The sequence below is a fragment of the Pygocentrus nattereri genome, chromosome 25, assembly GCF_015220715.1.
Source record: "Pygocentrus nattereri isolate fPygNat1 chromosome 25, fPygNat1.pri, whole genome shotgun sequence".
In the NCBI taxonomy this organism is placed as follows: domain Eukaryota; kingdom Metazoa; phylum Chordata; class Actinopteri; order Characiformes; family Serrasalmidae; genus Pygocentrus; species Pygocentrus nattereri.
In genome coordinates, this window is record NC_051235.1 from 8520252 (window position 1) to 8664430 (window position 144179).

The 144179-nt window shown below is 40.0% G+C and overlaps 3 protein-coding genes across 15 annotated transcripts in view; 1 reads left to right on the forward strand and 2 right to left on the reverse strand.

Moving 5' to 3' along the window:
* Nucleotides 1–30163: 30163 nt before the first annotated feature.
* Nucleotides 30164–43293, reverse strand: LOC108425728 (RNA-binding protein 43-like). The gene is made up of 4 exons (XM_017694613.2): nt 43240–43293; nt 40392–40724; nt 38945–39036; nt 30164–34731 (listed from the first exon to the last, which is right to left on the reverse strand). The coding sequence occupies exons 2-4, from the start codon at nt 40606–40608 to the stop codon at nt 34039–34041; spliced, it is 1002 nt and encodes a 333-aa protein (XP_017550102.2). The 5' UTR covers nt 40609–40724; nt 43240–43293; the 3' UTR covers nt 30164–34038.
* A 1594-nt stretch (nt 43294–44887) lies between these two features.
* On the reverse strand, nt 44888–116156 carry LOC108425729 (R3H domain-containing protein 1). Of its 11 annotated transcripts, none has more exons than XM_037534615.1 (27): nt 116049–116156; nt 97695–97862; nt 96469–96709; nt 88561–88599; nt 85030–85119; nt 79777–79909; nt 79351–79429; nt 77214–77273; nt 75800–75940; nt 75151–75259; nt 74254–74349; nt 73610–73638; nt 73446–73499; nt 73098–73315; nt 67652–67933; nt 66997–67151; nt 65717–65800; nt 62775–63014; nt 61603–61720; nt 55357–55511; nt 55019–55170; nt 53695–53798; nt 51499–51677; nt 50593–50737; nt 50356–50468; nt 47321–47405; nt 45861–46201 (listed from the first exon to the last, which is right to left on the reverse strand). In XM_037534615.1, the coding sequence occupies exons 3-27, from the start codon at nt 96679–96681 to the stop codon at nt 45861–45863; spliced, it is 3414 nt and encodes a 1137-aa protein (XP_037390512.1). In that variant the 5' UTR covers nt 96682–96709; nt 97695–97862; nt 116049–116156. The 11 variants fall into 11 exon arrangements, with proteins under 11 accessions (XP_037390515.1, XP_037390512.1, XP_037390513.1 ...); XM_037534616.1 differs by lacking the exon at nt 116049–116156 and adding an exon at nt 104670–104788; XM_037534617.1 differs by lacking the exon at nt 116049–116156 and adding an exon at nt 104619–104746.
* A 4432-nt stretch (nt 116157–120588) lies between these two features.
* zranb3 (zinc finger, RAN-binding domain containing 3) overlaps nt 120589–144179 on the forward strand; it is a 98677-nt gene continuing 75086 nt past the window's right edge. For 2 of the 3 annotated variants that reach the window (XM_017694574.2, XM_037534321.1), the window contains exons 1-4: nt 120589–121046; nt 138970–138988; nt 140604–140782; nt 142783–143014. In XM_017694574.2, the coding sequence (XP_017550063.2) occupies nt 120904–121046; nt 138970–138988; nt 140604–140782; nt 142783–143014 (573 nt within the window). In that variant the 5' untranslated portion in view covers nt 120589–120903. The remainder of the gene's footprint in view (nt 121047–138969; nt 138989–140603; nt 140783–142782; nt 143015–144179) is intronic. The other variant, XM_037534320.1, reaches the window with a different exon arrangement.

Here is a 144179-nt window from a genome sequence, read left to right on the forward strand (position 1 = left end):
TAGCTTTCTATGTAGTGAAGGTGGACATGGAGATGGCTGGTGTGAAAGTAGAGGAGGCAGTGGATAGGGCAAGATGGAGGCAGATGATCCGCTGTGGCGACCCCTAAAGGGAGCAGCCGAAAGAAGAAGAAGAAGAAGAAGAAGAAGTAGCTTTCTAAGGCATTAAACGTTCAGGCATCTGGTTCCTATCACCACCCCTGTGAATAATTCTGACTTGGTAAGCTTCTCTAGAACTGAACATTTCACACCAAACCGCTCTGAAAACTTACATCTTACAATTTAACTATGCAGAGATTTCTAACAGAAACAGTAGAACTCCCTTTCAAGACCAACAGCCATGACCTCTCCTCCGACTGTGTGCTATTAGCGGCCTAGTGGAAAGGAGGAGAGAGAGGTGCTGCTTATTATACCACACACTCAGATAAAAGAGAAGAGAGGAAAACCTCCACACTCGCTCTCACTTACCCTCTCTTTTACCCCTCTCTCTCTCCCCTCTTAGTCTCCTTCTTAATCGCACTCTGTCTGTAGCTGTATCTGCAAGTGCAGGAGGGGGGCCTTCTAAAACCTCAGTTATGCATTCTGTATCTCCTCTACATCTACAAAAGTCCTCCTCTCCAGGTTAAAGAGGGGGAATTCTCTCCAGATGAGTGGCATGATAGCCCAACACAGTCTGTATGGAGGTCTGTGTGCGAGTGTGTGTGGGTGGGTGTGTAGAGGGAACCAAACTGTCTCACCAGGAGCTCACACTGGCATGCAGCCTTTGATCCCCTTAAGTGCTCTCAGACCCTCAGCATGTTTGGAGGAAGTATGTGTGAGTGAGTGAGTGTGTGTGTGGCATTAACTGAGGTCATTTCACATGCAGGAAAGGGGTCAGCAGGGTCAGACCAGGTTTGATGTTTCTCTGGTTTGATTACAGTGCTTCACTACACAGGTGTAAAACATACACACAGCAATGAAGTGAACGGCACCTATAAACCCACAGCACATATCTGTACTCTCTAGGGAAGCCTACCTTTTCTGCAGGGATGGGAAGAGTCACGTAAAGGGCCTGCAGCATGGAAAATCTCATTTACTTTGTTTTTGTTGAAATAGAAGAGTTTGAAGCAGTTTGTAAACACTGTTAAAGGTTTGAAATACATTGCTTACGCTCCAGTCCATAGTCCATATGTGGAAACTAACTAAACTGAATTCATTGCTTTTGTGATGTCATGAAAGCCAACTCATTTATTATATATATATATATATATATATATATATATAGCTGCTGTCGGAACAAAACTTCATATCTCCAAAATGGTAACTTTACAGGAGAAGGAACAACTTTCATTTTAATACAAGTCAATGCAACCAGACGTCTTTCCAGCTCATTTTGGCCTGTTTCTTTCAGTCCATTCATCATGAAATTTATACACAATGTAAAGGACAGCAGGCATTTTCAAATTATGTCAAAAACTGAAAAAAAATGGAGATATGAGGTTTTCCTCTGACAGCAGAGATAGATAGATAGATTTGGGACACATTTACTTTAAAACAATGAGATCTAACAGCTCACCATGTGGCCATGAGGGACAGGGATGCAGACTCACTTCCTGCATTAAAATGCAGGGGTGTGGCTAAAATAAGGCTCCACCTACAGACTAAAAATCTTTTGACACGAAAACAGGCACAATACATGGCAGCTAGACCATTATCTCCACCATCCCAGATTTGTCTGTCAAACTGCCAGATAGTGAGATGAATCACTCTAAAGGATATGTTTCCACTGCTCCAGTGTCCAGTGGCTTGTGTGCAGCTACTCTGCCATGGAAACCCATTTCATGAAGTTTTTCTCACAGTTCTTGTGCCAGTGCTGCTTTCAGAAGCAGTTTGGAGCTGTTGTTGCTTCTACATGCTTTCATTTCAGAACAACACTTACAGTTGACCAGGGCACACCTAGCAAGATGGAAATTTCACAAACTGAGCGAGAGAGGAGATTGCACAGCTAAGTGCTTGATTTTACTGAGCAATGGGTGTAGCTAAACATCTGAAGTCAATAAGCAGGGGTGTCCACATACTTTCGCCCAGGTACACTTAAATTTATTATTCTGAATGTATATGAACATAGTAATGTAGTGCCGGCAAGTTAGGTTTAACAAGGATACTAATGTCATGCTTGTTATTGTAAAGCAACAAAATAAAAAGAAAATATTAAAAGAACAGAGTAGCTGAGTTTTTAAAACTCAGGTTTGAACAAAACTAAACATTAAAATAAACAAACTGAAATTTTGATTTAGAAAGAAGGTAGTTGCAGGTGAAAATGTATTCAAGTAGTAAAACGAGAAAGGTTTTCCACCTCACCCCCAGTTTACTTGTCTGTTTCATCATCTTTTTGTTCTCCCATGTTTTCCTCATTCTTCTCTACAAGCATCTATGTCCCCGCCTCTCTCTCTGTCACACAGGCTCTGAGTGAATCTGAAGTGTGTACTGTGGTGCAGATGTATACACTCAGCACGACGTCTTGGTGCTTTTAATAGCTCCTCTACAGATGGAACGTCTTTCGTCCTGGCTTTGTGATCCACAATCCTTGCTTCACCGTCTCCCTGACATTTCCTGGACACCCATAAACATGCCACACACACTATCCAAAGAGTTTGTAGACACCTGCTTATTGCATGAGCCTTTTTAAACTTAATTTGAAAATCAATAAAGCATGCACTGACCATTGAACATTAAAAGTGATAGGAACCGTGCTACTTAGAACAACAAGCATAACATACACTGTGGTCAAAAGAATGTGGACATCCCTCCTAATTACTGATCTTGGTGGTTGGTTAGTGTAGTGGTTAACACCTTTGCCTTCTACGCTGTAGACTGGGGTTCAATCCCTGACCAGGGCATGCACCCTACACTATACCAATAAGGGTCCTTGGGCAAGACTCCTAACACCACCTTGGCCTACCTGTGTAAAAATGATCAAATTGTAAGTCGCTCTGGATAAGAGCGCCAGCCAAATGCCGTAAATGTAAATCTTCAGGTGTTTCAGCCACACACATTGCTAACACATAGCCCTGCCTTCTTCCTAGACAAACACTAGCAGTAGAGTAGGTCGTACTGAACAGCCCAGTGACTTTAAACATGGCACTATCTTAGGATTCCACTTTTTCCACAAGTCAGTTCATGAAATTCTGTCTGTGTAAGATCTTCCCTGGTCAACTGTAAGTGCTCTTATTATGAAATAGCAGATTCTAGAGGCAACAACAGCTCAGCCACAAAGTAGTAGCCGAGCAGCTGCACACAAGCCTAAGTTCACTATGCATAATGCCAAGCGTCTGCTGGAGTGGTGTAGCAGTGGAAATTGTTCTCTGGAGTGACTGTTATCAGGAGAATCACGCTTCACTATCTAGCAGATGAATCTGGGTTTAGTAGATGCCAAGAGAACACTGCCTAATGGAATGAATAGTGCCAATAGTAAAGTTTATTTGAGGGGGTATGATGGCTATTTTTCAGGGTTTGAGCTCAGCCCCTTAGTTCCAGTGAAGGGTAATGTTAATGCTACAGCAAGCAGACATTTTATAGCGACAGTTTGGGAAGACCCTTTCCTGTTTCAGCATGAAAGTGCCTCTGTGCCCAAAGCGAGGTCAATAAATACATGGTTTGATGAGTTTGGTGTGGATGAACTCCACTGGCCTGCACAGAGCCCTGACCTCAACACCACTGAACAACTGGGGTCTGATTTAGAAGCCAGGCCTTCTCATCTGGCATGACAGCCTGGCCTCACAAACGCTCTTTTGATAGAATTGTACAAATACCCCCAGACACACTCCAAAATCTTGCGGAAAAGGATTCAGGGAAAGGGGGGGTGGGGAGGCAACTCCACATTAATGCCTATGGTTTTGGAATGGGATATCCATCAAGCTCATACAGGTGTGATGGTCAGGTGTCCACATACTTTTGGCCATATAGTGTAGATAATTACGCTGTGAGTTTTTCGTAGGACATACCTGCCTAATGTCAAAGAATTGCTATAGAAAGCTGCCAAAATACAAATAATAAATTGGACAATTGCTGAATGTGTTTGCTCTACGTTTCACAATAGAACAACATTCATAAAACACATTTGTTCACTTATAATAACATAATACCACGTATAAAACATTTCTGAGACTTTGTGTGAAAAAACATGACAAATAAGGCCTTTTTTCTTTTCATGGAAAATCTATAAGAGAACCGACAAGATGTTTGGTTTGCCTGTGGGCAGTTAGTGAGCAAGTTTCTTTGACGGAGTTCTTTGAGTGTTTGGCCCACTGTTTATACAGCATATTGAATGCATTCTTCTTCCCTAAGGGAACATGAGTTATTAAACAAAATAATACAGTATCTTAAATCTCAAACATGCCCAAGTCCACTTGGAGATAAATAAAAGTATATGATATCAAATCAATCTCAAAACTGCATACCAGCTTCAGCACACATCAAAGCCTTTCCCACACGCTCTAAACTACAAAATATAGATCTGAATAGACTTTTGAAAGTTCCCAACCTCCACACTGTGGGAACAATGTGATGTTCCATTTTCCACTCCAAGTTGTATGTTATTGAGATATCTTCAAACGCGGCCTTATGAGTAACCCAGGTTGCAGGTTACATCCCAGGACATGCGGATGGACAGAGAATTGAATCACAACTTCAGCTCCTGTAATGCATCACCGTAATCAGACAGCTAACTTCAGCGTCGGTCCCTCTGCTTTCATATCCTCAGCCGTTCATCAGGCAGAGATTAACTTTCAGGTGCTGTCGTACCACTTTCCTTCACCCAGACTGACATTGAAAAATGCTTCAGCAACAAGGCCTTTGAAGACATTTCCAGCACCCTTAGATTAGTCTGACTGCTCTGGAATCAATCATTGCACTCCAAGATTGACAGCACACTGACACCTCAGACTTTCATACAGTGCTTTATAACATTACATGTATAAAGCTCAGATGGGCTATTTTTGATGGAAGTCAAGCTGAACTCAAAACTGAGCTCTTGTTAAGCATAACTCGTCACATCATTTAAAAGTCAAAAGTCTTGTTTTCCCATAATCTTCATAATGGAACGAATTATGGGACTTCTGAGTTAATTACATTCCTGTGCACCAGTAGGCAGGCAAAAATGGTATTAACCAATAATGTCACGTTTCACCTCCCACTCGCACCTCCAGCTAGCTCAGAGGCCCTCTGTGACACTGAATGGGAGAAAAATGAACTGATTTCTAATCCACATTGCATATAAGAATTGCTCTAACTGTAATAGGACCGCAATAAGGTCAAATTAGTGACGACTAAAGGTGGGTGACATGGCTACAATATAACATGATATTTCAAGGCAATTTTACAATATACAATATACATCACCAGGGCGCTGAGGGGGCTGCAGCATACCCAATATTTCAGGACTGCTAGATTTTAAGAAAGGAGTATGTAAGGAGTATCTATTGCTGTTTATGCACCATGAAACAATGTATTTGTAATACAGAACTAAGAAAATCAATGTAAACAAAAGTGCAAGATCTATATGTTGTACATGTGTACTTAACATTTATGGCATTCAGCTGACACTCTTATCCAGAGCGACTTACAATTTAATTATTTTACACAGGAAGGACAAGGTGGTGTTAGGAGTCTTGCCCAAGGACTCTTATTGGTAAAGTGTAGGGTGCTTGTCCTGGTGGGGGATTGAACCCCAATCTACAGTGTAGAAGGCAGAGGTGTTACCCACTACACTATCCCAACAACGGTGTACTTGGCACACATGTGCATTATTATGGCCCATAATAATAAAGGTAAACAAAACATTTGTGGACCATAAAGCTACATCTGAAAACTAAACAAACTGAGCTTTACAAGTTAATTTATGGTCAGATCTTGTGTATATAAAGTGTCGCTTTTACCCTCTGGCTGAAATGAGTGGGAGAGAAGATTTAACATGGTCCAAAAGGTCAGAACGAGCTTTGCTGTGAAGATAATTTACTTCGATCAGCTCTCAGCTTCATTATTAGAGCGAGATGAAGTCGGAAGAGGTGAAATGTGTTCCTTTTCCACCGTTTCCAGGCTTTAACTTCTGTTCTGTGCTGCTGCCCACACAGTGTAAAAGAGGCACATGAATTCCGATCTGAACATTCTCATTAAGGTTACATGGCCACAAATCGGTCATGTACCCGATCTAGGACCACATATGAAAGTGGCTCAGGTCGGATTTGAAAAGATCAGGTTTGACTTACCACACAGCCCCGCAAACATCAGATCTGAGTCACATTAGGGCAAAAAAATCGGATTTGTGCCACTTCGACCTGGTAATGTGAACGTTGCCTTCGCCAACCAGGTTTGGATTTATGACAAGAGGGACTAATTAAGTGAGGAAAGTCCTAGATATGTCTGATTGGGCTTATAAGAAGTAGCCTAACAAAGTTTGTCAGTTGTGAAAAGTGAAAACAGGAGCTCTAAGCCACGACTGGCACTAATGCTGATATATCAGTTACAAGCTTCAAGAAAACAGAATAGAGTATCTTTTATAGGCTTAAAATCTCTGTGTTTATTCTAGAACAGCAAAACATGTTTGTCTGAATCCTGCTTGGGATCATAAGCCCGTTTTCCTTCTGGCTTTTTGACCCAGTTGGCCTGAACTGAAGATCTAGCTCTGATAGTCACAGTTTAGCACTGGGTAATGATATAATGGGCTGACATCCAATCAGCTACTGGATACCATGTAATTTATGCAGTTACTAAGAACAGGGTGTCTATAATTGGTCTATATCTGTCCTTTATAAGATACACTCTGCTGTTCGGTGTTCTAGACATACTGACAATACCATGGACATCACAATAGCGACAACAAATGCAAGTGAAAACAAATACGAATGGTCAAATTTTGCACTGGGATAGAAAAGCGACAAACAGATGAACATGTTTGTACACACTGACCCATATCGCTGGATTCAATAAGCTTGTAGGATGACCTCTAAGATAAAGAAAGTGAGTCAGTAAAGAGGAAACCACATGAATCCTGCTTTTCACACTATGCAGCTCAACACATAGCACATGATTCAATCGACAGCATGCCTTATTGCCAATAAGGAGGCTACTCACCCAGGCCTGCAAGCTAAATGAAATGATTAAGAGTTAAACGAGTTAAATATTGTCGCAACGGGCAGCCGCAGCCTTTCACACAACTTGCTGACCCAATTCCATTTACACTGCAAGTCTTCCAATAGCTCTAACTGCACAGTAGACTGGGCAAATTAAAAAAATTCAGCATTTCAACACTGATAACAGCTCCACGTTTGGCTCATGTGTTGAATGAGGCTGCTCAGGCAATCAGCAACCAATGGAAAACTGGAAATCGCAAATTAGCAACATCGAAGCCTTTCCTCAATATGGGCTTAGGTGTCAAAGTGTGATCCATGCTCGATGTATTGCAGAATCTAGACTGTTAAACTGGTAAAAAAATACATGCAAATTCTGCATGTAACTGTAAACTGAATTTGTTGTCGTGCAAAAAAATGCTTACAGTCATTCCCAGTATGTCTCAATGGTGCTGCTTAAGTGGGATTATTAAAATGGCAAATTACTGTCATGAAAACCGACTCATTTAAATGTATCCACCTATTCAGCCTACAGTAATAAGAAGCTTTTCAGACTGCTTTTTGAATGAGGCACTATACAGGCCGATTTGAACTCATTGACGCTCATTTACATGTCACTCTTAAAGGCACAACCGGTTTTAATGAGCAATAAGCAATTTGTTTTGACTAATCAAATTACCTGGAAATTTCTAGAATGAAATAAAAGATGACTTGTTTTAGTAATGGCATAGGCACAAAGTGCATTATGTGCTTGTCTAAGATTATACTGACCTCCCATCAGTTGTTTTATTGGCGCTTCCCCTACATCACATAACTCCGCCCCCATACGCGGCAAAGAAAATATGGTGGAAACTTGCGTCGGCTTGTTCCACGCTTAAAAAAAGATGGTTCTACAAGAGTAAAGAAAATGTTCAATATAGAATCCTTTGCATGATAAATGGAAAGCGTTCTTCAGACTGATGGAGAATGTGTTTTACATGGTTCTATATAGAACCTTTTTGGAAAGGATTCAATATAGCATCAAAAAGGGTTCTTCTATTGTTCTTCTACAGCCCTTCTCAAAAAACATCTACAGCACATTTTCCATAAATATGAAGAACCATTTAACGATGCAAGAAACGCTTCAAAAGGGGCCTTTGTATGGAACCATGTTCTTTACTAAACAACTCTTGAAGAACCATCTTTTTTAGGAGTGTACTGTGCTGGCAGAAAACTTAGCGACAAGAAATGTGCTACAACAAGAATTAACACTGGATCTGATGTTCCTGGAGAGAGTTATTAGAGCGGGGCAAAGTATAAAGAGTTGAGATGTTTGACTGGCCTTTTAATGGATCTTTACAACTCAAATCATCACTCAGAGAACCAGGTGAAGTAATGCTTTGGAAGCACTAACTTCAGAGATATGTAAACTAGTCAAGTGCATCAATGTCCAAGGCAGGTGACAATGCTGACTAGCTAATGCAGGTAGTAAGAGTTTGCTGAAAAACCTCTGGGAGCTCTTAATAAAGAAAAACTGGACAGCAAAGACATTTTTGACTCTTCCTCTTCGGAACCAACTGGCAAGTGTTTATAGGCTTGTAACTTTTCTGTCAAGCAGTTGAATTGCCTTGTAGGCAACACCATACATGCTAACGCTATCATACCACCTGAACAAAAGAGACATGGGAGTTTGAGGCTCAATCCGGCCAAATGCCAAAGAAAGTGCAAAGAAGTATTAGAAGTACATAGATAGCATGATTAAAAGTCTCTCTGAATAAGTGAAATATAGTGGTATGTCATCATAATGGACCAATCAATTAATAGTATGGTGGGAGGAAAGTGATGTTGTAGCCCTCTCTCAATGCTGATATCATCCAAGCAGAAGCACCCTGAGATAAACTAGCCAATAGGTATAGTATTCACTGCTATTAACTTCTTGTGAAATTGTTGTTTTAGCCATGAAAAGGACAACACTGAGTGTGGGCTATATTGAGTATTTTGATCTCCTCTCAAGCAATAGTAGCACAATGCCATCATCTAGTATATATCCAATAGCCTTCATATTGTAGCATCTTCCACTATGAAAGGAAACACAGCTTATGCACAAGTCATTGTGCTTTATTAAAAGCCTGTACAGGGCCACAGCCATGCCATACCATGTACAAGATTTTAGGCTAACAGCTCGCTCTACACTAAACTCACATCTGCACTCTCTTGCTTTCTCTCAGCTCTGACTGCTCAAGTTCTTCCTGTTCTACAGGCATAAACACAGAGAGAGGCTAGCCCTGCCCTACAGAATAAGAGTCCTTAGCAAAATAAACTCGGACAATAACCGCTGAAGAACATGCACAATATTTCTCAAAGACACTACAATATATAGCTTACCTCATCAGGAGAAAATGAAGCCATGACAATGCTTTGTAAAGGTGGCAAACTCTGAATGAACCCCCAGGGGCACCGTTAATTCTAGATGTGTGCTCCGTGTCGATCTGGATGGGTAGTGTTGTAGTTCATCTACTAGAGCTTTAGTATCTTGGATCTTGACAAATGTAGCTCTAATACCAAGAGGGAAAAAGATTGAAAAATGTATGATAAGGGCCTTTTAATTTAACCTGGCTGAAAAGTTCTTCCCACCATCTTAATGTTAAGAATATAAAAATAGCAAATGACTGTGCTTGATAGAATTTTAATGACTGTAAAGGATCACCGGATGTTTTTACTGTGCATTTTCACAGTGTGTCTGGACGGGAACCTTCCAGCTATGCAAACTCCTGACCCACTCTTATTTCACCACCACTATCCATCTGACGTGTGCATATGAAGTATTTAAGAAGAGCAGATCACATGTTATAGATGAACAGCATAGCAGCAGGGTTGTACTAAAGCATGCTAATACCAGGGATGTTCACGTTTTCACTCCATGTCCAATAAATTCCTGCTGATAGTGTCATTCTTGGAGCTGCGCCAATTATGTGGTCATTTCACTCTTTCAACATGGAACCAACAGCTGTCGATTACACACTGCCCTCGATCAGGGATCATACGCATGCATTTCATTTAGGACAGCTATAAGGTCTGTAAATTTATGGACAATCTGTAAAAATATCTAAATACCTTACAGTATACCTTAAAAGGCTTCACTGCCCTGAAAACGTCCAGTTACTGACCTACTAGTCTGGTCTCTTTTTGTAAATGCCATCAAATGTTATTTCTGCCAAGTCCAGTTGTTGAGATGTAAACAAAGGCATTCAGGGTGTTTTGATGTACAATGCACCATTATAGAGAAACTTGCTGACACTGATTTCTATATAATGGTGGTGATAAGAACCAGGGCTTGCAGTGTTTACAGCACAAATGTAGCCATAATATTTACTATCCGGTGAACCTACATGTGTCTTCTTAGTTTTTATATGTAATGTTGTTGGGGGGGGCAGTGCTATTGCCTGACAGCAAGGAGGGCCTGGTTTTGATTCCCCAGCTGTGTGACCAGGGTTCTTCCCGTGTCTGTGTGGGTTTCCTGGGGCAGTCCAAGCCTATTGGACCCACTAAATTGCCCCTAAGTGTGAGTGAATGTGTGTGTGCCCTGCGATGGACTGGTGACCTGTCCAGGGTGTATCCTGCCTTCCACCCAATGACTGCTTGAATAGGTTCCAGCTCCCCGGGTGATGCAGAAGGAGAAGCGGCTTAAAAGATGTGTGCTGATAACGGTAAGTAGTGATAAATCTGAAAGTAAAACATTTTTTTGGGCACTGTTTTGCCTTACAGCGCCCTCTATGTATCTCTCTGCCATGAATGGATGTTTAAAAATACATTTTAGATCAAAAGCTAAATTCAAAACTATCATTAAATAACATATGAAATAGTTCAAATGTTTGACATGTTAACTATTTGTGAGATACCTTTTTGAGGCTATAAACTCCCTGGATGTCTGGTTCCTATCACCACCACTGTGGACAATACTAACTTAGTAAGTTTCTGTAGAATGGAGCATTTCACACCAAACCACTCAGTAAAACCACAGATTTAAAGACAGCAGCCCTCATTTCACTTGTGCCCTGTAGACAAGGAGTAGCTCCGCAAATGCATTGATTTTTTCCAATGTATCATTTTAATATTCCGTGTTTCAGGAGAAAGGCAATTAATTCTGCACCCAAAGCTGATCATTATTCAAGCGTCGAGCTGTTCGATTATGGACTAATTACCAAGCTTGTAATCATCTTTCCATTTCTCTAGTCACACATTCAGAACACGGGTGAGGAGGGAGGTGCATCGAGAAACTTTTACTGTGGAAAAATAACACCCCTCTTAAGTACTTTTTCAGCTAATGGTCTACTTTATGAATAATAAAACACAGGCAGACTGCTCTGCACCATAGAGGAAAAAACATGGAGGGTGTCCACTTTAAAAGAAGCTTTTATGCAAATAAAAACCATCTCTGCCATTTGAGGTCTGAGTAAAGGAAATTTTAGTAATATGCCCCCGTTTTAATGTGCATGTTACTCAGCTAGAACAACAAAAGAGAAGTGGAGCATTGGAATTGTGCAGTTCTCATAAAGCAGGATTTAAAAGTTACTTACTTACAAATTACATTTAGCTGTTCAGCTATACAGTAAACAGCCATATCTTAGTCATGTGCTTGCTTTCTGAAGCCTATATGTGTTGCTCATTAGCTTGGTGAAGTTCTATGTGGTAGACAAAGTTTAGAGACTTCCTCAGAGATCTTACATTAAGCTGTTCGGCTGCTGGGTAACGTGCGGTAATGTTATCATGGACACTGTCTTTGCAATTTAGTTGTAGTTTCACCTGAGATTTTGGAGACACAAAGCAGCTCTGCTTTCACAAACTATTGCTACACTGTCACACTTTAATCACTTGATATGGCCCCTCTTCTGAGCAGAGCTTGTAAAAAAAGACTATAGCCACAGCACGGCAGATGGAGGAGCATCCATCCATCCATTTTCAAAGCCGCTTCTCCGTCAGGGTCGCGGGGGGGTGCTGGAGCCTATCCCAGCAGTCTTCGGGCGGAAGGCAGGATACACTCTGGACAGGTCGCCAGTCCATCGCAGGGCAGATAGACAGTCACTCACACCTAGGGGCAATTTAGCACGTCCACTTGGCCTGACTGCATGTCTTTGGACTGTGGGAGAACCCAGAGAAAACCCACGCAGACACGGGGAGAACATGCAAACTCCACACAGAGAGGACCCTGGCCACCCGGCCGGGGAATCGAACCCAGGCCCTCCTCGCTGTGAGGCGACAGCGCTACCCACCACGCCACCGTGCCGCCCAGAAGGAGGAGCAGACAGAGAAATTTTTGAAAACTCATGTCCCATGTCCCTGTTTGCAGTCACAAACTTTGGATGCATGAAGTAAAAGATACAAAAGCATACAGATCATAATCTTACTTAAGAGCTCAGCTCTGTTAAAGCAGCAGACTGCTAGTAGGCTAACAGGCTAATCATATGTACATATCCAGAGACTCAAGCCTGGTAGTACTGAACAATTCGATGACCATCATGGCAATGGGCGGTTATTTCAAGTCAGACATGACTAGACTTCTCTTTGAATGGGAACAAACCCAGAAGACTAAAAGCCACATTAACATTTCAAAGCATAATTGAAATCGCTGATCAGATTTGTCAGAGACAGCATGAATAGTTTGTAGCGTTGGAATCAAATGACAAATTTGAGCTTATTCTGACTACTACGCATGCACACACCTCCACAGCGAGGAGGAGCTCTTCTTGTTTGGGCCCCAACCATCAAACCGATTGGCTCATTTCGTTGAAGGGCGGGACTTTCCCCAGAACAGAGGCTATGTTGAACACTACGAGCATTCTCATTCATTTTCCAACCAGTGACCGATCTTCTCCTTTATAATGGCTCTGATTAAACCCAGTCTGGAAAAATAACACATAATAAAATTGTTTTTTGACAGAAGCTATTAATGTAAGGTTTCCACATTAAGTGCTGTTAAGCATGGCATGTACATAAGTTGATATAGTATAAGTATTCGAGGTGTGTTTCATGCTGTGTCTAATGTTGGAGCAGCTTTACCGCTCTTAGTAAAGGTTGCAGAGCTCTAAGACAGGGTTAACTCCAATCTCAACTGGCAATGGTGCTGCATGGTAGTAATCACTACGTAAACAGTTTTACTATTTCATTGCAAATATTGCACAAGCCGTTATGTAAAAGTGACGAACATATCTTTAAAACATATACTTGTAAAAAACGTTATGACCACCTGCCTGATGTGCTGTTGGTCCTTCATGTGCCAACAAACCAGCACTGTCCCATCAAGGCATCGACTCTACAAGACCTCTGAAGGTGCCCTGTGGAACCTGGCACCAAGACATTGGCAGCAGATTATTTCTGTCCTGTAAGTTGCAAGGTGGAGATCCAAACTTCTTGTTCCAGCACATCCCACAAATGCTTGATGGGATTAAGACTGAGGGAATGTTGAGGCCAGTGCTACAGCTTGAACTCTTTGCATGGTCCTAAGAATGCATATGTACAGTGTGGCAGGGTACCTTATCCTGCTGAAAAAAGCCACTAGCATCTGGGAATCCATGGTCCACAGTGGTGTTTAGGTAGGTAGCACATTTCAAATCTATGTCTTCATGGAAGCAGAATATTGACCAAAGTATCACACACCTCCACTGGCTTGTCTTTCTCCCCACAGTGCATTCTGGTCATCACTTTCTTTAGGTAAGCAGTGAGCAACTACCTAACTGTCCATGTGAAGTAAAAGAAAATTGCTCTCGTTGGACCAAGTGTGGAGTATGCATGTTCTCCCCGTGTCTGCGTGGGTTTCCTCCGGGTTCTCCGGTTTCCTCCCACGGTCCAAAGACATGCAGTCAGGTTGATTGGACATGCTAAATTGCCCCTAGGTGTGAGTGACTGTCTGTGTCTGTCTGTCTGCCCTGCGATGGACTGGCGACCTGTCCAGGGTGTGTCCTGCCTTCCGCCCGAAGACTGCTGGGATAGGCTCCAGCACCCCCCAACGACCCTGACGGAGAAGCGGCTTAGAAAATGGATGGATGGATGGATGGACCAAGCGACCTTCTTCCACTGCTCCAAAGTCCAATTCCAACGCTCGCATGCCCATTGTAGGCGCTTTCCGTGTTGGACAGGGGTTAGCATGGGCACTCTGACTGATTTGCAGCTACGCAGCCCCACAGGTCTTCTTGTTTCAGAGATGATCCGATCCAGTTATCTGACCATAACGATCAGGTGTTTATTAAAGTTGCTCAGATCTTCACATCTTCCCATTACTCACCCTACGGAAACAGATTGTGTGCTTAGTGTCAAATATATCCCAGACCTTCACATATGACATCGCTACAAGATAATCAATCATCATATGTTTTGGGTTATTGGTGTATATATTTTAAATGCAATATCATAATAATACTGTAAACCATTATAAAAGATGAGGTAATTATTGTGATTTTTGTGCCTAGCTACATCATTATAATGGGGTTGATTAGACAGGATAACTCAACATAAAACATTGTACTTCATTATTAATTTGTTTAGTATTATTACAGCTCTTTTGTCAATAGACACTGTATAGATTCGGTTAAATTACAAGAAATTTAGTTTTCCTATAGGTTTGATGCATTAAGCTGTGGTGCACTTTGTTGATGTTAAGCATTTTGCATTTCATCCTGTCCCCGAATCCTATATGTTCCGTGCATAAGCCTGTCACTCAGTGACTGTGGTGTGTTTGAAGTATGCAGTATGAAGCATGGCAGTTAGTGTTTGCTGTTTATCACACCCCTCACGCGATTGAAGCCCACTGCGCCTGGAATCTCATATAAAGCTCCAATCTGCTGGTTTTCCATATGGCATCAGCATGCTAGCATCATTAGTTGTTATTGTAGCCCCAAGGCTGGGGCCTAGCGAAGGGTGGGACATTCCTGTCTGCCCACGCTCTGAGGCGAAGGAACGATGTTTCGGGTTTTTTTCACACTAACCCAGTTTCTCCAACCAAACAGCAAAACAAACAGCAAAACTGATCTCGGCTAATTTTTACTGAGCCCTTGGCCCATCTTGGTTTTTACAGCACCCTGTCCATTTTTCAGGACAGATCAGAGATATAGATGGAGAAATATAACATTGGGCTCTGCAGAGTTCAGTTAGGTTCAGTATTGTTTACATTAGGTTGCCAAGCTGAAATCTCGCTACTTTACTGGCCATTTTATGAGAAACATACCATATGTACTTTTGTGAAGTTTGCAGGTATAATAATTACTGACTGTAGTCAGTTTGAACAATGTATAACCCCCTTTACCCCATTCACATTATTAGTATTATAGATAATAAAGATAACACAGAATTAAAAGGGAATTCCATCAATTTTTAAAAAGTCTCCATTGTTAAGTGGCTGAGATAGGAACAAATACAGTCAGGGTGGTTTGAGGTGAAATATTCCGTTCCAAAGAAACTTAGAGTTGTGCACAGTGGTGGTGATGGGAACCAGACGTCTAAAGAGTCTTTTAAAGCTCCCTCACAGAAAGCTATTACTTGAACTGTTTATGAATATGCTACCTGATGCCTGAGACATTGTTTTATTACAGTTTTGCTTTTTTGTTTTTTGGCATAAAGTTCCATCCATCCATTTTCTAAGCCGCTTCTCCGTCAGGGTCGCGGGGGGGTGCTGGAGCCTATCCCAGGAGTCTTCGGGCGAAAGGCAGGATACACCCTGGATAGGTCACCAGTCCATCGCAGGGCACAGACACAGACACTGACAGTCACTCACACCTAGGGGCAATGTAGCATGTCCAATTGGCCTGACTGCATGTCTTTGGACTGTGGGAGGAAACCGGAGAACCCGGAGGAAACCCACGCAGACACGGGGAGAACATGCAAACTCCACACAGAGAGGTCACCCGGCCGGGGAATCGAACCCAGGCCCTCCTTGCTGTGAGGCGACAGCGCTATGGTGGAGGTGTACATTCAGAGCACTTTAAGGCAAAATAGTCCCCAAAGAAATAATTTATCATCAATATTATAGATAAAAAAGACGTGTAGGTTCACTGGTGGTTTTAGTAAATAAAATGACTGTGTTCTAGACATCATGACCCCTGCTTCCTATCACCAACACTGCAAAGAAATTTGAGACTGTACTTTGCTCTACAATCAACCGTTTCACATCAAACCCCTTTGTTTACATGTCAACAAGTTAATTATGCAGATATTTTGAGCTTGAAACTTTTGCACTGCATTCATTGAAGGAACAGTTTTTTTCTACAGTATAAATTAAACCTTTCTATAGGCCCCCTAGTGACCACTTGGGAAATTGACTTGGATATTTTTAATCAATGTAATCATATATAATAACTGTTTTAAGATTAGGACACAGTTGACACTGAGAAATGTTTTGACTCTATGTTGAGCAGCTAGCGAGCAATGATGGGTGAACTAGAAGTGAGAACCCCCTGTTATGAAAGCAATTCACACCTCTCTATAAAGATAACCATGCTGAGATTAAATGGACAGCACAGCTGCAGCTTTGATCATATCAAAAAGTCCATAAAGCCATCACTGACACATATACAAAATGGATATAAATATTGACTTGCTTCCTCACCTACAAAGACAAAAATCCAGTTTGCTGGCAGTTTTGTAAACTGTACAAATTTCCATTGAATTGTATTCAAATCAGCATTATCAACGCAATAACATGAATGTTTTACTTAAGGGGCCTCTTCCAAAACAGGTGGCTACTGTGAAAATGGATTTAACCTCACATTTTAGGAAGTGGAGCTTTTGCTTTTGTAAAAAAAAAAAAAAAGCAGGCGGTGACAGCAGGAAGCAGATAGTCAACCTATTTTTCTGTCTGCCACAGCTGTTGCTTAAAGTCCTCGTTATCTAGTTTGAGGATCATTCTCAACACAGCAGTGGTAGCAATATAGTACTGGCATGTGGTGTGCTGCAATGGTGTAAGTGTGTGAGACACAGCAGCACTGCATTGCAGTCTGCCAACCAAAGCTATCCAGCCAACAGTGGTGCAGAGGTCAGAAACAAGAGGTACAAGTTTTCCAGCCAAGGAAATACAAGCGTTCAGTCACGCTTTACCCCAAACACGAGACCTGAACTACTCAATAAATCAATGAATGCAAAGGCTTTTTAGTCCAGCCATGCTGTATGAATGCTAAAGGCTAAAGGCCAAGCAAACACCAACAAACAAACTTTGGTTGGTGTGCCATAGCTGTCAGTTCCAGTTCGAGAACCATTTGAGCTGGGGGGGGGGCTTTAGTGGCTATGTTAGAGGGGCCAATCACTCTTTACTTTATTGTGGAAGGCAGGCATGTTGAGGCAAAAGTCAGCGTTTGATGTCATTCAACATTTCATGCAATTTTCAATTATATTTTCACTGTGTTCTGTGAGCTTTTAAAAGGACTGAAACGTGTGCATGCAAAGCTGAGTCAAGTTATTCAAGCCAAATACGCTGAGTCAAGTTATTCAAGCCAGGGGTGGATATTCAGAAATGGTCTTCTGTAGATGAATTGTAATTTTTGGTACAGAAATGCACCCAAACCAACCCAAATGTCACAAGCAGAAGGAAAAGAAAGGTAGGTGGGCCCTTGGGTGAGACGGATGCTGCTGATGTTAGAATGTTTTTCTTTCTTTCAGGCTGTTTGCTCTGTTCTGGTCTTAACAGCAGAGGAAAAGAAGTTTGCGCTCCAGCACCTGACAAACAGCTGCACTTCCTCAGATCACCTGTTTTGTTTCATTGTAATGTTCATGTGAATATAATGTGTACTTTCTGCACGTCAGGGGAAGAGACAGATTTCCTGATGGAGAGAAAGAACGAGGGAAACGAGCAGGAGACGAGTGATTGGGTACAGTGTGAGCGCCAACACTGCTGTATTGACTCAGACTGCTGTTGACAGACTGATATTGAAGAGCAGCTCAGCTCCCAGCAGGGAGAGAGAGAGAGAGAGAGAGCGAGAGAGAGAGAGAGAAAGACAGATAGAAAGACTGAGGAAGACAGTAAAAGAGAGAGGAAGAGAGAATAAAACCATGAGAAAAAGAGAGAAACAGAAACACAAGGAGAAATGCAGAGAGTGAGAGAGAGAGAGAGAGAGAGACAAAGGGAGAGAGAGACCTAGAGAGATACAGAAACAGAAAGAGAGACCAAGACGGAGAAAAAGAGACAAAGACAGAGTGATACAGAGAAAGAGAGAAAACGATAGAGAGAGAATAGAGAGAGAATAATAGAGAGAGAGAATGGGATTCTGGAATAAAGTGAGTCAGAGAGAGGGGGGTACCTAGAAAGAGGTATAGAAAAGGAGACAAAGGAAGAGAGAATACAAAACTAAGAGACAGATAGAGAAAGACAGGGAGAGATGCAGAAAGGAGAGTGAGAGAGAGGCAGAGTGAAAGACATGTAGTGAGGGAGACAGAAAAAGAGAGCAAGAGAGAGAAAGAGAGAAATTGAGAGAGGGATAGAAAAAACAAAGGAAGAGAGAATAAGAAAACTAAGAGAGACAGAAAGAGAGATAAGTGAGATACAGAAAACAAAAAGACGCAGAAAAAGAAAAAACAGACAAATAGAGGGTCAGGGAGAAAAAGAGAGGCAGATAGAAAAAGACTGATAGAAAGAGAAACGGGGAAAAACAGAGTGAGAGAGAGAGAGAAAGAGAGAGAGAGGATGTTTGTGCAGATACTGTGATTGCCCACATAGTTCTAGTCCAATTTTCTCATAATCATTGTTATCATCATCATCATCATCATAACTCTCTCTCTCTCTCTCTCTCTCTCTCTCTCTCACTCTCCCCGTTTCCTTTTCCCACTCTCTGATTTTGACAGATACCCCACCCCCTACCCCCCCAGGTGCTTTAGCGTGTGGGTGATGATAGCACACACTCCCGCCACTGCGCTTTATTGCTATTATTTTCTGCTGCTGTCTGTGGCGAGAAAAAGAAATACAAGTGCAATAGAGAGCAAGAGCGAGAGAGAGAGAGAGAGGGAGAGGGAGAGGGAGAGGGAGAGGGAGAGGGAGTGTATGTGTTTGTGTGTCTTGAATGGAAGCATGGATGTCTGATTTGGTGGTTACTGAACTGGCTTCCTCAGGCTGACGACTGTATTTCAGCATTCATGCTCAGAATTTGTGTTGAAAACCGGGTTCTCTCCTAATCACCAGGCAATTCTCTGTGTCAACCAGTAAGGTAATAGAGCTGCTGCCGTCCTTCTGCAATGTCGCCTCGTTATTTTCAGCTTTCATTCCAGTCCACAGAGTCGCTCCTTTAGAGTGTTACACAAATAATTAACCTCAATCAACATCCAAGAGCGCTATTTAACGTCCTCGCCTGGAGGGACAGTCAGACTCTCTGTAAAGCCTGTCCAACCTAGTAACTGGTGCTACAAGAGAACATATCTGTGGGCAGAGCAGGGGTAGGTCAGATACACTGTGTGGCCAAAAGTATGTGGACACCTGTCCCATTCCAAAACCATAGGTATTAATATGGAGTTGCACCCCTTTGTGGCTATAACAGTCTCCACTCTTCTGGGAAGATGAGCCACAAGATTTTGGAGTGTGTCTGTCGGCAGTTGTGTGCATTCAGTCAACAGAGCATTTGTGAGGTCCGGCACTGATGTTGGACGAGAGAGGTGAGGCTCACAACTGACATTTCAGTTCATTCCAAAGGGGTTGAGTGGGGTTCAAGTCAGGGCTCTGTGAAGACCACTGGAGTTCCTCCATTCCAAACTCATCAAACCATGTTTTTATGGACTTCACTTTGTGCTGGAACAGTAACAGGAAAGGGTCTTCCTCAAACTGTTGCTACAAAGTTGGAAGAATACAAGAAAAAGACATCTAAAATGTCTTTGTACACTGTAGCATTAACATTACCCTTTACTGGAACTAAGAGGCCCAAACCCTGAGAAACAGACCAGACCATTATCCCCTGTCACGATTGGCTCCTCCCTCTCGTCCATGTGCTTTTTGTTTACTTTTTATCGTCCATGTGCTTCTTTGTTTTGAGTCTAAGTCCAGCCTCCTTGTTGTCTGACTCCGCCCCTGATCATTGCCACCTGTTTTCCGCCTGTCCCTCGTTACCCTTGTTTTGTATTTAAGCCCTGTGTTCGCGCCTTCTGTTGGCTGGTCTTTGTTTTCTCTGTTGTGTATTTCAGTCTGTGTTTCTTTCATCATGTCTGAACCCCAATCTCTCTGTGTTGGCTACATGAACCTGAGCCATCTTGATCCTGATTTTGGATTTGCCCGTAATAAAACTCGCTTTACTCAGCACGTGCTTCCGCCTCATCGCTCTCCAGTGTTACATCCCCCCTCCACCAAACTTTATTGTTAGCACTATGGATTCTGGCAGGTGGCTTTGGAGAAAAAGCTAGTTTTCAATAAATTGTATTCTTGTTTTTTATTATACACAATTTGTTTAGCATGTTTAGCAATCATCTCTGCTGTTAGCATTCCATCTTGGAGCTTGTTGCATTTAAAGAAGAATTCCACAGATTTTTCCACATTTCTGCATTATAACATCATTAAGAGTCAGCTTTGCTCACAGTGGTGGTGAAAGTTATTATATGAAATAGGTATGTTATTTTTGAGAGGAAGCTTTGGCCTAAAACTTACTTTTTCAAATCCATCCATGGCAGAGGGGTAAAGGCAGGGAGCTGTAAGTTGTCTGTATGTTGTCTGACATGCTGTTTAGACTGCAGCTTACATGAGTAATAAGTGAGCTTAACCTCAGAGGAGGACCCGGGTGAGACCAAGCATGCGTGTTTATTATCCAAATAACAATTCTTTTACCAGGGAGACCGTGCAGAGCAAGTGTGTGTGCAAGTGTGTGTGTGTGTGTGTGTGTGTGTGTGCGTGTGTGCGCGCATATATAAATTCTTTTGTTTTCTTTGTGCTGCGAGATCCAGTACAGAGCAGCAGTGCCAAGACAACACACATGCACATTTGTTAGACTAGATTTATGGCTCCGTTCCAAACAGAGATGTGCAGAGTGGTCTAAACCATATGCAAGAAAAAGTGTGGTTTCCTGGAAAGAACTTTTCCAAGAAACACCTTAACTCTCATTCACAGTAGCCATAAAATGCAATATCTGTCTGTTTTGGAGAAGAGAATGAGAAGCTGGAGGATGAGAAGCGACTTCAACCTCGTAAAAAGTCAAACATTGAGAGACATTTTACAAGAAACTCGCGGAGAAGTTTCCCTTGATGCAAGAAAAGCAGGTACAGCTGAGCTAAAGGTTAAAGCAGAGCAGAGTAAGTCTATATATATATTTCCCTCTTATATTTCTAGCCTGTACTATCAGCACATACTCAGACAAACTTACAGCCTAGAGGGTAAAACAGACATAAAATGTGCCTCCCAAGAAGGTTTGATTTTTGCTGAAAGGACAAAACGGCTCTTCTTAACGTTTCGGCTGCGACCCCTGAGTTAAGCCTACTGGTAAGGGGTGATCAGCGTGTGGGCCGAGAATGTGCCCGTTTGCTCAAGCTGTCCAAGCTTGTAGCAAAATTGTAGCAAAAAATTTTGCTATAGCTACACAAAAATTCATAGGCGCTACAGCAACTAGCTACATTTTATAAAACAGTAGCGGCTACAGCTATTAGCTGCTAATATTTGTAGCTAACTACAAAAAAGTAGCGCGCTACTTAGCTACTCCCCCATCCCTGCCGATGAACCTCCACAATCCACCAATCACCAGCCCCATTCACCTGAGTACTAACCATTACTAGATCTAGCTTAGTATTCAAGCCCAGGCTTTAGCATAGGGTTTGCAAGGTATTGCTTCTCCCTGTAGCACTACTCCCTTCATGTTTTCCTGAATGTGTTCTTTTTTTAATTTGACCACCGCCTGTCTACCAACTGAGTACTGTCTGGTCAAAAATATGTTCTGTTATATGAAAAATATGTTATGTTCAATGTAATAAAAGTACTCAGGAATGGATAATGATTCATCTTTACTGGTCACTTAGTCGATCAAAAATAATAATTCCATCAGTTTTCGTTCTGCTGGCAGAATGAGGACCTACAGGAAAAGGTTAAACTAAGATACAAAAAGAAAATAACAACAGTAAGGAGTAAAGTAAGGAGTAGATAACTTTACTCATTAATATACTTGAATAAGGCAAAAGTAGCAGTCGTGGGCTGGAGGTTAGGGAACTGGCCCTGTGACCGGAAGGTTGCCGGTTTGATCCCCAGCAAGACCTCCTTCCTTCCAACCTCCTTGAGCAAGACACCTAACCCCCAATTGCTCCCTGGGTGCTGTGGATAGGGCTACCCACTGCTCTGGGCAAGTGTGCTCACTGCCCCCTAGTGTGTATGTATTCACTAGTGTGTATGTATCACTCAACTTAAGTATTTGAAAATACCCAGGAGAGTACATGGAAATGGTGGAGGGGGGATTATGGTGTGGGGTTGTTTTTCAAGAGTTGGGTTCGGCCCCTTAGTTCCAGTGAAAGGAACTCTTAATGCTCCAGCAGACCAAAATATTTTGGACAGTTTCATGCTCCCAACTTTGTGGGAACAGTTTGAGGATGACCCCTTCCTGTTCCAACATGACTGTGCACCAGTGCACAAAGCAGGTCCATAAAGACATGGATGAGCGAGTTTGGTGTGGAAGAACTTGACTGGCCTGCTGAGTCTGAGACTGAGTCCTGACCTCAACCCGATAGAACACCTTTGGGATGAATTGGAGCGGAGACCGCGAGCCAAGCCCCATCTCCAAATGCTTCTGGAAGAGCGGTCAAAACTTCCTATCAACACACTCCTAAACCTTGTGGAAAGCCTTCCCAGAAGAGTTGAAGCTGTTATAGCTGCAAAGGGTGGGCCGACATTATCACCCAAGACACATTTTCAAAATCTATTTGTGTAGATTGTGTTTATTTGCCAAGAAAAAGTGTTAATATTTGAATAAACAAAATGTATAGTATATAAATTAATAATGATTATGAATAAATATTTCGCTGTTGTCGGAAGAATCTCCAAAATGGTAACTTTACAGGAGAAGGAAAAAAACCTACTTTACTTTTAATGTAAATCAATGGAACCAGACTGCTTTCCAAGTCATTTTGGGTCATTTTTTTTACTCCATTCATTATGAAATGTACATACAATGTAAAGGGTCACAGGGATTTTCAAAAAAGTGAAAACGTCAAAAATGGAGATTATGAAGGTTTTTTTCCAACAGCAGCTATATATATATATATATATATATATATATATATATATATATATATATATATATATATATATATATATACACATACATGAATTGTGAATATTACTTTATTCTAATGTATATTGTGATAAACTCACTGCTGAGGTAAATTGTTTAAAAATTTGCTTAGATGCCTAAAACTTTCGCACAGTACTGTATGTATATATATATATATATATATATATATATATATATATATATATATATATATATATATATATATATATAAGTATTCGCTTGTCTGCTTGTCTGCCTTCACAAGCATATGCAACCACTGTATGACCTTGGCCACCGTGCTATAGCTCAGTTTCAGGGTCTTAGCAGTCTTCTTATAGCCTAGGCCATCTTTGTGGAGAGCAACAATTCTATTTCTCACATCCTCAGAGAGTTCTTTGCCATGTTGAATATCCAGTGGCCAGTATGAATGAATTGCACCGAAAACTCCAACCTTATCAGCCCTGCTCCCCATTCACACCTGGAACCTTGTCACTCTAAGGAGTCACATGACACCAGAGAGGGACAACGACAAAATTGGGCACACGTTTCATGAAAAGATATAATAAAATATTTGCAGAAATGTGAGGGGTGTACTCACTTTTGTGAGATACTGTATATATATATGTGTGTGTGTGTGTGTGTGTGTGTGTGTGTGTGTGTGTGTACTGTTTCCATGCATTTTATGTTAGCTATCATCTAGGCCTTCATCAGTGACCAGAGCGCCACTCTTGTTTGGATTTTTCAGACACTCTTAACCTAACTAATATGTGTAAAAGTTCAGTGCCTGAGGGTCCTGTATCAGTGCAGCACAGGCTATCATACTGCATGGTCGTATCTCTGCAGTCCACCACCCAAATCATATCTGGTCAACAGTGTTCCTGTGGAAACCATTACTGAATGGGCTGGAGGGAGGTTGACCGAATGTGCATTAACAGAAGGTAGATGGAGCTCATAAAGTGGTCATTAAGTGGAAGAACAAGATGTGTTTCTAATAAAGTCCCGTCTTGAATATGATTGCATTTAACCTCAGCTGGTGATATCAGTGTGTAGGCTGTGTTTAGCATAGCTTCGTGTGCCTCAGGCTATGCTAATGCAGGCTTTTTTTCCCACGTAGCATGACTGGAGTTATTTTTGTGCTTTCGTTGAAGCAGAATGAATCTCTCCTGCAGCTGCTTCTTGACTTGACTCCACAAGTGGGCTGAATAAACATGTTTAACAGCATGGTTACTTACCTAAGCGTAGCGGAGGTGACGGCTCTACTGTAGCAGCAGCCATAGCAACAGCTGAGAGAGAGAAAGAGAAAATATTCTTCAATCTCTTAGTAGACCTGTCCTATTAGTCCCTTATAGCTAAGCCCTTATAAGTTTAGGGCTTAGACCAGGATCAGAAGCTAATGTTGCTAATGTCATGGAAGCAGGGGCAAAGCTGTCCTTACATCTTATCCAGAGCGACTTACAATTAGATCATTTTACAGGCAAAGGTGGTGTTAGGAGTCTTGCCCAAGGACCCTTATTGGTATCGTGTAGGGTGCTTGCCCTTCTGGGGGATTGAACCCCAGTCTACAGCGTAGAAGGCAAAGGTGTTAACCACTACACTAACCAACCACTATGCTCTTATACGAGGCAGGGCAAACATTGGTGGCGGTCTGTGACAGCACTCTATGCACATCTTCTCTATGGTTGCCACCTTAGCCACCCTGTGAGTCCTGGATGCTTGATCAGTGACTTGAATTTTTGCTAAATTCAGTGGATGGGAAGCTGTGCTTGTGCTGCAGTTTAACCTAGAGCCTATACATGTCATTAACAGTGCACCTTTCTCAAAAATCTGTCCTATCTGTACCAATCAAACGCATTCGTTGTGTACAGATGATTTGGATAAACAAAGTTTTAGACATCCAAAATCCAGGACCACCCAAGGAAATCCTGGATAGCAATCTTCACACACATCCTGCCTTCCACCCATTGGTGGACTGCTGTGCATATTTTATCTTGTATATCATCGCTGTCCACTGTAAGTGAATGTACATAGAGATTTATTACAAGCCATTTCCAAGCATTTCTATTGGTCCATCCATCATGAAATTTGTAAACAATTCACTGCAAAAGAAATAGCAGTAGCAAAAACAACTTTTTATACATCACAGCGTGCCGTGTAGTATCAGAAACCACATAAGCAAGTTTCGTTGAGATTACTAGCCGATTTGACGCAGATGTCATGTGTGATGATTTAGACATGCAGAGTTCCCATTACTTGTTAGGTACATTAGCCTCACAGCTTCAGTGCAAACTTGGGACACCAAACACGTCCCAGTTCCTCAAACAGATTTAGGTAGAGGGGGAAACCTGTATAAATCTGACCCGTCACTATTAGTTGAACTGAATAGACACTTAAATAAATAAATAAACCCCACTGATAAGGATCATTCAGTGGAACCTGCACAACCTTACACATAAACACCATGCATCTGTTTCCTAAACAGATGTAAATCAAAGTCCCCCACTGCATCGTGAACACACAGAATGACACTCAGTCACTCTGTCATGCCTCTACAAGGTGTGTTGTATAAACAGCCTTTTTTTAAAGACAGTAAGCAATCACCTGCAAATAATTGACTTGTATTGGCTCATCTGATAGTTAATCTAGCTCGAAAAAGACACTGACTGTAGACGAGTCATGCCTACAGAGAAAGCCCCACATCCTCCAACTAAAGCTAATGACAGAGAGAGTGAGAGAGAGAGTGAGCGAGACAGTGAATACATGAAGCACAAAGGTCTAGTCTGGCCTAGGTACATGACAAAACAATTCAAATTACAGATTCGGTACTTCACTGCAGGGAGAACGAGAAAGTGCGCGTGTCTATGAGTGCAGTGAAATGAGACGAGAGGCAGGTATGAAAAGGTCGAAACCTTGAGACTGATGAAAGGCTTTCAGCTAACACAGAGTGGCTGCAAACAAGAGAGTGCCAAACACTGAAGTGTGTGAGTGCGTGCATGTGTGTGTGTGTTTGGGTCACAGGTTATTGTAACCCACTGCACTCTGCACAGCACTCTTATAAACCTGATTACACTCCCTCCCCCAAAGAACACTGGGCTGCCTGGACAGCTTCCATCCCGTTCCCATGGCAACGTGAAGCGTTTGAATGAGGGGGTTGGCAAAGGCCCCAGTGGACGACGTAAGGCATTGCTTACAGTAATGATTTACAATTGCACTGTAAAAAAAGATTTTCATATTCAAAGTCCCATAAGTCCCATAAAACTATGGACAACATTTCTATACAGGCCCTGCATCCTGTATAATTAATCAAATGTAATGTATAAATTTTATATAAATATATATAAATATATATAAATGTATATATATATATATATATATATATATATATATATATATATGTCGGAACAAAACCTCTTATTTCCAAAATGGTAACTTTATAGGAGAGTAAGTCAATGGAACCAGAATTTTCAAGTCATTTTTGGCCATGTATTTTGTATTTTCATGAAATTTACACACAATATAAAGGTCAACATGCATTTTCAAATTATGTCAAAAACTGAAAAGTGACAAAAATGGAGATACGAGGTTTTGTTCCGACAACAGCGATATATATATATTATTGTTATCATTTTTATTACTTTAATGTAAATCAATGGCTCCAGACATTTTTCAAGTCAATTTGAATGTGGGTTTGTATATATATATATATATATATATATATATATATATATATATATATATATATATATATATATATATATATATATATATAAAATAATGATTTTCACCACTTTTGTCTAGTCATATTTATCACAACAGTACATCATTCTTCCCTAATGTTCACTGAAATTCATATAGCCTTAATCCAAGCTTGTACTCTATGTGGCATAAAATGATATTTTTGAGTTTAAATACATTTTTTGACCAGATTCTTTAGCCATTTTATGCACATCCTGGGCAACTGTGTAATTTACCTGTAGCCCACAACAGACTTGTAATTTAACCTGATTTTGAAATAGCTGTTATAAGCTGAGTTTGTGTGTGTGTATGTACTGAGTCAATCTTTCCTAATTACAAGCATGCATGCACATGTGCTTACAGCTGAATTGCACTGTTGACTGTTTATTGAAGTATTGGCTTGTCTTTAGCAGCATGACCCTAGCTGCCCTTAAAGCACTACCCTATGACCCCTGGCCATGGCTCTGTGTGGGTCAAACTCTACCTGCTCCCCCGCTCTCAGCTCTTTCAGCATCTGGAGAGAAATGAAAAATGGATGACCTGCAGTTTACATTAATCCATCCAATGTCAAGTAACCATAGCAGTAATTGTGAACTACACTATGGGAATCTTCTTCTGTGACACCACATTGAAATTCTGCTATTTGGCCCTTCCAAGACACCACTTTTAAGTTAGAGTTTTTGTTGACAATGCACGTTTTGCACCAAATAATACATGTGGGTGTTCTTTGATTGGTCAGAAATTTGACAGGGACACAAGCACTATGTTACTTTCACACTCTAAGAAAAGCATTCTCTTGTGTTGAATTCTCTTATTTGGTGGCCACCACCACAAAAACGCTTTCCTACCAGCAGGAAACTGAACCTCTGGTTAACTTAAAAGACCACCAAAACCCACAGTTTTTGGCAGACCATGGTCAACACTGTCCATTTGTTTACCAAAGTGCAGGTAGAGAGTTCACCTCTATCAAAACAGACCGAACCAAAGAAAAAACTTGTTTGGTCCCCACCAAACAAGGTAGGTGTGGAAGCAGCCTAATGCTGCCTTCAACCCCGCTGAAAAGCACAAACCAGCATGCATACTACGCTAGTTTAAGTTGGTCTGGTACTGGTTTAGATAGTCACCCAGCATTGTCATGCTGGTTGACCAACATACCAACAACCAAAACACTACATATGCTGGTTTTGCTGATGATCAGCATGACAGCTTCCATTGCTGCTGACCAGCATACCAGCACCCAAAACACAACAAATGCTGATCAATGCTGTTTTTTCTGGCAGAAGTTGTCGGAAATGTCATATTTAGTTGGGTGCACGTGAACACCATCACAATGCTGTATTTACTCAGACTTTTTGAAGAGTCCCAAGATCAGAGTTGGGGCATCAACAAAAAGGCAATGACGGCCAATGATAGTTGTATTAATTGGTCAGCAGCCAAAAAAGAGCACTGTAGGTTAATATCATCCACATATGAAAATACAAAGATATCTGATGATTCTAAATAGCTGAAAAACACTACTCATTTCATTAGCACCCTCTGCTTTTCATTTTATTGCAGTAACATAAAATATACTGTTTTTAATGACAGAAAAAAAACCTAAACTAAAAAAAGCATTATTCCCAGCACATCCATATTAAAGGTCGTAAGTACATTATCCAAGAACTGCATACACTTTGACGCAGTTTATTTTTATTCAACATCTGATTTATGAACAAGACCAATTGTTTTCTTCAGCTGTTTGAGCAATCTTTTTCTGGAGAATGCCATCATTTAGTACATTTGTACGGCATTTTGGCTGACGCTCTTATCCAGAGCGACTTACAATTTGATAATTTTACACAGGTAGGCCAAGGTGGTGTTAGGAGTCTTGCCCAAGGACTCTTATTGGTATAGTATAGGTTGCTCGCCCTGGTGGGGGATTGAACCCCAGTCTACAGTGTTGAAGGCAGAGGTGTTAACCACTACATTGTGTACTGATCTAGACCTAAACAGCACTTATACTTTTTGACTGAAAGCCATTGATTTGATGGCCGTGGTCAGCAAGCCTGCAGAAAACCAGGCAGCTGTAATATTGTCCCCATCAGATCGAGCCTGCTGGAGCGTGTCGGGGCATGTAAGAACATGACTGGCATTCAGGCTCCTTCCCGCTAGCAAACAAGCACAGCTGCTCCACCTCCCCTCCCCTGCCCTGCTGGCCAGACGCTCTGCATTCAACTTAATGCTAATGTCTGGCCCTTTCAAAAAGAATGATGCGGTGTGTGCATGGTTTGGTTTAGTGGGGGTTTTGAGGAATGATGGACATCCAGGCAGACAAGGAAAAAATCGATCCTATGCTGATCAACTGGTTAAACTGGTTAAACTGTTATACCAGCTTGGTCATGCTGGTACCCCATCAACCAGCTAAGCTGGTATACCTGGTTGACCTGGCCAAGCTTTTTTTTCCCAGTGAGGCTGTAGAAATCAGTAGATCAGCAGAATCAGAAATCAATATAGGTATATGGACAATTTGCTGACATGAAAATTAGACTCTGGAACTGTGCTGGAGGGATGGAACACCATTCTTCCAAAAGATATTCCCTCATTTGGTGTTTTGGTGGTGGAGGGCATTATTATTTTACACATTGTCCCGAAATCTCCTACAGGTGGTTAAATGGGTTGAGACTGCTGAACTGTAAAGGCCACAGCATACGATTTCCATAATACTCATACTCATTCAGTGACCTCTTGTGCCTTGTGGATGGGGGCATTGTCATCCTGGAAGAGACCACTCCCATTAGGATGATGCTTCATCATGGGATAAAGGTGACCGGTCGCAATAACTTTGTATTGATTTGCAGTGACCCTTCCCTCTAAGGAAAAAGCCCCTCATTCACTGTAGGGGTCAATCAGTCAGGCTTGTACTGTTCTTTTGTTCACTCACTCACCCACTTGTGAAGAATTTTGTGGGGTTTCTTGAGGCTTTTCCTTTAATTTGTCAACTGACTGTATATATTTTTGCTTTTTAGGTGGTCTGACTGGACTAGCAAGGCGGCACTCGTTTTCTCACAAATACATGCAGTCATTTCTCCAAAACAATGGATCTCCGCTCAAACTTTCCCTCACAAGGTCAATATCACTCAATGCAAACAGAAATAATGGGACCCACTCTTAATCTCTGAGACCAACTTGTAAGCAAAATGAATGTTTATTATATTAAGAGTACGAGCACAAATGTGTTAGTGTGAGATAGCAGAGCAGCTGTTACTGTAGACTGTCTTAATGAGGCATCAATTACAAGCTTATCTACGGAGCAGGACGAATGGCTTTGTTTTTATAATTTGTCTAATAACTGTGGACTTAATTAAGTGGAAAACGGGCAAAAATGACCACATAAATTAAACAGAGAGCAGACTGTGACCAGGGCTAGCGTTGGGCCCAAATATTCAATCAACAGCACCCACATGAGGAAAAAACACCCCACAGAATAATAGTCAAATCTTAATAGTCAAATCAACAGGAGCTAAAACAATGTAACCATACTAAAACAAAAAAGTGAAGCAAAATATGTACAAAAATATGTAACTGGCAAAGAGCAAGACGTCTCCTTTAGTTTATCATTGAGGCATGCCATTTAATGGGGTATTCTGCGCTAGAACTGTGCCATCTGTTGTGTTTTGAGGTAACCTAGCTTAGCATCGTATCCTTCAGCCTCATGAGTTTGACAGAATTCACGACTTTCTAACATTGCCATGTTTTCATCCACTAACGTGATGTTCTCGGGTTGGAATACCCAGCACATATTGCACAAATCCATCATATAATCATTAGAAATCCCTGTGTTGTCAATCACTTCTGACTGCTAGCCTAGCAACTACTCTATGGGCTAATACGTACAACCAAGTTAGCATCAGTGTAGCTCTCACCTCAACTGTCTAACAAATTCATAAAGAAAACAGACTTTCTGTGCTAATTCAGCACAAAATGGACACCACAGATAAGTTTTTAAATTTTTTTTTTTACATTTTCAGCCTGAGAAAAGAAGCCAAACTCAGGTACGGTAAACTGAGGTGAGGCTACAGCTTTTAGCTTGTCTTCATCAGAAGAGTCACATCTGCTAAATAATCCATTCTCTCCACTGTAACGATGATCTAACAGTCATTGCAGTTAAACAGCTGTAGTACAATATTCATCCTCCTGTTAATTATGTGCCTTGCTTCTACATTTGCCCCAAAAAAACATTGGAAAATTTCACACTAGACCACTGCGGCGCTGCTAGAGGACGCGAGTTATAAGTAGCAATAGCTAAACTTCATTTTGCCCATACTTGAGTGGCCCTTTAAGCAACCTTAAGCAACTTTTTAGCACTGGACAACACGGCAAAATTAAAAGCATTTAAAAGTCAAAACCTATGATTATAACAATTTTTATTCAACATTTCCAATACTGAGCTGCACTAAACCCAATTCAAACGGCCTAATTGGTCTCTGTAATGGAACATGTAGTTGTTCAATGCTGTTTAAGTACTGATGTGATTACATGTGATGTGACTGTAGTCATTTTTCAAAATATCTATAAAACTACGATAAATAAGGCCATACTGCCCATCCCTAACTTCACATTCTTTTATTCTTGCATGGTCAACATCGTTTCAACAGGAGCTGTAGTCTGAAGATTACAGCTATATAACACAAATAATGCAGACAAAGTAAACCAGTACAGTCGCTGCATAACAAGAATTAGGCATCTTTGTCAATCAAGAACCAGTGATACTGTATACTGGTTTGGCTGAGTGTAGTTAAGGCCCTGGGCTTAGAGTGCCCTCTACTGGATTCACTAAGAAGCACACCTTGTCTAGAGGTCATAAAAATGTGTCGACTCCCAACACAATAAAAATAACACCACTTCTGTTTGCAATTCAGGGGCAAACAGGAACTGAAAAGACAGCTTTTTATCGTACATTGCCCAGTAGAGCAGCATTAGATGGAACCACCAGATGCCATCTAACCAGTGGAAAATAATAGCTCTCCACCCTGCCACCTGGACTTCCCCGAGTCTGCAAGGGAGAAGTGGCGAGAGTAACTGAAATGAGGTCCTATCTGCGATAAGGCTGCCTATTAGGTTCTCCATTTAACTGATATTTCAGTTGCTAACAGTTAGAGAAAGTAAATGAGCTTTATTGGCTTTCTTTCACTGTTAGCCCTGTTAAGCCTATTTTGGTGAGTTTCTCAAGCTACGTTCACATTACCGGCCTCCTTGCTCAAACCCGGACTCTCTGACAGGACGGTTCACACTTGTTTGGATAAGTGACTCAAATCTGTCATTAATGTGAATGAACCAGCATCCTGAAATGGCCCACATGCGCACATCCTACTCGTGAATGAGTCACGTGCATCATCAGCAGACAAACTAACGGTCAGAACAAGCTTCGCTGAGAAGATCATCAACTCCGATCAGCTTTACAGGCTGGTCAGGTAACTTCCGTTTGGCGCTGCTGCCATGGTAACGCTGAATGACCGCGCACGCACAGTGGGAAAACCATATATGAAAGTGGCCCAGGTTGGATTTGAAAAGATCAGATTTGTCTGTCCACACAGCTTTGAAAACATCAGATCTGAGTAACATTAGGGCAAAAAAATCGGATTTGTGCCACTTCAACCTGGTAATGTGAACGTTGCCTCAGAGTGTTTTCATCACTTAAAAAGTGTCTTTATATGTAATGTTGATAATGGTAACGTAGTGGTAAACAGAAAAACAGTTTTCACTGGGTACTACATTTCAATGCCTTGATGCAAAACTACTGAAAAGCAATGCTTTAAGCATCAGGCAGCGTATTCATATCTATTTTGCGCGATGGCTTCCTATGAGGTAGCTTTTTGTGGTAATAAAGGAAAACTCCATCAGCTTTGGAGAATAAATCTGTATAAAGAAATGGTTAAGATTCAGAGAAAGCCATTCAGAGTGGTTTTATGTGAAATTCTCTAATGTACAGAAACTTGTTTCCAGGGGTGGTGATAGGAACCAGACGTCTTAAGACTTTAATGCCTGTAAAGGCAATGTCACAAAAACTTAATACACAGTTGGTTATGAATGGTTATGAATACACTGCCTGATGCCTCAGACAATGTTTTACGATTTATGAGTTTTGAGATGAGACCTTGGCCTGCACTTATGTTGCTGTTGTTCTGTATGTTGGTTTAAGTCCATGCATGGCAGAGGGTGCTGTAAGGCTAAACAGTCCACAAAGAAAACTTTTTTTTCCCCCAGATTTAACACTCTTTTGCCATCATTAACACTACGCATAAAACTGAGAGGATGCATATGTTCACTGGTGGTTTTGGAAAGTAAAAAAACGGCTATATTTGCAACCCCTGCTTCCCATCACCGCCTCTGTAAAGAAAGCAGAATCTGGAAGTTTCTGCAAATGAATCATTTCACAACAAACCACTCTGAATAACTTTGTTTCCATCTTGGTGATTCAATTATGCAGAGATTTAAAAAATGCTTTAAATGCTTCAGACGTCTGGTTCCTATCACCACCAATGTGAACAGGTTCTTCCAGCACAGCACATTTCACACCAAATCACTCTAATCCAAATCACACAAGAATGACTTTGTTTCTTAATGAATGATTGATCTTAATGATTAAAATATGAACTAAATTTGAAATATTGGTGGAATTAGCAGATAATTATTCACTATCTATTATGAAAATGTGTCAGATAGGTACAGTATGTAACACATTCCCAATCAACTTAAATGTTTTGTTGATTTCCTAAGTGAAAATGAGTCAACACATCCTCCACAGGGAACCTGAATATTACACTTTAGTTTAATGTATTTGGGGGGGGTCTAAATATAAAATTAGTGCTCTTTGTAGAGGTTGTTTTAACTTATTTTCACTCAGAAAATCATCCAAATGTGCAATTTAACCAAGCATAGACAAATTGTTCCATACAACGGTGAGGAATTGAAGGGTTACAATTTAAGATATACAAATGCCCTATTTGCCTTATATGACCTGATTCTGTGCTATCTTTCAGTCCATCTGCTCACACCCATGAACCATCGGTTGCTTTCTTCACACTCTCACAGAACAGGTGGCTGGAGAGGGAGGGGCCGATGACTTCAATGCAAGCACTGGTAGGAATGTAACATACATCTCTATAAGTATCCCGTGCAGATTCACAAGCTTGTAGTATCCGCTTCCTAACACTCGGGTCGCTACCACTGCAGTCTATGCGGTGAGTGCGTAAAACATCCTGCCTTCCAGCCACTAGCATCTCCAACTCTCTTTGAGTAGCGGTCAGTGCAGATGAATCACATGTGCCATGTAACTCCACTTGGGTTAGATCACCTGTACTGACTGCTTGAGCTGTCACATTATACCTGCCCACACATTTGTCCCACTCCTTCTTGTCCAGCATCTGAATGTACGTGTATACATGAGTGTCCAGCCATAACAACACAGTTTCTTCTGTGCCGTTGTTTCTTTCCACCACCGATCTGGAAGGTCCAGCCTTGTCTGGGCTCGGCTGCATGTCTCTGAGAGTCTGGGCACGACTGAGCAGGTCCTTCCGCAGCTCTCGAAGGGCAGAAAATGGACCTTCTGCTGTGACGAATCCTACTTTGGTCAGGGAGGGCTCGAACCGCACCGACTTGTAGGTGGACCTCATGTTCGCGATCAATGTCGAAAGGTCAGGAAAGAGTGACAAATCCATGTCAGCATAAGCATAAAAGGTGACCTACAAAAGCCATGGACAAAAACACATGCTCGTTAATTACATCAACCTATTGTTGGGAGAAACACTGTGGGGGGAAAAAATATCATTATTATTATTATTATTATTATTATCATCATCAACAGTCTTGAACAACATATTACACTGACCAGCCACTTCATTCAGTACACATCCATAGTTCTACATTACCTATCTGGAGTTTCTAAGCACCTCAGTGTCACTGCTGGACTGAGAATAGCCCACAAACAGATGTGTCGTCAGAGCTGTCGTCACGGACTTTATATCGACAAGATGGACCTACAAGGTAGGAGTGTCTAATAGAGTGGACAGTGAGTGGACACAGTGCTTAAGAACTCCAGTAACGCTGCTGTATCTGATCCACTCGTACCAGCAATACACACTAACACACCACCACCACGTCAGTGTTACTGCAGTGCTGAGAATGATCCACCACCCAAATAGTACCTGCTCTGTGAGGGTCCATGGTGGTCCTGACCACTGAAGAACAGGGTAAAAGGGGGCTAACAATGTATCAGAGAAACAGATGGACTACAGTCTGTAACTGTAGAACTACAAAGTGGACCTATAGCATGAGTGGAGCTGAGGAAATGAGTCTACAAGGTAGATGTACTTGATGAAGTGGCTGGTCTGTGTATTGTTGCTCAAATTTGTTGACAACGTTGGGAACTTCGCAAACCTTCACCCGTAGTAAACAATTCTGTTCATAATTCAACAGTTAACCAGACTTATTACATACTAAGACTAATTATTCAGTAAGTACAGGAGCTTCAATGCAAACTGGTTGAGCTATTCTTAGGTTCTAGAAGTGTGTAATAAATCTTTGTGTCTTCTTTCAATAGTTCACAGCAATTCATACTGTATCCGAAACCATATCGACAAGAAAGTGTGACCTAATGAAGAGCTGGTAAAAGTAGCCGAGTAAAAGTAAAAAAATACATGTTTTACTGACTTTGTAAGTGAAAGTTAACACATCCTCTACAGCGAACAGCATTTTTACTGCAAATTTGTTTAAAGTATGTTAAATTCAGCAAATAAACCTTAGCTGTGCATTAAAATGCGCAGAAGAGTGTTCTCTCTAAAGGATGTGCTAACTTATTTTCATGTTGAACTCAAAGACTAAGTGCGCTTTCACTGTTTCTGTGTTTCAACTGGTCTCCCAAGGTGGTCTGAGTACTGTTTGCTTGTGCTTCGTTTTGTGGCCTGATTGATTTGTGCGCTGTGGGAACACAACAGCCCCAGTCTGTTTCATGCTTGGCCTATTGGTTATAAAACTTCAAGACTCACCATTCATACAGATACGATCTTTATGTCCTTTATACTCTTCTAAAATGCTACCATGCAGAGTTCAACCCTCTACTCATGGTGAAATCATTCTAACACATGGCCTTGAGTGGCTTATACAATACAGTGTACAGTAAAAAACAAAAACCTAATCCTAACCTTTCAATTTAAAATTGGCCAACACAGTGAACACAAACAGCACTGAGGGCAGCTGCTACTGGCTGCTTTCAGGTTCACTTTCACAGAGTTGAGTTGATTTAAAAAAGAACCATGTACAGGGATGTGGGAAGTGGGAGTCCTGATTTCAGGCCTGACACTGTTAAAATGAACAGTAATAAAAAATGTTCTGAACTTTATAATAATTGAAAATTTAAGCTCAACATATTTCACTGCCCGCACATATTTAATGCCACTGTGTGGCCGAATTATAAAAGACAGATTTTTAATAGAGCCAAATTAGGTTTCTTAAATTAGCACGTGTTGTTAGATTATGAAGAACTGTATCAATCAGGATATTTACAGTCTCTTGACAATTTCGAAAAATGAATTCTGATTATCTAATTGTACCAAATAAGGTACTCAAAACCTCCTACATTGGCATTTGATAGCAATTACCAATTCAGGGCCCTGTTCCTCATAACTCATAATTAGCAGGCTGATACTTATGCTTCATTAAAATGGCTATAGCCTACATTACTGCCTCACAAATTCAACATTACACTAGTCATGTTTTTTTCTTTGTTCTGAGATCTCAGCTTTGCTCATTTTACTTTCAATGTCAATAGCAGGTTACATATATTTAAATAAGAACACAATGTAAGAGGTTTGCAGTTAACCTGCAGCCCAAATGCTGTCTGTAATAAAGGATCCTTACTTGATGATTACACTCACCGGCCACTTTATTAGGTACAGTTACTTGTTAACACAAATAGCTAATCAGCCAATCACACGGCCGCAACTCAGTGCATTTAGGCATGTAGAGGTGGTCAAGACAACCTGCTGGAGTGCAGACCGAGCATCAGAACGGGGAAGAAAGGGGATTTAAGGGGCTTTGAACGTGGCGTGGTTGTTGGTGCCAGACGGGCTGGTCTGAGTATTTCAGAAACTGCTGATCTACTGGGATTTTCACGCACCACCATCTCCAGGGTTTACAGAGAACGGTCCAAAAAAGAGGAAATATCCAGTGAGCGGTCAGTTGTGTGGACACAAAAGCCTTATTGATGTGAGAGGCCAGAGGAGAATGGGCAGACTGGTTCCAGATGATAGAAAGGCAACAGGAACTCAAATAACCAACCAAAATCTCTGAGGAACGTTTCCAACACCTTGTTGAAAGTGTGCCACGAAGAATTAAGGCAGTTCTGAAGGTTAAGAAACCAGCAACTAAAGCAAACTAAATGCAGACTAGATGCAAATGAGGAAGTGAGCCTTTACTGAAGCATAACCCATCATATAATAGCACCCATGGAGATTACCCACAGTTATGCCTTTTCACACTATGCAAGCTATTTAAGGTGGCTATGTCAATGACTGGTATCCAGTTTTACAAGCATTTGGATATCACTGAGCTGTGAGAGGGGACTGCCAGCAACCGCAGGCTCAGCTGGCATGTGGAAACTTGACAGATTACTGATAGCATAAGAGTAATCTCTGTGAATAGACCAAGTTTCCACTTCTGGACAAGAGATAAGATGGTTTACGCTGATGGACCCATTTTTGATGCTCAAACTTTGCCTTCAATTTTCAGTGTAAGACTAATTTTCTTATCACTAACATTCTTGAAAGAATACTACTGTGATAAGAATAAGGCCTTAGGGCATTTGAGGTCTAGATACAGGTCTGTATTTTTAAAATATTTAATAGAGATGTCTGATTTGTTTACACTCTGAAGGTATTTTAGTAATACTTATTCTTACTTCATTTTTAAGTTTTGCTTGGAAACAAAAGGGTCAAAGCCTTGAAAAGCCAACTGGAAATCATGGTATCTGCAAGTGTGAGTTAAGTTAACTTCAGGAGCTGGACAGAAGGGCTTACTTTAGATACACTACCAGCATCATCTGGAAGTGACAGAAGAATCAACCAATCACATTTTGATCTATACAATAAACATAAACCATCACTCTAGGCTAAAGATGACCAACCCTGGTCTCTAACCCCAACTCTACCCTGCAGAGTCTAGTTCTAACCCCTGCCACATCTGCCACATCTGCACCAGCTAATAACTGTCCTCAGAAGTTCTTGAGTGGCTGGATCAGATGCATTAGTGTCATGTAAAGTAGGGGATGTTAGATGCAAGTTGGAATTACAAGTTGCAGGAAAGTAGATCTCCAGGAGGAAGGTTGGTGACCACTGATCTAGAGCAGTGGAGCTCCTGGAGATCTTATTACCTTCATAATTAGCTGAATGGTGCATGTGCATTTTGGGTTGGAGATGAAACCTGCAGAAAGGTAGATCTCAAGGAAGAGGGTCCGTGAACACTGCTCTAGGCTTTCTGGATGTCCTATATATGTCACTAACTAAGAGAAAGAGTCGCAACTGAGCCACTTAGTTGTTAGAAATGGAAGAGCAGCTGGGGCAGCTCTACACCAGGGCTCTTCTTGGGAAGAGTTACTTTAAAACTGCATCATACAAGGTAGTAGTATGTATTAAAGCTTGTTGTAGACTTGAAATAAAAATTTAGTTTATTTTACAAGGTTCAGGTGTCTGTGTCGAATCTAGAATGAAAACTTCATGTGCACCAGAGTTAACATCGTACCAGAAATCCCACTGAGGTGCAAATCAGTACCTATCCTTTTCCTGTGTTTTTGACACTTGTGACCTGAAAAAAGGCCTAATTCTAACAGTCATGGTTCACCAGAGGCTGATTCTTACCTCAAAGAGCAGATGCATGGTATAAATGCATGAGCCTTATACTTACCTCTGGAGTAAACTTGTAAACAGTAAGAGGAAATTCTTCATCAAACTCTTTATCTTTCAGCATTTGGTTAAACCCGACCACCCTGTCTGCATCTGAAAATAGCAAAGAGCATTAGTGAAGCATTCAACGCGAATTAATTTCTCCAGCAAAATCCATTATGACTGATAAATGCAGGTCAAAACAAGGTTTCCCTCAAGAAACCTACCCCAACTTCATAATAGAGGAAATTTGGTCCTGTATTACACATAAAATGCACTGTCCATAGACAACCTGACAATTTAATTTATGATGATGTTTACTTTTCCCCAGATTTCAAGGTAGGTACACTCATATTAAAGCTGAATGCCTGCATTTCTAGCCCATATTCATTATTCAACTCCTGCATGCAGCAGTAGCCAGCTAAAATAATAATAACTTTAATACCCAATATATTTACCAACCTGTACATCTCAAAGTTTTTTTCTGTGTACAATTTTGTCTTGAATCACTAAATCACATTTAAATAATGTCACTCAGTTACATGAAAGTAATGATACATTACTTCAACAATATTATATAACAATCTCAGCCTCAAATGTGTGGCCTACTACCATGGTTTCCAAAGCTTACTGGTCTGCATAAGGTATTTTGGAGGGACTGACACTCTACTGAGATCAATTAAATGTGCATGAGTGTCAATTTAACTACATAATGGCCTTCTTATCTAAATGACAATAATATTTGGGGAAAATATATATCTAGGACAAAACTCATAAACTTGCTGGTTAATCATAGAACACCATTCATTTTTCCCCATAAACAAGAAACACCTAAGAGCCAGAGATCATCAATATCGTCGTGTCCAATGAAAACCATGTATCTCGGTTTCTCTTCGTTTTGATTTTCAGTTTTCTACATCATTTCAACAAACCAGCTGTCCTTTACACTGTGTAAAAAGTTCATGATGAACGGACCAATAGAAACACTCTAAAATCACTTGAAACAAAATCTCTTCACACTGACTTACATTAAAAGGTAAGAGTGTTTTTGCTTCTCCTGTAAAGTTAATATTTTGGAGATGCTTGGTTTTTCATTGGATAATGACGATATGCTAATGGACAACTACAAAATGTTAGGTTTAAATGGCCAGTGACATCCCAAATGTTGGTGCTTCCAGCTTTGGTAGGATAAGATCTTGAAGTGATATTGCATTCCATTCTTTAGGGATTCATTTGTGGACTATGTTTACATACGGACATGGCTAAATATCCCTTCCTCTTCTCCTTCATCATCACTTCCCAAAAAAACACATTTGTGATCCACCCACTAATGCCCATTTTTTAAATATGTGGAAAGGATGGAGATAATCAGAAATCATTACGTTCACTGTTCAAATGTGACTGTTTCAGTGACCACTGATCTGCGCATCACAGTGCAAAGCAGTGACCGTAAGCCTTGATGTACTGACCTTGCCAGTCCTCAAAGGTGATGAAGGCCACGCCCTTGAGGTGAGTTGGGTACTGCACCTCCTTCACGTCCCCTCCCTGGCTCCTTGTGCTCTGAAAGTGGATGGTGAGTTTATCACTCATTCGCTCACTGGACATCACATCAGGAACTCCAGCAACCACCACCGTCCTGCACCGGTCAGACGAGCCTTCGCTGCTCATCACTGATACATCACTCATCTCTGGATTGTTTATGATGACACAGCTCTTAGCACACCTAGAATCTGAGGCTGTGTTCACACAGGCAGCACAGATGTGAAGTGCATCCGATTAGACTTGGCATCTTTTACTGGAGTCTGAAAGGCAAAAAACACAGCTTATTACAAACCCTATCACGTGTATGTGGTCTAAACAGCAATATCAGAGGTCTTCAACACACTGCATAGAGTGTAGACATGTGCTTATAGATTTTTCTTCTGAAATCAGGACCATTCATAGGGAGGCATTACGCTAGACGTTGGAACATTGCTGTAAGGATTTGGTTGGATTGTCTTGTACTAATGTACAAGAACATTAGTGAGGTCAGGTACTGATGTTGCAAGCAAAAAGTAGGACAGGACAGAAGCTGAGCTAAAGTGTTTTTGAAGTTTGAAGTGTTGCTATTATTTATCTGAAATATTTATTTTTTTAAGGTTGAACTTCACGGCTTTGTTGCTGCAACACATGGTCTGTAGCCTGTTTGGCCATTTCTATGTGGGAATTTCTGTACAGATTTTTTTTTAAATTTATTTTGACAGCCTTGTTTTGTTCCTTAACTATTAGAGCCCTCCCTACCTAAGAGCACCTTTTTTATGTTTTGGTGGATCTTCCAAGCATCCCAGACATTTTGTATGGAATGTTTTTACAGTGTATTGGACAGCGCTCTGTCACCAAAGAACAGCTCCACAGTACAAAGCTCCACAGCCCCTCTAGCAGATGCTTGGTACCTGTCATGATGGCCTTAGGCTCATGTACAGCAGCTCCAGAGCATCCCAAAACACAGGAATAAGCCCTCCTGTATGCACCTTTTTAGGTTAGTTGAGGCTCTGGGTGCCTGAGTGGCACAACAATACTACAGCACAAAAATTATGTCTGGCAAGTGAAAACAACCCCACACCATAATCCCCCCTCCACCAAACCTTAAATGGCGCAGCAGGAATGGGAAAAGTCGAACAAAAAGCTGGCGAATGTCCTGAGAAAATGTCCTCAGAAAAATGTTACCAGCATTAAAATAATAATACGGATATTCTGAGAGCCTAAATCAGTTCATCGGGGGGGGGCTGCTTAAGGAGGCCGCCAGTCAAATGACGTGAATCCAGCGCGCACTAGCTTTAGCTCACATGTAGCAATATTCATATTTCACCTCTTTATTGACCTTGTAATTGATTTTTAAAGCGACTAGCGATTACGTGACGGCCTGTTTCAAAGGCAAAAAAAAGAATCAACAGAAGAAGTTAATTTATTCAGAGTTCATTTGTAGTTCTAACATATTCGGGATGTTTTACTCACTTCTTTCTCTGCCACACTGTTATTCCTTTATTCTACAACTTCATTTCTGCTCATAGAACCCCTCAAATCTTATACACTGCACCTTTAATTGCCTCGTTCATACCAGTGTGTCTTAAAGCATTTGTGTCATTGTGTAACAACATGGAACGCAATTTCTATGGAGGTTAATTATACCAGAGCCGGTTTATGAGGCGTCTGGCCACTTCCTATCCCACCCGTTATATCAAAAACAGGACTAATCAGCAGAGGGCGCCCGCGAGTGAGTCATCGATGAATGGGAGTAAATATAGCTACAACGGCTAAAAACGAAAAGTTAAAATAGCTTCTAATCACTCGCCCAGAACCTTTATTTCATTTAGAAAGTAGAAGGATGTATTTCATTAAAAAACAAAGAAAACTTACCTTTATATTTCCTTTTTTCTACAGTAAACGGGTTCTGGGTAGCAGGAGGCGGGCTCTACTGCTAAAGCGGGATGATTGATTGGCGAGCGGAGCAGCTCATTGGCTATTCCGCTCACTGACGTCACGAACATACATGAGGCGCTGTTTTAAACTCCAATAGCTCGAGTTTAAAAGCTCTTAAAATAAAACAGCGGTGTTAAAGTGTTTTATTATATTGATTGTTCGGGAAATGATTACATTATTTTACATTAAAAATGTTGAAGTATTTATAAACTATGATTTTGCTCAAATGCTCCATATCAACCCATTCATTTTGGACTCACTCGGGAGCGCCCTCTAGCGTTGGAGAAAGCCGGAAGACACTGCAGAGAGTGCTGATCCTCCTCTCTACAAATTCCCTGGTTATACAAGCTGCGTGCACATTCAAACAGCCGAATTAGCTAATAAAAAGAGTGTCTGGACACATTTGGACATACTGTGTGGGTATATCTGTGGACTTCAGCCAGTTTTAGTTGAACACTCGTAGTTTACACCTTGTCGATACACTCAAATAGTCTCGTAACTACCTACGTTATTACTATAGCGACCAGCTACAACACAGATCAGACCAGCCGAGATATAACCTGACCAAAAACGATGAGGAAGCCGCCTGCAGTGTGAATGAAGCTGAACACTCCTACACTCTGAACTACAGTCCGTACTGAATGATGTAGGGAAGGATTAGAGGTGAATGCTCTCTCTATCAGGCTTATTTATCGACTCATTTCGAGGCTATGTGCTGAACTCTTCTCCAGTCATACACAAAGACGTGTTTTAGAGCAGACTAAATCTCCAACATGAAAACTCACATTACTATTATTGAATTTGTCCAGTTAACGTTACTGCTACAAACTCTGTACACGGTTCACAGCCTCTTCTTACCCGGTGTCGTCCGAGAGCTCCTCATTTGTGTGCAACAGAATCATGTACGTTAAGTGACTAACCCGAAATCAACGTGGATCTGGGATTTGTAGTCCTATAACCGATCGCGCCGGCCAGCGGAGACGGGCTGTGTAACTACAACGTCCACAATGCAACAGGGCATTATGTTTCATTTTCGGTTTTGATAGTGTATAAAGTATATAGAAGCCGTACTCATCAGGTTTACGTGCAAGATGAAGCAAATATGCTTTAAAACACGTTTTGGCGTTACGTAGCAGAAATTAACCACAACAAAACGACAAAAAGGGAATAAGAGACGGCACTGTTGCCTTTGTATAGCGCTTTATATACCACGCTCAGCCATTTACTATACAGGAGCACTTTGTAGTTCTACAGTTACAGACTGTAGTCCATCTGTTTCTCTGATACTTTGTTATCCCCCTTTACCCTGTTCTTCAGTGGTCAGGACCACCACAGAGCCGACATTGATGTGGTGGTGGTGTGTTAGTGGGCGTTGCGCTGGTCTGAGTGGATCAGACACAGCAGGGCTGCTGGAGTTTTTAAACACCTCAGTGGACTGAGAATAGTTCACCAACCAAAAATATCCAGCCAACAGTGTCCTGTGACCACTGATGAAGGACTATAGGATGGCCAGCACAAACTGTGCAGCAAGTGACCCACTGTCTCTGACTACATCTACAGGGTGGACCAACAAGATAGGAGGGTCTAAGAGTGGACAGTGTTGAAAAAACTCCAGCAGCACTGCTGTCCGATCCATTCACACCAGCACAACACACACTAACCCACATCAGTGTCACTGCACTGTTGAGAATGGTCCACCACCCAAAATAATACCTGCTCTATTGGGGTCCTGACCATTGAAGAAGAGGAAATAAGGGGGGAAAGTATCAGAGAAACAGATGGACTACAGTCTGTAATTGTAGAACTACAAAGTGCTCCTATATGGTAAGCGGAGCTGATAGAATGGACAGCGCAGATACACAGAGGTGGTTTTAATGTTATGGCTAGCATTGGTTAAAAGGGCACTGAGCAAAATGAGCAATTTAACATTATACCAGCTTTAAACATGCTACAGCAGCACCACTGTGGTCTTTAGAGTGAGATTTTCTGGTTTAGAGACTAGGAAAACCATCTTCTGCTCATGTATCTGGCTGGTAGAAGGAACGTGAAAAACAAACTGCTTTTGAACAAACTACAGACCTAAAGCAAGTTAAATAAAATACGTGCCTCAGGTTGGCTTCTTTTGTCTGGCTGAAAAGGTCAAAATCTCAACCTTGGCATCCAATTTGTGCTGAATAAAAGTAAATTTATTTATTTTTTTCGTGACAAAGCAGGAGAATCACACTGAAGCCAGCTTGACTGTATCAGGATCGGTTGACACCACAGGGATTCCAAATGGTCTGATGTATTTGCGTAACGCGTGCCGGGGTCCTGCACCGAGAGAACGCTGATGAACAAAAACGTGAGAACAATATAAAAGCTTGAAGTGTTAAATTGAGGCTGAGGACAATAATGCTGCGCAACACGACTACTCCAGTTTTAGGCCCAACTGCCCCTCAAAAGCAGACACACTTGCCCTCAAGGACAAAAGACGTAGTCCGCTGTGCATCTAAAGAAATCGCAGAGATTGGTGTAAACATTTATTTGTTTCAAACTGAAATAAAAACATTTTACAGCCTTCCATAATCCACACATTTTGCAACAAACAAAACAAAAAAGGAGCAAGTATGAGGTGTAATTATTTCCATCTTTGAGTGAACATTCTTATGAGACAGTTAAAAGTTCTGGGGGAAGAGCGAGAGAAGGAGCTGGAGTGAAGACCTCTTTAAAATCTGCCATCGTCTGCTTATAAATAAAATTAAAACACAAAACTAGTCTGAAGAATTACTAAAGTTGGCATTTTACAACTTTTGAGAGAAAAGGAGGACAAATTACTCTGCCAGTGAAAAATCTATTATTCATCCACAGATTTTTGTTTTTGGGTGGCATCCGTTATTCTCTGTTGGCGGTGGCATTTTCCTGCAACAGTGTAAGAGGGGCTGAAGGCACGCAAAGTAGAAGCTTTCTCTTGTTTGCAGTTTTGCAGACGTACCAACTTTAGCAGGCTTCGTTTTTTTCCTCCCCTAAACAAACAAGGAGTCACAAACGAGACGAAGAGCAAGCCGGTGCGTGTGGTCCAGGGGCAGCTGGAGGTGGGGGAACTTAATGTTGTCACATGTCAAAGCTTCTCTTCTGCAGTACAAAACTATACTATATGACCAGTCACCATGCTGTCTTCGTAGTAAAGCATCATAGCGTCTTTAGAAAATTGCAAAATGTCTTGTTTTTGGTTCGATTAAATAACATTTCGAGTTGGATAATTATGCCCGTTTCAAACAGTTACAACACCATTCCTTTTTTTTTTTTTTCCTTTTTTTCTTCCCTGTATTAACAAACCCGAGTGAAAACCCCAACAGTATCAAACCCGTCCATATTTTACCACAGTGGTGCAAACAAACAAACAAAAACAAAAAAAACAAAACAAAAGTAGTGAGTGAGGATGGCAGGAAGTGAGCCCGAGGCAATGGTGGTGATTGGCCGGGGAGTGAGGGGGCGTGGCCTCACTGAGAGCTGGCTCTCTCTAGGATGTGAGCCTCGTCATGTCTCTTGCTGGATTTCAGTCTGAACGTGGTGATGGAGCTGTTCAGTTTCAGCAGTGCGCTCTGCGCTGCGTATCTGGTGGGGAACGTGGCCAGGATGGTGTAGGTGGACGCCAGGTCGTGGGGGGGCACTTTGGAGGGGTCAGAGTTCGTGTCGCTGCAGTCCAAGCGCTGGGGCGGTTGGGGCTCCCGCAGCCATTTGATGAGAGCTCCTGCCTTACCCAGCTCCCCGAGTAAAGAGTCCGCCTCCGCACGACTGATGCCAGCTGGCAGGTCCGTCACTTCTAGAACACGACTAGTCACTGTGCGCACAGGAAAGGACAGCTTTAATAACTTTGCACCAATTTGTAATTACAAAAAATAAATAAAACAACTAGAGCTTTCAGCATGATCTATTATAGTTTATACAATCTGATTGGCAGAAAAGCTACATAGAACATCTGTGCTGTTACCTGATAACTAGCATTCTACACTTTGTTTCTATTTCAGCACATACAAATACAGAAAATGAAAACATTAATAACTTTCAAACAGAATATTTGACCTGCAGCTCATTCGTTCTCAAGTGTGACACAGCAGATTTTCATCCAATTTTAAACCTCTTATTGCCTCTACTGCTACATGTAAAACCGTTGTTCCACACTTTATATCAGAATTGGCATGCAGCAATGTAAATGTTGCCATGATGACAGGGTCGCTTAGCCACTACATCATCCTACAAGTGTTTTCAAAACATGCCAATGTTTCAAAAAGCATCATTTGCTTGAAATTTGGGTTTTGATACAAGCAGGAGTATCCCTAGACTTCATGTTTCAGAAAAAAACACCAGTGGCAAAAGTTGGGAAAACTGAACTCACGACAGCATTACAGCGAATAACATTGCAGCTGTGATCTACAACACTGGGCTTCGACCACTTCTTCTCATGTTCTACTGCTTAAAAATAATATATTAGTACTAATAATACAAATTCGAAATAAGTGTGTGTATATATGTACATATCTATGGGCATCAGGTTAAAAAATACTTGTACCCAAGTTTTATTCTGGAAGATTTGTATTTACTTATGATAAAAGTTAGTACTTGTACTCCCATTTCCAAGAGGAAAACGTTTTCATTTAACAGTTCTGAGAGCAACTTTAGCACACCGACTTCTTTAAAATCAGTCAAATTTCCACACATTTATTTATTTATTTTTCTTTTATTTCTTAAAACATCCAATCAAATTCAGGCCAGTGCTAATTCATCTTGGTGCAAAACTGAATTATGCCTGTTAGTGGCCACCGCACATTGATGGGCTGCACTGCTCATTCAAATTTGTGTGTTAATAAATGTACTTTTTAAACAGTACCCACACTTTCACTGAAGTACAATGTTTCTGTTCTTTTTACACCCCTGATTGATGTGTGTGCGTTTTTATTACCTATCTCTCCTGGACTCGTATCAGTTGACAGCGATTTCTTTGTGGGTCTCCGGCCACGTCCCCCATGACGGATACCCATAGAAACCTGGGAAAGGGCAAAGAAGCGTTAGAGAATCTGTATGTGGAAAGTATGCATACCTGTGTAGTGCCTGAGTGATAAAACAGTCAAATCTTAGTGTAGTATGATGTTGGCAATGGTGGGCAACAGCCCTATTCGGACGGACTAAAGAGGCAATTATAAGTTATAGGTATAAAGCATTATTTTATATTCATGTCACCCTCGAAACGAAAACCCTTAACTGAAATGGAAATTCAGGACATACTGGGCTAGGAAGCGAAAAAACGTGACAAACGCTGATAATAAATAACAGTTTATATAAAACAATTGTGGTGAAATTACTACAGTATGTAAGCTGCAGAAAGAGTTGGGATGCAACAAAATACAAGTACTGAGAATAATAATAATAATAATAATAATAATAATAATAATAATAATAATAATAATAATAAATAAAATTTATATAGCGCCTTTCACAAACCCAAGGTCGCTTATACAGAAATGTATTTAGCCCAAGGTCCATTTTTTTAAAAGCAGAATTCAGAATGTTGTTACTTTGTATATTTTAACAGAATACTTTTAGAATACTTAACACTTAAAATATATACCATCTTTACCATCTGGTTTATTAACAATTTTAAAATCAGCACACAGTGTATAAAGCCTGAGTAGACTGATAAATCAAAGTGATGATCAGTTATTAATCTCAGTGTTACTGAGCTCTGCTAAAGCCTGAGTAGACTGATAAATCAATGTGATCAGTTATTAATCTCAGCGTTACTGAGCTCTGCTAAAGCCTGAGTAGACTGATAAATCAAAGTGATGATCAGTTATTAATCTCAGTGTTACTGAGCTCTGCTAAAGCCTGAGTAGACTGATAAATCACTGTGATCAGTTATTAATCTCAGTGTTACTGAGCTCTGCTAAAGCCTGAGTAGACTGATAAATCAATGTGATCAGTTATTAATCTCAGCGTTACTGAGCTCTGCTAAAGCCTGAGTAGACTGATAAATCAAAGTGATGATCAGTCATTAATCTCAGTGTTACTGAGCTCTGCTAAAGCCTGAGTAGACTGATAAATCAAAGTGATGATCAGTTATTAATCTCAGTGTTACTGAGCTCTGCTAAAGCCTGAGTAGACTGATAAATCACTGTGATCAGTTATTAATCTCAGTGTTACTGAGCTCTGCTAAAGCCTGAGTAGACTGATAAATCAATGTGATGATCAGTTATTAATCTCAGTGTCACTGAGCTCTGCTAAAGCCTGAGTAGACTGATAAATCAATGTGATCAGTTATTAATCTCAGTGTTACTGAGCTCTGCTAAAGCCTGAGTAGACTGATAAATCAATGTGATCAGTTATTAATCTGTGTTACTGAGCTCTGCTAAAGCCTGAGTAGAGTGATAAATCAATGTGATCAGTTATTAATCTGTGTTACTGAGCTCTGCTAAAGCCTGAGTAGACTGATAAATCAATGTGATGATCAGTTATTAATCTCAGTGTTACTGAGCTCTGCTAAAGCCTGAGTAGACTGATAAATCAATGTGATCAGTTATTAATCTCAGTGTTACTGAGCTCTGCTAAAGCCTGAGTAGACTGATAAATCAATGTGATGATCAGTTATTAATCTCAGTGTTACTGAGCTCTGCTAAAGCCTGAGTAGACTGATAAATCAATGTGATGATCAGTTATTAATCTCAGCGTTACTGAGCTCTGCTAAAGCCTGAGTAGACTGATAAATCAATGTGATCAGTTATTAATCTCAGTGTTACTGAGCTCTGCTAAAGCCTGAGTAGACTGATAAATCAATGTGATCAGTTATTAATCTCAGTGTTACTGAGCTCTGCTAAAGCCTGAGAAGACTGATAAATCAATGTGATGATCAGTCATTAATCTCAGTGTTACTGAGCTCTGCTAAAGCCTGAGTAGACTGATAAATCAATGTGATCAGTTATTAATCTCAGCGTTACTGAGCTCTGCTAAAGCCTGAGTAGAGTGATAAATCAATGTGATCAGTTATTAATCTCAGCGTTACTGAGCTCTGCTAAAGCCTGAGTAGACTGATAAATCAATGTGATGATTGAGTTATTACTCTCAGTATTACTCTTACCGGGCATATTACAAACATGTCATTAACATAATCATACAGCTGCCCACGTCTCAGTCTTACTATAGCGAGACCGTCCGTTGAACTGTTTGCTTAGCTCATGAGATGGCAGTGGGATTACGGGAGCAACGGTGGACTGAACCAGGTGATCAGAGCCAAAATAATTTAAGAATTTAACATTTAACAAAACATACTGACAGAATTATTAAATGAAGACAACTGTCAAGCAGTAACATACAGGAACATTGTGAATTAAAAAAAATCATAAAGGCAGCACTTTTCCCATGTGCCTTTTCAATAGAAATGTATTCTGAATGTTACTTTTCATGTATTGTAATGGAATTTGTTCAGTATTCAGCCATCACTTTTTCCAAAGCATTCAACTAAACTAATTCTCTGGCAGAAATGACAGAGAATTGTTGGTAATCCAAGGCAGTTATTCCCATGATTTCGCATGACGTCTTTCTGGTGCTGTGTATATCTGTTCCGCCATCGCAGCTCTTATCACAGAAACTCATATTGCGAAAATAATAAAAATATGATTTATCCAGCACCCCTGCTAAAAATGATGTTTCAGATTTCCCCCTGATAGATTAATCCTGTCCGAATAGAGCTAATGACACTTGGCAAAGATTTGACAGAACTGTGTATAAAGTGAGGTGATGATTAAACATGTGACATCATGTTAGACGTAAAATGGGAGTGTGTGAATGTGTTTAATCTGGAGCTAGTCACGATTATAAGAAATTATCTATCTTTTTTCATTGTTTATCCTTTGTTTAATCCGGTGTTCGGCCACATAAATCATTCATTAGCAGATGTAAAATGGTAGGGCGTGTGGGTGTGTACATTTTGTATATGTGTTTAACCTGGTGGTGATGGTGGTGGTGATGATTGACCATATGAGAGCCGTGTATTAGTGGAGGTCTGATGGGAGGGTTGTACTGAAGAGGCTGTCCAAGCAGAGGATACCTGCCATCACCTGTAGAAACACAATTACAATATGTAATGACATTCCTTACATAATGGTTTATTGAACAGTAATAATAACAACGTACAAATCTGCACATGCACACACACACACAGATATAAGGCAAAACACTCACCTTGGCCTGGAAGGAAAGGACGAGAAAACTGATGCATGATGGGAAGGGGGGCAAGGCCATGACGGATTCCCTTTAGATTGGCTAGGTGAGCTGGAGTGGGAGAATGAGCAGGGGATGGGGAGGGGCTAGCCAGCTGAGGACTACTCTGGAGAAAGGGGAAAAAAGGGGAGAAATTTGAAGTTTGCAGTGTTGTGCGAAAGAAAAAAGCATATTTCAGTGCTATGAATCCTGACAAACCCAAAAAGTGAGAAGCTGAGATCCTAAAACACGTTCTTAAAGGAATGGTTTGGTGAAAAAATCTTATTCAAATAATGTTCCACTTACCCCAGATGTAGTCAATCAGCCAAGTTATGGTTGGTGTCCAAATTTAGTTTAGAACTGGAGCCAAGAGGCTGAAGCTGCTAACAAATACTAAATCAACAGTCACCAAACTCTCTTCCTTAAATACACCTAAGAAAAATGACTGTAATCTTAATTTGCCCAAAACATCTGGCCCCAGTGTTCCCCTACACTGTAAAGTATAAGTGTGTGTATATATATATATATATATATATATATATATATATGTATATATATATATATATATATATAGTGCACAGTAGGTTATACTGTACTCTAAACCACACCTTTGGAGCCTTAACAAAGAGCTGGATGCCTTCTGAGTTGGTTGAGATGTTTTGCTGATATATTTACAGAAAATATTAGGGTGACTTAACTTCTAGTGTTTATTATTAAAGCTAGCTCCAGCACCAAACTAAAGAAGCAAAACTTGGACACCAAACATGTCTTAGCTTATCAGCTACATCCAGGGTAAGTAGAAAGTTCAGTAAGTTTACTATTAGATTTTTTGCCACCCCATTTCTTTAACCAAACCTAATCAAAAAACACAGGGCTGGACTGGCGTACCTGAGAGGCATCGAGTGGGGCGAGCTCGCCTGGTTTGGGACCGTGGTGGTGCTGGTGGTCTAGGCTGTAATATTTGTTGTGCTTCCACTGGGCGGGGGACGGAGCACGGGGCTGCTGGCTGGGAGGGACACTTAATTGCATCATCAGCATGCCACCACTGGGGGGCGGTGGAGGCACACCTAGAAAAGAGTTATTGTCTATCAACTGATATTAAATCCTAACCCTTTATATCATTCACGTGAAACAGAGTGAGTGATATTTATATACCTGTTTATTTGCAATTTAATGACCATTAATCAGTAAAAATATTTACATTTCATTCCACTCAAGCGTATGTTGTTTTATGTCAGGTAGCACCAAATGACCAAAGGCTATTTTTTATGCAAGGCAAACACTGGCCTATAGAGGTAATTATGATGAGCAAATAATCTTTTCAGTTTGCTTTTCACTGCTATTTATTTTTTTTTTAAAAAACATGATGACTAGAACAGTACTGCATCCACAGGCAGTGCACATTCCATTCAAAGTCAGATTATTATTCAAATTAATTAAAAAAAAAGGCTCATTATAAATAAACAAAAAGAAAAAGCGATAAACAAGCTCTCATCCATATAGCTTGATTTAATTAAGGACACTTTTAACCTGTAACAGCCTACAACTGTAATACAGAATTAACAGCTAATTAAATCTAATGTTTGCAAAGTTAATGCAATATTGACACATTAGTTCTTTACTGGCAAGGACAGGAAGGGCTGGCTGGAATGATTGATGAGAAAACACACACACACACGCTCTCAAAGCAGGTCATCTGCAAGGACGGGACAGCATCGGTGCCCAATTAAAGTGCTGCTTGAACAAAGCCGGCGCATGCGTGCCCATACCCCCCCACCCCGCATCCCAACCTCAAACCCCCCACTTCCCACAGCTACTCCCCACCCCAAAATGCACAGAACACTCCAATTAAGGCTGTTTATTTAACAGCGAAAGGTCAAAGTGAGAGTAGCCCTGGCGCTGGTCTCTTGAAAAACACTTTCTACTTTATAACTATTAGAACCTGATACTCGCTGTGTTTTAGAGCTGTTTATTAAAAATGCGCAAGCTTTCCTTCAATATTCAGTATCCTTGCAGTTTCCATTCATTACTAAGATCTGCTCAGCTGCAAGCAATTTCTTAATAAGCTTTTAAAGGGCTTTCCACAATGACAATGTAAACAACATTTAATGAGATACATTAATAAATCACATCCTTTTTCCATAAAATAAACCAATTCCAAGGAAAGAACATTAAATTTGCATTAGCTGTTATTAAAATTATACATAGCACTAGAAGACCATACATAATGTAGCATTTGTTGCAAATGCTTCTTTAAAGGGGAATTCCACCAATTTTCCAAAATTTCTGCATGACAAAACCATTTAGATGTAAACAAAAGCCAAGTAAGGTGGTTTGATATGAAACGTTCCAGTCAAGAACAGCTTAGACTCTCAGAATTGTAGGCAGTGTTGGTGACAGGAACCTGATGTCTGAAAGGTTTAATGCTAAATATAAGGCTAAATTTACGTTATTGCATTAAATGCTTATGAATACACAGCAATGCCAGAGACACTGTTTCATGATAGTTTTAAGATTTTTGTCTTTGATATATTTATTGACAAGCCTTTCTTGACAAACCGGTACTTGCAGGGGGTGGTAAAGCGAAAAAGCACCCAAACATATTTTTAAACTCAGAACTCACAGATTGATAGTTAAGTGGACAATAAATAAAATCACTATATTTGCGTTGTAGACACTACAACCCCTGCTACCCATCACCATTACTGCAAAGATATTGTCAGTAAGCTTTTCAACAATGACCCCTTTCATATTAAACTGCTCTGAATGTCTGTTTGCATCTCTGTGATTATTATGAATTTTGCAGAAATGCTGAAAAACCAGTGGACTTAACCTTTAGGCATCAAAATACATCTCTATCAGAAATAACTAAAATGCTAGAGAAGAGTGCCTAAGAGAAAGTGCCTAAAAGGCATTTTTGCTCCTTCATGCACCTGCTATTTAAGCAGTTTGCTGATTACAGCCTTTAAGTGTGTAATTCCCAAACGTTCTGAGAGCTGCAGTTTCACTGTAACCTTTCTTTATTGTTTCATTGGCTGCTTTGAGGTTTGCTAGCTGGGAACTGGCTGGAAAAAGGTGTAGTACCTGCACACTGCTGGCCTGGCATTGGCTGAGAGCCGCAGGGGGAGGAGGCCCTGGGGAACTGCATCTGCTCTGAGCCCAGTGAAGGCAGAAAGCCCACAGTCGAGCTTTTAAAAAAAAAAAAAAAAACACAGGGAAAAATCAAGAGCAAAGAACTGCAGAGGGGATTGTAAGATTTAAGAGTGGTTGATTACTGATGGATAAATGGATGAAATGCACTAAAGCACTTCTGCAGCAACACGTCTCCCTTACAAATCCTTAAAAAATGTGTAATAAGGGATGTGTTGTGAAAGCTACTGCAAACTCTGGAGGTCATTAATCAAACACGGCTGCTTGAGTAAATGTCAGTCATATATAAAGGCAAGACACTACAGGCTGAAACATCTTTGGCCGCATCACCTTTTTTTTTCAGATTTTTGGAGAAACTGCATCTATAAATGTCTTCTCCTAAACTGTAATCAAAATTAAACAGAAATATAAGTGTTTTTAATCAAGTCATGTGATATAATAAAAAAATGTCCTGAAAAATCTAACAAGAGTGTAACGGATGTTAATGATAACATTACAAGCCATTCACTCACAAATACACAAATATTTGACCAATGCTTCTGTGATTCCTGAAAATTCATCTTTCTATTCATGTTGTGGCTAATATGTAGTAAACGTAAGTAAGTAGACTTCACTACAACACCATCATGTCACTGTTGCATCAGTCTGCGGTTTTTTTTCCATTCAGTAAAGCCTAAAGCCTCGTTTATATAAAATGCACTGCTGTGTGATGTTTTCCTTGGTTGTGTCTGATTTTAGGTTTATCGGTTAACAATGAAATCACAGAATACTAAGTTGGTTACAGGTCATTCTCTGACATTTCGCCCATTTTTAATTCATGTTTCTCAAAATCAGCTTTTCTTTGCATTCAGAACCAAAAATATCAGTTTCTAGAATACATGTATTCATGAATTCATTCCTAGCTATATTCAGAAGGATTTCCAAAATGTATTGTGCATTGCTGGATTTAGGCTATATTTTGTACAACAAAATAACAAATACTTTACAGTAACAGTGCAGTGTGTTTTCTTGATTAAACAATAAAACAATGAGCTTTCAAGTGAGGAAAAAAAACATTTCTGTGTATATATATTTATTTTAAGGCTTGATTTTAGTTCTTTTAATATGCAAATGTATGCATATTTAAATCTCATTTGCATGTCCTAATGTAAATGTTTGCAAAACCAACGACAAATCTCAACACATTTAATAACCACAAATGTATCCCTGAAAGTGTGTAAGTGTGTATATAAGCTTAAATAGGAGTACTGTGTGTTACCTAACAGTGGAGTGCTGCCCTGGGGGCAGGACGCTGTAGTAAACCTGCATGCTGGCAGAAGGAACTGGCGCCTGATTGGTCTGTCCCTGCAGGACAATCTGCTGCTGATAGGCTGGCTGAGGAACACTCTGAGACCCCTGTGGCACAGACACCTGGACATACAAATATACAAAATGCATAATCGTTCTACCTCAACACCCCACCACACTCTTTCTGGGCATAATCCTAGAAATAAACCTCTTTTTCAGACTTCAATTGCTGTCATTTGTCAATTCAGCACCGGTAAATTAGATCACAAGCAAACAATATAGATTTTCAGCACAAGACAAAGCACCCACTTGATAGGGTTGGACGGGTGGGTACTGCACCATAACACCCTGAATCTGACTGGCCATCCCAGCCTGGCTGCCGACCAGCGACTGGCTCTGAGGCTGTTGCAACCCCATCATGCTCTGGTAGCTTGGTGGTTGACTGGGCATGACAGCCTGGTAACCTGGAAAGCACACACAAATGTCAGACCAAAGCAATCCATAAAAGATACAAGAACACTACAATTAAAATCAGCCAAGCACTATGGAGAAAATACCACTATAAAGTAGGGCTGGGTGACAAAAAATATCACATCAAGATACCTTTCATGGTACACGATATTCATCAAGATATTTAACAAGGATGCAGATTATATATGGTCTACAATGAAATGTAAACATCTAACAGCTAACAAAATGTTATACATGACATATATGATGAAAAAGATCAACGATTCATGATTAAAAACACATTTTTTCTTCGTGTACAAACAGTCTGAGCAGCATCCAATCAACAGTGGAACTCATGGCTCATACTGCGTTCAGTATTATCTTAAACTTCTTTAACAGAAATCACAAATAATTCTGTGTAACTGAACATCATTAGGCAATAAACTTTATTATGTCTGGTTTCGAAAGTTGTTACCACACGCAAATGTATTTGTAGATCCTGCTGAGCTTCATTAGCACACAAGCCACTTTAACGTTGGCCATTTAGAGAAGACAGCTGTCGTCTCTAAGTGACCGACACTATAGTGCCATTTGGGCTAATAGTGCCCCCTGCTGCAGAAACTTTAGACTGCAAGCTGTTTAAACCTAGCACAGTTACTCCTATAGTTCTCTTTCCAAACATGACAATTAATACCTTTATCATCAACATTACGTTAACTCAAAAGCAATATAAAACAGTAAATAATATATCTAAACGAACCATTTGTTTGGGTTTTTGGTTGAGCACAACCCAAATTCCAGTTTTGGTCAAGAATGTTCATTTTGATGCTTAACTTTTTTTTTTTTTTTTTAAACTAATTTGTTTTTTTCTGAGCTTTGATGAACTGGAGCAGAGGAAAAAGTCTCAAAGTGTGAGCTCAAGGATTTTCATTCACTGATTCACATGATTGCACTGCACTATATTCAATTACACAGGTTTATTCATCCTCTATTTGTAATGAAACATACATTCATTCAGTGTTCTTTAAGCGTTCTTGACAATATCAAGATTATATAATCAATGTATTTATTATTATTATAATGTCATAACGTCATCATCATACCGTCCAACCCCATTATGTAAGTTATTATTTTTTTAAATGAATAATTCTCCTGCTTATAACTTAAACTCAAGTCTGTAAGAAGTAAGCAAGATAATTCCACACAAACCAAACTCAATCTCAATGAAACCAACGTGGTTGAGATCAAAGTAAAATAAAGAAAAGGCAAATAGGTGTTGTTGCATTAAACAATCAATTCTCCACCAACTTGCTGTCAAAATAAATTGCACAGTGTAACATCTCAAACGTAATAGCTATAAAAGTAAGCGCTGTTCCACACATGAGCCAGTTATTAGCGGTGGTCCAGACTAACCAAACTACAAGAACCCTTATCTGAATAGTTATTAACAGTATGAGCAAGCAAGCAAAGCAATAAATGTAATTATCTACTGCTAGTGCACTCTGGTGGTCTTCCACCAGTACAGCACTGCAGCAGAAAAGCTTAGGCTGCTGTGCGTGTGGGACGCACCCCAAAGAAAGAAACATTGATTTGCGCTCTCAACACACAAGCAGAAAAGGTCACAGAAGGTCAGGCTGGAAGCCCTTGCTTCAAATCCATGTTTAATAGTTGATGCTAAGCTGCTCTCTATCCATCGCACTCATCTTTCCTTTCTGCTCTCCAGCTTGATACAGTCCCCCATATACTCAAATCTATGGTGCGTCTTCTCCCAGAGGCTAAGCTTCTTTTTCTCCTTCACCATCACTTTCTCCCTCTCTGCTTACTACGGGCGAAAATCGCTTCAGTTAGGAAATGATTCACTGCATCATGGAATCGCAAACTGAATGACTCATTTAGATTACTTTGGTCCGATTTAGAATTATTGACAAACAAAAAAACACGAATAAAATACAGAATACGCCAATGTAACAATAACTCAAACTTGAACATAAGAAACAATTTACCATCTACTCTAAATTACTCTTGGGGAAAAAAATCTGGTTCCATTGACTCACATTAAAAGTAAAGGAGGAATTTATTTCCTCCCCTGTAAAATTTTTATTGTGAAGACACGAGGTTTTGTTCCGACAACAGCGATATCTTAAGTCTTCCACTGGAGACTTTACAGTAAGAAATCAAGCCTGACAGAAACAGTAATGTAAAGTACTGTGTAAAAGTCAGAGACCACTCTTTCATATATGTAATTCCAGCCAAATAGGTAAAAAAAATGTAGCAGAAGAGTAAATAGAAGTTTTTCTGTGTTTAGTCTACAACTTACATTCTTTGCAGGACATATTTTCCAGACCTCCAAAGTTCAGTCCTAGAAGTTGTTTGCATCTTTTGTTCAGGATTGTATTAAGTGTAAACGTTACTGAACACTGTAATTGATGAGTTCCAAAAACGAATGCAGTTGAATCATCACCTTCAGACCCACGTGTCCGAATGCACTGATGCATTTTTACTCCTCTATACTTTAACCCTCCTTCTCTCTCCTTTCTAACTGCTTGTGTGCATTTGGCGGAGTCCATGGCAAGGTCAGTAAGGAGGGTGTTTAGGCCGGCAGAGAGCAGACAGCTGTTTTGAACGCTTGCCCGCCTGGCCATTTTCCTGTCTGCCCGGCTCCTTTGTAGCGGCCGGCTGCAATCAATTCGGCAGCGGGAGAGGAGAGAGAAAGAGAGAGAGATGCATGAAAGAAACTAACTGACCTACCGCTAGCTCCATCAGAGAAAGTGCGAGAGCGAGAGAGAGTGAGAGAGAGCGAGCGAGAGAGGGCAGCTATTTTTACTTGCTCTTTCAGGACACACATCAAGTGAATAAAAGCCTCTCTATTCAGTGCAATACGCCACACACACGCATGAGTTCACACCAACACACACCCACGCGCTGTATGGAAATGGGAGTCTTTCAGTGACATTGTGGACAAGGTGTGTGCTTTGTTTTACAGCGGCTAAGGGTCGAGAAGCACCTAACACAGACCAGCGCGGACTCTGTGTTCTAATCACTGTTGTTCATATTGATTTTCAGAGTGGATGCCCTTCACCTCACTTCATTTCTTTATTCAAGTGAGTGCTAAACAGTCCCCTATTCTACAGCCAACTCGCAGTCTGGCTGATTCTTATGCCACAGTCTATTTCATTGCTGAAACTGCGTAGAACATCAAAGACATATGGATCCCTCTGCTTAACTGTTTCAAAGCCAGATTTCAAAACACATTTCTGACTTTAAATTGACTTGGGCTTCAGACAAAAATCGTTTTGCTATAAATGGGGAAAAAAATGACTGAACATTCCATTTTGTCACTACCAAAACATTTATAACCCCATCAAAACAATTTTGCCTAATCTTGAGCATAACCTAAACACAGCAGACAGTACATGAGCAACAAACACAGCGTTGAACAGTTGTACACACAAAATAAGTTTACTTTAAAAAGTGGGTAATAATTTGGTAGTAATTCTTAAAGAAAATGTGGGACAGCATTTTTTCAAACAAGTATAATTAAAACATTAAACTCACAATAAATGAAATGTTTCAACTTCATTGACCCTTGAATTTTAATTAGGAATTAGGGTTTGGGACACCCACTTCTGAATAGGTTAGGCTGACATAGACCATAACTCTTATTCTTAATCATTTTAATTCTAAATATAAGGTAATATAAGGTATATAATGTAATATAAATCTAAAAAAATGTTTTTGCTGTGAGGGCGCAGTTCAAGCTACTTTGGTAGAACAGGCCATATCGAGATACTGGTATAACATGCAAGGACGTTCTCAACTTTTTTTAATTAAATGCCTTATTACATGCGTCTGGTATGAAATAATTTGAGAAATTCCAGTCAGCCTGTCATTACAACTACTGTACAGAGACAATGGTCTGTATTGTGAAATGACCTCAGGCTCAGTACTGATGCACTGATGGGCCTTTGCATTTGTAATGTCATCAGCAACATGAAGTCAATTTTCAAAGCTATGCTAATGATACACAATTATTTCTACTCCTGAAAATTGCGTGTATACATACACACATATAATCTCAAATTTTATTTTAACCATGTCCACTTGACTTCTGCATCCATTTAAACTGATCAATTAATCGACTTTCGCACCCATTTCTCAAGGACAGTAAACAAAAGCAAGCTTTAACCAGTTTAAACAAACACTGGCTAAGAAGCACAACAAAACACATCAAAAACGCATTTACTCGATTGTTATCTGAGACATAATAAGTGGAGAGGTGAAAGGTCAGATGTCAGGGTCAGCAGCAGAGGAGTGAGGGGTGGGAAAAGAGACCGGTTCACTGTGAGAATCGTACGGCCTCTCAGACAGTGCCACGGCCCCGTATCCTACCGCCCGGAATCACCACACACACTGAATCATCAGCCCACAACCCAGCCTATCAGCGTGCACTCATCCACCAAATAATGAATCATCAGGGGCAGTAAACAACAAACTGATACTACATTAGGCAGGTTTCCATCCGGCAAGTTTTATCCAAAAACGCTTTGTTACTTCCGTACAATGTATTTGTTTAAAATGTAAACAAAGTAATTAAGAATACTTTCCGGAATTAAAAAAATAAAACAGGTGTTTTTACAGCGCTTTTGTGGTGGAGGGGTACATGCAGGGTATTCGAAGGTAAAGAAAGTACCCAAATAACTGATTTCTACAGATGTAGCATTGCTTTACCTTCATCAACATTACATACAAAAACTCAGACATATGTAGGTTCACTGGTCAGTTTGGACAGTCAATAAAAATGACTATATTTGTGTTGTAGATATCACGTCACTTATTTTAGTGCTCCCTGAAACCCTGGTTCCTATTATCAGCCCTGTGAAGAAGTCTTTACATTTCTCTACAATACACCATTTCACATCAAACCACTTTGAATGACTTTACTCAACCACTGAATTACACAGGTGTTCCCCTTTTAAATGATTTTCAACAATGTTTTTGATGGAAACTGAAATTACTGGAAACAAATACAGACAAAACTTTTCAGCTTTCATAGATAAACTGTTGAAATGCTGCGAAACACCAGTGTGAATTTCAGGACGGGCAAAATAATTTTTAAAATAAATTCCATGTTATGTGACAGAATTTTCCTCTCCAACAACAAACAGCAAAGCAAACAACAGCATAGTTGTACTAAGGCAGAGTAGAGAACCTTTCTTTAAGAAAATTCTAGAAAATGACATATGACTGGAACCTTAATTAATGTAGAAACTTATTAAAATGTTAACTAAAAAACTAATACTGTTAAATTGCATAACCCCCTTGGACAGAAACCTGCCTAGATTAAACCTAAGAATTAACATGAACAAACCTGAATTTACTGCCTTTTTGCGTCAGTCTTATGAGTAGGCAGTGGAAGACAAAGGAATAATAAAAAAAATAACCTACACACATTAAGTCAGTCATTTGTGGCAGAAAACCTGCGTTTTTTTAAAACCACATTTTCATTTTCTTGTGTGTAAAATGCATGTGTAGTCAACATAACTCTAGCTATTGTATTAGAACAGAATCTAGACAATTAGAAACAATGCTTTTCCAAACAAACGTGGAATTAGGATTATCATGCCACCACACAAATCTGCAGAAATAGCCATATCTGCATCTTGCCAGTCAATAGATCACCACACACACCAGTCTTAGAATCCCAGAGGCCATAAAACACAAACAGTGCAGAGAGCAGCAAAACTCCTTTATGAGCAGGGAGAGGAGACTCAAACTGCTGACATGCACACAAGCATATCAGCAGTAAGCCTGGAGGGAGGGGGTGGGGGGGGTGGGCAGAGAGAGAGGGGGAGAGGGAGGCGGGAGAGAGGGGGGGGCGAGAGAGCGAGGGAGAAGGAGAGGGGGAGAGAGAGAGAGAGAGAGAGAGAGAGAGAGAGAGAGAGAGAGAGAGAGAGAGAGAGAGCGAGCGAGAGAGAGAGAGAGAGAGAGAGCGAGAGCGAGAGAGAGAGAGAGAGAGAGCGCGAGAGAGAGAGCGCGCGAGAGAGAGAGCCAAGTGAGAAGAATAGGGAGCCCACAAAAGACATGACAGAGTTACAGCGAGTGTACCTGTTTGTTGGGGTGGTACCGGTTGGCTCTGGGGGGTGCTGTAGTGTACTGGTGTAACTGGTCTGTAGTGCTGGTTAGAGTGGGAATACTGACCAGGAGCACAGTAGCATGCTGACATCTGCAACACACGTGCACATTAAGGATCAGGAAAAAAACAAACAAAAAAAAAAGACAAAACAACAACAAAAAAAAAAAAACAAACATGCTACATGATGTTGGAACTACATATGCTTGGGCTGCAATTAGCAGATACTTTCATTTATGAGTCTATCAAACTTGACTGAACTTGATTTTTTTATCCAATATAAGGTTGTTAAATAATGTAATAGTGTAATAAGGGATTAATAATAGGCCAAGACTTCTCACTTTAATAACTAAATAAAGGCATATTTTTAACCCATGTTTTTAATTTGATATTGTACAACAGCATATATTATATTCATTTTTCTTTTTTTATGCTTTTTAAAGAATCCCCAGGTTTTCCTTGTACTTTATTTTCCACCATGAGGTTCACTTACAACAATTGTGTTGGTTTCTGTACCAAAAACAGCCATAATTCATTTTTAAATAATGATTTTCTGTATCCCATAGAATTAAACAGATGTTTTAATGTTTCTGTCTACTGCTTTGAGCCTTTCAAAAGCAGTTCAAGCTGAAACACTTCTTACAAACTTCAGTCTGAATGTTTGCATTTAAATTTCTCACTCATATATGGAATATTGGGCTTAAATGAATATTCAAATTCAATCAATCCAAACCCCCCCCCCCCCCCCCCCAAAAAACAAAAAAAAAACAAAACATCTGCTGATTTTACCAGCTGACTAACGTGATCCAGCTCGCTGTGTCAGTCACATATACCAGGTATTTTTGTAATATTTTTTTAAAAGGAAAGCAGAACATTATTACTGAATTGCCCTAGTGATTAACACTGATATCGCTGCCTCAAATTGGAGCTCTAAACCAGGAATTAAGGCCCTCTTTTGGTCTACTGCCAATCAGCTGTTAAACGGTTTAAAATCTTCATACAGTATTGCCTTCAGCCAAATCATTATTATTCAGATTATTTGTTTTTTTTAACATGATTTTTTTTGGCATGTGTTGTGTTTGTGGTTAATGCAAAACTATCCCTGCTTTGGGGGACAGAGTTCATGTAGATTGACTGACTGGTTTACCTGCTGCACAGGCTGCTGTATGTATCCTTGCTGTTGGATGATGGACTGGTTAACTGGGGTTGGTGGTGGATATGCAGCTCCAGGGACAGACTGGCCTGGCTGGGGCATCATGTAGCCAGAGGGGGGTGGGTTCTGGAGCACCATAGAGGGGGGGAAGAGAGCAGGCTGGGTCTCTGAGACTTCTCCGGAGGCCTGCTGAACCAGACTCATTTGGCTAAACTGGCTCCCCAAACTGTCCTGCTGCAACACAAATACACAACTATCAGCACCAACTTTGATTCCATACAACAATAAACTAATAAATCTATGATCTAATGATCTAATAAACATCATATGACTAGCTGGGTCACCAGCCCAGGCTCTAGAAAGCCACACCCAAAAGGTACAGCTACTTAAGGGTGGGTGACAAAGGGTGGAAAAAAAAACAGCACAATACAAAAACTCAAATATGGCTTGTTTTAATGTCTTTCATTCAAATCAACCTGTTAATAAGCATGAATATACACTGAGATATGTATGTATACATGAGTGCACATATGAGTTGTTTATTTTATGTAGGTTTAAGTATTTTACATGCAGTTTGTTACTGTGTATGATCAAGTTTATATCTCATGTATGATGAGTGTTTATTCTGTACTTTTAAATCAACAGTTTTACAGTGCCTCTTAACATCTGACAAGGAACAACAGATGAAAATTGGCCTTTTTTGGCTAATGCTGGCTCATTTATAATTCTGTTGATATTGTTTATTAATGTCCCTGGTAAATAAATGAATACTGAAAAAACAACATACAACAAACATTTTAGTCGATACACGTTCCATTAAAATATGTTTGAATGTCCTTAAATTAAATATCTCAGTAAAAAACAAGAGCTTTTCATTACATAACCTTGAAAACTACTTTAGGACTTTACAAGACTTCAAGAATCCAAAAGGAACGTGTAGTTTACTCTAATCTGCCTAAGAGAAACTTTTGTTTTTATAAAGCAGTGTATTTTGTTATAGCAACATGTGTGCACAAAAAAAGCTTCATAAAGATGATTTATTACTTTTGTTAACTGAGTTCGAACTGCAAAACACAGTGAACATGAAAATAAACCGAACAGTTACAAATACATCACCAGTGTCCAGCTGTCGAGTTTAAAGAAAAAAAATAATCATTTTAGGCCTTTAATAATTTCAACTTGGAAATATTGCATTAATTTTGACGCCACTAGTACAATCACCCTCAATATCCTCTATAATCCACCTCAATGGGTCATGACACATGCAGTTGTTCTCCTGAATCTTGACAAAATTTACCATAACATGGTGATGCTGTACACCTTCACTGCTACTGACAAAGACCTAGAGTCTGAGTGGCTCTGCAAGCTGTCAGTCACTGAACATTAACAGGCCAACTTCCCTTAAGAGAACCCAATCAAATCAGTCTCAATTAGACCAGACACAGCTATGGTAAAAGGGGACGGCGTCTGAAGCTAAAAGCAGGCCAGCACTATTAGGACTTTAAGTTTACTGGTGCATCAAAGCCTGGGCCGTCTTCCACCATCAACATCTACACTCCGTACTCCAGAGATGCTATTCATAGAAGGCTTTTTACAGCATCTGGTGCTGTATTAATTATTGACAGAGTCTGAGGATGCTACTCATAGAAAGGGTGCTCTATTTGGGAGAAACAGGTCAAAGAAGCAAACGATCTATGCTATGGAGAGAGTAAGAGAGCAAGAGTGAGTGAGTGTTAGAGAGTGAAATCTGGATTGACCCAATTCAGTCATTAACCTCTCAACAGGGAAGCAAAGATTAACACCCAGGAGGCCTTCTGCTAAGGGTAAACTTAACCACTCAATGCTCTGAGCAGGAAAAGCCCAAGTTACACCATAGCAGCCTCAGCATTAGCACAGAGTTTGCTTAAGTAAAGGCACACTTTAGATGTTTCTGTAGAGCTATTACTGTTGGCTAGCATGTCACGTCTCAAGTGGTAAACTCAGCTTGCTCATGTGTTGGAAGCACAACAGCGCCACATTTAAAAATGAGCTGAAAAACTATGACGGCAATGTTTTGGTTTTATTAAAAACATTTTACATACTGTGCCTCTACATCCAATTTAGTGTAAGTAGATCTAAATATGAAAAGCCTATTACTCTCGAACTCTTGGCATCACCAGGACCTCCTGACAGCAAGGAGAAACTAAAGAAAGCTTTGCTACTTAAGTGCTCCGTGTAAACTTCTTCTTAGTGTTTCCATTTAAAACTGAGATGTACTGTTTTGTAATAATAAGTTATATCAATTTAACTTCTGTTTAAAAATTTTGTTTATATTAACTGTCACTAGCACATGCTGACTCAAACGACTCAGGGATTCAACGTTAAAGAATAGTTTCTTTACATTTTCCTGTAATTTGTACTAAATCCATTAAAGACTGATTACAGCCTGTCCCCCTTTAGACTCTTAGGCTTGACTCGATCTGAAGTAGTCATTGTCTTGGACTTGTCTCAGACTTGACGAAGGTGCGGATCTTGACCACAACCCTACTTTATGTTCAGGCATTTTTATAATAATATGATGAGATAATGATGCTCATTTCATCCATCCTGTCTCTGTTTTCATTCTGCTATGTTTTTCTTTAAGATCAGGCATTTTGTAAAGGCATGAACATAATCAGTATTGTAATGAAACACGGAATTGGTCAGTGTACTGACAAAACCCTCAATATACCTAGAAAAGCACATCATGCAATAATGTATTACTATAATAACATACATCAACACATAGTTCGAATAATCCAGAGAGTCATACACAAGGACAAAAAAAATGAGGAGAGACGAAACAAGAAAATTTAAAGAGATGCACAGATAAGAAAAACAACAAGACTACCAAGTGTGTTACTGGAGACAAATGGAGAGCAAAAGATGGTGTGTGAGAGAGATAGATAGACAGGTACCACAGTGTAGTGTTGGTTTAGAGGAACAGGCAGGAGCGGAGGAGGGTAAGAAATCGCTGAGTACTGCACAGACTGACCACAAAGCTGCAGAGAAGAAACAGAGAGAGAGGGGAAAAGAGGAAAAAAGGGAAGGAGAGAGGGATGAAGCAGAGGACAGAGAAGAAAAATGTCTCAATCATGACAACTGGAGAGGAGGAACAAAAGGAAACCACTACATTATAGGAAAGAAGGATGCAACGAGTAAGTGAGGAAATGAGGGACTGCGTAACTGAATAAAGCCTGGGTATCAGCCTGCTGGCAAAACTGTTATAAACAGATAGTGTTCAGTCAGATATTGCCCACACACAAAATGGTTGTAGACTACTGAGACAGTTACCATAAAGAAAGATAAAATATAAACTTACATGATGGAGAGACTGACTACTGGGAAAGAACCTTCATACGACATTCTTAAAGAAATAGGTTGGTCAAAAATTCAATGGAAAACTAATTTACCCCAAATTAAACCCATCAGCCAAGAAACCTGACATGGTTAGAGGCAAGCGTGTTATGATTTAGGCATGTAATTTTCAATGTTAACTGGCTGAGCACTAACTTCCATTACTTATAAATAAAATAAAATAAAAAAAAACAGAAAAAGCATTGAACTTTCTAAGCAACTTGTGACTGTCTGCTGGCAAATAAGACAGTATATTCTGACTGAGAACGAGGTTTCTATAAAGTACAAGAGAAGATCTCTCTCCAGTGTCTATGGAGCCAGCTGGGGAGGACTCCAAATTGGGAGTAATGGCTGGGTCACTAGGTGAAAGCTATAATGAGGACATATTACAGGAGAAACAGCCACTCAGCTATTTGGAGAAGTGAGTCCAGCAGATTGGCTAATACAGACAAGGCTGTCGGGCCCTATAACTCACTTCATAATGACAATGTGGAGAGCAAGCAGAAAATTCAGGCAGAAGCAGCTCTGCTAGACGCTTCAACTCTGGCTAAACACAGTATAAACTTAACACACTGTAATGTAGAAAAAACAAAGGAAATGGAAAAATATTCAATGACACTTAGCATTAAGTGGTAGAAATAACGAATCTAAACAATGAGAAAACTTAGTGAAGAACACAGCAGCAGTGCATAGATTTATGACTCATTAAACATTGTAAATTAGTACTTTAACCAATAAAAACTTGTGATCTTATGATCATTAATAAAGAAGCATAACAAAGGTGGTAAAATAAATGAAACTGTGGCTGTGTACATTAAACAAAACAAAAGAAGTAACTAACCTGTGTCAGAATGTGATTGCCTGGCTGATGCTGTGGTGGAGGGGGAGGAGGTGGCGGTGGAGGCGGGGCCATGGGCTGCTGGCCTCTCCCCTGCTGTGAAGTCATGGTGGGGTTGTAGATCACAGCGCTGCCATCAGGATTCACAAATGGCTGACCTGTCCAAGCGCAAAGAACACTTTCTGGCAAAGTTCTCATTGTCAATTTTCAACCATCTGATCATTTATGATGGTGACTAGTAACTTGCTCCATTTCAAAAAAGTCGGCAATAAAAACTAGACCAGTAGTCAGGAGTACTGCTGGCTTGCTTGCTCTAACACACCCATTTCAACTTTTGAATGGCTTAGCTTAATCAATTAATTAGTTAGATGTATTATAGTTAGGGAAAACACTAAAAAGTGTAGGATTTGGGGGGTTTTAAGACACTGGACCAGATTATAGTACCGGCTATTAAACCATAGTGAAGACTTAAGCACTTGAGAGTAAGTACTGTTAGCAGAGAGCAGTTAGTTAATGAAACAACGGCAAGGAAAGGACAGAAGACGCTCAAAAGACTACTTAAACTTCGACAAGCATAAGTACTTTCCTTGCAAACAACACTATGAAAGACCCTAGCCAGCCCCTCTTCTCCAGGTAGCACTGGGCAGGTGGTACCCACCTGTGTGAGGGTTTAGCAGCACGCTGCCCGGCGGGATGGCCGTGGCCTCCAGAGGAAGGAGGTAGTAGCTCGTGTTAGCACTTGCACTAGTGCTTGAATTGGCGGTGGAGCTCTGAGAGGCCGGGATGGTGGTGCTGGCCCCTATAGGCCCGCCAGGAGGGGGCGCAGCTGAGGCCACAGCCGGGACACGGCAGGGCTGGCTCACTGGCGGGACAGGTAACGACAAGGTGGGACGAGGGAGTGAGCCTGTAGACGAACCTACACTACTAGAAGAGTCGGAACCTGCGACAAGAAGTAACGAAGAAAACAGCGAAAGCAATTTGTATGTGTTCAAAAGAGCACTGAATAGAGGGGTACATGCGTGATGAGCAAATGCACCAATGTGGGATGTCAAAGAAAAAAAAAAAGAAAAGGAATAGAACCATGGGCTTCAGTGATGAACGAATAAATCACAGGCAACAGTGAAAGAATGTTTTTTTTGGCCAGAGTATGGACAGATCACATCCTTCCATGGTCTAGTGATCAGATCACTCTAGGACGCCAGAATGCTAAGAACCAGGGAGGCCAGGGAACCTTCAGAAGAGCACAGAAATCCATAATTTGCAGTATTGGATAACTATTCTACCTTAACACAAGTCTACATAATGCCGTGCAACCAAAGCCTCTGATTCTCATATGTGGTTCTTTTCTTCATAATCCTCTCCTATTATGATGACTCATGTCTTGAAAAAGCGGCTGCAGCTAAAGACAACAGATTTGCTCATTACAACATCTAAGAACAAATCACTTCCTCCACAGCCAGCAAATCTTTAGTGTACACAAGCCACAATACAGAAAGAGACTTCCAGCAGCATTTTAAGTCAAATTTGAACCATTCAGAAAGGTATTATTTTAGAGCACGCAGCCTTGGAATTTTACATCAAAGGAGATATTTTAGAAAATGCTCAAACATTTAACGTTGAGTCACTGTTAACATTCCTACTGCTGTACATACAAAACCTTTTCAGCTGCCTTTTTAATGCTGGCAGGACACAGGGAGAGCGAGAGGTTACTGAGCGGAAGAGGAATCATTAAATATTAAAATATAAATATATATCGGCAGCTCCTCCGGCCCGTAAATGCCAGTGCATTAATAAGCAATGAATGCAGACGGGAGATGTCCATGAATATGGATGCTGCTCTGATTTTAGGGGTATAAAATGAAAATGGGTGAACAGAGGGTGGAGAGGAGGTTTTTTTTTGGGGGGGGGGGGCACAACACACACAGACAGACAATGCATGCAGAGCGTGTAAGTAGGTGTGCTAATGTTAATTAACTAGCCTTTCAGATCAAAAGGCTAAAACATGGATTCTGCAGGTGAGAGAAATGAGAAGCTAAGAAATGATAACTAAATGTGAAACATACAGTACATATCAGTAGCCATGTTTCCATACAAAGGATTATTTATAAAAAATATTTGAATGTTGTGTAGGCTATGGAAACTGAAATTGTCATATTTGTTCAATGTAAACAAAACTCTTTTGTTCCACAAGTTGTTTTTCGATGCTTGAAATGTTGTGAAAATCATCTATTCCCTCTGGGAAAAACAACGCATTTACACCAAAAGTTAAATGTCATGTGACCAATTTCTCCACACATTCCTCCAATGAACGCAAACAGCATGGTAGAGAGGTCTAGTTAAAGTGAAGAGAAGACGAGAGCGTTTTTAAAAGGAATGCTGCCACTTTTCAGCTCTTACAGAGAGAGATGTCCAGAAAAGCCAACAGCCTTTCTAAATGGAAAGTGCTCAAACAGCTCTTCTAGCAGAGAAACGTGATTCGTCATGTAATGGTTCAGATGGAGAAGTACATGAAGTAAACATCAGTGTGTGAAGCATTTTATTGCTAAAAGTCAGTTTGATGGAAACAAGCTGCTGGGCAGCAACAAATTGTAAACACCACTTTGTGCATTTTTATTGTATCGCTTGCAATTTGCACAGAAAGTCAATGAAAATGTGTGACGCTGGTGGATGTACCATGAAGATTTAAAATAAGCAACTTTCTCTACTAGGACTGGGCGGTATTGATTAAATTCAGTATCATATTGTCCAAGTATATAATGCTATCACAGTATTTGATGATACAGTGAAGGGACTGCGGTTCAGTTTTGGTCCATTCCTCTTGGCGAAGTCATCGTCAATTCCCCGAAGTTACGAGGGTCCCTGTATTTGAATGTATTTGAAATTTCAAAATCTCCCATAAATTTTGTCAGTAGATTGGCTAGGCCAAGCAAGCCCCATCACCTTCTCTTTTTAGAGCCCAGTCTTGAGTTTTGGCTGTATGTTTGGGGTTGTTTTCTTATGGAAACATGCATCTTCTCACCAGATTCAGTTTCTAGGCTAATGACATTTAACTCTCTTAACATGTCCTGGTATATCAATCCATTCCTCTTTTCTCTGATGATGTGGAATGCTCCACTATGGTCTACAGAGAAGACACTCTGTCATACAATGCACCCACTTCCACTGTGAGGGTGGTATTCTTGGGATGTGCAATACGTCGTTCTTCTTCTTTTTCATCTGTTCAGAGTACACCGTTTCAAAAGAATTCTGATTTTTCTAAACACTTGTGTGGAAATTTTAGATGCGTCTCTCTGCTTTTTTTAGCAGAGGAGTTTTGGATGTAAGCATGGTGATGACTGCGGTGCAGTTCATTGCTTGTACTTGTGTTACTGTTGAACCTGCTACTTTCAGGCCAACTCTGAGTCTCTCTTACCTTCCTGTTTATTAGGGTGAAATCATGTTGTGATTTGTCTAAACATCCCTTATCCAGGAATGATTAGTTCCATATTAACAAATCTGTTGCACAGACAGGGACGCTTAAGGTCTTTTCTAGGGCTCTGTAGTTTTTTACATTTGAGTGTTGTTTAATACGACTGTCGAACTTTCAAAGACTCTTTCACATTCAAGTACTTCAAATAGGAAATCTTCTAAACCAACAGTAATGTATTTTATAATGACACCAACTGCAATTTGCTTATTGTGATGCCACTGTTTATTGCTTATTTTGATTCTGCTAAAATAAATCTAAGACGATATTGAGAAAGCAAACAAAGTACAGAAAGTAAACTCATATTTAGATCTAGAATTTAAAGTGTACTTGGCAACAGGGACACCACTACTATATACTATATGGACATTACAATGGTGAATAGCTAATGAATCAATAATTTAAAATATCATCAAAACAATCAATATCATAAATGTTTCAGTATCACAGTGTATCAATTTAGACCAGGGTTTCTCAACCTGTTCTTAGGGGGAGGCAGTAGATCACACTGGGCGTGGTCACGGACATCCCTGAGGATGCCTTCACCTACCTTGTCTGGTAAGGACCTATCATACCTTTTCTTTAGTTTGCTTCATTGTGACACATGTGAACACTGCACCCATATTCGTATCCGCAACATATGGCTGAATTGTTGACAGGGGGGTGGTCGGCTTCCAAACAAACCCTAGCTCAGTTCACTGCAGCTGAAAACGTTCCACGATAAAATAGGGGAATTCATTAATGAGCTTGCTTTTCTTCTCTTCTAGCAGCACCTTTGGCGCCATACAGACAGTATAATCTGTCTGTTTTAACTTCTGTCTCTTTACAGACACTCATTTGCTCTCACGTCACTCCTGCAGCAACAGCTGCAGCTGTTAAAATGACAGATGAGCCTTAAAATAATAGCAAAGATCCACGTTTGATTTTGGCTCACTGATCGCGAGCAACAGTGGCCCGAGTGGTTAAACTCAAATTGATAAGCCAATAAAGAAGCAGATATCAAATAAGGTTTATTATAACGGTTGATTGTGACTATGTTAATCCAAAAACCAGCCAAGTGGTGTGGGGCTTGGCTACTGAAAATGAATCAATAAAACCAACACAAAACTAAAGAGACATCCTGAGACCGAACGATTAAATCTTGTGGAAAAGCAAGTGGAACATTTCCAGTGAAAAACACAATGGACTGCCACTCCAAATCACAGTCCACCTTCTACATTGTACATTTCTGTTCCTTCACCCTTTTCATAACATCCACGCAGTTGTGTGCTTTTTTTCCCCACATTATGGGTTTTAACATAACTGTTATTTTGCTATCTGTGATTGAACTGGTCTGATCTTTTTTAAGCCCTAATTTTCAGGTTTTTAGTCTCAGCACTTAAAAAAACAAAAGAAAGTAGCATTTTAAAAAGTTGATTTTAGTTTTCCTGTGGGCCGCTATGCTTTGCATGCATGAGCAGGTGATCCTTGGCTGGAAAAGGTTGAGAAGGCCTGGTTTAGACGATATCTCGCCCAGTCCTTGTTATAGGCAGCCTCCAGGTGCTTCCAGTGTATATGACATTTGTTCCAAAGGGTGTGATATTGCTCACATTGCTGTCGGTGATGTGTGTCCGTGAGCCGTCCATTTTAGACAGCCTATTAGTGCTGTTGCTGCTGCCAGAGCAGTGTGTCTGTTATAACGCATGCTTTTGAGATCCTGCTGGTGATGGCGTGCGCGCTCTTCTACTCACTATACAGAGCCTGCTGCTGTTGTTGCTGCTAGTTGTGCTATTGTACTTGTTTCAGACAGCATGCTGGCATTCTTGCTCATAATGGAGATTGTGCTTTTGTGTGTTTTGTAATTCTGAACACCCTGTGGGTGACCCTGTGAGTGGTCTTCCGCCTGTGTATGTACAGTCCTTTGCAAAAGCCCGATGCCACCAATAATAATTACAGATTTGACTAGAAATTAAGTATAATTTATTTTCCATTTTTCAGCACCAGGGAAACAAAAAAACATTTAACAGAACGCCGCATAAAAACCTCTCTTTTTCAGTATCCAGCCTTTAGCTTTTTATTATAGCTTTCATTCTTTTGGGAAGATTTCAGTTTTTCAAAGGAATATGAAGGTATATTTTTCCACATCTCTAAAGTTCAGATTTTGGTTGCGTTTTCTGCTTCTTTCAATCCAAGCACTCCCTAACAGACGGATTGACATTGAGGTCTGGACTCCAGCAGCTTCTTCATTTCATTTGCAAATTTTCTTCTTTTGTGTCTATTTCCTTTCTTGACGGCTACAAAACTCAACGCTAGGAGTCTGAAATGTTAAATTCTCACAGTGGAGAAATGGACAAACACCTGTGGATGTTTTCAGATATGAAGCAAGAGTAGAGCTTGATTTTCTCCTCCTCTTAAAAATACCTGAAAATGTAATTACTTGACTAGAAATTAAATAAATGACAGGCAGTCTCTGGCTTTTGCATAGTACTGTATGCATGTCTGTCATGCCACAGAGTTTTTAAAAAGCCTAATGCTGCTTTTGTTGCAGCTATAAATGCACCAGAATTTTTCAATATTCAAATAGCCAGCAAAAAAAAAACCCCACAGAACAGTAATCCTACATTAAAATGATCTTGTCTGAGTTTTAGAATTACAGTACCTGTTTTAGACAGTCTGCTGGTGCTCTTGCTGCTGGCTGAGCTGTCTCCGCGGATGAGCAGGCTGATGCCGCTGAAGCTACTGGCTTTGGTGATGGCGGGCTTCAGGTTCCGGTGGGAGCTGTCTGAGTCTGTGCTGCTCCACGGCCGAGGCTCGCAGCTTTTCGGCTCATTCTCAGAGCTGCTCTGACGACTATTCCCCAAACGGCCATCTCTCAACCTGCGCACACGCAAGAGAATTCCTGTTCACTTAAAAATACACACCTATCTTTCTCACACAGACAAACCAGGGCCCTTAGTCATGTGGGATTACACAATTATAAACCTGAAAGAAAGCATTAATGTATTACCTGAAGATTTGCCGCCTCTGCTGAGTGCTAATGCAGCTTACATCCTCCTGAATTCTGTGGGGGCAGATTTTACCAAAAATAAATAAATAAACAAACAATCTAAGAAGGGATTTCCAAAGTCACACTAAAGACAGGTGTATATACAAAAGATAAAAATAAATTACCTTTTATCAAACTGAAAATGATCTTGTCCCTGTGGAATTAAATATATGAACATTTAAATAAAACACCAAAAAGGTCATTACAGTCTGTTTATGAAACGATTACATAATGATTCAGAAAGACGCTTCAATAAGCTAATACATGCATTTCTGAGAACAGAATTACTTCTTACATTGATGTGAACTAGTTTTGGAATTTCTTTATATAACAAATTAGTGTAGAGTCATGCACAAAAGACCCCTGGCCAGATGCTTTGTTCATTTTCTAAGTAAAAAATAATGCTCTACAACGAACCCACTTAAATATGACATTTTTCTGCAAATTTATGTTCACAATATCCAATTATCTCCTAAAATTAACATACTAGAAAACAATAAAAAATAGCCTGTGCAAAAGTTATGGTATATTTTATTCAGATAATAATAACTGTGCACTAACAAGTGCATTTCTCTGCAGAGGATCTGTACTTTAACAAGCAATTTGACCAAGGGCACCCAAACTTGTAACAGGTCTACAGATTATAGTGATGAAAGGCCAGAACACAGCATGGTCTGTTTCCCCTGCTCCAGCTAAACTCATCAAAGGCTCATTGAGCATCTGATGAACGCAATATTGATGGTTATTTCGAGAAAATGACGAGACTCACGTCTTGAGCAAAGATTCGCTCCCTCGCTCTTTGGTACTCTTCTTCTCTCTCCTCAATAGACTTACTCCTCCTGTCGTCCTTCAGACGCATCCGAAGCTACCGAAATAAACCAATCAATAAATAAATAAATAAATACATAAATAGACAAAAAAAAACAGTTCAGTGCAATCATCTTCCCCAGCACGAGGACAAATGAGCTACTGCCACATACATGCACACAAGTTATTTTGCAGAAGTGTTTTTAACCCTTAAATGGAAATTCTACCAGTTTTGCTACATTTCTGCATAATACCAAGGTTAAGATAGAAACAAAGTCATTCAGAGTTTTGTGTGAAATGCTTTGTTTAAGAGAAATGTACTGAACCAGGACTGCTCACAGTGATGGTGACAGGAACTACACGTCCGAAGTTTTTATTGCCTCTGAAAGTTTTGTAAGATAGTAAAATGTTTGAGTACAGAGTCTGATGCCTGAAACATTGTTTTTCTGTAGTTCTGAGATTAAAGTCTGAGAGGAATATGAAGAGCATTATAAGGCAAAACAGTCAGTAATTTTCTCACTTTTTCTCAACACCACTTCACATCAAACTGTATTATACCTTTATCGATCTCAATCACTAAATTATGCAGAATATTTAAATGGGTGGAACACTAAGGAACTCTGAATCATATAATTATACATTGTTATAACATTTTAGCTAAAAAAAAATACAAGTTTAAATAGCACAAAAAAACAAGTTTAACCTTGTTGGTTTAGTTATTAGTAAAATGTTCAAGACAAGAAAACTGAGGAATACTAAGGTGAGGCCAAACTTAGAAAATGGACCAAAAAGAGGTCACAAGTCATCGTTGACCAAAGGTACGCATTTAACACTGGACAAGGATAACTGTGGTGCTTACCCTGCCATCCTCCTGGTCTAGACTGAGGTTGTCTCTCTTCAAGATGTAACGCTTCTGGAAATCATCCGTCTTATCGCCTTTAATGTGCTCTGAAAACTTCTGATCCGGTCTGCAAAGAAGAGATCTGAATTCAGTGTCTGACAGCTTCACAATAAAGCCTTCAAACTGCCTCACCAACAATCCTGCGGAAACTGCCAGGCACTGTAGAGCCATTATGTAGCGCAATGGACCAATTTGTTACTGTGGCTACTTTATAGGTAATAGTTGCTTTTATATGACCAGTCATGCGGTTAAAGGACCCAGTCTGGAGCTAAATTACACTGTCATAGTTCAGTGAAAATTTTAATATTTTTTCTGGGCACCTTTGTGTAATCCATTACCGGAGAACAGTCCGTCTTTAATGCATATTTGTTTCGCAGACAATACGAAAGCTCAACTCCATCAAAAGCACCACTGCAGCGCAGCTGCTTTTAAAACTGCACTTCACAACCCATGCTGTACATAAGCCACTGAACACTAGACAAGGCTTGTAGTCTAGACGCTGAAGGCATAAATGTCAGTAGTTCCAGAGTATTAAGAGCCAGGCGACCGATGCAAAGTCTGCTAATAAATGCCTTTCTAGCTAAAAAGGTCATTAGTCAGCACTCACATCCTCGTATTGATGGTTTTATTGATGATGACCGATTTGCCGGTCGGGTCGACGTTGTGGTCCAGGCCAAAGTAGGCTGCCACCCTGTGCAGCAGCATCCTTTGATATGATGTCATAGGGGGGAACTTCCTCTTCTGAGACCTGAGAGGAAAAAAGCAAACTTGTATTTAACAACCCAGTATTTTAACTACACTGATTGCAATTAGAGCTGCAATGTATTTGTTGTTAAATACGCCAATAATTATTTATAATTATTTATAATTAGCCCTCTAAATTAATTTTCTTCTGATCATTTTTGCTTGGTCAGAACAATCTCAGATGTTCAAGTATTCTAATAAAATAACGACCATAATAATGCACGTCCATCTTGGTCATATTCATCAACTGAAATATGAAGTAATACTATGATAGACATGTCATGAATTACATATTAAGCAGCCTTAAAGGGGAATTCCATTGGTCCTATAATTTTCACATAATTAAACTGCTAACAAAACCAATCAGAGTTGAGATGAAATGGGCTTTTCCAGATAAAGTTACTGAGTCAAAATTGTTCATAGTGCTGACATAAACCAGACGTCTGAAGAGATTAATGCCTCTAAAAGCTAACACCCCAGAAAGCCATTACATATGCTGCCTGATGCCTGTTGTACAGTGGTTCTGCTTTAAGGTTTTGGCTTAATAAGTACTTTTTTTTAAAATACATTCATACTGGCAAAATAGCAATTACTTTTTATTATTCTCAATATTATACAGCCATATGGAAAAGTTTGAGCACCCATACTCAACACATCCTATACAAAGATCTCACTTCTGCACATTTTAATGCACAGATACTCGAACAGAGCAAGTTGTAAAACAAAAAACAAAAAAACTAGGGTACATTTTTTCCCCTCAATGTACTAAACTGAGCAAGTAAATAGAAACTGTGCACTAATATTTGCTGAAAATGCCATAGTTAAGTTTGTTCCCTGTATCTTCACTTTTTGACCAGAGTGCTCCAACTTTTGCATACGACTGTATGCTCAGAAGACTCAGAAGACACAGCGTAATTGGTTGTTTTGGACAGTAAATAAAGCTAAAGCTGTTTGTGTTGCAAACATCATGATCCCTGGCTGCCATCACCACCACTGCAAATAAATCAGAGGCAGCACATTTCCCTTCTTTGTAGTTCTACAATTACAGACTGTAGCCCATCTGTTTCTCTATATACTTTATTGCTCTCTTTCACTCTGATCTTCAATCATCAGGTACCCCACAGGACTAACACAGAGCAGGTAATATTTTGGCTTTGGATCATTCTCAGCACATGAAAGCAACTGAATGACTAAACTGTGCAGTGTTGCGTCCTTCCTGTCCAGATTTGCATACAGCAGCTGTCTGGAAAATTCCCAACTTTCACTGCCGGACTTACTCATTGTTGCTGATGAAGTCCAGAATGTCCTGCTCCAGTTTCAGCAGCATCATTCTGTCCCTGTAACGGCAACAGCTATTAGCATTCATCGAAGAAACGCAAGTAATGACAATCCAATACATTGAGCTTGGCTGTGCAAACAAGAACGCCTCCAGCACATGCAACTAATCTACATTTACCCACAAAACGGAAAAGCAAATGTAAAACAAGGCTCTCCGCTGAATAATCACAGAAAAACTAGCTCTGTAAGATCTTTACATAATTTCACACTCAACAGAATGTGGCAGAGCAAGGCGATGAGGATTCTAAAGCAAGAAAGCATCTCAAAACCACTTTTCAAGAGAGGAAAAAAAAAAACTTGAAACAATCGAAAAGGAATGTTTTTCCCCTGTTTGCAGCTTGAGGCATAAACCTTCCTCAAGAAAAAGCAAAAGTTGGCTTTGTTGAGTCAACATAAGTAGAAAGGAAAGTTTGTGAACAAACTTTAGCTTTATTTTTCAGGAGAAAAGCAACATTTGATGCATCATTCCCCAGAGGCATGCCCACATTGCCCAGAGGGCATGAAGAAGGGGGGTGGGGGGTAACATCAAATATATGAAATGTGAGAGGAGAGGTGGGCGATATATCAAGGAAAATCACAATAAGCATTCTCTTACAATAAGCACCAGAAATCTAGCAATGCCACATTGATTTAAAAAGGCAGAGATGAATACAATGACATTTTATTCATTTAACATTCGCAAACAACTATCTGACAAGGAAAAACAGTGGAAAATAACGCGGTGACTACAGACTGGTTGTTATTTACAGACTAAATTAGGAATACAGATGTGAGAAAAGTGGACCGATGCCAATATGCAACATTTCTCATGTCATCTGTTGATACTGATGCAAACACATTTGGAAAATGTAGAAACTGGGGCTACATCTGTCTGGATTCGCATTATTTGTATAACAATACCCAACACGGAGTGCCATACCGTGAGATACTGGCACTTGTGTATCGCTGTGGTAAGGAGGACGAAGACAGTTAGGGTCAGGTTCATCTGCTTTGTTATTTTTTGAGCAGATATATCTCTGACCATGTGGAGCGAACTGACATGTAGCCTGTTCAATAGCTTAATCATTCAGAATTAAAACAAAACCAATAGATTTGGTGAACTTGATAAAGTTGATAAAACATTTATTTCTGTAGGGTTGCAAATGCATTTAAATGAATGACGTGCAGTCATTTTAACACAGCAGTAGCCCAAACATTCTATTCTTTGGGAATATATTAAATGTGTGAAATATCGGTTGGAAAAAGCATTTAAATCTAAACATCTGTCTGAGTTTGATCACTTCAGTTTAAAGCAATATCGGCAGATTTCAATTTGATACTGACAATATTGTCCCCATTTTAAATCTGACTTCAGGAGATGACACGGCCTATTGCCCCTGGCTACATTTCATAGTTTGACCACTGACAAAGGCCCAAGTTGAGACTTCCCATGGAGTTTTTTTTTCCTTTTATTAAACCACGAAACCCGTTGAATTTCCCACATTCACTAACATCCATAAATAACAAAACCATTACTTTCCACAAAATCCATAAACTGCCTGGTCAGAACTAATTATATCAACAAACTTATTACATCGAATCAGATCACATCAAATCAAAATTTGACAAATGTAACCACAACAGTAGGTGACATGACAGCAAGGTGTTCCCTAATGTGAAGCTTTAATCCATCCATAGCCTATTCTTCTTTTAAATAAGAGTGCTGCTCTCTAAACATGTTGGAGCACCACGTTAGAAATTAAACCATTTTTGTTCTCATAAGCCCTATGATATGAATGAATGAATGAATTAATTAATTTACTCCTTTCTTTTATTTACATTTACTTGCGTCAACCCAACAAACCCAACTGACATTTTGTTGGTTTCAGCATATTATGACCGTGAAATATAACAAGTGCAGAAAATTACAGCAGTCAGCTTGAATAACTGCGATCATCTCAAATAAGGACATTAGCTGATTATGTAGTAATTGTGACGGACATACTCAGAAAAGAGAATTATACTGTAATTCATCAAGATCATATATCATCACATCGCCCACCTCTAACAGAGAGTATGAAAGCATGATGAACATACCGGGGGTTATTCTTCAGTGTGTTGACTAGAAATTCATGGAGATCTATGCCTGTGGAGTCCGTGTATTCCTGACTGGGGTCTGAGCGAGAAAAATGAAATAAATAAACAGAGAGAAAGAAATTTCACATACTGCACACATTCTGCTGCCTCCATCTGGCATGTGCGAAAACACCTCATCTGCCAACGAGTCACTGTGACTGACACACATACACACTTCTGCTGCTTGCACTTTGTCTAAGTATTGACTAATTTACTTTTGTATCATTTTAACTGGTGTAATACGCAAAAGTCTTAAACATTCTCTAAAACTAGATCACAATCACATACATAGGCATATTCATCTTGCTTCATAAACACACAGGTATCATATACACACACACACACACACACACACACAAACCAGCTCAGTCACACACGTGTGCACACCTCTTGACAGCGATTTCCTTGGCAGTCTGTCGGCACTCTCCGTCTTGTCCGTGATTTTCTCGCTCTGGTCCTCATCCCTACTGGCTGGTTCCTCTTTCTCTAAAGCCTGGCTGAGCTGCAAGTGGATTTTATCCTGCATAAACAGAGGGAAATATGCATTAAAAAAAAAAGACAAACATTCTATGTATTTTAATTAAAATAAACATCTAGGGCTTTCAAACAACACTTTGGCAACAAGATAACAGACTATACATATGTATGTTGCACATTTTCAATTAAAACCGAGCAATGTTAGTTGATTACAAGAGGGGGGGGAAAAAATCACGACATTGCTCGATGAAAGGAGAAAAGCCAAATTAGCTGCTTTTTCCACTTTAATCGCTCCCGCTTTAGCAGACTAATTAAAAACATTATGGGGCGTTACATGCTTTGCTGCATAAACAGCATTTAAATGCATTTAAACGGAGGTCCTAGAGCTCTGACACTTGAAAGCTGCAGCATTTTAAACTGCGCACATGGAAAAATGCTTTATATAATACACCTGCTGGTGCAAACATTTAGAGCTAGTTTCCCTAAATGAAACTGATAAATATTAGCAGGGTTTCTCCAGTAAAATATAAATTTTAATCCAATGACAGCTTTAACACAGGAAAACTGCATGATCTAAATGTCTTAATACGGTATGTTTATTTCCTTCAAATGACTAGCAATCTCTAAATCAAAGCTCAAAACAGCCACATGAATAGATACAAAAGATTAAGCAGAGGAATCTAATTAGCCTGCTGGGTGTCAAAGTGGATACACAGTTTTGAGAGAAAACTACTGTAAATTTCACTAATTTTTCCAGAGTTACACAGCTCAAAATGCCCGGCAGTATTTGCAGAGATCCAATGAATGACACAAAAGACTAAGAGTAGAGGCGCATTTTTAACACCATCTAAAGATACAGCATATAATGTACTATGCATCATCAAGGATTAGTTGTATATTTAAACAGCTAGTCTTACTATGATTCAAATAATTGCGATTAATGACATTTTGGACAGTTAATCGCGATGAATTGCAGCTGTATTGCTCAAATTGAAATCTAAAGAATGCTTTTCTACTAGCAATGCATTTTTGTTCCAGCTTGAACAGTGGACAAAATATGCATAAATAAAATGTATTTATTACCTTCAAAATGCTTGTATTTGCTCCTTCTTTCAAAAACACAATCTGATTTCTTATTTAAGTGCATCAAATTTTGTCCTGAATGTCCTACCACTTCATTACGCATGAATACAAATGTACAGATTTTGTTTTAATGATGTGTACGACCAGAAATAAAAAAACATGCGCTACTGTATTTACAGGGCATGATGGACAATTTGCCTACATAGCTCATTACACAGGTCACAAAAGAAATACTAATTAATCTGCCAAATAAACTTGCATGGCTGTCAGGTCTCAGTTTAGGTAAGAAAAGCTAGGTTGGTTTTTAAACGCTCAGTAAAATAAATTGTTTCACCACACGTAGCACAGCGTCACAGAAACAGAGGTCAGTTATGTATTTGCAGTGCAATGCCTTAAGTTGTCAGACAATATGATCCGTCAAATGACAGCCAAGCGTGTTGATTTTGTGTGCTTTATTTAAACACCTGCTGTACAAAATCAACCAGAAGCTAAATGGACCTGTCATACTACGGAAAACTCCCCAAAAAGAGCATCTAATTACTGAGAACTTAAAACTAAGGCAAAACTGTAAACAGTTTGTAGATGTGTTGTAATACTTGGTTCTTTTCTGTGAGCCAGATCGACTAGTTTCGATCACCAATAAGAACCAACACTTTTGGCATCCAAACAAACGATGGAACGAAAATGGTAGCTCCTAACATGGCTCAGGTAATCCTTGAGGATAGAGGTCCAGTCAAAGAACATTTCCTCAAGCAAAGGCCCAGAACATCATGTCTAACTTGCATGATGACTCCGTGTCATACACTGTTTACTGAAGTAGATATAACTACTAAGTAGTAGTATATATCAACATTTTATGCAGTCAAGAACTGAATGTCGAATCAAATAAAGTACATTTCAGTAATATTTCAACAATATTTGTCAGTTTTCACTCAATTTCTTCTCCAGCTGCTGTGTCTTGACTCGTTCCTCCCCATCCCTGTGCGCCACTCACTGGAGTCTCAGTGCTCAATGTATCACACAAATTTGATTGGCAGAGAAGCGTCACGTGTGATTTTTACGCATGCGATTGGTCTGCGAGCTTCCCGGCCGCTAAAGCCGTACCATAAATGCTAGAAAATTTATGCAGATTAAAAAAGGGCCATCTTGTTGAAATGAAATAATTCTCCTTAGTTTATCGGTTATAGGCACAGGCTCGCATAGGACGGCGTCTGGGAGCGGACTCTATTAGTCATCTCAGCTTTAGGGCTTGGACAATGCTGGAAAAATCTATTTAATCATCCTCTCTGACTGACAGAAGGAACAAAGAAATAAGAGGGAATATAAAAGCTCCTATTAAGTTTATAGATCTTCTGTTTATTTAAAATCAGCAGCAGATTCTATTTCAGCAGCATACAGTGCACACAGCTGGGCTTCAGCATGGACTAGTCAGGGTGATTTGAAGGGTTAAACTAGGACTATGCATTAATGAACTTAAACAATTAGTGGTGTTAATGAGTGACTTTGACAGCCCTATGAGTAACACAAAAGTGATAATTTGATCATTTCAAACTTAATTATGAATTACAGGACATTTATCTCCACCATCCCTGTAGTGCTTGTCCTAATTTTCTGCTATGGACTTCGTTTCACCCCAGGAGGGAAGAATTAAGTTCAGAACATTCCCAAAGGAGATGGGGGTGGGGAGGGGGTTATGTAAATTGCCCATTAAAGGGGCTCACTGAGTGTCATTTTTGAGCTCTATTACATTCTATTGAAACAAGAAGCTTGCGCAGTATTTGCTTTAGCTAATAACATTCAAGAATCAGCAGATCCTGGCAACATGTAAATATACTTAATAGTAAGTAGCTAGACAATCCTTTGTAACAAATTCCTCCTTTGGGAAAAGAAAATGGCAAACAGAGCTTAAAACAGATCAGTGGATCATGGATTTGCCTGAGCTAGCTACTACCATTCAATAGCTAGCAGTATTATTATTATTATTATTATTATTATTATTATTATTATTAATAATAATAATAATAATAATAATAATAAAAGGACTTTTGCTTGTGCGCATTTCGTTCAATGCAAAATTACTAAAAACCCCTAAGTAGTGTCAATTACAGAAGCATATAGGTGCCCATTAAACACAAAAGCTCTGAATAAAAACGGCCGACTACAAGCAAAGATCTTCTGCTTTTTTCCTGAGATATTTACATTAAACTGACTCCTACTGCTCTACAACTGCTGCCTCCTCCCTCCCCTCACTTTGTCTCAAGGACATGATGTGCTGTATCAGTAATTGCCCTGCCCTACATTGCTTTAAAGAAAAAAGAAGAGAAAAAGAGAGGGCAACCCCCCCCCCCCCCCCCCCCCCCCCACCCCCAAAAAAAAAAAAAAACGCTCGACTCTCTATCAATCAATTCCTCCCCTTTTCTCTCCTGAGCTCTGCAGAAATGATTCAGAAATGAAGACAGCAGAGAGGAAAGGGGGAGGGGGAGGCTGAAAGAAGGAAAAGGTAGTGAAAGAGTGAGAGAGACCGAAATAAATGAGACGGACTGAGAGAGGGCTATGAATAGAGACCCTCTTTCTCAGGGGAGGAAATCTCATTCACTCCTTCAAGGACAGAAAACTGATTAAGGACGTCTGTTCGTCTTTCGGCTGCCAAATAAAGGCCCACCGTGGTGTCCCGTTCAAAACGTCTTATAACTCAAAACGCAGCTTCATCCGAAATATATTATAAAGTCCTGTTTAATCTCAAACAAATGTTCTTTCAAACAATTAATAACCATGTTCTCCAACACAGATTAAACACAACCTTAAACTTGCTTGTTTTAAGGTGAATTTCACAATAATGAACTGATCTATGCTCATGTGCCATTATTCACTATAATACATGTATGTATTCAATGATCACAATCACAAGTGTACAGTTAATTACAATTAATCGCATTTGTCTTAACTATATATATTTTACCCTAGAGTGAGTGCAATTAAACAACTTTGTTGCGATAAAACTAACATGCTGCTGGTCTTCTCAGAACAATGGACCAGCCACCCCAGAGTCAAGATCTCAACAATAGTGAAGGTGTTTGGGATTATTTGGATGGTGAGAAGCAGAAAATGCAACCAACTTCTAAAAGTGAACTTTAGAGATTTCTTTACAAACTGAAAACAAGCTTCCTGAAAAGAGCTAAATACTTTAAATACATTAAATACTGAAACATATTATTATTATTATTATTATTATTAGATTGAGATGTTTTCTGCATTTTTCTGATGCTATCAAAATAAACATCCTATAGCATTTTAATTGGTATCCTGCCTGGAAATGAAATAAATGAAGAGTGGTCTCAGTACTGTATCTGTAGTGTCATAACAACTCAACTCAGTAAGAAAAGCATCTGTTTTCATATTCTACAAAAAGAGAAAAGCCTTTCAAACAGCATTTTTAACAGCCACTCATTCTGAACTCTAAGCAGGATGACAAAATGCCCAGTTTGTTATATTTACCAAGTATTCGACTGTCAAATTCACAGCTGAATCAGAGGCGACAACGGTGCTAATTTGGCAATTTTGCCAAATATTGCTTTACTTTTAATGGCTCATATAAGCAGTGGGTGTGCGGTCTACCTGAGGGGGGCTAGGGGTCTCTGAGCTGCAGAATAACTTAATAAATAGGGCAGAAATGGGGTTTGAGTGAAAGTGGCCAATTATATCAATCCGCAGAGCTCCGCTGCTGACACAGGAAAATTACATTTTATAGAGATGATGGATGCGAGTAATACTGCACTTGGGACAAACCGACTCCCTACACATATCTATTAAAAAAAACAACACCACACAGCACCACCACCACACACACATCTTTTCAACACACGCACACACAAAAAGACACACTCTTCAGTCAAACACACGCACATCTACCACACATGGTGCTGAATTACGGGGTGCACTGCTGATGCTGTAGAAGTGCGAATCTGGAGGGTTACAGCTGTGCTGGTGTGAGGCTTTTGACGCAAGTGCGGTAAATCTGGGCTGACTGTGTGTGTGAGCCTATCACACACACACACACACACACACACACAGTGCGTTTACCTGGTGTTGCTGCGGCGGCTCTGCGATCGTGGGCGGAGACGACTCTTCACACACCGCCAAGCTCCGGACTAATTTTACTTTCGTGTTCGACTGGAGGAGAGTAACCATGGTTACTAATAAAGACAAGTCGAGCGCAGGAAGTCCAGCTAGGTGTGCCATCAGAGGAAAGATGCAAGGCATCTCCACACATTCACCTCGCATGCGCATAGAGCAAAACTCAGGAGAAGGATTTTTGAGGTATGATGTGGGATGATCTCCAATTCATTCACGTCAGATGTACCAAAACAGTAGCAGTCATGCCTGAACTAAGGCCCGACCGATAGATTGGAGGGTTGATAAAACTGGGTTCCTGGGTTTAGCGGAACTGATTAAAAAAAGCCGCCAATAAAGCGGTTATCCTTGCAAGAATGAGTGAGTCATTGAATTTAAAAATTCTAGCTGAAATCCAAATTCAAGACATATTGGGCAAAAAAAAAAAAAGCTGACAATATTCTATGTAAACAGTTTTATTTAAAGTGTAGTAATTTATTAAGTTACAGTATTTAATTACTTATATATATAACTGTCAGTCATCAATTTGATCATAATTTCGAAATTGAGCTTTAGGCGAAGTCACTAAGCCTGCAGGGACATTCCTTTCTGTGTCTATCATTTTCTAGTATTCTGCAAATGGGGTACGATTTCATGCTTTAAAAGTTGAACTCCACATGAACAGAGATCACAAACTGCTTGTCTAATGTCCCTTGCAGAAATGGGGACAAACCAACATTTTCACTGCTGATCTGCCACTCCTCACCCTGCTTAAATACGCTGGGCTGCCAGAGAGTGAAGGGAACAAACAGCGTTTTGTATCTTTCTTACTGTCATTACAATTAAAATTATTTTTAAAGCCTTCAATTTTCACACTTTATTGTAAACTATTTCGCCTTTAGTTTTTTTTCCCCCGAAAATTTGTCAGTCACTTTCCTACTATAAAAATTTTCGGTGTTGAAAATTTTAGTGTTATTAGGGATGCACTGATGACCACACACCACTAAGCTGAAAAAATAGCTATAAAATAATTCCTGAGGGTTGTAAATGGTTTTAAGCTCTTATGCCACCAAGAGCCTGTAAACAGTAATCCAAGGCTCACAGTTATTATAGCAATACAGGCTGGGCTGAACTGGTACACTTCAACACAAAACACCATCATGGATTTAATTAAGAATATAAACGATTGACCATTTAACTGTTAACTGACAAAGACAACTTGTCCAGTGCTATTTCATTTCAATACACAACCATTCCTATTTGAATAGGAGGGTTGATTTAATGAGGTTGCATGAGATAACCTTACAAAAAAATGAGCTCCACCACTTGGTTAAAAATTTAAGTAAAACTAGTGCTATTCGGGACCACCTTTTAAGAGAACAACTGCACATGTACCGTATCAAAAGCAAACATTCGCAAGTGATAAAACAGACAACTACGTAGGTTTTCATTACAAACAAGCTAGATGTGTTGAAATGAAAACTTGCAAACACACCAATCCTTTGTGGACAAGATTGGACACCCCTTATGTACACTGAGCCAAAACTAACCTCGACCAAGATAAAACTAACATTAATAACACAAGTTAAAAAAATAAAAAAAAAGACTGAAGTATAACTTTAGAACGTCAGAATCCAAAACGTTCAGTTATATAATCATGAACATATAGTTGGCAGCCCCTTGGTTTAAACAAAACCAGGTTTATGAATAAGCTAGGTTTTAACAAGGTTTCAGGCTTCATATACATGATGCCTTGCCCCACTTATAAGTACTATTATCCACAGTCTATAGAAAGAACATTTTCTCTCAGTGCATTAATACAGAATTCAGTAGAGGTATATGGTAATGAGTGTGCATATATGAAGTATTATATTACGGCTTTTAACTTGGCTTAAGTCAGCCAGCTTTTGGATCTGGAGGTATTGAAGTGATATTTTGATGGGTTGCACTAATTTTCAGGTTTGTTGGTTAATCCCTGTCTAATGACAAAATGCTGATTAACAACAAAACTGATATCGGTCGGGCCCTATGCTCAGTATCTGAAGCATCTTCATTTAAAAAGGCCAAGAGGTACTAAAAACAGCAAAAAAGCAAAATGGACAGTACAAAAAAACGGCAGGTGCAAAACAAGTGCTACAAAGCAACAGTGCTCATATCTGTAGTCAACCAGCTTTAACAAAAGAGGTTAGTCAAAGGTCAAAAGATGCACAGCTGCAAGTACATGAAAACCACAAGATACTCTTTTTTGATCAACTCCAATTTGTACTGAATGTGACAACGAAAAATAAATAAATACAACAAACCCACACCCACACCCACACCCACACACACACACACACACACAGAACATGCTTTCATCCAAGATGCACACTAATAATGCAAAATGACAGGCCAGGCAAAAACTGTCAGCAAGATCTTTTCCTGAAAAGTATGCTCCGTTACAGAAAAACCCCCAAAAGCATTTTACTGTTTGCATTCATTATGCCGCCATTAAAATGCACTTATGAAGGTAATTCACCAAATCATTGCTTTTCTTTTTTTCGCTAATACTAGAGAGGATGTTTTCCACCAAGTGCTGCAGGCCTCTCCTCCTCTCTTTTAAAACGTGTGCAGTGGCATTCTTTAGTCTAACAGCACTTCTAAAGCGCACAGCAATTCAAAGTTTAGTGTTTTCTAGACCACAGCACACAGGATTCTGGTGAAGAAATGCTTGAAGCTGTTACAGCAGAGAACAGCTAGTTCTGGCTTCAAATAGCAGGAGTGGACAACTTCTGGGCAGAAGTATGAAAACAATGGCTCAGAGAAAAGTTATAAAACCTTCCTCTCACCTGAAATGTACAGGACCAGCCAAGACCTTCTTTAGTTTTGAACTACAGCTACAAGGCTAATGGAAATTCATGGCCACTAATTAGAATTACTCAAGATGCATAGCCAAATCACCACATACTTGCCTCAAAGTCTGTATGACATGCTGTTATCACACACACACACACACACATTCTGCATTAATATTTGGATAAAAATCATATATTTACAATGTTCATATGGTATTGTTCTTGAAATTTTAGTACAAAAGATATATTTATTTGCTGATTAACACTGTTTACCAGCTTTAAATGTCAAGCTGGGCAAATAAACAGTAATTGTGTATTTAATACACTTCGTAGATGTCATTTGACCAGAGGTGCTAAAACTTTTGCATATGACTAACAGCTTGACACTTGCTTTCACGCAAGCGGTGCAGGTATGCAGTTTGTATGGGAATGTGTTTCTGCTACTCAGTAACTATGTATGTCACGTGGCTCCAGTGCAAAACTATAGAAGCAAACGTCAGACACCAAACATGGCATTTTGGGGGGTGGGGTGCAAGATTGTGGACCCCTTTGATCGTAACCCGCACAGTCAAAAATGGCCTTCGATCAGCAGACAGATGGAATAGTGGAATGGCGCCCCACCGGGCATGCAGTCATGCTGAAGATGATATACGGTAAGATACAGTACCTTAGAACGTCTCATCAGCTGTCCTGCGGAGTGGGGTGGCTGCAGGACGGAAAGCAGTGAGACAGACAGAAGCGGTGAAGTACTGTTTTATCGTAAAGGCAACAGATGCAACATCAGGAAAGCCGGTTAAAGGAAAACAGTGGTATAACCTGGTCACTTGCATTTTATCATGCTATGAACACAGAAATCCAAAAATGCTAAACCAAAAATGGACCAAGAAATAACTGAACATGAACCCAAACAATGTAAATAATTCTTCTTTAACTCAGCAAACAGCGCAAACAATTCAAACATTTACACAACAGCGCAGAATACTGCTTGCCAAAGGAAAATTGGTATAAATCGCATACATAAACCAGACAAATGAGAAATAGTAACCTGCAGCTTTATGGCAGGGTTTCTCAGCTAGTGTTTTGCCTGCTGGTGGAGGTAGAAAAAACAAAGGGCAGGGAGGTGGAAGATGATATTAGTGGTTAATATTATTTTCCCTGCACAGTGATGGCGTGGTGACATCATCTAAACTCAGATGTTTTCAAGGTCATTACATTATGAGCAAAGATTAAGGGAATGGCAATTATTGTGTCATTTAAAAATGACATATTGTAGGACTGACTGTGCTTAAGGCTGCGCCACGCAAGACTGTTAAAATTCAAAAGTAGTGGCATTATCAAGTCAGGAGAAAAAAATATGGTGACTGTGCGCTGCTTTATGATGCCGTTTTAGGACCACTGTTTAAAAAAAATGAACAATAGCAGACACGGAGAAAGATGTCAAATATTTTGAGGAAAAAGTCTTTTTTTTTTTTTTTTTAAATCAAGTCACCACACCAGACATTTAGAGAATGAAGTCATATTTTGAGAATAAAGTCATGAAATTACGACATTAAAAGTGGCATTAATACCCGGAAAGGCCAACGGGTTTGCAAAAGTAAGGTAGCAGCTTTCGTGTTAAAATGAGGGGCCTTGAGGAGTTAGTAGAGCTATACTTTCGCATTGATTTCACCAATAAAGAAATACTGAGCCTCCCTGTCTCTCCTGCACATCAGCACCAGCCTGTTATAGTATATGAAATGGCTGAGCAGGAAACTGTTTATTTAGAATAAAGTACCAGACGGACTCGGAGGAAACTGTCTGTCTGTTTTGTTGAAGAATTGCATGCAGGGACATCTACAAGGCTATCAGTGGTTACATCTCCGCACCATTTGAAGAGGGCATGAAGTTTCACAGTAGACAATGAGAGCGATAATAAAAATGATTGATCCCAAAAGAGCAGAACTCTGGCACGTTCAGCGTCTTCATCGTCACCAGTACAGCAATCAATGCCCCAACGCGTTATGGCAGCCCCCCTACAATTAGCCTACTTTATCCTCCAAATATCATGAGTTTATTGTTAAAACTTTGACTTTACACTTGAAATACTACTGCTTAGTCACTCTATAAAGCCTGAAATAGTTATTTAAATGTCAGTGGCATTGGGTTAAACTTTTTGGATCATGTCAAACATCTTTACAAACAGCATAAACAATAAACATTTACACAAAGGCACATTATATACTAGCATAACATGCAGGTTCAAAAAGACATTCAGGCTTGATGTTTAGGTCTCAAATGCAATACTAACATTATTTTGATGAAGACACGATGACAAAAATAGACAATTCACCTACATTATCAGAAGACGCATCCACCAAGTTTTGACCAAGTTCTCTTTGAATGTTTGTTTTCAACACACAATCATAAGAATTATTCACTTGAGGAAGGGCTCGAAAGCACAAGCAAAATATTCTTTACATTCTACATACAGCTGCTGAGGGGACAAAACCTTGTATCCCCACACTTCTTTTTTTCACTTTTTGACATCATTTGGAAAAGTCAGCTGCCCTGCGTATTACGTCGAAATTTCAGGATAAATGGACCAACAGAAATGGTCCAAAAAACGCTTGGAAAAAAATTCTCATTTTACTTCCACTAAAAGTTAAGAACGGTTTTCCTTGTCCTTCCATGTTGACAAAATGCATTTCCAGCAAAGAGGTTTCCGCGTCCCCCAAAATCTTACCTAGTCTAACTTTAATAAGACCTAGAAAGGTAAAAATCTTGTTGCATTTAAATTTAGGTTGACCTCAAAGGAAACCACAACAAAACCAGTTCCAAAATGAGGGGAGGACCTCCGTCATTTGGAAGTGGGTTTGTGTTATAGCGATCTTAACCACCAAACAATACTGTCCAGGTTGTGTTTTTGCAGCAGCCTTTTGCTGCCCACCTGAAAGCCTTATAAAACAGCCAAGCGATAGTGATAGTACACTGTGATATCATTACTGTCCAGGTAGCAGAAAATATTGTGGAGTAAATTTTAGCTCATCATCCTCCCCTACGTCGAAGACCCGGGCTTTCAATCCACAGTGATCTACAACAGAGCTCCAAGAGCGGGCTTTGGCACCCCCATACTATTGTATAATGTAATCCACTGCAGGGCACAAGTAGCACAACATAGCACAAAATGTGACCATTTCACACGGTCACCCTGCAAATCTCACAGGTAAACTACACATTGATAGAACATGTCTGCAGTATCGTAGCTGCATCCAACAGCCTTATTTCATAGTTCAGCTTGCATCTTCCCTGCAGGAAACCAGAGAAGGGCAGAAGGTTTTCCGGCAGCCTGTTTCATTATGTTCGCTGGGTTAACCCAGGACTCCAGCTCAGTAAAGCAGCCTGCAGGGGTCAGCGGTTAGCTCTGCTAGGGTCAAGCTCTGGATCAGACAGCTCAGCACCTCAGTATGGTGTTCTCCACTTCCAATACTGAAAGCAATGCACAGTTCAGTAGGACCAAGTCCACAGTTCGGTTTGATACACCTGTCCGGCTCATGAAGGGCTTCATCAGTGGTCTGTACGATGTTTTTAAAAAGGACACAACCTGTTTATTTTGGTAGATTCAGCTAACAGCGCATCGCTGATTAGAATGGTCTGCCATGAGTATTTCCAGGCATTTGCAGAATACCCCTGAGCATATTTAGGCCTGCACAGCTAATGTTAGCACTTTAGTTTTGTTTAAGGCTACCATAACTCAGAGCCTAACCTAGCCTCTTCAACTCCTTGAGGCCACCGGTGGTTCCAAAACGCACTTCGCCATATTCTTCATAACTTTTATTTTTTTTCATAAGCTACATTCAAAAGGTGGGTGTCATGAGAGCTGTAACAACTTCTTTCCAGTCAAAAAGATGGGTAATGCAATTTTAAACCCATAATAAAAAAAAAGCTGAACTTAGCATTTTTGTCTGCAGAAAGTCGACCCATTTTTCCCACAAACTTTGTTCATTCGAGGGGAGCTTTCAATTTAAATAAATAAAATTTTTGATTTATTTCATTTGCCGAAAGATTTGGTCATGTAAATTCAGATGGATGAACCAAAGTATACCCTGGAGAATAAGAGGTTAAAGAGTGTTTTCTAACTAAAGTTTCCACTCTCAAGGACACAGTATGTGGGGTTACTTCATCATGGCACATTCATTTGTTTGGAGTTCAATAGTTTCCTAATATTAATAATATTTTGAATGCCAAGAATATTATTTGAAGTTTATCTTAAGTCAATTCTTCAATTAAAAGATGTTAATTTTAAAGCTTAGTAGTTTTACAGACAACATCAGATTGGTATCGGCTCATATACAAGGTTTCAAATAAACAATGGAAAAAGAAAAAGTGGGATAGTGTCACTCTAATTGCACAGAATCGTGTCTTTTGAGCTTCATCACCGTGGAGAGCCCTTACTTTCTATGGTCAAGCAGTAATAAGCCCTTACTACGTTTTGTCAGGAATTCAGCAATTACACAAGAATGTTTGTAGATCTATCCTGATCGATACAAGCAACCAGCAAGCACGATAATGAAGGCATGTTTCTGCCTCCTGGGTCACCTTTGTGTGTGAGAGTGATACAACCTACTTGCTGTAATACAACTGCATCAGTGAAGCAGCTAATTGGGCAATCTAGATAGATAGATAGATAGATAGATAGATAGATAGATAGATAGATAGATAGATAGATAGATAGATAGACAGATAGATAGAATGAAAAAAGATGGATGGATATATGGATAAAATACATAGATAGATAGATAGATAGATAGATAGATAGATAGATAGATAGAAAGAATGAAAAAAGATGGATGGATATATGGATAAAATACATAGATAGATAGATAGAAAGAATGAAAAAAGATGGATGGATATATGGATAAAATACATAGATAGACAGACAGACAGACATATGAAGTCAGCAACACTGCGCCTGACTGCACCTGGCTCTCTTCTTCTACAACGGCGCCAGCAGCAGATGGTGGCAAAGTCCCCCCCCCCCCCCCTCCAACTCCCCCACCCCATCGCACACACTTCTGACGTCCCCATCTCGTGAATCGGAGACACTGAGACACACACACACACGCACACACCCCGACGCTCCATGCCTCCATGTCGTCCCTCGGGGTGGAAGACACACACAGGAAGTTTGCAGATAAGCCTGCAGGATTTCAGCTCGAGATTATCCGGCCTGTCTCTCGACCCTGACCACAGCCAATCATGTGGCAACCTGGCCAGGATTTGGCCGCCATTGGCTCCCTCCACTTCTTTCTCTCATTAACAGGGGCTAATCAGCACTCTGATTGATCCAATTGCTGGATGTTATGGAGTCGTTTCTCTGACTCTTGTTCGGCTGCAACAAATGACTATTTTCATAATTGATTAGTTGGTCCACTTTGACTTCGATTAGCTGGGAAACCAAAAAAAAAAACAAAACACGTCAGACTAGCAATAATGTTTATTTTTCTGTCATTACAAAACAGCTACGCTTTCTTCTAGGGGTGTAACGATGTGCAAGTTTCACAGTACAATATACAATTATATTTTTACATCACAACAGAACACAAACTGAATTATTATGTTCGCAAAACATTTTTTGTAATTTCCTGCGCTCCCAGAGAGAAGTGTTTTTTGAAGGGATAACTGGCACGATTCATTTTCTTAGAAGGCACAAAAACTGAATAAAAAAAAGGAATATGATCCAAGGTGCAATATCTATATAAAGCGGAACTATAAAAAAGCAGCCTATAAGGCTCAAAATATCCCAACATTAAATGAACTAAGAGTTTCATGTAAAAGTTAATTTACAATTTGAGCATGCATTTGTAAATAAAGTGTGGCTCCCACCTTCTGGCTGAAATGAGTGTGGGAGAAGATTTTTTTAATATGCTAAATCAGTTCCGGCAAACTGTGCAATCCACAACCGAATAGAGGTGCAAATTGCTAGCTAATAACACCCCTTCAGAGCAAGGTATTTGTTTCCGCTGTTCAAAATCAGTACTTAGCAGCTGCTTGAATCCTGCAGGGAGAAGTAGCTACTAAGGTTGGCTTCCTATTCGCCAGCTTCATATTAAAATTTTCTGTTCCACCTTAAATGCAGCATCAGTAAGATGAACTGCTGCTCCATTTAAGGTAGAAAGTGAAATTCAAATAACAAGCTGGCTAACTTTAGCTTTGCACATTTGGAAGAGGTCTTCACAAATAAGCCATCATCTCTGAGGAATTAACTCCGGTATCTGGTCCTGGCATCAGGCCATGTCAGCACTCTGTCACTGTTCAATCTGCACTCTTTACACATCATTATTGTACTCGATTTAGAAACTGTTTCAAACTGCTTGGCTCAACTGCTGCGCGATTGTCTTTAACACAAAGAATATCATGAACGGTGTTCAACAGATTTAAAGTAACCATGCCCACTATCTCGCATTTTACCGACGGCTGAACTACTGAATGACCACCTTATTTACATATCATTTGTAACGGACAGGCCCAATTAGCCCTCATGCACGTTTCCTGAGCCAATGTATCCTCAAAGGTAGAGTTTGGGGTCAAGCATGGGATGCACTGCCTCCCTACTGGTCAGAGCTTAAGTAGTGTTGTAGTATTAAAATTACACAAATGTTTTAGATGTAGTGTTTGATCATGTAATGTAATTTCATAAAACACTAGCTGCTTGAGGAGTAATATTGCAGTATATGAGCTTGTACTATACTAGGTAAGTGCTGTGCTCTGTATTTCAGGGAGGTAATTACTTACTGTTTCAGTAGTAATTAAGTCTTGAAACGGAACATATAGTCTGTAAATAGTGTATGTATATAAAATAAGTACATTCACTTCAGTACAAGGATTACTTGCAAATGTTTGGCATTTCTTTGCTTGTATTATTGCTACTTTCTACGATAACAGTTACTGTTATTATTGTTAATAATTTAGATTATATACATTTAACCACAAATCAGGCTGTTAAAACAGTATGTTTAAATTTACATGAATTTCTACCAGATACGTTTTTAATCATACAGGTTTGGCAAAGATTAAGCTGATAACAAACAAAAGCGTTTGCTCATTTTACATTCACATTAAACTCTACACAACATTAAACAGACACACACAAGCTCAAAATAATAATAGTTTTGGCCTTATAATAATGGCTTTGTCAGAGTCCAGACTTAAACCTTCTAGAGAACATTTGGTCTCACATTAAACACAGCCAAGCTCGGCAATGCTTTTCAACTGTTTGAAGCCATCAATGCTGAGTAAACCAGTACAGTACAGGCCATCTGCAAGTTTATTCCAACATTTAAAGAAGTCAAAGTGAAAAGCTAGCCCATACTAACTTACTTCATCTATTTGCTTAATTCTGGCTAATTTACTGACTAATGATTTGTTGTTAAGACCATTAAAAGCTTAATGTTTTGCCATTTTTTGCCCTGGAGTTATAAACACACACACACACACACACACACACACACACACACACACATATATATATATATATATATATATATATATATATATATATATATATATATATATATATATATATATATATACACACACATACACACACTATATTATTATAATATTTTCAACATTATATATATATATATATATATATATATATATATATATATATATATATATATATAAATAATATGAGGCCTTCAGAGCTTTCAGCTTTAGACAAGCGCAAAAACAAACTCTTATGCTTATACTTATGCTCCAACCTGTCGTTTCATATGCACACACTCTATGTGCCTTTTTTGCTTAGATTTTTTTAAGGATGTATTTGAGCCAGACAGGTGGGTCCTGACTGAAATGACTGCTGTGAGAATGTGTCTGTATATGAGACAAAAAGAACCTCAGGCAAATTAGGTATGTTGGCTGATTTCTCCATTATCTGCTCATTAGGAGCAATTAATTAGTTTCCCTGCTTGGCCTCAATCCTACTTCATAATAGCTTTAAACTGTATTTCCCATCATGCACCTTCTCTCATCACACTATCTTGCTCAAAGAGCTTTTTTCCCCAGAACTATTTGAAAGTTTTGTTTGATATGTGAAATTGATTTTTCCTGCTCCTGTAGGCGACATATTTTAAAGCCATTTCTTGACAAATTTACAGGTCAGTTTTCTTTTATTCCAATATTTTAAAATCAGCAAATCAACATAAATATATCTAAAAACAAACTCACGTATACTGCTAATATAGGTTTATATACCAAAAACAAAAATACTTAATTTTATATGACCAACATCTGATGTATGTGAACAATCTCTGTTCCAATTGGTTGTCCTGTGTTGTGCCTCATTCGAGAAGCAATCTATGCAGAAATACTCCTTATAACGTCAGTGTGAGTGGGCGAGGTGCTACTGTTGGCTGAATAGAAAGATATACAGCATGTATGTATGTATGTATGTATGTATGCATGCATGTATGTATGTATGTATGTATATGAGTTGGTTCTTATGACAGAAACACCTGAGTTCACTGGAAAATGAACAGTACAGTTTGAAAATGGTTTTCCAAGATATACCAGGACACTTTATACGATCACTCACCTGCGTTTGGTTATTGATGTCAGAGGAGCAGCTCTGGTCTTTCACACACTCGCTGGGTGCACGCTCGTCGTGGTGAGTGTGTGTGGTGTTGTTTTCGTGCGCATGTTGGGGGCTGTGCGGTTTGGGCGGGGCGTCAGGGTGAGGACTGTCGCTCTCAAAGACTTTCATCCTGTCACAGCTTCTCTCCGCAAATACAGCCTCAGTCATTCTCATCAGAGCTAAAGCCTAACACACAAGCACACTGCAGACAGAGGGAGCGAGAGATGATGTCAGAGATATGATTCAGAAGAAGGAGCAGTAAAAATAAATAAATAAATAAAGGAAGGAACATGCAAAGAAGTGGGACTTTCCATGAAGTGGAATTCAAGACACAGAGACACCATGTTATTAATGTTAGAATCAATTCTAATAATCAACAATAAAACATGTTCATTTGGTCAATAATTACACTCTCGGACCATTTTCGGACAGCCCAATAACTAAATACAAACAAAAACAAGGGATGCACTAATATGGGAGCTGTGGGCCGATGCGTGGTTTTTGTCATTGTACATATCTGTTGATACGTCTACAATTGTATGCTAAACTTTGAACATCACTGTTCATATTACCTGCACTGCTAAGTAAGTGCAAATAAGTTTGTCTCATCACATTTTCACTCATTTGCTAGAAAAAATGCTGTGTTTTTCTTTGTATGTTAAATTCAGCAAATAAACAGTAATTGTGCTTTATTGTGTGTACTTATTTACACTTGGATGATCAAAAAAATCTCACCAGCGTCACCCATATGACCGCACATACATTCTGCTTTTATGAAATGAAGAAATTAGGACATCTAATTGCAAGACTATCGCAGAGTAATGTTTTTACTTACGCAGGGTGGAAAATGTATTGGAATGAATAAAATTACAATCAAGTACAATTAATATGGAGTCTGAGAGAACAGTCTGAAATATCTGTCAAAACTAAACCATTTTTTTAAGCTATTCTCTGCAGAAACAGACATAACTTCAGTATAATCCTGCATCCCTGAAGTACACCAGTAAATAACCTGAGGTGTAATGGATTTATTCTATGTTCTACTTCTATTTAAACTGTTCTTTCAGACACACTGATGAATTTAAAATGTATTTATTTTTTTATTCTGGTGAAATGAGATTCCATGATGTATTAAATTGTTCTGAGGTCAGACTGGAATAGAAGAGAATGTCTGGTGTGCTGTTTACCGGCTGTGTCAAGCGGTGAGATGGTAACTCGGGGGGGTGAAGGACTCTGGGGTGAGGAACGCTCGGAGGACGCTTCGATGATGACAGGCTGCAGTCCCATGACTCCTTCACCAGCGCTGGGGTCGGGCCACCCAACCACGACCCGCACTCCGCATCACCCTCACACACCTGACACGCGCACAGACAGGGACAGAGGGCAAAGGGCAGAGACAGCTGTCATCTGAGGTCACTCCAAAAGGGGATTCAGTGACGTCGGACAAGGACAAGGCTTTTTTTGTGTGTGTGTGTGTGTGTGTGTGTGTGTGTGTGTGTGCGTGCGTGCTTGTATGTGCTTGTGTGTCCAAGACATTAAAATGAATGAAAGGTTTTGGCATCTTTTGGGAGGAAGTTGCAAAATCCCCCCTCCTCCCTTCCCTTTCTACAAACTGACAAAATCTGAGATGAAGACCAAAGTGCTGCCTGCATGAATATGAATGCAGGAATATGGATATCAGTCATAAGAGAGAGGAGCACAGAGAGCGCGTCAAAACAAGAGAATCAAATTAAATCACTGCCCTGCATTAAAATGCACGGTGTAAGAGAAATGTTACTGCAATAGAGAGAGAGAGAGAGAGAGAGAGAGAGAGAGAGAGAGAGAGAGAGAGAGAGAGAACAAAAGAAAGAAACCGACAATCCAACAGATAGCACAGACACCCCGTCTGAGTGTGCAGAGGCAGCGAGGGAGGGAGGAAGAAAGAAAAGGAGGGAGGGAGAGACAGAAGTGAGAAGGTAAAATATATAGAGATAATAGTGAGGAGAGAGAAAAAGAGAAATGAAGGGTAAAGCGAAAGAAAAGGGGAGAGAACAGACAAAGAAAAAGAAAAATGAAAGAAGGTGAAAGAGGAACAGAAGACAGAAAACAGAAGGAGAGGAAGGGAGAGGGAGAAAATAGGAGAGCTGAAAAGAGAGAACAGAGAGGAGACAAGGCAAAGAACAAATGGGAGAGACAGAAAAAAATACACAGAGAAAAAAAGGAAAGGAGAAAGATAAATACAGATAAAAGAAAGAAAGACAACACAGAGAAGGAAAAAAAACTGAAAAAAGATGAAAATGGAGACCAACAGCAAGAGAAAGAGAACAGACAGGGGAGAGGAAAAAAGGATAAAGGGAATGAGCGAGAGAACAAGAGAGGAAAGAAAACAAGCAGAAAGAACATGAAAAAGAGAGGAGAGAAAGAAAAGAAATGAGAGAGAGAAGGGGAGAAAGAAAATGAGAACAGATAAAGAAAGAAAAAGGAGAATTGAAAGAAGGAGAGATGGACAGAAATAAAGAAAAGGAAAGGATGGATTAACCAAAGGGAGAGACAATATGTAGAGGTATAAAGTGAAAGAGAGACAAGGATAGACAGACAGAAAAAAAAGACAGAGGAAAAGATAAAGACAGATAGAGAAAGAGAAATTGGCATATTGCTGCCTCTGGCAGGGCATCAATACCCCCACCACCAACCCACCCACCCACCCGATGCCCACCAGCTTCAGCTCTCTCCAAGCTGGCACCACCAACTTGGCAACCCGCAGCCCTGGCACCGTCCACAGAGAGGAGGTCAAGTGGACTCAACCCGGCTCTATAATCCAGTCAACAATACCATACACTCACACACACTCACACACTCACACACACACACTCCTCAGTATAGGAGGCAGTAACACACTCTCACTGCCCAACACATCTCGCCTCCATCCAAATGTAAAGCTAACTTTACAGAAGAAGGAAAAACATCCTTAACTTAATGGAAGTCAATGGATCAAGATCTCGTTCTAAGTCCAAGGTTCATGCTTTTGTAATGCTGAACACATTTAATCCGGTTAGCGTTGGTTTCACACTGTAATACAGCGAGTGCACTAAAACCCTTGCATGACACACACGCGCCCCGTCATCACCGCCTACATGGGCTGTGTCAATTCACGGCGTGATCTTTTCCGTTTGAATGGAGAAAAACAAATATCCTCTCTCACCCTCTCAGAAAACAGAGCAGTTTCAAGATTATGCGTTTTTTCAAAATGACGACTTTTTTGTTTTTTTGGACCAAATTACAATTAAATACCCCCCCCCCCCCCAAACCCCACCCACCCCATTCGCTATCACGACTCAATTTACTTCTCCTCTGGATCTTTTTCTTCATCTATTGTTAAAAGGGTGATGAGCTCACCGAGCTCATGAGGGAGATGTCTCAACTTCCTGTAATTGGTCCAAAAGTCTGAACCATGCTAAAGTGTTAATACTGTAAAAGAACTGAACCAGGTTCAGATTCATCCAGACCATGACCACCTCTGCTGGTCAAAACAGATTTTGGTCATTTGGTCCCTTTCACATCTGCTATTTTGGAGACCAAATTCGGACTCTCTGACCAAAAGTCAGAACCAAACAATCTAGGTGTGGATTGGTCCACTCATCGTGAAACGTGGATACGATGTTAAGGCCAGCTGGCCTTTAGAAAAATGACAGAAATGATGATACAGGGCAATGCATGTAGTCATAATCGTGATATCAGCCTCTGCAATACTGATGTCACAGAAGACTGCAATATGCAAATGAGTTCTCTGACTAATCACTTTGTTTTGGTGTGCTGAGCTCTTGACCAAGCACATTTAAGACATATGAGCTTCGCTACTTGCTAGATTTCTGATCACATCATGGACTCACAGATATGCTCCTAATCTATACAGTTCAGAAATGTTTGTTCTTCTAAACTACCAGTGCTGTCCAAACACACGGAGCAGCCGCCGCATCACACATCACAAATTATTATTTTTTTATTTATAAAATACAGTGAGGACACTATACATGTCAATACACTTAAAACTTTTATTTTATTTTTATTATTTCACCCCTAATCAAAGAATCAATGCGTGTGTTACAGAGCTTAAAGCCTCGTTTGCATAAACAGCTATAGCACTGTGTAAGAACAGCGTTAATAGGTCCTTAAACCTAATCTATGTACTGTTTGGACTGAGAAGGTGTACAGAAAAGAGGGGGGGGCTAGTTTTAATCGTCGATAACACAGCAAACTGGAAATAATATTTCAACTATATTTCAACAAAATCATCTAAATTAATATTTGAGTTTGCAGAACATGATCTCGTTCTCGACGCTTGAGTTAGATGTCCGTTATTCTTCATGTGGTAACAAGGAGCCAAACTAAATTTATTCACTCAATGCAAATAAATACTTTGAGTTATTTACACTTCAGAAACAAAATTAGTTTAGTTACTTGTTACCACAGCCGTAAAATATGTAAATTTACTTAAATACAAAGTAATTAATACTACTAAATAATAATAATAATAATAAAATTTAAATACCCAAGTTGTCGGTCCCAGCATCAGTGAGCCAATCAGCACGTTTGTTCCAAATTCCAGACTGCTGATTGGCTGATTGGCTGACTAAATTACAATTCGGCTGCATGTTATTAACGTCAGCGCTTCCTGATTAGGCCGCAGCCAATTACAATCAATACTAGCGCCTTACACTCATTTCTGGTTTAAGCCACGCCCACTTCGGTTTGTAATTAAAACGAAGGCGTCGTAAAAAGAAGCGTCCAGGAACCGGAACTGAAAGTAAGGCTTCGCGGTTGGTATCGACATAAATTCTCTCCACCGCTCCCGGAGCTGGTGGAGCTGATCGGGATTCAGGAGATTCGCACCACACGGCGGGTGACGGTAACACAGGTGGTGTCCATGACAGAAGCAGGTGCTAGCCAGCATCCCGACCGCCCTCCTTCACTCACACAGAAGCTGTGCTGGCATCCGAGCTCGCAGCCGGTCTGTCACGCCCCGTCAGACCTGCCCGCGTGTGCGTGCGCGTGTGATCCTGCAGTAGCTGTGCTCCGTGTGGAGGGATGAAGGTGTAAAATCCCCCACAGGCATCGCGCGCACACTAAAGCCTCTCTTTAAACTGTCGTTTATTCCTCCGTCTTTCTTTCCCTTTCGCTCTTTTATTCCCCCCCCCTCTCTCTCGGTGTCCGGGACTAACTGCCCGCGCTAACTAACGCGAGCTCCGCGGTTCGTACGTGCGGGTCAGAGGGCTCACCGCTAGCGCGGTTTGCTAATCGCACACCGGCGCTAAGTGCTCCACTCAAGGACGATTAGGACCGAGGAGGCGCGGAGAGGAGCGGGAAGCGGAGGCGCTCGCCCCGCGGATGAACTCTACTGTAAAGGGCTTAAAGTTCACATAAAGAAATCACAGCGCTTACATTACAGACCATCAGCGCGGCCAGAACTACTGAACATCTCTACAATCTGTCTGACCGTCTCTCTCTCTCTCTCTCTCCCCACCAGGCCGAGCACACCGCTCCACAGTTCTAAGACTCGACTTTATAAGAGATCTGATGCGGCCACAAACAAAGGCCACAACTAGGAATCTACATTTGAAACACGAGCCGCTGGCGAGCGCTCAGTCCGACACACCTGCTCTCTCCAGAACAGCCGTCCATTAACAGAGGAACACGGTCCCCTCCGCGCTGCTGCCGCACTGGCTCTCAGAGACGCTGTGTGACGCATCCTGACTGTTTCAGGCAAATGAAGCTGCACGAAACACAGTAATATTATATTAATAGCTTGTAATATTGTATTTTTTCCACTGCGTGTGACTGAATTAAACACCAACTGCCAATGAATGATGTCTAGTCTTAGACTAAGGCACAGAGCCAGTGATTCAGCACTGAAAACCACACCTTTTTAAGTCTAAACTTGGTCTTAATCTGAATCAGAAAAACCGGTCCTGCTTGTTTTAAAGCCAGATTCCCAACAACAAGTGAAATCATAAGATATGCTGACATCAATTTGATTCCCGTTATTGATCCTTTTCTTATTAACATCTTAATGTTACAGAAACGCTGCGAAATATGCAGCCGAGAGACAGCTAGCGATTTAGCGCATCACTGCACTTCCACTTCTCTTTCACGCCACAAGAGGGCGCAAAACGTGCAAATCACCTTCAGCGACGTTTTCAAGTTGTTTGCTTGCTGGTTTTGCACCAGTTAACATGACCACAAGTTAAGACATTTGCCCAGTGAAGGTTTTAGGTTGCCACAGGTCCGAGAACAACTGACGTTATCAAACAACGTTTAGAAATAAAGGCAGCTTCAAAAAACTGAATATTTGCACAAAACAGCATTGAGGAGCGCTTCAAGCTTTGTTGCTCACTATGGTCACCTGCTGGGCAGAAACCTCCGCTGGGGTGCTCGGACTTTTGGACCGACGCTGGCAGAACTGAGCAAGAATGAGGGCAGATGCCATCGAACTAATCTGAACCGTATCTGCTATTTCAGGTGTCTTCAGATTTGCACCTGAAACAATTAAATAATAGGAATTTTATTACATTTTTTATGAAATGACGGAGCTCAGGCTATCGTCTTAATGATAAGAATGGGTGCCGTCTGTGAAGCCTGAACAAACTGTTAGAGGCTAAAAAAATAAATTATAGAACTGCACTTCATCATCATCATCATCATCATCATCATACCATTAATGGCAGGTAATTGCTTAAAATAATGTCACCATCAGCGTATGATATTTAGTCATGATACATGATGTATTAACTATCCAGGGCATCATATGAGAGGACATTTAGTATTTTTCATAGCCAAACTGCAGAAGCCAGTTTCATTTCCATTGTCAACACAAGAAATGAAGAAATATAAAAAGTAAGAGCTACAATAATGAAAGGTGCAGATATTGTGAATATTATTAATAGGCACTGGCACAATTTTTACAGCAAATTTGTCCCAAAGAGAAAAAAGCAGCCAGCAAGCCAGCCAGCCATTCATTAACAATGCACCCTCAGCATGACCCAAATTAACTGAACTATGAAGCACATACAACTATATATACACACATATATAAAAACATGATTTTATTCTTTCTATTTTATTGTCTGCCATTTTTCTCTGTCTGTGGCTTCTCCTTCCCCGCCGTCTCAGTTACAATATTCCGCACGTTAACGGCATTAAGCAAGCGCCCGCAGCCACGCGCCGCAATTTACACCGCCGGAGCGTGACACGGTAGAACACACACACGATGCTGTCTGCTAATAGTGGCCTCAGGCGCTTTTCACAGAAATATGAAATGAGGCGCAGAAGCCGTGAGCCAAGGCACAAGTTATGTTCCTATTCCAGGCAACCAGCATCTTCAAACAAACATGTACATGATCTTTTGTGAATTTATCAGCTGTAGCGAGTTTAACAGTAACTCTGAATTAAGCACCTGGTCCCTCGTTCTCACGAGATAATCAAAGCCTTTCTGAAATCTCCCAGTCAGACATGACTTCATGCCCAGACAGCATTACCTTACAGAGATTTGGACTCTTGTTCAACTACTCTGCTCACCTACTACACAGATGTGACATTACCTTACAGAAAAGTGGCCTAATTTAGAATTTAAATGGCTTACAAGCATCAAATTTGGAATATAACTTCATTTCAGATCAAGTCAACTCAACTCAGGTCCCAATAGAAACTGTAGTAAAGCACAACAGGCATGCCATTTTCACTCGACACAATACATACCAATTTATTTACTTTCCAAGCTGATTTAATTCAGGTCGAATAAGAGGACGCAAGATCACACAAAGGACTTTGTATTGTAACACTACAGAATGCCTAGTGCTCCGTTAATCTGTCTTCCCAACAGCGTTAACTCGGGTCCCATAAAGTGCAGCACAGCACAAAGGATGTTATATTAGCTGCAGAATACTTAGTGGTGCTACATTCATTCACCCTCCACAGTGTCAACTCAGGTGCAGTACAGCACACAGGACGTTATATTTCAAAACTACACACAAACAAATCTCAAGCTACATCAACACACGCCGCAATGGGACAGCTCGCACGCACCCCCTCACACACACACCTGCCTCGCAGCGAGCCTCATCTGCTCTTCAGCTTACATCGTTAGTCTCCATAGCACCGTCGGCAGCATCGAACGGAGCGGCGCTCACCTCAGCTCTGTCTGGCAGACGACCGCTCGTGTACCTGCCCCAACCCATCGCCACGACAACCAGCCCTGCCTCTCTCTCTCTCTCGCATACACACACGCGCGGAGCCAAATCAACAGCTGGCTTTAGTGAGGTCATCCTCATCTAAGCCAATCACAAAGCCCCGCAGGACGGCTGCGGCATGTGGGAGCTAATGTGAGCCCCTCCCTTATTAGCCAATCAGCTGGCCCCGCGGACCTGAGAGACAGATGACAGGGGGGGGGGGGGGGGGTGGGGGGGGGAGTGGAGGGGCTCGCTCAAACACACATTTGGCTGGTGTGTGTGTGTTGGACTGCCGCTGAGGGAGAGTCTGTCAGGGACAGAGTGTGCCAACAGAATTCATGCACCTTCTACAGTCCATGAGACATTTGAATCTGGAGTAGACACTCAATACAGCCAGTGTCCTTATTTTACCACAAACCTTTCAGCTGAAGTCTACACTCTCAGTACATAACCAACACAGGAGCCCCTAGGAGCCCCTACTGTACCCCATAAACCTTTTAACTGTAGCATGCACTCACATCCCACAATGTATACTCAACATAAACTCAGCCACAGAGCTGAGTGTAAACACAGGACTGCGCACGTTGTTTAACAGGTTCAACTTTCTCGTTCGGGTTCTCGCCGTCCGTCTCTCAGGATTTTATCCTGCATTTTCCCCTACTTTCGTTCTCCTCCTCACCTTTTCACTTAATTACCTTAAAGAAGGGATTTAACGGTACGCAAAATTCACGCTACAATAAGTATTGGCATTTTGCATCACGATATGATACGTTTTCAATACATCAATAACAAAACTCCAACATTTAGTTTTGAACTGATGTATTTTTTGGTAATTCAGAAATAATTTTTTTAACTTTCACTGTTGTCTCTAAAAGACAACTGTGCTTCCTGAAGGGATAACTGACATTTTTCTAAGAAGACAAAAAATAAACAAAAGCACTTGGAGTAAACAAAAAATGTAAACGTTCTGGTTACATCTCAATATTACATTAACTGAATGTTACAAGTTGATTTGCAATCTGATTTTGCGTTTGTTGGTAACGTGTGGTTCTGTCTGGAATTACAGAAGAATTTTCTATCGTGGCTCAAATCACTCCCAGAAAACTGGACAGCTACCGACATCCCTACTAGTGCAAGTTATTATTTCAGTTGGTCAGAATTGGTACTCGGTAGCTTCTTGAAGCCTGTGGGGAAGTAGCTAACTCCTAAGCTAATTCCAGTCCACTTAACACATGGCTGACATCTACATTTTGATTCCTTAGTTTAGCGTTGGAGCTGCAATGTGCTTAGACAAGAGTCACCAAAACGTTTCTGCAAATACATCCATATTCCATCCAGGTCTTCAGTCAGGCTGCCCAGACTTTTAATGATTTAGTGCACAGAATAAATAACTGCAAACACCTGTTGTATTGAAGTCCATGACCCATGCTTGTGAGAAAATTACTGAGTGGGAAATAAACAGCAAAAGCTTTCAGGAGAGCACAGTTTAGTGCAGCCAAAAGGACGTTACCCGGATTAAGCAAGTGAAGGATGACATTAGCACTGCACAGAGCACATTTGGGATACTGCTGGAAAGCACTGCTGGATAAATTTGTTGAAATGGGACTGAAACTTCCTATTGGACAGCTGATTATCATGGTATATAGGTTTACCTAATACACAGGCTTTGTAGCTTGTCATTCACACAATATATTCTTTACTTCGTAAGCTGCAATTTTGTGGTTTTAGATTGTCAACTTCTGCTGCCGAGCGTTGCTCCCGTTGGGGCAGACGCGATGTGTGTATTCGACCATTAGCTGTCGTCTTCACAGTGTGTACGAGTGCAAATTTTCAGAGCAGACATGTGGAGACGGGAACTAACGGCTGGCGATCCTCAGTAATCACTAGATGGCACTAGTTCTTAAATGTCGGCCTGGTGTTTATGTAAACTAACTCTGTTATGATGGTCTTTTCGATTATGCCTCATATCCCGATCAATCCGTATTGATATTGGGCCGATATCAGCAAAAATGCTGGATATCACATATCACATTGTGCGATGTGGTAATGTAAGCAGTGTGAATAGTTTGAACATGACAGCCTAATTTTAGCCTACCTAAAGCACGTCAATTAAAAACAGCTTGTCAGCATCATTATTGGCCGATTCTGAAGAATTCATTAACGGTATAAGAAAAGCAAATGTGGTATCATGCTCTAGTATCCACTACGCAGGGTGCAGTATATGCTGTATATTCAATTTAGGAGGTTTGATAAACACAAAGATCACCTCACCAACCTCTCACGTCAAAGATTTGTCCAGAGATATCAAGCGACTCCACAATTCCCGCCTGGAACCAGTTTCGCAACTGCCACCTGCCACATCGTCCAACGCACCTCTAACTAGGCAACTGCAAGTGTAGACTCATTATGCTGGTACAGCACTTCCTGATTTCCAGCTTTAGGCACGTAATTACACATAGCCTAGTAATGGTTAATAAGGAATGAGCTTAACTGCTAAGTAGACTTAAAAGCTGGCATCATGCCTACAGGCTGCCACAGATACAAGCAGCTGAAGTGAATGGGGAAAAGGATGGTGAATGAGAAGTCTAAAGAGTGAGTCAAAGATAAACAGGTGGACTGAGGGACGACGCAGTCCAGATCAAAAATCTAAGATGCAATGGTTTCTTTTTGAATCTAGTACACAGAATAACGTCCTTGAGGATCTGTGGGAAATAAGCATACCCTGTTCCGAGGCCAGGCAAAAGTAGGACAGGTGTGGTTATAACACAAAAGAAATAGCCAGCACTTAAAAACAAGAAAACAGCAGTCACGGTCAGTTAAGGCTGACAACGGCTGAACTAATGAACCCGGCCTCATCCGGCTCATTGGCTTTGTTTGCAAAAATAATAATAATAATTAAATACATTTTTTTACAAAAGTAATAAATTACACTGACAACAAAAAATGATTAAAAAAATAGACGAAAACTCCCAAAAGAAGAGTAGCATCCTTCTAGGCCTCTGTTCTCCTCCCTGCAAGAACAGGAGGAGGAAAAAAATTCACACAAACGCTGCCAAAGCGCTGTGTCTCAGCAGCCTCATCTGCATTATAAAGCAGGCAGAGGAGCCCTGCTGTATAATTAAGGCCCGCGATGCAATTTGCTTTGAGAAGAGAAGTGACAAATGTGTTTATTTACGTGCTCCCCACGGAGGCCGGAGCCACCCTAAAGTGCGCAGGAAACGGCCGATGAAGAGGGGCTGCAATAACAGACAGCCTCTAACGAGCTCCCGAAGGGTAGAGGGGACTGAAACACCGGCGTTTTTTTGGGGCCGATTCCTCCTAGCCAAACCATACCTACTGCAGCATGACAATGGCATAGAAAGCTGATCTCTGATCAGCGTGTTGGAGAAAGCTGAAAGCGGCAGGAGGAAGCAGAGTGGTGGTGCTGAGTGGATAATAGCTCATCCTCATTAGGCAGAGACATCCTGAACAGTGGGGAGAGCAGGTCACTGTGGCTTGAGGTTCGCCTGCAGCTACCGCCAGCTCCGCTGTGACGTCTGGCAACAAAGTCGTGTCAAAGTGGAACGGAACAAGGCACCGATTGGTCCTGACGTCTCGGCACGAACCCAGCGACACACAACCGAATCCCACCTATCACCCACCACCGCCCTCTAACTGTCCGCGTGTTTGTTTTCTGGGCATGCCTGTGCAGTTATGACATTCGCACAGAACAGATGTACTTTTGAAACACTCTCTCCAGCCTAAACAGGAGGGTTAGGGCTTATGCAACATTGTTAGTCCTCATCCTCTGGCGTTGTAGCCTACTGCTGCATAGCATTTAAATGTCTTATCAAAAGTACCTTTAGCAATATTTACAGAAATTTGAAGCTTTGTCCCCTGTAACTACTCAAATCTGCTGCTGAGCTGAGCTGAGATGGTTGTTTGTCTGGCATGGTAAAATGTAGTGCTGTAATCATGACCATTACAGGTGAGTCAAGACTGAGGCTTGGACACATCTTGTCAGAGCAAAAATCAAGACTTTGTAGTAGCCCAAGTCAAGATCAAGACAAAACTGCAACCAGATTAAGAATATTTTTAGAAAATGAAAATAATTATTAGCATTAATAAACGAGAAGCGAAAACCTCCTTGGGTATGTGTCTGTCTGTCTGTCTGTCTGTCTGTCTGTGTGTGTGTGAGTGAAAAATGTATGTGTTTGGGGGGTCTTAGTGGAGAAGCCTTGTTTGAGTCTGATTTGCACCCTCTGAACAAACAGTCATAACTCAGGAAATGTTACTCTATCGTTTAACCGGGTAGATGGTGTGAGATAAGACCCCTTGAGGATTATTTTGGTGTAATGTTGTGTGTACTGAGAAGAAAATCTCAAAGTTATGACGAGTTAAACACAGAGAAAATCTTGAAATAAGCAGATTCTGATTTTGAGAAATTTACATGGGAGTGAATGGGGCAGTTTTCTGCCTAGTGCCAGACAAATGCTCATAACTCTAAAGCTAATTGATAAAATGATGAGATATTTTGAGGTTTCAAAAAAGACAAGTTTCTCTACCAATTAAAACTGAAATGGAGTTTCTAGGTCAAAGTTGAAGTTCTGATCATTCCACAGTTCATTCTTATGGGAGGTTTTTAATTTTTAAACTTAATTTTATTAAAAACTACCAATCTGATCGACTCCAACAACACACAGCACAAGCCACAGCGCTGAGCACTCTAATAATAATAATAATAATAATAATAATAATAATGATATTTTAAATATATGTTGTAAAATAACAAAACAATACATCCCTTAAGTCCACTGAATGTAAACCCAACAAAAAAATATTTTAAATGAAAATATAGTAATAATATTCTGATCTGCTGTCAGAGGACTATTTGAGTTTTGGAACCAGCAAACAATTAAAAAAATAAAACAAACACAGTTACGCCATCATGGAAAGGTTCTATTAGATCCCCAAATGGCAGCAAACAGATTTAATTTAAACATGTTCAGAAATGACTGATTCAATTCTGTTAGGTACTGTTGATGAGAAATAATGATAGAAAACTGTCAGTTTCTAATTAATTCAGATGCTTTTTAGGATTAACAATGTCTGAATCCATAATAAGACAGAATTCCGTCAAGACCGAGATTTAATTTTTGGTCAGAAGTACTACAGTACTAGTAAAATGCATCAGCATGTGCAATAAGAGATTTACATGTGCTACTGCGTTTTCTATCATTATATACAAGAAGCACAGTGCTGCATTTGTTTCTGAACGGACTGTTATAGTTTCTGAGTGAACACACACATTCAGAGTGGAACTCATTTGGGGTTAGGGACATGCATTTCCACCGATTTTGATATTCCAATATCTGTGAAAGCCCATAAACGAATATCCCGTTAACTGGGGATAGGGAAAATAATAGCAAAAAAGAAGAAACGGATTTAGTTTGAAATTAATGTAGAACTGTGGTTTACCTTTTTAGGAGAACGCACCGGTGTTGTGCAAAGCTTTAGCATCGCACAGAGGAGTGCTTTTCAAAACATTACTTTAAATCGGTACGTTTTCATGTCGATTGGGCAACAAAATAAAGACTGCATCAAATGAGCCAACAAGCTAAAACTAGTACAACACTAGTTGCTAATGAAAACTCACTCTCCACATGTTTTTCTTTTTGTCAGAGAAATATATTTTAACTGTTTCTGGACTTAATGTTTGCCCAACACAGTGAGCGACAAACGCTGCGCTATCTCTGCCTTATCAATGCTCTCCATAACACGGCACTCATGTTTTTTAGTGGCAGAACATATTGCACTGCACAGCTCTGTTAGAACATAAACGCTGCATTTCAGAGTCGTTGCTCTGTATATTTTCTCTCTTGTCCCGTCATTAAATGTAACATAGATGAAAATTATGATTTCAGTATTTGAATTCCGCCACAAACGTTTAACTGTGTACTCCAGTACTCACGCACACACTTACTACGGGTGTTATCAGTGTCATGATGCATCGTATCACTATGCAAAACTGACCATGTGCATTGCTTTATATTCTCAAAAAGTATGTAGTATGATTTGCTGCCTCTGCTAAATAAGCGATATTCTTCACGTGATTGACGCCACATACGTCATGAAGCAAAAAGTGCCCACTTTCGATAGTCATCGATTGGTCTAAGCGCCATTCATGATCACAAAAATCCTGAAGCTGGAGCCGGTTAGGTGTACAGCATAAAATGCTATGTAGCCCAGTATAAAATGACCCACAACAACAGGACAGAAATTTTAGGTTCAATCTAACTTAATAAACAATCCTAATTCATGAGCCTGCTGATCGTTCTCCATTGCACATTTTGTTTGAAATGTTGTAAGAATACCGAATAATGAGCCCTGTATTGTGAACTGAACCCACTCCTACAATTCACATCACTAAAAGAGCTTACCGATTTGTTTAACTGGAATAACAATAACTTGCAGCTGAAGAGTCAGATATATTGCAAATGTGTTTTCTTATTCAGAAAGATCTCAATTTTCAGCATTCTTAGATGTTTTAACATGCATCAAAAATGAAAATAAAAAATACATTAAGAAATCCATTATTAATAGAGAAGAGTAGTTTAACAAGCATAGAAATCTGCTTTATCCCCTAGGATTAAAGCAAACTATCCTGAAAATACCCTTGTGTCATTTTACATCTGTTTCATTTTTGGAAATACAGCCTACTAATACCTAGGTCTCCAGTATCTTTCCTAGTCATGCAGCAGCAAATATAGTTGTAAATATTTGCACAGCACCTATTTTTCCTGGCCGGTTGCGTATCTTTCTGTGCATGGGCCCTCATATGCAAGTAACATGCTAACTGGACTTGCAAGAAATGCCCAAGCGTGGAATGGCTCGCCAGCATTTTCTTTTGTTTAACCGTTTTAAGGCCATTTGCACAGGGAGATGCCAGCTCAGCCTAAACTGTGGCGCCCAAAGATAAGAGATCAAAAATCCATAACCTGAAAATTCATTACTAGGGTCTGAAATAAACTTTTTCACCATCACACCTTCCACTGCGACAAGCAGATTTTTTTTGTAGCACTCAGAACTTTTATCAGCCACTTCTGAAGTCTGTGTGGAAACATGAATTAAAACAGACTCTTGTGCCTGCACTTAAATAGTAAAAACAGTTTCGCTTACATCCACATCAGATTTGCATTTTCTGATTGACTCCCCCCCGCGACCCTGAGGGAGAAGCGGCTTAGAAAACGTGTGTGTGTGTGTGATTGACTCCCTTGATAACTATTCACTATCATAATTTGACGGCGCAGACAGTGAAGCCTGGACTGTCAAAGATTAAGTCCCTTATTAGTCCCACAACAGGGAAATTTCACCTCCGCATTTAACCCATCCGTGAAGTGAAACACCACATACACACTAGTGAGCACAAACACACTAGGGGGCAGTGAGTACACTTGCCTGGAGCAGTGGGCAGCCCTATCCGCAGCGCCTGGGGAGCAGTTGTCATGTACTGTCGGCTCTGGGAATCGAACCGGCGACAGGGCCAGTTCCCTAACCTCCAGCCCACGACTGCCAAAGTTGCAGCACAACACAACATTCTAGCGCATTTGTGACAGCAGGTTACTACTTGTTAAAGTAATATGGAAAAACTTATCCACCAAGGCAGAGATCTGACAACCTCACCCACCACGCTCTACATTAAGTTGGTAAACCAATCATTTTTATATTTGTTTTGGTTCCCAACGGCGAACATCAGGCCACAGAGCTGTTCCGCCCTACTTCAGTGCTGAAGGTTTAAATAGCACAGTCTAAAATCTGCATGAAAGCTAAGGTGAGAATTGTCCCCTAAAGATTCAGATTAGACTCACCCTGGTGGGGCTCTGCTGGAGCCCTGCGGATCCGTTCTTCCCGCAGCCATTCGCATGCTATTTATTTTCCCCGTGACAGAAACGGGACAGTGCGGCCTAACAATACAATACAAGCGTGATAAACAATCGCAAGGTCAAGTCCTAGACTAGAGAACTCATCGTGGTGGCTACTGCCAAAAATAATAGGCTTCTTTATGATTCAAGTTTGTGTTAAAAACTGCAGGCTTTAATGTACAATTCTGATTTTCTTAATTTTATCCTGTCTGTCTGTTCACATCCAAGCAAAGTGACCAAAATCAGACACATATAGGGGCGGGCAACATCACAATATTTCATCATTATTGTGATACATTACGCCACAATATGCTTTTCCCAGCATATCTTGGATCTTGTCAGTACTTAAAGAAAACCAACAGACTATGTTTCATCACAAGCAGGGCATAACTAGTCCTGTTTAACTGTATTCAGCGCAATGGAAATGACTGTATTCATAGTTTTTCATTTCACTGTATTTTTTAAATGGGGCAATGCTGGGTGTGCTTTTGTCTGTTCCAAAAAACTATGCACTGCAATACAGAGAGCATCAATACAATGTCTTCAAATATCATTTTATATTTTTGTCATATCGCCTACCCCTAGACACATATGTGTTTATATAAAAAAAAAAAAAAAAAAAACACACCTGTTCCAATAACCTAATTTAAGCCATGTCTGGCAGGTTCTCCATCATCTGGAGCCTGGATTTTCTGTCTCATTACAGTGGATCAGTTTTTACTGGAGTACATCTCCATTACAACTTATGCTGCAAGCCTAACCTGCTCCAGAGCAGGTTTACTTCAGAGTTTTGGTTCATAAACAGCTCTTGGACCAATCGGACTGATCGCATTTGTGGTGTCAACCACTTATAAAGCAACAAGCACTAACCCTGATGCAGTGTTGCTTTTTACTATTATAAATGCCTTACGTTCTACCTGTTTGTAACGTGACTTCTTTTTACCCCACTTTAAAAAACAAGCAACCTTTTATATTGTTTAATGCAACTGGCTGTTAAAAACGTCACACTTTCATGTTCTTGCACACAGATGTTAAACATATCTTGAGCATCTACACCTAGATTGACAAAGAAAGTTGTTAACCGAGTTAAACGAGGTTAGATTTGTCAGGTTCTGTAAGGCCAACCCCATCTAAGTTGAACATGCTTTGCGAGAAAGGCTCCTGGACAGACTGCAAGGCTGTAGTGAAAACTAGGAACTAAACTGACCAGCAGGGCTGCACAACATATACAAAATATTGGTATTGCGTTGTTGTATTGCACCATATTGTGATTTGATGTGTGTTGAAACACATTCAAAATGTATTCGTGAAAGAATAATGAGGCATAATTATAAACTGGTCTGCATTATTTTGACCACAATGAGCTGCAGCCCAAACCCACATGCACACATTCATATCCTCCACGCTGCATCTTACACAAAGAAAAGTGCAGTGTAAATAACATTAACTCATTTTCAATCCTTTTCAGAACTGACACCTAGCTATAAATCAGTAAAGTAGGCCAATGTCACCTAAAAGCTGCAGCTTACTTGTCCACCTAGAATAAAACTACAAATTCCAGCTACAAGGAGGTGTGAGCCAACCTACTGGTATAAATGGAACAGAAACAGGGCTGTGTGTATCTTACTGACTAGCATACAGGCACTGAATGGCACAGCAAGAGACAATCCAAGCATTTAGACTTATGAATAAAATTAGCGTGCTTTGTGAAAGCATGAAGCTTGATTGGGAGGCCATCTGGCCTGCAGCTCATGCATTTTAGCTCTTAACTAATTTTTGACTGACTCTCTACAGATTAAGCGAGCATAAGCCACAGAGCAAACAAGCAGAATGACCTTCTTCAAGGTTTTAATATCTTCAAAGCGAGTCTGCTGGACGTAGAGATAGGCCAAGAAAGTCGGCTAAGACTAAATATGCGTCAAAGTGACTACAAGTCAAAATAAATGTCAACCACTATAAACCTGTTCAAATGGTTAGTCGTTGCACAGCCAAGCACATCGTGGGCACCACAGACAAGTTTCACTGTGTGACTGTAAGCTTGAAGGGAAACTCCACCGATTTTTCAAAATTCTGCATAATTAAATGGCTAACATATCAACAAAGTCAATCAGAGAGTTTTTTTTTTTAGTTGGAAATGCTCCGTTCTAGAAAAACTCGCCAAGTCAGAATTGTTCACTATAGTAGTGATAGAGACCAGACATCTGAGGAGTTTAATGCCCCTAAAAGCTCCGTCTCAGAAAGTTTTTGTATTACAATAGTTCTGTAATAAGGTTTTTGGTCCAAATCGTTTTTAAATCAGCTTATTTCAACCCATCATGGTGGAAGGATAAAAGAAATGTGTTGTAAGGCAAAAGCTCCCAAAGAAAGATTTACCAGAACTTTACCATCATCAACATTACATACAAAACATCAGAAGGCACGTGTAGGTTCACTGGTGGTTCTGGATATTAAATAAAATAGCTATATTTGTGTTGTATACATCACGACCCTTGGTTCCTATAACCATCACTGCAAAGAATTTTGAGTCATTCTCTATAACGAATCATTTCACATCAAACCACGCGGAATGACTTTGTTTACATTACAGCCCCTGAATTACACAGAAAAAACAGCGGAATTCCCCTTTAAGCTTCGCTGAACATTAAACCCGCTGAAGCCAAACATTTTCAGGAACGGCTCGTTTGAGAGATAAAAGAGAATTCGAGAGACATTTACACACAACTTAACAGTGAGCTCCTAAAACCAGAAAGCCTATTTGCTCTGTGACCCTGACCACCAGCCAGGCCCTCACCACTAACTTAGATTAGCTAAACGTCAAGAGCCGCCGTCCGTGTGAGAGAGAGGGAGCTCGACAGCCAGCTAACGGCTGAGCGACCGTAGCTGACCAGCTAACGAGAGCGATTAATTGAAGTTAAAGAGCTGAGCAGGTCTCCATTTCTCTCCCGAACACGCTATCCATCTCCTTTATCTCCTTTTACCGTTTCATTCAACAAACAGCTCCCGCTGACGCGTGTAACACCGAAGCTAGCTGGCTAACACTATGAAGCGCCGTCAAAAAGCAGCTAGCTAGCCGGTTTTAATGTGTACGCGAGAGTCGTGCTAAATGCTGGCTGGCCAGTTCAAGTCCCACAGTCGTGCTTTATAACCAAACACCTTTGTTGGCAATGCAGGCAGGAATGACTTCACACACGTTTAAACGGTTTACTAAGCTGTCGTGTCTGACATGCCGCCACGGACACTGACGCGCTAGCTCGGCTAGCTAGGTTAGCAACGTACGGTCTTTTTCGATGAAACCCACCGGCTAATGCCGATAGCTATGCTACTACCTTAAGCTAAGTGTGCCCTTACAGTTACGCTAAGATTGTCAGTTTGGCCACAAACGCACATCACATTACTTATCAGCAAGTACATTAAGAACAAAAACCAAACATGAACGTACCGATATCAATGACAGAGTCTGAAACTTTCCAGAAGAAAACCAAAATCAATGTCGCAGAAGCATGTACAGCTTAGCACGCTAAACTGAACAAGTCAATCAGTCAGCAACACTGGGGCTACTAGGGCCGCTGCCCAATATGCGTATTTGTGTCCTAGCGAGGGTGCCTAGCTAGTGCGTAGACTTTTGGCTGCCTTTGGCGGAAAACACAAGTGCGCACAAGCTAAGCGCCCTAAGTAAGTGCACCGGTACACATGTTGGAATGCAGCCCAGGACGAGGAAAGAAAGGCAGCGGAGAAAGGGGCGCGGGCAGTCGAGTGACTGGCAGGGACCACAGCGAATCGGATGGTTCAAAAGTGAAACGGGGTCCCGCCTCCTGAAACAGTTTAAAGTTTAATGGTAATATAATTAAATAGAGAGTGTGCAAGGAGACACCACCCACCTAGTCTGAAGAACGACAAAAAAAGAACCCCTGCCACTGTGCAAATGACATCCCTCCTCATCCATCCTGTTTGGATGAATGTTGTTTGGGCTACAAATCACGGCAGATACATTAATTCTGTGTATAGTATCCACAGAGATGTAATACTAAATGGGTTCAGATGTGTCAGAGGTTCAACTAGCTACAATTACAGGCATGTGAAAAACTACTTTGTTTCATACAAAGTTGACGCCCTAACTACAGTATAGGTTAAGGTAACAGACAAAGCCTTTCTTTCCGAAAAACAGAAAGTTTGCAATCATTTCAATCAGCTGTCCATAAAAATATATACACATTAAGCGGTATTGTTTCACTCTGGAGAGCTTGTGGGTTAACCAAAGAGGCACAAATGATCCCACACATTAAAATCAACATATAATTTAATCCTGTCAAATGCAAACCGTGGTTCATATATCAGTGAGATGTTCACTTTTAAACACAGAAAGTGTTACAGGGGAGTTCCGCCAATCTTTCACAATTTCTGAATAATTCAGCTCTTGAAATGTAACCAGAGTCATTCAGAGTGGTTTGATGTGAAATGGTTCATTTTAGGGAAATTTACAATCTCTTATTTCTTTACAGTGGCGGTGGTAGGAACCAGAGATCACAATGTCTGCAACATAAATATTTTATTTACTATCCTAAACCACCAGTGGACCTATATGTGTCTTCTGAGCTTTTATGTGTAATGCTGATGATGGTAAAATAGTCATAAATCTGAAAAAATATGTTTTCTTTGGGGACTATTTTGCCTTACAACACCTAGCATGCACCCCTCCACCACGACTGGATTAAAATAAGCGAAGTAAAACACATTTTGAGGGAGAACCTTATCGTAAAACAGGCAGCATATTCATAACCATTTCATGTAATAAGCTTCTGTGCGGGAGGTTTTGGAGGCATTAAACTCTTCAGACATCTGGTTCCTATTGTTCACCACTGTCAAGAATTCTGACTCAGCAAGTTTCACACATCTGGAACGTTTCACACCAAACCACCTGAATGATTTTGTTTACATCTACATCTACATCTAATTTAATTATGGCGGTTAGATTAATTGATAAAGAAAGTGCTTGAGCTGTAATTTCATTGTGCTTCGTTTAATTCTGACTTGTGAATCTAATGGTGATGTACGTATTGATAGTTTTACTAAAGCACAACACCGGGCCTCATTCAGCAATATCTTCCTTCGTTTTTTTCTTAAGTTTGTTCTTGAGAAATGTCCTAAGAAAATGTGTACATCAGCTTTATGACATGTACTTAAACTGGAGAACCTTTGTGCTCTTGAGTGTGTGCAGATCCCAAGGGAAGAAAACACCGGTGGATGTCAGAAGTTCAGTGAAAACTGCTTGAGTAGGTTTTAAAGAGAAATCTCTTCTTTAGAACACTTGGAGAAAGAGGCCTATTGTTATTGTTATTGTCAAAATATTGCTTTCATTTAACTAACAGAGTAAAACTGTAGAACCTTTGTCCCATTATTGCAGGTCGCATCAGGGAGAGATGTGTGGTTTTTTGAAAGCTTGAATTTAATGGAGATGGATGGTTTTATTCTCCACACTGAATAGCCTAGAATAATAAAATGCCAGATGTTACAGGGCACTGACTGCTGACGAAACTCGCTGTGAATGTCGAAACGTTTCTCCTCTGCTCTGTACGTGTAAAAATACAGGCAAAAGTGGCTGTGTTTTGAAAAATCTCAGCTCCTATAATTTCCTCACAGGATTTTTATGTAGCTAATTTGCACCAGGTAAGAAACAAAAAAGACCATATAGTCTGTCATTAATAATGACTTAGTGTCTCATAATGATGAGAACATTTTCCCATAATTATGAGATGTTAAGTCATGAGAAATGCGTTATGAGACAGTAAGTCATAATTATGGTAAGCTAATTTATAATTGTGAGAAGGCAAGTCATAATTATGAGTTACTAAGTCCTAATTATGATATGCTAATTTGTAATTATGAGAAGATGAGTCATAATTAGGGGAAAGTAAGTCATAACTGTGAGTTAATAAGTCATAATCATAATTAGAAGATGAGTCATAAGTACAAGATGCTAAGGTATAATTATGTGAAAGTAAGTCATAAATATGAAATGCTTAGTCATAATTATGAGAAGGTAAGTCATAATTATGAGATGCTAGTCACAAGAGAAGGTAAGTCCTAACTATGAGTTACTAAGTAATAATTATGGCATAGTAAGTCCTAATTATTAGACAGCAAGTCGTAATTATATAAAAAAAGTCATGATTATGAGACACTAAGTCACAATTATGAGAAAGTAAGCCATAACTATGAGTTACTAAGTCATAATCATGAGAAGTTAAGTTATAATTACAAGACACTACCTTATAATTATGAGAAAGCAAGTCATAATTGAGATGCTAAGTTATCATTATGAGATCAAATCTCAGTATTATGAGATACTAAGTAATCATTATGGCATAGTAAGTCATAATTATTAGAAAGCAAGTCATAATTATAAAAAAAGTCATAATTATGAGATGCTAAGTCATAACTATGAGAGGCTAAGTCATAATTATGAGAAAGTAAGCCATAACTATGAGTTACTAAGTCATAATCATGAGAAGCTAAGCCACAAGTACAAGACGCTATGTTATAATTATGAGAAAGCAAGCCATAACTATGAGTTACTAAGTCATAATCATGAGAAGCTAAGCCACAAGTACAAGACGCTATGTTATAATTATGAGAAAGCAAGTCATAACTATGAGTTACTAAGTCATAATCATGAGAAGCTAAGCCACAAGTACAAGACGGTATGTTATAATTATGAGAAAGTAAGCCATAACTACGAGTTACTAAGTCATAATCATAAGAAGCTAAGCCACAAGTACAAGACGCTATGTTATAATTATGAGAAAGCAAGTCATAACTATGAGTTACTAAGTCATAATCATGAGAAGCTAAGCCACAAGTACAAGACGCTATGTTATAATTATGAGAAAGCAAGTCATAACTACGAGTTACTAAGTCATAATCATAAGAAGCTAAGCCACAAGTACAAGAAGCTATGTTATAATTATGAGAAAGCAAGCCATAACTACGAGTTACTAAGTCATAATCATGAGAAGCTAAGCCACAAGTACAAGACGCTATGTTATAATTATGAGAAAGTAAGTCATAACTACGAGTTACTAAGTCATAATCATAAGAAGCTAAGCCACAAGTACAAGACGCTATGTTATAATTATGAGAAAGTAAGCCATAACTATGAGTTACTAAGTCATAATCATGAGAAGCTAAGCCACAAGTACAAGACGCTATGTTATAATTATGAGAAAGTAAGCCATAACTATGAGTTACTAAGTCATAATCATGAGAAGCTAAGCCACAAGTACAAGATGCTATGTTATAATTATGAGAAAGTAAGCCATAACTATGAGTTACTAAGTCATAATCATAAGAAGCTAAGCCACAAGTACAAGACGCTATGTTATAATTATGAGAAAGTAAGCCATAACTACGAGTTACTAAGTCATAATCATAAGAAGCTAAGCCACAAGTACAAGACGCTATGTTATAATTATGAGAAAGTAAGCCATAACTATGAGTTACTAAGTCATAATCATGAGAAGCTAAGCCACAAGTACAAGACGCTATGTTATAATTATGAGAAAGTAAGCCATAACTATGAGTTACTAAGTCATAATCATGAGAAGCTAAGCCACAAGTACAAGACGCTATGTTATAATTATGAGAAAGCAAGTCATAACTACGAGTTACTAAGTCATAATCATGAGAAGCTAAGCCACAAGTACAAGACACTACGTCATAATTCTGAGAAAGCAAGTCATAATTGAGACTCTAAGTCATAATTATGAGATTAAATCCCATTATTATGAGATACTAAGTCATAATAATTAGAAAGCAAGTAATTATAAGATGCTCTGTCAATTAGGAGATATTACGTCATAATTCTGAGAAACGTCGCCGAAGACAATGACGGGATTTTAATAGAGCACTTTCAGGGCGCGCTCCGGTTTGTCGCGCGGATATGACGCAGAGCGCTAGGGTACTTTTCCACGTTGCCGCGAAATGTCAAACGGTGCAGCACGCGCGCAGTTTTGATGTAAACAACGCGTAGGATTAGCTGCAGTGCTAACGGGTTACGAAACGTCCATTATGGGTTTTAATCACAAAATGACGCTTTAGTTCCGTGCGTGTAAAAGGTACAAGCGCTTTTAAACGGCGGAAACGTCTTCGCCTGGGAAGTTTGTTGGCCAGCTAGCGTCTCTTGTCAAAAAGTTGTGCCGTTCCTGCTCCGTGTCCTGTGCTTTCCTCTTCAGCCTCACCTTTCTGTGTTTTTATTTTTATTTTTATGCCTGAGCTGGAACTGTGAAAAGGGCGAGAGTATGATAAAAAGTCAGGACAAGCTCTCGGCAAAATCCTTCCAGGGCAAGGATGAGGACTTGCTGCTTTTACCAGAGAAGTTGCAGAAGAGGCTGCTGGCGTTTCAGCGGGAGGGGGTTAAATTCGCCCTGTCCAGAGATGGAAGGTCAGTGAACGCCGTTAAAACCATTAACGAATCTACTGACTCAAAAAGCTGAATTTCAGCACAGTTACAGGTTAACGTTGCCATTCAAAGGGGACGTCCACCTGTTTTTCGAAATTGCGGCGTTGTTGAGGCACTGAGCTGTAACCGAAGGCATCCAGAGTGGTGGGATGTGAAACGGTCTATTGTAGCTACACTCTTAAAAAAGAAGGTTCTTCAAGGGTTCCTTAGTAAAGGAAGTGGTTCTGTTTAGAACCATGAGTTCTATATAAAATCCTTTCCTGCTTAAATGCTTCTCTGCATGTTTTTGGATCTATATAGTTAGAACCTTTTTGAAAATGGTGCGTGTGGTTTTTGGTGCTATCCAGAAGCATTTCAGACAGGTTCTGAGGAGGACCATATACAACACATTCTCCATCAATCTGAGAAACTATTCCACAATGGAAAGTACCATTTAGGCTTGAAGTGCTTCTATACAGAATTCATGGTTCTAAATAGTCGTTCCCTTTACTAAAGAGCCATATTTTCTCTTTGCATTGGTGGCGATGGGAAGCAGGAGTTACGATGTTCACAACACAAACGTTGATTAGTTTGTTTACGATCCAAAACTACCAGCGAACCTGCACACAGCTTCTGAGTTTTGCTTTCTAATAGTAAAATAGTGGAAGTCCTGGAAAACTGCGTTTTCTTTGGGGTTTTTTTTTGGGGTTTTGTTTTACTATGCCCTGCATTTACCTCTCTACCATGGATGGGTTTCAAGATGATGTTTAAAGCCAAAACTTTGTCCCAAAATATGATTAAAACAACGTGTCAGACGTCAGGCAGTGTATTCGCATGTGCTAACTTGTGCTGACTTTCTGTGAGGGAGCTTTTAGAAGCATTCAAGTCTTCAGACATCTGGTTTCTGTCACCACCGCTGTAAACAGTTCTGACCGGTAAGTTTATCTGGAACGGGGCTTCTCACAACAAACCGTTCTGAAGGACTTGGACATTTAACTGTAGAGATTTTGAAGTTCAGATCTTACTCTGTCATGTGTTTCAGCAGGAGGGGGTTAAAGTCAGCAAACACTGAAAATACATTAACTTTTATTAAAATGCACTTACACGTTCATGTGGTCATCTTGTTGAAGCTCAGGCCTTATTCTGCTGCACTTTAGCTGCAGGGGTCACTTTTTACCTCTCTAGACATTGATAAGTGATGACCGTAAGTACATTAAAACAGCTAACTTTTTTTACAATACAGTTACGTGTAGTGTCCTTATCATCATCGATTTCAGACCTTATTCTGGTGCCGTTTCACCAGTGAGTATGTCCAAATTGGCCCTCTCCTGGGACGAAAGGTCAGCAGATGCTGTGGAAATTTGCAAAAATATAACTAGATAGTCTTCATTATTAACAAATGAATAGTTTAAATGTAAATCTTAACCAACTGCCGTTTCAACATGGGAGACCTGTTCAACTTTTCCAGGTATGGAAGGACAGTAATGCGTGAATTATCATGCCTCAATATTGCAAAATCCTCGCAAGAACTAGTGAATGTTAGTTAGGGCACTTTAAAGTCAACCTGAAATCAAAATGGTCATTTTGTCCCTTTTAAAGTTCATCTTAGTCATTTCAAACCAATCTGTTGTATTATTCAAAAGACAAAGATCTTGTTTATCCATCCTCTTTGATCCAAGTGTAGTTACCTTTGCCCCCCTCTAACTGCCACCTGTTTACAATAGTGCGTTCCAGCGGCAGAGAAAAAACCACTAACCACCACCTGCACCCATCGTCGAATGAGAACAGCTGTCGTCACCTCTGTTTCCGGCTGTATGTACATGTTATGTCAGCAGGCAACCTCTTTTGTTCATGTCGCTTTATTCTCTTGCGTTCGCTCTTGTTTATAAAATAATCACTAATGAGTTGTTTCAGCTACTTTACAAGCGAAAATGTTAAAAAATCTGGCAACATTTGCAGTTTTCTGCCATGCTGAGAGGCTGCAAGGCTGAAAGGCGGGTCATCTCCACTTCGTTCACACATTAGTTACACCAATTTATTTTAATGATAATCTGATTTTCTTTTTTCTATTTCTTTTCCTCTTAGTTTCGCTGTGAAAGTGTAAGAAAAGCTAAAGCAGTGTGGCGGCTGAGAGGCTCTCTTTCTAACCGAATAATAATCATGGGTCAGAAAGGACTCACGTTTTGACCTGTTTATTTTTCTCTTTGGATTTTCTGCTAAACAGACAGAGGCTGATGGCCCTCAGAGACTGATGAATAAAATCATTTCCCACCTGCAGTTTTTTCCTTCCAGAGTTTCCCATTTCACTCCAAAATATGTCACATTAAGGACGAAAACTGCATTCTGACTTTCAAGTCACGCTGACTTTAACTTAGGTAGCTGGAGTATGAGACTAGTGAACTCGTCAATAATTTGCTCAAATAAAAAGTGAGAAGCAAGATTGTATATATAAAATCCCCCAAATAAAACTGTAGATGCTCCAATTACTCCCTTCGTCAGCAGCCTGTGGATTAATCACTGAATGATGTGCAAACACAAATGTTCCACATGTGTTTTGATTATAGCGTAATAACTCGCATTACGCTGTGGCTACATGTTCTTATCCTCATCTGGGTTATGTTCAGATCTTTTTCTCTGTGGGCCTCTCTTACTGTTTAAAACCTGTCGTCTCCATCCGAAACAGAAAGGGATTCTTCAGCCAGCTAACACCCGTGAGTGATTAAGAGAGAGCAGACGTTGTAATTTACTCCAGCTCCTGGTCGATCTGAGCCCCGGCGGTGGCGGGTCAGAGAAGCCAGTCAAGAGATCCAGTGATGAGGGGGCTGGATCAATAGCAGGACATGGGAAGCTGTGTTCGTTGGGGCCGAGGTCAGGCAGTTAATTAGAGCTGCACTGAGAGAGCCGGGCTCCGGTGCATCTTATGCCAGTCTCCCTGAGGACCAGCAGCTCTAATACTGATAAAGAGGATTTATACCACTTTCCTTACTGAGAACAGTTTAACACTACTGCAGCTACAATGCCAGTAAGTGAAGGAACACAATGCTGGATGCCTAAATGATACAGACAATGTCAAAACACATGTGAGCACCCAATGCTTATTGGACTGAGCACAGAAAAATATTCAGACATCTCTGATTAACACCTCTTCAAATTAATCTAGTTAGTCACTAAGTAATAAAACAAGGCCTCAAACATATTCAGCATGAGACAAGGGCATATCGTACAGACTCGCGTTCATCACCGTGTTTAAAACAAATAAAAAAGGTTCCTCTTCATCTGAATATTGTAGTCTCTGTCAGTGCTGGCTAATTATTTTGTAATGAAACAGTTTTACAGCAGGTTTTAAACTCGACAGTGCAAGCAGCAGATCGGTGATCTCACAATACAGTGCAGGATCTGCTGTGAAACTGCGACACCAGTAAGATCATCACATTTAAGTCAATTATTATAAGTGTAGTATAGAACACCAGGATGTGGGAGTGTGTGATTTGACTGGCTCTCCATCGAGTTGACGCTTCAAGTGGGAAAAATAGGCTTACATTTTGATGGGTTTAAGCACACATTTAGCGTAGCTGGTGTGGATTGAAACTCTGGATAAAATGGGAGCTTATTTGTTCTGTCTGACATACAAAAATGGAAGAATTTAGTATTTATTTGGAAACGTAGAGCATTCGAAGCCTATAAAATGCAAACCCTGACTTTTTAATTTTCATGATAATTGATGTGGTGTGGTCAGTACATATAGCCATTCTAGCACCTCACACTCATTTCTGGTTTAAATCACACCCGCTATAGGTTTGCAATTTAAAAGTATCATTCAGGAATCGGTATCCAAGTATTGGTTTTGCGATCAACAATTTTGAGCAGTACACAACCCTAGTGTCCTTCTGCGTCAGTATATAGGCAGGAAACAGTGTAGTGTTAACCGGTTTAAGTAAAGAATTGAACGTATTGGATGTTTAAGTATTGAATTGCTTACCACTTTGTAGTATTGATTAAACATTAATTAAACCTTTCAATACCTGATGCAACAGAAACTGCCACACATTCTAGTCACTAGACTTGGATGTTTTTGTGACTGCCCTTACCCTGTGAATATATATATATATATATATATATATATATATATATATATATATATATATATAAACATGTGTATGTGTGTGTGTGTGTGTGTGTATATATATATATATATATATATATATTTTTTTTTTTTTTTTTTTTTTTTGCCATTTATTTTTTAAATATTGCATATTTTCTACTCCTAAAAACCTATTTTATCTTTGATCCACAGATGTGATGGTATTATGTCAGATTGAAAGCAACAAGTCAGCTAATACTGATGTATTACAAGACTACAATTAATTAATTAATACAATTTAAAAATTACGACTACAGTTGTCTAATTGATCGAGTTTCTAGCTCCTAACAAGTGCAAGTCTCTTCCTCGTGCACATGCAGTTCATATGTTTTGTGATAAATTTTTAATACATTTTCTATTTATTTCTGTCAGTGGCTGAAATGAATGGATTATGTAACCTCAGTTCACATATTAATCCTATGGAAAAGGGAAACTGTGCTGTAATGTAGGTTTGTGTCGAATCAGAGCCACATATTCCCCAAACATAATGAGAGATGAATTAAGTTGATCACATTAATGAACTCTTACAGTATCTGCTATGAATAGTGTTATTGCTAGCAACTCTATTTATGCTGATGAAACAAAGGCAATTAGTTGTTATTTGCCTCGCAGATATGTCACTTTTTACAACATGAATTCAGTCTCCCGTTAATTGTGAATGAGGATTTCAGACAGTTTAGGTGTTGAGAGTGAAATTAGTGGGCTTGGATATTAATCTCAGTTTCAGGGGTTTTTTGCATCATGATGTTTATGCGAGCTAATAATTGCTCCATTTCAAGCAAACTCTCTTTTAAACGTGTTAATGGGACACATTTGCACTAGGTTGAAGATGCAGTGTAAAGGCTTTAAAATCAATGAGGTGAGTCTTTTAAACATAACTTTTTAAAGTTATCCTGATGATGTCTGAAGTTTTTGCTTTTTACAATACACACAGTTCAAAAACAGCTTTACAGAAATCGTAGGGCTCCATATCCCTTTCCGAGTCATTTGATATTGAATATCTGTCTATACTAAGTCCTTATCCCAATATTTATACTTGGCTAGATAATACAGCAGGGTAGTACACGCTTCAAATGCATTAAAGTTAGTCTGAACAATTACGTTAAGGAAGATATCGTCACTGTCCAATGAAAAACAAGCATCTCCAAAATAGTAATAGTAACAGGAGGAGGCAAAAAGGCTACTTTCAAAGGTTTACTTTCAATGTAAGTTAATGCAAAAAGTTATTCTAAGCAATTTTGGAACATTTCTATTGGTCCAATCGTCAAGACATTTTTACACAATGAGCTCAAATGATGCAGAAAAGGAAACATCACCAAAAAGGGAGATACATGTTTCTCATTGAACAGCCACGATATTGCAGGCTGCCAATTAGCTGCTTTAAGATATGGTGGCATTTCAGATTGTGATTGCCAGTAGTGTAGCTACATCAACGTAAACCACCCATGAGAGCAGGGTAAGGATCGCCTTTACCTTAACACCCTGGCAGAATTTGGACTTGTGGGATATTAGATTATGAAGGTAATGTGACTGATGCAAGTAGGAATTTGGACAGCATATTATTAAAGAATCAGTCAAGCAGCGTCAAAGGGGCTCTCGCTTGATCTAGGACATGTCAGACTCCAGTCCTAGTGGGCCAAAACACTGCAAACTGCCTTATTAAACACACCTGATGCAGCTAATCAGCAAACCTTCATGAGCTGAATTCAGAGCAGTAGGTGAGGGTGAATGCTAATCTCCGAGGCACTTTGGCCTGGGAGGTCCCCCAGTTTGACATGCCTGATCTAGGATCTTATTCCTGTGAGTAAGGTCGTAAGACATGGGAGAGAGATGTGAGTCCGCACTCCTGCTCTGATAAACTTTGTAGATCCATTCCACTGTTACCATTTGCTAAATTATGGTGCTGCGGCTATAGGCAACAAATCAATCAAGCGATGTTAAAAGGGACTGTAAACCTAATTCTTTGTTTTGTTTATGCTTTTAGCCAAAGGCTCTTGCATCAGTTCACTATTTAACTGTCAGATAAAGAACAATGCTGGTCATTTTGATTGAGAGATTCTCTGTTGGGCATGTCTGTCTTGGAAGCTGTTTTTTCTTGTTTTTTGATTGTGCCAATCAAAATCAGGGCAGGTTTGATTTATTTATTTATTTTTGTCAGTTAGCCCTGTCCCTCATGTTGCCACTGCCCCGCACTTAAGGCTCATGTTTACCCTGATATCTCACAGAGATCTGTCCCACTTCTGTCAGAAAGCAAAAGCTGCTTTCCTTACATTGCTGCAAAACACAGAGATTTTACTTTTATTTCTGCATTTAAGAAATAAACAAGCATTTAAGAAGGAACATACAAGTTCAAAATGCGTGAATATTTGTAAAAAAAACAAAGTTTATCCGTTTGAACATTAAATATCTTGTCTTTGTAGTGTATTCAATTGAATATAGGTTGAAAAGGATTTGCAAATCATCATATTCTGTTTTTATTTATGTTTTACACAACGTCCCAACATCACTGGAATAGGGGCTGTAAGAAATTATGAAAGAATTGGGTAAAATAAACATCCATCCATCCATCCATTTTCTAAGCCGCTTCTCCGTCAGGGTCGCGGGGGGATGCTGGAGCCTATCCCAGCAGTCTTCGGGCGGAAGGCAGGATACACCCTGGACAGGTCGCCAGTCCATCGCAGGTAAAATAAACAAATAAAATGAAATAATTCCTTGATGGGCTGACTTCTGATCAGCGACTTTCTACTATGCATTTTAGGCATTTAGTGTACACTGATTGTTGTTTGGAGGCTTTCTATGTTCTATTTTATGATACGTGTTCAGTCTTTTATCAGTTTTGTAATAATATGCGTAATATAATGTATTGTGACACAGTCACATCCCTGCAGGCACTTTAACATCCACCCTATAAGGATTTAAGGAGCCCTTCATTCAAAAATGCTAAAATGGCTATTAGATAGCTGTAAATAAGCAAGCGGGGACTAGTTTGCATTATCCACATTTGTGTAATACGAAAAAGAGCCTAATAGCCTTCATTCACTTGGAGCTTTGCAGCAAAACAATTGTAGTGAGAAGAATTCCCTCACGAAAGGGAACAAAAATGGCAGTTGCCCTTCCACCACCCTGCACATACAAAACAGGGAAAGTGTGAAGTAGAAGTCAAACTCACAAATGTTCTTTTTCCATTAGCTGTTTCTGATGTTGGTAAGCACTTGTGTGTTTGTTGAAAGCGTTTCTTGTGATCTGAGCGATTGTGCAGCTTGTGGTTGTATTAGATTTGTTTCCATGCTTCTTTCGCAGTAGAATATAGCCTCTTTCTGTTTTTTTGACGTATTGATTCTCTCTCTCTCTCTCTCTCTCTCGCTCTCTCTCTCGCTCTCTCTCTCTCGCACTCTCTCTCTCTCTCTCTCTCTTTCTCTCTCTCTCTCTCTCTCTCTCTCTCTCTCTCTCTCTCTCACCCGCTCCACAATTCAATAAGACCCCCTGAAGCAGAACTGCTTTCTTTACAGTAGCGGCAAAACCACACACACACATACAAAGGGACAAAATTTCATAGCGTGCCTGCTGTGAGCAGGCAGGACAGAGATGGTGGATGTGCAGACTATTCTTAGAGCTGCAGTTTTGACTTTCAAAAAGTTTCAGTTTCAGCAAGGCCTTATGCCAGGTTTTACTAGGGGTACAGGGGGTAGAAATTGGGTTTGGTTGCGAAAATCCTGTGGGTACGCTCAACCATGAAGCTAATCTACGCAAAGAGAAGTAATACAAATTACGGATACACAGTGATACTGGAATCGTATTGGTATTGGCACATAAATGCTAAAAAATAACCGCATCAGACAGATGCACTATATTGCCCAAAATATTTGCCTTCACAAGCATATGAACTTGACTGACATCCCATTCTTAATCCATAGGGTTTAATATGATGTCGTCCCAGCCTTTGCAGCTATAGCAGCTTCAGCTTTTCTAGGAAGGCTTTCCACAGGGTTAGGGGTGTGTTTACTTGAGTTGGGTTGAGGCCAGGACTCTGGGCAGGCCAGTCAAGTTCTTCCACACCAAACTTTCTCATCCAAGTCTTTATGGACCTGCTTTGTCCACTGGTGCACAGTCATGTTGGAACAGGAAGGGGCCGTCCCCAAACTGTTCCCACAAAGTTGGGAGCATGAAATTGTCCAGAATCTCTTGGTCTGCTGAAGCATTAAGAGTTCCTTACACTGGAACACACCATAATCCCCCCTCCACCAAACTTTAGACTTGGCCCAATGCAGTCAGACAAGTACCGTTCTCCTGGCAACCGCCAAACCCAGACTCGTCCATCAGATTGCCACACAAAGAAGGCTGATTCATCACACCAGAGAGCACATCTCCTCTGCTCTAGAGTCCAGTGGTGGCGCTTTACACCACTAAATTCGATGCTTTGCATTGTGCTTGGCTGATGTAAGGCTTGGATGCAGCTGCTCAGCCATGGAAACCCATGGCATGAAGCTCTCTATGCTGTTCTGGAGCTAATCTGGAGGCCACTTGAAGTTTGGATGTCTGTAGTGATTGACTCTGCAGAAAGTTGGCGACCTCTGCACACTATGCCCCTCAGCACCCACTGACCCTGCTCTGTCATTTTACGTGGCCAAGTTGTTGTTGTTCCCAATCACTTACACTTTTTTTTTTTTATATTACTGACAGCTGACTTTTGATTTAGTAGGAACGAAATTTCATGACTGAACTTGTTGCGCAGGTGGCATCCTATCATGGTACCACGCTGAAATTTACTGAGCTCCTGAGAGTGACCCATTTTTTCACAAATGTTTGTAGAAGCTGTCTGCAGGCCTGGGTGCTTGGTTTTATACACCTGTGACCATGGAAGTGACTGGAACACCTCGTTTTCAAATTTGACAATTGAGAACTGACATTTTTGTCATATTTGACAATTCACTGTTCAGTGAATGCCCAAAAGTATGTGGACATCCCTCAGTTATTGAGTTTGGGAAATTCAGTTTGGGTAATCTATTGCTGTATGAAATTAGGCACATAGCCATGCAGTCATCATAGACAAACATTGGCATTAGAAGAGCTCAGTGACTAAACGTGGCACTGTTTTAACACAGCTTGTGAAATTTCTGCCCTGCTATATCTACCCCAGTCAACTGTAAGTGCTGTTATTGTGAAATGGAAGAACATGGAGCAACAACAGCTCATTGAGTGCTAGACAACGCAAACTCAGTGATGAAATGTGTAGCACATTAAAAATCACCTATCTACCTATCTGAACTCTGTGTTACTCCACCACTTCATGAAAAATCCTTTTACGGTTAATGGATTAATCTTTTACTATAATATCGCTAACATTGACCACCGAGTATATTGATGAAGTAAGAACCCGTTTTTGTTTAAACTGAACTGGTGATGATTAATCTAATGATAATTAGAAGGCTGCTCAGCTAGCTAACAGGCTAAAAGATGGCAAACATGCTAAACAACAGCATCGTTAATATTGCCAGTTTTAATTAAAGTGTTTACAGTGTAGTTCACTGTCAAACACCAGCACAAAAGACCAAATGATGTCACTTGAATGGCTTACATCCTTCAGACATCCATGTTTGTCAGATCTAGTGTTTGTAGTGTCAAACTCGGCTAAATATCAAACAGCTCCGTACTCCCTAAATAGTGAGCTAGGGAAGTTGTGAAATTCTAGCTTCTACAACCAATTGATGCATTTTAAGTTGCTGTTTAGTGCATGTCGAAGACAGGGAGCGATTTGTGATTCAGCCCCAGCAAGGGGAAGGGGTGTTAGCTTGGTGCTAAATAAGACTCCCAGTGGTAATTTGGTGACCAAAAATTACTCATAAAGCCAATGTTTTTTCATTAAATAATCCTGTGCTTTCATATGTTCATTATTATGCGACAGAGTTAAAACTTTGCTGAAATGACCACAATATACAATGTGGGTGACTGACCATTCTTCTACTCCAGCTCACGTCATTGATAAGGACCCCTTTTCTGTGATTGCAGAACGCAGTGTTCTAATAATTCCTAAGAATGACGGCCTTTCATGGCTGATTGTTGGATTTTATGTTAATGGAAAATATTCTGTCACATAGCAAGAATATGGCTGGGTGTGTACGTTTACATTCATAAGGAAGAATAAAGGGGGATTCCTTGTGACTTAAAATCCTTTGTTTACGCTGTGACTCAGTCAGCTCAGTAATGCATGTGACCACTCTACTTTGAAAAAGCACTGCGATTAATAGGCTATTTGTTTGTTTTTATATCTTTGTCAGAATCTTCTGGACAAGTTTGGCGGTTGTGAGGACTGAGTGATGATGGGTTTGGATATTTGTTATGGCTTTGAAATTTGAACTTGGATGTAATTACCATACGTTATGTGTTGTGCACATAATGAACTCGAACTTGTTAGTGGTCTATTTTTTTTTCTTTCAGTTTTGTTATTAACAAAAAACATTCATATTCAATTAATTAGTTTCTTAATTTTTTGAACAACCCCCTTCGCTCCATTCTTTCTCCTAATCACTGAACACATTCCAGGCGCAGAAATTGCCCTTGCTTTAATCCCTGGATAATGGTCTGGAGTTTTCAGGGTACTTTCTGTATGTAAAGAAAAACCTATCGACAGGCATATATATTCTTTTTTTTATATTGTATCTACCGTATTATTATAACTGTTGTGTGTTGTGTGTCTGCTACTGGTTGATATGTTTCCTTCGGGATCAGTAAAGTATCCATCCATCCATCCATCCATCCATCCAAGTTCCAGTAAGGGGTAACGGTAATGCCACAGTATACAAAGACATTTTAGGTAATTAGGTAATTGTGTTCTTCCAGCTTTGTGACAGCAGTTTGATGTTCCCACAGACACACCTCAAAATGTTGTGGATAGCCTTCCCAGAAAAGGGAGGCTGTTATAGCTGCAACTCCATATTAATCCCAGTGGTTTTGGAATGGGATGTCCAAAAAGCTTATATGGGTGTGATGATCATGTGTCCACATACTTTTGGCCACATAACGTGTCTGTCAGTAAAGCACTGTTAAACTAAAACTTTGTTTTTTGGATCCTAATATATAGATTGTTAGTCAGGTGACCATAAACCTGACATGAGTTTGATATTCATATAATTTTACACAAATAAAAGATGGTTTCTAATGGTCATGAGTGACCATGATTCTTGGTATATGTACACGGAGAGCTCTGCCCCCCTGATTGCAAGTTTAAGTGCAACACTGCGCACTAGCTAGAGCAAGTGCTGCAGAATCTAGATTAGCATACAGCATGCTGACAAAATTACAGGGCTTAATGAGCCCTGAACGACACTCAGTGCATTAAACTGCTCCCGCAGCACTTACCACCACCCCCCTCACAGTGACAAAATATATCTGCCTTCATATCCAACATGCTCGCTGAGCCAGTCAATGCTTATTGATCAGGACAGCGAGCCCATAGTTTCAATAGCAGCATTCGTAACCGTGTTGTAATTGTGGTGCAAATGAAGGCGAAAAATACAGAGATTATCTGAGATCAGGGCTATTTCTAGAACAAAGCAGGAACGCAAAAGAGTAAATGATGGCTTTTAATGCTGCTTCAAAAGCATTTAACACTGTTTAAATAGGGCTTTGGACACAAGATGATGATGTTCTTGGTTGTTCTTAATGTTAATGCTCTTTGATTTATGAGATTGGTTTCATGAAAAATCAACATCGTTATCCTTTAACCGCTATTAAGTCGTCTCAAATAGTCTTAAAGTCAACCTGAAATCAAAACGCATTCTTTTTACCCTGTTTGTTTTAGGTATTCTGACTACATTGTTTATTTGAATTCTCACAAGAGTTAATGAACAGATATATCAGGTTAATTGTGATGAAGAAAAACTACTTACCAATTAACATTAGCATATTAATGTAGGGCTGGAGCTGGAGGCTTACTCTTTAGGGCACAGCACTGGTGTTAAGAGGTTAAAGAGTCAGTAGCACAAAAATTAGCAGCGAGCAGAAGAATACATTTGAAAACATGTTTAAAAATATTAAACTTTATTTCCCTTTTTTTCTTAAAAGAATTGGTTTGGGGGGAAAGGGAAACTGACTGCTTTCTAGAATGTGAGCTAAAACTACAGATAAATAGTACAACAAAGGATGTTGATGGGGACTTGTCTTATGTTAGGTATTTTCTCCTCAGTGGACGATGTGCTAACATGTTACTTTGTTAGAGGAATATATTTCCACTGTTTCTGGGCCTTCGGCTAGAGTCTGCTTTCTCAGTCATTCATTATCTGACCTTAATTGTGCATTCTTGGCAATGTGCTCATATTTCTTAGTGGCAAAGGGTAGAAATTTCTTTCTCACTAATACAGTCTTAAAATACAAAAGCAGCATTATTAACTTTAATAAAATTGTCAGGCTTTATATTTTCTAAACGTAAAAGGACCAAGTACCTGGATGGTGAACAGTATACTGGCACCTCGAATGGTTAACCAAGTACTCCACGTACATTCCTAGTTGGTTTCATGTCCTTGGTAGGCCTTAGTGATAAGGCAGTGTAATCACTTACCAACAACTGAGAAGTAACCAGATGATGATGCTTTAAAGGTGATAATAGAACTAGAGCGCACTAACTGTTAAACAGCTTGCTAAATATGTTTGTATGCAGGCGTGCAACCTCATAGTCAGGTTTTTGCTTGAAAGAGAGAAACTGCCTGATAGATCTTTCTTCTATGCATTGTACTGCTATCTTTTCCACTGCCCTCCACCTTCCTCTTGTTTTACTTGATGATAATTGTATCCTGAGTGTGTGGAACCAAAAATGAATGGCAATGTGCTTTGGAAAAACATCCAATCTAAAGTGACTAGGTATTACCCTAGCAGCCCACTCTAGCCCTGGAAGTAGTGAAAATTCCTTTGATCCAATCTTTAGCCAGAAAACAGGATCAGCACAAGGTAACAACAAATGATATTAAATGTATACATAATGTTTTATTCTCTTTTACTGTTAAAACATTAGGTTGTTATGGGGCTTTAAAAAGCCATTAGGCTATGGTAGAGTAAATTCCTTGCTGTCTCTGCTGTGAGTTTCCCCAGAGTGTGCTTTACTGTCTGAAAAAAATGCATGCATGGTTAATAACACGACCGTGGTGTGGGACGACAAGCAGCAGTAAAAATGTTCGTGGCAATATCTGTATTTTTGAGTTTGAAGAACACGCTAACAGAGCCACTTGCCTAAATAGCAGAGCTGCTTCTTTCAGTAATCACTCGTCTGTCGCTGTCTGGTCACTTATAGTCTGAGTTAATGTTACTAAGAAAGCATAAGGACCCGCTGGACTCTCAGCGTCATGATAGCCTTTAGTCTTGATTTATCCTTTAGCATAGTAGTCTGCTAGCTGGGCCTGTGTGCGCTTCCATTGGTCAGTTGTATCACTCAGCAGCGGGGTCTCACGGGTCATTGTCATCTAACCAAGCCAGAAAAAACATTGAAAGTCACTGATACTGACAGCGTGAGCGATGGTGATGTTTACTGAACTTGCGCTCAGAGATGGAGCGCGAGTAAACAGGGCACATGTATGAGACAAACAACGCAAGATGTAAAACAACATTCAGCTCCAGAGAAGCTGCTGTGTGCTGCTGTGTTAACACCACAAGTTTATCTCGACACTGTTCTGCTTTGAACTGTTTTGCACAATAAAGATATTTTACGTTTACTTGAAGTTGTTAAACATGGTTCTTATTACAAATTATATAATGAATATTAAATATATACATTAAACAAAAAATATTTTCTTAAGCATCTAATAAATTTGATCCAAAAAGTAAATGCCATCTGGCTAAGCTGAGTTTTTTATTTGTGATGCAGAACATTAGTTATTGAGTTATCGGTACTCAGTATCGGCCAATACTAAAGGACCAGGTATCTGTATCAGAAGGGAAAAACTGGTATCTGTGCATCTCTAATCTTGTACCAAGGGGTGCGGAAAAATATTATACATTAATATCATGTTTCATCTCCCTCTCTCACCACCTCGCCTATCATCAGCTAGATCAGAGATACCATGTTTCTTTGGTAAAAGCACAATTATTTCAGATTCACATTGACTAAATTGGGCTTTTCTTTCAATTATCTTGGACTTAAAAGGCTTTTTAAATGGGGTTATGGTGAGTCCCCATTGTCAGTGGAAGAGCAGCTGTGTTCTCGGTTCTGGCTGCCTTTCACCCACTCTACCTGCGGTACCAACGAAAAAGGACAGAGAACAAGCCGAGTATTTTACGATGATGGATTCCCAAGCAATTCTCTGAACTTATTTCTTTTTCATGCGGGGCTGTAAATGATTGGGCCCCTGGTCGGGCGGACGGCTGACACTTGAACCTCATGGTTTTTGGAGATAACATTTAAAACAGTGAGGAGAAGCGAAAGGTCTTGAGGAGCTGCTGTCAGCCGCAAGAGACTCCGACTCCTCCCGGAAGCAGAAAACGTGCCTGGCACGAGCCAGGTTATTTAAAGAAGAGTGATTAATGAGTGTGGAAATGGCACACGCACGAGTGTACACTTGTACACACTTGCATGCTCATGCGCGCACACACACACACACACACACACACACACCTGAGCAGAGCGCTGGATCAATTAGAAAAAGAGCAGTTTGAAGATATAGAACATTAATCATGTTCTCCCACCTGAGGAGTAGGAGGAAGACAGATGAAGTGTCTGTGTTTCTGTCTTTCTGACACACTATCTAACTCGCCCCCTCTAACAGCCGTCCATGCTCTCTTTATGTCTGTCTCTCGCCCTTATTGCCTCTCTCTCTCTCTCTCTCTCTCTCTCTCTCTCTCTCTCTCACTCAGTTCCTCCATCCCTCTCTCAATATGTCTCTATCATTAGGTTGTAGCATCTAAAAAGTTGAAACAGCAGTGCCACAAGCTGTAGTGATTCACCACTACACTCTCTCATTCATGCTAGCCGCTCACAGGGCCTGTTCGTTTGTTTTGGTGCAATTCCCCAGCCTTGCTTCACACGCTGGAGCAATTAAAATCTCTCCCCTCAAAGGCTCGGCGGACGATCACAGCCACAGCATCGCTTTTTTTAAAATGAAGATTAAAGGAGAAGAACAAATATATCTTCCTTATTAGTTTCCTCACAGTGTGAACAAAAGTAAAGTGACATTTACTTTGAAAAAGTAAAATGAAATGATTCAATCGGCGCTGATGCCCTCTCGGTTTCCAGTCTTATCCACAGTGAGGAGAACAACTTATTGATTATTGCTGTTTATGAAAGATCTGTTTAGTTCCAAAGTGCAACTAGTGCAATTGTCAAGACCAAAGAATTCACGAATATACAGAAATGCAGGATATAAGGATATACAGGAAGAATAGGTTTAAGTGGAGGGTCAAGATGGTATTAGGGTTATCACAGTAGCACAGTATTGTCATGACTGCTGTACCAGGATCAGTTGTACTATCACAAAGGGGGATACCAAACTGATATTATCATCATGGACTGAACACCCAGTTTTATGGAATAAGACTATAATAAATATTATATTCGAATGCAAAGAACATCTCTGATATTTAAATTAAGTATTTTTATCATTACTTCAAAAACAAATGTTAAGGGAGTCATATCCTGAAATACTGAATTTCCCTTGCTTGGTTGAAATATATAATGTGTAAACATTGTTTCTAGTTTCAAACCATTCACTCCCTAGTCCATGCTTAGGTCATGTATATGAACTAAGCTGCCTAAACAGTCTTTTATAAATTATTGTTTATAACAAGTTCATATTCTCTCGTTAAGCCTGTTGCCTTTTTACCCCCCTAACCCCCCAATTCACTTTAAAGTTATACGTTGTGTTTCTGCCCAGTAGCCGAATCCTCTTCATTCAAACAGCCACATTTATACAACAATCTCCTCTGTCATTTCATCACAATAAATGTGGTAATAATGTAATATCAATTAAAAGTTCAGTTATGCTTGTGGGAACACTAGTATCTTGCTATGGTGTGCTTGAAATAAATCAGTTATCGAACCTCAGGGGTTTTTTTTTTGTTGTTTTTGGTCACTGAGGGCTGTTTCCACTGTAATCATCACCAGACACCGGCCAGTTCCCCGACTGCTTGTTTTAGTGATGCACAATGTAGGACCACTAATCAGAACAAAGAACATGTACATGTATCAGTCGTAAAGGCACAGTAACAACATCAGCCTGTTTTAGTTAGGTGATGTATAGAGAGGTTAGAAAATGGTCATGCATAAATGAATTATGGCTATTTTTGGTCAGACGAATGTTTATAATAACAAATTATAATGCATGAAACATATAGGATATGGGCCCTTAATAAATCAAGTAATTTAGTAATGTAAACATGGCCTTACACAGGGGTCGGCAACATGCGGCTCCATGGCAAAATTGGATTTTTAAGTAAAAATAAAATAATTCTCCTTTGCAGTAAAATAAAGCTGTGCTGATCGATTCAAACACAGTTTTAACAACAAAGGGTCTTAAATGTTGGTGTTAATGTAGACTACAACTGCTAATTCACCAACTTTTAACCTTTAACACAGAAAACAAACTCACCTAGCTAGCAGCTAAAGAAAAGGCAAAGAGAGAGGTTTAAGGCAGATATTGATCATTTGCGTTTACAAGCACGCTGGCTGGTTTCCTGATACGTTTAATCTGCAATGAGAAACTGTCAAACACTTAAAAAGTCTTGAAGCTGAAGTCAGTTTCTTGTTCGAGTTTGCACGTTCAACCTTAAATGGTGCAGCAGTTACATTCTGGCACGTCAGGCAACATTTAAGGTGGAACGGGCAAGTTTAAACAAGAAGCTGGCGAATGAGCGGCGACGTCAGCCTCGTAAAAATCAAACATGAGAGACAATTCTACTTCTGTTTTTTGCCAGAGATGCGAGAAAAGAGGCTATAGTTGTGCTAAACCGTAAGCACAACAAAGTCTGTGTTTCCATGAATTCTATATTTTTTAGCCTATAGTACATCAACACATACTGAGACATATTTACAGCTAAGCTGTAAAGTGGGTATAAAATGTTGTGGTTCCCCGGGTTTGTTCGCTTCGCTTATAGACAGAGTGGCTACGTAGTAAAAAACTGGACATGCAGAATAGGGTAGTGACTTGTTTACCACATTACACAAACCTATGTGCTGTTGCATGCGTATCTGAGTATTCCTTTGTCATTGTGTCCCGCCACTTTGTGTATGTCTTCTTTATGTGGCGTGTACAGTTGGGGGTGCTAGGTAAAATTCGGTAAGTAGAATTCCAATGAATTAATTAGTGCTTTGATTGTCCAGTGCCTGTTCATTCAATAACATTAGTGTTAATTGTCTTCATGGGTCAGTGGGAGGGTCTTTTTCATGGGTCAGTGTGTGCAGCCGCTTTCAAGTGTCCTTGCTCTGGGTTAGCGCTGGGCAGCTCCCTGATCAGCCAGCTCTGAGATTGCCCCTGTGTTTTTCAGCCGTGGCTGCTAAATTGGCTGGCAAGTTCAGGTGTGTGTGAAATGATATTGAGCAAGGCGCACTAGACGGGAAGCTCCGGTTCCACAATAACGACCGGATCAATAAACTCAGCCTGCCTGCTCAGACATCGATTCTGGGGAGAAATTAAAAACGTAATTTGCAGGGTAATTATTTGGGACAATGCTTAAGGGATGACCATTGCTTTGATCACCTCTGGAGTCAGGATTTGTTGCTCAAATTGAACTTCCAAATTGGACTGAACAAAAAAAGCAAAGAATTCTTCTATATTAATTTATTCCCTGTTTCTCGTTTCTATCCTGCAGGTGTTTGATTGCCGATGAGGTAAGCACATTCTCACATCGTTTTTTTTCCATTTGTTTCATGTAATGAGGTGAAGCAGGGTGTAAATTGCACTCGTAAAAATAAAGGTGACTTAAAGGTTTCTTTCGAGTGAGCCAAAAATCTTTCCTACTTCACTTCAAAACTACAAAGAGTTTTCTATTCCGTTCTCGCTGGCATTCTTAAAAATTTCTCTTGCCCATGAGGAGCTGCTTACGGTTTGTGTTAACATTAGGTTTGGGGTCAATTGACTGCGAGATTCAGGCTGCCGACTCCCTCTGTTTCTATATTATCAAACTGTCAGCTCAGGCCACCTGGTAGCATCTGTAGCACTTTTGCTAAGAGTCTAAAATGTTCAGTAATGCAAAGGAAAGCATAGAAACATGTAGACGAAGACATCAAATTTGACATTTTTAATTTAAAGAAACATGACTTAAAGATTCAGGCATATCTGTTTTACGATTGACAGAATATAAATGTAAACTTCAAACAAAAATGGATTCTGTTAACCATGTTTACATTAATCAAACCAGTGAACTCCCTTAAGTCCCTTAATGGTAAAGCTGTAGGGTTAATAAAAAAAATATATAAACATTGTATGAAGTTATTTATCATTAGACATCATGGTAAAATTAGTGGTAGAGCATATAGTAACCCAGATGAAGCTTTGATTACCTTAGAGTAATGAGTGTGATCTTCCACATATTTTGATCCAAAACTAGGGACATACCAAAATTCCAGCCACTGGAAATAGTCAAAAATACTATAAGATGCTGTAAATATAGACTTTAAGACTTAATAATAAGACTTGGTCAGTGTGAATGCATTGAAACAGTTTCAGCAGCAGAGTACATGATATTGGCGGTCTTATATTTATATTCTCTGTTCATGCCAAGTATCGAGAGATACAACACCCAAGATCTTCTCTATTACAGGCTTTATACTAATTGAAAATTCAATATCCTGCTCGTACAAATACAGCAAAACCACAGAAGCAGAAGGACTGGTACCCAGTAGCACACTAACGCCATCTGTAGCCTTTTTGTTTTGGATGACCAGCCACTCTCCATTGTGTGTTGATCTTGTGGTACATACTGTAAAAATTCTGTTGCATGTATTTTATGTAAACAGGTTATGTTTACGCTAATATTTTAATGTTTTCAGATGAGTGTGTTTGTTTCAATTCTGGCCAAAAATCGCAACACCTTTCCCTCACATCCCTTAGTTCTGACTGATACATTTTATCAGACTTGGACCTTTGCCTGACCGGAAGTAGCACTAGGACAGTTGTGATTGGCTGACAGGTGTGTCAGTCATGATTTTGCAAACAGTTCCGTTTAACTTCTCTCAGTTCGGTTTCAAGCCAGCCAGTTCAATTGATGAGCTAAAGCTAAACATAATTTAGCAGATTTTATAAATAATTTATAGAGTTTATTCACCCTTTAAGCTGACTTTTAATTCTTTGTGAATTGATTGTGTTGAAACTGACTTCAGTGCAGATTAACGGTGACCATTGAAAGGAATAAGCTCTGATTTGAGATGAAACCTGCATAGACATAGCGATCCAGTTTTGTTCAGTGTTGTGTGTACTGGACGGTGTTTCTGGGCTCTGCTGTAGATGGGCTTGGGGAAGACCGTGCAGGCCATCTCGGTGGCATATCTTTACAGGCAGGAGTGGCCTCTCCTCATCGTGGTGCCGTCCTCGCTGAAGTACCCCTGGATCGAGGAGCTAGAGCGCTGGGTCCCCGAGCTCATGCCTGAGGACATCAACCTGGTGGAGAGCAAAGCTGACATTACGTACGTTTTTCATTTTTTACTCCTACAAATTTATAATTTACATCAAGAGAGGAGAAATTTGGCAAATTATGAAAACACTTAGGACAAACTCCAGGCTTCAAGGTAGCTGCTATGCCTCTTTTTAGCTGTGTAATATACTTTTACATACTGTTATATATAAAAGTTAAATATAAAAGACGGAATTAGTGTCCAATCACAGGGCTGATGTAGGTTGTCCTGACCACACAGCTTAATAAACCAAAATTAGCTGAATGCACATCGAGCAGTAAATAGAATAAGAATCATAACCTCTGTAAAATGTTACCATTTGAAACCTGGATAATGTTTTAGTGAGTGGATACAGTGAGGATAGTCTGCAACGTCACTTGCATGTAAAGCTTGTTTCACTGCTAGTGCTGTTGTGTGTAGTCCTGCTTTAGTGGTGTAGCAGTCTGGGAACTGTGGACTGAGGGGTGTCAATCATCAGAATATGATGGCCATGCCCAGGAAGTTCTCAGATAGATTGTAGAAGCGTATTATAAGCCATGTTTTATTATATATGTCTTGTTTTTTTCATTTAATATTCAAAGCAGACATTGTCTACATCATAGGTGGCCTGTCTGCATCATAGGTGGCCTCATTTTTTTTTAACATGGCGAATTGAAACAACTGTCAACTGAAAGGCTGCTTTCTTATAATGCCCAGTTTGAGCTTAGCCATTGCAGTATGACTGGTGATGTCTCTCATATTTTCTAGAAGATCTGTACTTTTTTAATGCCGTTCTATAGTTTGAGCTGTGGCTTTGTGCACAGACCGGGGCCTGTTATGACTAATAGGCACTGCAAGTTGCTCTACAGCAACCCAAACTAATCTGTCGGAGAGTGGGAGAGTGAGAATCTGAAATCTTCCTGGGCTGCTGAGGTCAGCCAGCAAAATTCATACTGCTGCCCAGTGGCACGGAACCTTCCCAGCAGAAGCATTACACAGAAACTAAAAAGCCTTTTAAAACATTTAAGGGAGCTGACATTCAGCGGGAGTGCTGTGCTGTGTTCGGCAGAAGCCCAGGCTCTTCTGCCTGGGTGACGGCTGGATGGGCAAGGCGAGGCATGCAGGCGTGGGGTCGCGTTGTCTTTTTGCCCGTTATCGATGCTTCTAAAAAGAGCTTCACAAATTGGTCTGCTCATCCCGAGGATCTCAGCCCAGGGTCGAACTGACCCTCGCCTCGCTGCCATGGCAACGACTTCCCGATGGCCTCGTAGCGCCGTATGCGACGTTTTAACTCTGATGGCCTACAGGACAAACTCGGTGCAAACACCGCTTTTAAAAAATGACCAGTGTTATGAGAATTGTCACAGGAGCTGAGGCATAGCGGTACTTTGGGTGAAAAGGTTATTTAGTGAACTGGCTGTGCTGAATGTAAAGTGTAGTAAAGGTCTTTGAGAGTGAGTCATTTGTGTTATTTTTCAAAGTGGTTACACCTGTTGGAGTTTATGCTCATGAATTAAATTTAAAGTGAATAGGTTTTTTTGATTTTGATTGATTTTTCTAATCAGTCAGCCAAGGCAAGTATTCATGTTCTTATCCAGTCCAAGTCTTACGACTCCGGACCCATGAATTCTGGTCTTAAAGACTCCAGACCTACATTTTGTGCCGTTGCTCAATGTCGTCATGCTGACTTTGCAATGTCACAGAGCTGTCAAGCTTATGAAAAGCATTAATTAGAGGAGACTTCAGCTCGACTCACTTCTATTGTGGATACTGATGTCAACAAAACACAAAGATCTGCACATTTGCACATCATTTATACTTATGAAGACCTTCTTCATTTGTCTTTCCAAGTCAAGATACAGTCAAAAATTTGTAAAAATAATTGTTTAGACATAGAGGGCTAGAAATCAAAATATGTAACTTTTTTTTTGCTTTCTTACCCAAACTAGCTACCATTACCATGATGACCTTGGTGGAATTTGAGGGGCAGTGTTATTGAAGCATATTTGCGCTTCCTTTCTGTGTCATTTTAGGGGGATCAGTCAGAGCAAAGTGACAGTGTTGGGTTATGGACTGCTTACCACTGACGCAAAGCCACTCTTGGAAGCCCTGAACAAGCAGCGTTTTGGCGTAGTCATTGTGGACGAGTCACACTACCTAAAGTCCCGGAACGCAGCGCGCACAAAGATCCTGGTGCCGGTCATCCAGAATGCAAAACATGCAATCCTGCTCACAGGAACTCCAGCACTGGGCAGACCAGAAGAGGTAATGTCTGTCTGAAGGAGGTGCGCTGTTATGCTGAAGGTTCTAGTTCTTATTGGTGGTCCGCTCCTTCAATTTCTGAATGATTGATTCGTTATATCCCAGATGACATAATGGCTTGTTTACTATAACAGCGGTGATCGCTCCCTTGCTTTACTCTGTGTTAAACCTCAGACAGTTCTCTAGCACTGTATGACATGGTGTTAGCTAAGGCTGTTCAGTATTTTCAATTTTATTAATCTATATTGTCTGGAATATTCAAATATTCTATAAGAATAGTCAGCAAAGTTTTAAACTGAAAAAAAATGAAACCAGCACATTTGCTGACCTAACCTACATTGAGTTTAATGCTAGGTGCAGTGTGAGTACATTTTCCCTTCTGCTCTCGACAGCGAACTACTTTTAAAAAGAAATGCAACTGAGAGCTTAATAGCTAGTTACCAGTCCAGTGCTGGTAGAAACTTACTTGAACTCCACTTGGAGCTAAGACAGTGTATAGTGTAGTGCATCCTTAAATTAGGGTAAATAATGCAGTATGCAAAAAGTCTGGCCTGCAGAGCTGGACCTCTGCTATAAACCACTGGTGACTAAACCACTGAAGTACATAAACGTCTCAGTAATTAAAATTCAGATGGTCATTTTTGAATATATTATAATATGTTCACTTTTAATATTTAATAAAATATTTCCGATGTTATTGAATATCTGTTGCAGATTATCTATAAACATAGGCCAAAGTACATTGTATATCTCTACAGAAACCATTCATTTAAAACAGAATATTTTGATAAAAAATGTCAATAATAGGCGCTATAAGTGTTACCTGCATGCAACCTTGGTCAGAGAAGTGGGCAGGTGGCTTTATTTGTTGAGCACATGGCTGATCATTGTGGGTGATTGTTGTTTTGATTGTGTTGTGAATCCACTGACCCCATTGAGATGCTCATCAGTATTGTGATATGTCACTACATTCAGGATGTTGTCCTCATCAAGTGCTCTGCCGAAAATGTCATCCATCCAAGTTTTAGATCATAAGCTGGGCATCACGCACTTAATATCAGACGTTTACAAAATTTGTTGTGTTACTGTCGTGAGGGTGCATGCATTACGTTAAAAAGTTCGGACGGTGAAATGTCCCAAATCTCATTACACGCAACACAAACAGAGC

What these genes read in the sequence shown, in the direction of transcription:
- LOC108425728 (XM_017694613.2), bottom strand. Translation starts at nt 40,608, where the DNA reads ATGAGTGATGTATCAGTGATGAGCAGCGAAGGCTCGTCTGACCGGTGC. An exon ending in CACCTTTGAGGACTGGCAAG is followed by an intron (nt 39,037 to 40,391) that starts GTCAGTACATCA and finishes TGCTATTTTCAG; the next exon opens with ATGCAGACAGGGTGGTCGGG. An exon ending in TTTACAAGTTTACTCCAGAG is followed by an intron (nt 34,732 to 38,944) that starts GTAAGTATAAGG and finishes TGGCTTTTGTAG; the next exon opens with GTCACCTTTTATGCTTATGC.
- LOC108425729 (XM_037534618.1), bottom strand. Translation starts at nt 96,681, where the DNA reads ATGAGAATGACTGAGGCTGTATTTGCGGAGAGAAGCTGTGACAGGATG. An exon ending in TACAGCAGCCTGTGCAGCAG is followed by an intron (nt 61,721 to 62,774) that starts GTAAACCAGTCA and finishes CGTGTGTTGCAG; the next exon opens with ATGTCAGCATGCTACTGTGC. An exon ending in GGTACCACCCCAACAAACAG is followed by an intron (nt 55,512 to 61,602) that starts GTACACTCGCTG and finishes TGTGCTTTCCAG; the next exon opens with GTTACCAGGCTGTCATGCCC.